Source organism: Balaenoptera borealis (genome assembly GCF_965194805.1).
Source record: "Balaenoptera borealis genome assembly, chromosome: 1".
Lineage (NCBI taxonomy): Eukaryota > Metazoa > Chordata > Mammalia > Artiodactyla > Balaenopteridae > Balaenoptera > Balaenoptera borealis.
The window spans coordinates 194053264-194190082 of record NC_138860.1 but is presented as its reverse complement, the minus strand read 5'-3'; the positions used below and the strand labels follow the sequence as shown (position 1 = coordinate 194190082).

The following is a 136819-nucleotide window of genomic DNA, read 5'->3' as shown; positions in this document are numbered from 1 at the left end:
ATTCAACTGGAAATTCAGACTGAAATGGAGTCTCTATCCCAAAAGTTTTCTAAAAGTAGTTAAGGAACAATTAATTGGAAACCATTTGGAATGAAGTGAATGTAGATGCAAACTTTACAACTTATAGCAAATTCACTCAAAGTTATTCAGAGGCAAATTTTATTTTAGTTTATAATTTATGTTTGGCTGCGTTGGGTCTTCGTTGCTGCATGTGGGCTTCCTCTAGTTGCGTCGAGCGGGGCTACTCTTCGTTGCGGTGCACGGGCTTCTCATTGCGGTGGCTTCTCTTGTGGGCGAGCACGGGCTCTAGGCGCGCAGGCTTCAGTAGTTGTGCCGTGCAGGCTTGGTTGCTCTGCGGCATGTGGGATCTTCCCGGACCAGGGCTCGAGCCCGTGTCCCCTGCATTGGCAGGCGGACTCTTAACCACTGCGTCACCAGGGAAGTCCCCACAGACAAACTTTAAATACAAAACTATTCAAGGGGCTTCCCTGGTGGCGCAGTGGTTGAGAATCTGCCTGCTAATGCAGGGGACACGGGTTCGAGCCCTGGTCTGGGAAGATCCCACATGCCGCGGAGCAACTAGGCCCGTGAGCCACAACTACTGAGCCTGCGCGTCTGGAGCCTGTGCTCCGCAACAAGAGAGGCCGCGATAGTGGGAGGCCCGCGCACCGCGATGAAGAGGGGCCCCCGCTTGCCACAACTAGAGAAAGCCTTCGCACAGAAACGAAGACCCAACACAGCCAAAAGTAAATTAATTAATTAATCAATTAAAAAGAAAAGCTGTCTCTCAAATTTAACTTCCAGAATATATTCAGGAAAAACGCATACGCCCTTTTTGGCCAACCAAAGAAGCGGGCAATGCAAATCAACACTACAGAGAGGTATCACTTCGAATCAGAAAAAAGGACCATCCTCACAAAGGGTAAAAACCAGATATGCAGGACAAGGAGAGGAGAAAAGGGAGCCTCGTTACGCTGAAGGGGGGAATGTAAATTGCCAACGGCCACTCTGGAGAAGTGTGCTGTGTTTCCTAAAACATCTAAAAAACAGAGCTACAAAGCATAGGGCGCTTCCACTCATGGGCCTATATGTTGGAAATTCCAAAAATCCACAGGACGCAGGCACCCCGTTTACTGCTGCTATGCTTACAACAGCCTCGACTTGGGTACAACTTCATAGTCCTTGGAAGGAAAAAATGGTGAAAGAAAATTTGATACTTAAGCACAACGGAATATTACTCAGCCCTGAAATCAATGAAATGAGGCCAGTTGCAGCGACTCAGGGGGACTTATGTATGGTCATTGAGAGTGAAATAAGTTAGACAGCAAGAGAAACTTATCATAAGATATCACTTATAAAGGGAATCTAAAAATCGCCAACCGTGAACTGAATTACAAACAGAACACCATCACACATTTACAAAACACACTTACGGCTGCTTAAGGGGAAAAGTGTGGTGCGTTGATGCATAAACCAGGAGGTTGAAATTGGCACAGATACCGTTCCATACGCCAATAATGTAATCGCCAAGACATACTCATTGTTCAAGGAACTGGACTCAGCACACTCTATTCACAGAAAAAACATATATCTGACTACTAGAAACTAGAAAAGAATTTACTGATGTCTCTCTGTAAGTGACTCAAGTGGATGTACAGCACCAAGAAACACAACATTGCAAATCAGCTCCACCCCATTATAAAAATTAATTATAAAAAGAGAAAGACAGTGAGAGAGAGAGGAATTCTTACAAAATTCAATCAGGGGCTGTGAGGCAACTGGACTGACCACATCTACACTCACAGCTGAATGGGACGTAAGGCTGGACACCCTAACCCTAAACCCTAACCCTAACCCAACCCTAACCCTACCTTAACCCTAACCCTAACCCAACACTAACCCTAACCCTAACCCTAACCCCTAACCCTAACCCAACCCTAAGCCTAACCCTAACCCCTAGCCCTAGCCCTAACCCTGACCCTAACCCTTAACCCCTAAGCCTAACCCTAACCCCTAGCCCTAGCCCTAACCCTGACCCTAACCCTTAACCCCTAACCCCTAACCCTAACCAAGTTCACAAGTAAACTTCTCGCCCACCTGGAGAGAGTGATTTCATTTTAAAGAGTAAAGACACAATCAGCTCAGTAATTGGCCACGGGGGCTGGAGGGGCCAAGGCTAACCTGAGCTGGAGGAACGTGGGTGCCTGCCTGGATGCTCAGAGGCCAAGGGCTGTTCTGAGACCTGCTTGGACACCCGTGCAGATGGAACAAAGGATCCGCCCAGTCCCAAGAGGGCCCCACCGGCCCTCACGAACGCAACACCAGACTTCCCTGGTGGCGCAGTGGTTAAGAATCCACCTGCCAATGCAGGGGACACGGGTTTGAGTCCTGGTCCGGGAAGATCCCACATGCTGTGGAGCAACTAAGCCCGTGCACCACAACTACTGAGCCTGCGCTCTAGAACCCGCGAGCCCCGACTGCTGAAGCCCACGCGCTTAGAGCCTGTGCTCTGCAACAAGAGAAGCCACCGCAATGAGAAGCCCCCACTCGCCGCAACTAGAGAAAGCCTCCGGGCAGCAATGCAGACCCAACACAGCCCAAAATTAATTAATTAATTAATTAAGAAAAAAAAAAGGCAGCACCTGGGGGCTGGCAGACTGATGCACCAAGTCTTACATCACGTCTACTTAGTATCCTGCATGTCAGGGCCATGCTGGACCTGGGGCTGCCCAGACAGAGTGGGGCCTGCATCACCCTTCCCAGGAGGGAGGGTGGAGGGAAACCCTGCATGACCTCTGAGGCCCTAAGAACCCTTGACTAAGGCTGAGCTCAATTTGAAACAGTGGGTGACCAGAGCAGACATTTCATTCATCTATCAATGAGAATCCAGCACTGGAGGAGCAGAAAACAATGGCCTCGCTCAACCTTGACGCTAATCCTGACATGGACCCTAACCCTAAACTCTGATCCTGACCCTAAGCCCTGACCTAACCTTAGCCTAACCCGTACCCTAAACCTGTACCTTACCCTAACCCATGCTCTACCCGTATCCTACCTGTACCCCAATTCTAACCCATACCCTAACACCCACTCTAACACAGAACCCAAACACCCTGAGACCAAAACCATAAACCTAAACCAGTAAGCAAAACCATAACCATAACCAAACTATAAAATATAGTCATTAACCATACCCATAAATAACTCATTAACCATAAAACTTAAACCATAACAGCAACCATAAACCATACACAGCCCCAACCCTCACACCAGCCCCAGCCCTAATGCTAACCCTCCAAACCACTTACACCAAGCCAAGTCTAATCAGATTATACAAATACATCTTGAAAAAGAAAACTGGGGAATACTCTGGTGGCCCAGTGGTTAGGACTCTGTGCTTTCACTGCCAAGGGCTCGGGTTCGATCCCTGACTGGGGAACTAAGATCCCACAAGCCATGGGATGTGGCCAAAGTAAATAAATAATTAAAATGAAATAAAACCACTATTTTAAAAAAGATTTTAAAAATAAAGGAAAAAAACAAGAAAACTACCCCAGTACAACTTATAAATAGGAATGTAAAAATCTATCACACAATAATAGCAACATGAAACCAACAAAACTTTAAATGGATAATGCCATAAGCCAAGTATCTCTACACCAGGAATTTCAGGTTGCTCAACATATGAAAAGTAAGCAATGTATTCAACCACAATAATGGTGTGAAGTAAAAACACATAATCATATCAATTAATGCAAAAAATCTACAATGAAAATCCAGTGTTATTTCATGAAAAACACTCAAGAAAGCAGGAATAAAAGGAAAGTTGTTCAATATGGAAAAGAGTAGTACAAAAAGCCACAGCAAACATCATGCTCAACGTTAAAGACTGAAAGATTTACTCCTGAAATCAGGAACAGGGCCAGGAAGCTGGCCTTCATCACCGTTACTCAATAGTGTACTGGAAGTTCTACCCAGAATCTTGAGGAAAGAAATAAAAGGCATCCATGGGTGCATGGAAAAATTAAAACCCGGTCTCTTCACAGAACATAGGTCACATCATCTTATATATAAAACTACCTATAATCAGCAAAGAAATTATTTGAGCTAATCAACTAATTAATAAGCAAAGTTACAGAACAAAATATCAAGTCATGAAAATCTATCTTATATGCATCCGCTGGCAAAAAATAATCTGAAAAAGAATTTATGAGAACCATTCCATTTTTAATAATGTCAACATCAATATTTAGGAGTATGTTTAATCAAGGTACAAGACTTGTTTTTATGTATGTAAAGTTGTATGTTTGAAATTACTGGAAAGTCAATTACTTTTCAAAACATCATGTATGTCAACAGCATGCCAGAAAAGCAGAGAAAACATCAAACTTCCATATAGAAGCCAAGCCTTACCCAGATCCAGTTCACCCAAAGTCCACATGTCATTTAGAGGCACTGTGGGAAGGTTATATTAGGAGCCGCTGTCCTCCGTGTTGTGGACGACCTGGATATGGTAGAAACAGTGGGATTTTTGAATTCCAATTTTCCACTTCATTCCACAAAAAAACTATGAGAACTAATAAATCAATTCAGTAAAGTTGCAAAATCAATACACAGAAATCAGTTGCCTTTCTAAACACTAATAATGAACCATCAGAAAGAGAAAGAAAGCAACCCTATTTACAACTGCATCCAAAAGAACAAAATACCTGGGAATAAAGTCAACCAAGGAGGTGAAAGACCTGCACACTGAAAACTTGAAGACATTGATGAAGACATTGCAAGACACACCAAGAAATGGAAAGATATCCTGTTCTCATGGAATGGAACAATTAATATTGTTAAAATATCCATGCTACCCAAAGCAGTGGACACAGTGAATGCAATCCCTCCCAAAATTCCATGGTATTTTCCCCCCAAATAGAGCAAATCCTCCTAATATCTGTGGGGAACCACAAAGGACCCCAAATAGCCAAAGAAACCCTGAAAAAAGAGAACGGGCATCTCCCTCCCTGCCGTCACACTCTGCTGAGAAGCTACAGTCACCAAAACAGTGTGGAACTGGCTCAAAACGGGCACAGGGACCAGAGGAACAGGACAGAGAGACCAGAATTCAACCCACACGGACGGGGTCGGTGAATTTATGACACAGGGACCAAGGACACACCAAGGAGCACGACACGCCCCACGATAAATGGTGCTGGGAAAACTGGACGCCCCATAACTCACGCTGGCTACCCTGCACACAAACCTGACCAAACACCCAGCTCTCCACGCCAAGCCCTCCCTCGCTCACACGAAGAGGGACCCCCTCAACGGTCAGTCGCCCACAGGAAGCTTCTCCCCACTTTTCCTCACCGTCTCTTCACCTTTTCCTCAGGCATCACCTGGGTCCTCAGGAAACCTAGTTCCCTAGTCAGCGTGGACGCAGCCCCATTTTGTCCTGAAGCCGAAACCCCAGCGAGTCCTAAGGAGACGGAGACCGAGCTCCTCTCAGCAGAGACGCTGAGCCGGGCGTCCTACCCGAAGGCCCCCGCCCCCGCCCCCGCGCCTGAGGCGGCTCAACTCCTCTCAGCTGCCCTCACAATCGAGTTCCATGGAACGAGCATGCGCTGTGGGTCAGAGAGGCGAACTCGGCGCCACCCTGTGGTCAGTGCAGGAAGTGCAGGCCGCGCCTCCCTCACAGGTCACTGGGGGCAGCGTGCCCTACTGACGGGACTGCTGAATCCATTCAACTGGAAATTCAGACTGAAATGGAGTCTCTATCCCAAAAGTTTTCTAAAAGTAGTTAAGGAACAATTAATTGGAAACCATTTGGAATGAAGTGAATGTAGATGCAAACTTTACAACTTATAGCAAATTCACTCAAAGTTATTCAGAGGCAAATTTTATTTTAGTTTATAATTTATGTTTGGCTGCGTTGGGTCTTCGTTGCTGCATGTGGGCTTCCTCTAGTTGCGTCGAGCGGGGCTACTCTTCGTTGCGGTGCACGGGCTTCTCATTGCGGTGGCTTCTCTTGTGGGCGAGCACGGGCTCTAGGCGCGCAGGCTTCAGTAGTTGTGCCGTGCAGGCTTGGTTGCTCTGCGGCATGTGGGATCTTCCCGGACCAGGGCTCGAGCCCGTGTCCCCTGCATTGGCAGGCGGACTCTTAACCACTGCGTCACCAGGGAAGTCCCCACAGACAAACTTTAAATACAAAACTATTCAAGGGGCTTCCCTGGTGGCGCAGTGGTTGAGAATCTGCCTGCTAATGCAGGGGACACGGGTTCGAGCCCTGGTCTGGGAAGATCCCACATGCCGCGGAGCAACTAGGCCCGTGAGCCACAACTACTGAGCCTGCGCGTCTGGAGCCTGTGCTCCGCAACAAGAGAGGCCGCGATAGTGGGAGGCCCGCGCACCGCGATGAAGAGGGGCCCCCGCTTGCCACAACTAGAGAAAGCCTTCGCACAGAAACGAAGACCCAACACAGCCAAAAGTAAATTAATTAATTAATCAATTAAAAAGAAAAGCTGTCTCTCAAATTTAACTTCCAGAATATATTCAGGAAAAACGCATACGCCCTTTTTGGCCAACCAAAGAAGCGGGCAATGCAAATCAACACTACAGAGAGGTATCACTTCGAATCAGAAAAAAGGACCATCCTCACAAAGGGTAAAAACCAGATATGCAGGACAAGGAGAGGAGAAAAGGGAGCCTCGTTACGCTGAAGGGGGGAATGTAAATTGCCAACGGCCACTCTGGAGAAGTGTGCTGTGTTTCCTAAAACATCTAAAAAACAGAGCTACAAAGCATAGGGCGCTTCCACTCATGGGCCTATATGTTGGAAATTCCAAAAATCCACAGGACGCAGGCACCCCGTTTACTGCTGCTATGCTTACAACAGCCTCGACTTGGGTACAACTTCATAGTCCTTGGAAGGAAAAAATGGTGAAAGAAAATTTGATACTTAAGCACAACGGAATATTACTCAGCCCTGAAATCAATGAAATGAGGCCAGTTGCAGCGACTCAGGGGGACTTATGTATGGTCATTGAGAGTGAAATAAGTTAGACAGCAAGAGAAACTTATCATAAGATATCACTTATAAAGGGAATCTAAAAATCGCCAACCGTGAACTGAATTACAAACAGAACACCATCACACATTTACAAAACACACTTACGGCTGCTTAAGGGGAAAAGTGTGGTGCGTTGATGCATAAACCAGGAGGTTGAAATTGGCACAGATACCGTTCCATACGCCAATGTAATCGCCAAGACATACTCATTGTTCAAGGAACTGGACTCAGCACACTCTATTCACAGAAAAAACATATATCTGACTACTAGAAACTAGAAAAGAATTTACTGATGTCTCTCTGTAAGTGACTCAAGTGGATGTACAGCACCAAGAAACACAACATTGCAAATCAGCTCCACCCCATTATAAAAATTAATTATAAAAAGAGAAAGACAGTGAGAGAGAGAGGAATTCTTACAAAATTCAATCAGGGGCTGTGAGGCAACTGGACTGACCACATCTACACTCACAGCTGAATGGGACGTAAGGCTGGACACCCTAACCCTAAACCCTAACCCTAACCCAACCCTAACCCTACCTTAACCCTAACCCTAACCCAACACTAACCCTAACCCTAACCCTAACCCCTAACCCTAACCCAACCCTAAGCCTAACCCTAACCCCTAGCCCTAGCCCTAACCCTGACCCTAACCCTTAACCCCTAAGCCTAACCCTAACCCCTAGCCCTAGCCCTAACCCTGACCCTAACCCTTAACCCCTAACCCCTAACCCTAACCAAGTTCACAAGTAAACTTCTCGCCCACCTGGAGAGAGTGATTTCATTTTAAAGAGTAAAGACACAATCAGCTCAGTAATTGGCCACGGGGGCTGGAGGGGCCAAGGCTAACCTGAGCTGGAGGAACGTGGGTGCCTGCCTGGATGCTCAGAGGCCAAGGGCTGTTCTGAGACCTGCTTGGACACCCGTGCAGATGGAACAAAGGATCCGCCCAGTCCCAAGAGGGCCCCACCGGCCCTCACGAACGCAACACCAGACTTCCCTGGTGGCGCAGTGGTTAAGAATCCACCTGCCAATGCAGGGGACACGGGTTTGAGTCCTGGTCCGGGAAGATCCCACATGCTGTGGAGCAACTAAGCCCGTGCACCACAACTACTGAGCCTGCGCTCTAGAACCCGCGAGCCCCGACTGCTGAAGCCCACGCGCTTAGAGCCTGTGCTCTGCAACAAGAGAAGCCACCGCAATGAGAAGCCCCCACTCGCCGCAACTAGAGAAAGCCTCCGGGCAGCAATGCAGACCCAACACAGCCCAAAATTAATTAATTAATTAATTAAGAAAAAAAAAAGGCAGCACCTGGGGGCTGGCAGACTGATGCACCAAGTCTTACATCACGTCTACTTAGTATCCTGCATGTCAGGGCCATGCTGGACCTGGGGCTGCCCAGACAGAGTGGGGCCTGCATCACCCTTCCCAGGAGGGAGGGTGGAGGGAAACCCTGCATGACCTCTGAGGCCCTAAGAACCCTTGACTAAGGCTGAGCTCAATTTGAAACAGTGGGTGACCAGAGCAGACATTTCATTCATCTATCAATGAGAATCCAGCACTGGAGGAGCAGAAAACAATGGCCTCGCTCAACCTTGACGCTAATCCTGACATGGACCCTAACCCTAAACTCTGATCCTGACCCTAAGCCCTGACCTAACCTTAGCCTAACCCGTACCCTAAACCTGTACCTTACCCTAACCCATGCTCTACCCGTATCCTACCTGTACCCCAATTCTAACCCATACCCTAACACCCACTCTAACACAGAACCCAAACACCCTGAGACCAAAACCATAAACCTAAACCAGTAAGCAAAACCATAACCATAACCAAACTATAAAATATAGTCATTAACCATACCCATAAATAACTCATTAACCATAAAACTTAAACCATAACAGCAACCATAAACCATACACAGCCCCAACCCTCACACCAGCCCCAGCCCTAATGCTAACCCTCCAAACCACTTACACCAAGCCAAGTCTAATCAGATTATACAAATACATCTTGAAAAAGAAAACTGGGGAATACTCTGGTGGCCCAGTGGTTAGGACTCTGTGCTTTCACTGCCAAGGGCTCGGGTTCGATCCCTGACTGGGGAACTAAGATCCCACAAGCCATGGGATGTGGCCAAAGTAAATAAATAATTAAAATGAAATAAAACCACTATTTTAAAAAAGATTTTAAAAATAAAGGAAAAAAACAAGAAAACTACCCCAGTACAACTTATAAATAGGAATGTAAAAATCTATCACACAATAATAGCAACATGAAACCAACAAAACTTTAAATGGATAATGCCATAAGCCAAGTATCTCTACACCAGGAATTTCAGGTTGCTCAACATATGAAAAGTAAGCAATGTATTCAACCACAATAATGGTGTGAAGTAAAAACACATAATCATATCAATTAATGCAAAAAATCTACAATGAAAATCCAGTGTTATTTCATGAAAAACACTCAAGAAAGCAGGAATAAAAGGAAAGTTGTTCAATATGGAAAAGAGTAGTACAAAAAGCCACAGCAAACATCATGCTCAACGTTAAAGACTGAAAGATTTACTCCTGAAATCAGGAACAGGGCCAGGAAGCTGGCCTTCATCACCGTTACTCAATAGTGTACTGGAAGTTCTACCCAGAATCTTGAGGAAAGAAATAAAAGGCATCCATGGGTGCATGGAAAAATTAAAACCCGGTCTCTTCACAGAACATAGGTCACATCATCTTATATATAAAACTACCTATAATCAGCAAAGAAATTATTTGAGCTAATCAACTAATTAATAAGCAAAGTTACAGAACAAAATATCAAGTCATGAAAATCTATCTTATATGCATCCGCTGGCAAAAAATAATCTGAAAAAGAATTTATGAGAACCATTCCATTTTTAATAATGTCAACATCAATATTTAGGAGTATGTTTAATCAAGGTACAAGACTTGTTTTTATGTATGTAAAGTTGTATGTTTGAAATTACTGGAAAGTCAATTACTTTTCAAAACATCATGTATGTCAACAGCATGCCAGAAAAGCAGAGAAAACATCAAACTTCCATATAGAAGCCAAGCCTTACCCAGATCCAGTTCACCCAAAGTCCACATGTCATTTAGAGGCACTGTGGGAAGGTTATATTAGGAGCCGCTGTCCTCCGTGTTGTGGACGACCTGGATATGGTAGAAACAGTGGGATTTTTGAATTCCAATTTTCCACTTCATTCCACAAAAAAACTATGAGAACTAATAAATCAATTCAGTAAAGTTGCAAAATCAATACACAGAAATCAGTTGCCTTTCTAAACACTAATAATGAACCATCAGAAAGAGAAAGAAAGCAACCCTATTTACAACTGCATCCAAAAGAACAAAATACCTGGGAATAAAGTCAACCAAGGAGGTGAAAGACCTGCACACTGAAAACTTGAAGACATTGATGAAGACATTGCAAGACACACCAAGAAATGGAAAGATATCCTGTTCTCATGGAATGGAACAATTAATATTGTTAAAATATCCATGCTACCCAAAGCAGTGGACACAGTGAATGCAATCCCTCCCAAAATTCCATGGTATTTTCCCCCCAAATAGAGCAAATCCTCCTAATATCTGTGGGGAACCACAAAGGACCCCAAATAGCCAAAGAAACCCTGAAAAAAGAGAACGGGCATCTCCCTCCCTGCCGTCACACTCTGCTGAGAAGCTACAGTCACCAAAACAGTGTGGAACTGGCTCAAAACGGGCACAGGGACCAGAGGAACAGGACAGAGAGACCAGAATTCAACCCACACGGACGGGGTCGGTGAATTTATGACACAGGGACCAAGGACACACCAAGGAGCACGACACGCCCCACGATAAATGGTGCTGGGAAAACTGGACGCCCCATAACTCACGCTGGCTACCCTGCACACAAACCTGACCAAACACCCAGCTCTCCACGCCAAGCCCTCCCTCGCTCACACGAAGAGGGACCCCCTCAACGGTCAGTCGCCCACAGGAAGCTTCTCCCCACTTTTCCTCACCGTCTCTTCACCTTTTCCTCAGGCATCACCTGGGTCCTCAGGAAACCTAGTTCCCTAGTCAGCGTGGACGCAGCCCCATTTTGTCCTGAAGCCGAAACCCCAGCGAGTCCTAAGGAGACGGAGACCGAGCTCCTCTCAGCAGAGACGCTGAGCCGGGCGTCCTACCCGAAGGCCCCCGCCCCCGCCCCCGCGCCTGAGGCGGCTCAACTCCTCTCAGCTGCCCTCACAATCGAGTTCCATGGAACGAGCATGCGCTGTGGGTCAGAGAGGCGAACTCGGCGCCACCCTGTGGTCAGTGCAGGAAGTGCAGGCCGCGCCTCCCTCACAGGTCACTGGGGGCAGCGTGCCCTACTGACGGGACTGCTGAATCCATTCAACTGGAAATTCAGACTGAAATGGAGTCTCTATCCCAAAAGTTTTCTAAAAGTAGTTAAGGAACAATTAATTGGAAACCATTTGGAATGAAGTGAATGTAGATGCAAACTTTACAACTTATAGCAAATTCACTCAAAGTTATTCAGAGGCAAATTTTATTTTAGTTTATAATTTATGTTTGGCTGCGTTGGGTCTTCGTTGCTGCATGTGGGCTTCCTCTAGTTGCGTCGAGCGGGGCTACTCTTCGTTGCGGTGCACGGGCTTCTCATTGCGGTGGCTTCTCTTGTGGGCGAGCACGGGCTCTAGGCGCGCAGGCTTCAGTAGTTGTGCCGTGCAGGCTTGGTTGCTCTGCGGCATGTGGGATCTTCCCGGACCAGGGCTCGAGCCCGTGTCCCCTGCATTGGCAGGCGGACTCTTAACCACTGCGTCACCAGGGAAGTCCCCACAGACAAACTTTAAATACAAAACTATTCAAGGGGCTTCCCTGGTGGCGCAGTGGTTGAGAATCTGCCTGCTAATGCAGGGGACACGGGTTCGAGCCCTGGTCTGGGAAGATCCCACATGCCGCGGAGCAACTAGGCCCGTGAGCCACAACTACTGAGCCTGCGCGTCTGGAGCCTGTGCTCCGCAACAAGAGAGGCCGCGATAGTGGGAGGCCCGCGCACCGCGATGAAGAGGGGCCCCCGCTTGCCACAACTAGAGAAAGCCTTCGCACAGAAACGAAGACCCAACACAGCCAAAAGTAAATTAATTAATTAATCAATTAAAAAGAAAAGCTGTCTCTCAAATTTAACTTCCAGAATATATTCAGGAAAAACGCATACGCCCTTTTTGGCCAACCAAAGAAGCGGGCAATGCAAATCAACACTACAGAGAGGTATCACTTCGAATCAGAAAAAAGGACCATCCTCACAAAGGGTAAAAACCAGATATGCAGGACAAGGAGAGGAGAAAAGGGAGCCTCGTTACGCTGAAGGGGGGAATGTAAATTGCCAACGGCCACTCTGGAGAAGTGTGCTGTGTTTCCTAAAACATCTAAAAAACAGAGCTACAAAGCATAGGGCGCTTCCACTCATGGGCCTATATGTTGGAAATTCCAAAAATCCACAGGACGCAGGCACCCCGTTTACTGCTGCTATGCTTACAACAGCCTCGACTTGGGTACAACTTCATAGTCCTTGGAAGGAAAAAATGGTGAAAGAAAATTTGATACTTAAGCACAACGGAATATTACTCAGCCCTGAAATCAATGAAATGAGGCCAGTTGCAGCGACTCAGGGGGACTTATGTATGGTCATTGAGAGTGAAATAAGTTAGACAGCAAGAGAAACTTATCATAAGATATCACTTATAAAGGGAATCTAAAAATCGCCAACCGTGAACTGAATTACAAACAGAACACCATCACACATTTACAAAACACACTTACGGCTGCTTAAGGGGAAAAGTGTGGTGCGTTGATGCATAAACCAGGAGGTTGAAATTGGCACAGATACCGTTCCATACGCCAATAATGTAATCGCCAAGACATACTCATTGTTCAAGGAACTGGACTCAGCACACTCTATTCACAGAAAAAACATATATCTGACTACTAGAAACTAGAAAAGAATTTACTGATGTCTCTCTGTAAGTGACTCAAGTGGATGTACAGCACCAAGAAACACAACATTGCAAATCAGCTCCACCCCATTATAAAAATTAATTATAAAAAGAGAAAGACAGTGAGAGAGAGAGGAATTCTTACAAAATTCAATCAGGGGCTGTGAGGCAACTGGACTGACCACATCTACACTCACAGCTGAATGGGACGTAAGGCTGGACACCCTAACCCTAAACCCTAACCCTAACCCAACCCTAACCCTACCTTAACCCTAACCCTAACCCAACACTAACCCTAACCCTAAACCTAAACCCTAACCCTAAACCCTAACCCTAACCCAACCCTAAGCCTAACCCTAACCCCTAGCCCTAGCCCTAACCCTGACCCTAACCCTTAACCCCTAACCCGTAACCCTAACCAAGTTCACAAGTAAACTTCTCGCCCACCCGGAGAGAGTGATTTCATTTTAAAGAGTAAAGACACAATCAGCTCAGTAATTGGCCACGGGGGCTGGAGGGGCCAAGGCTACCCTGAGCTGGAGGAACGTGGGTGCCTGCCTGGATGCTCAGAGGCCAAGGGCTGTCCTGAGACCTGCTTGGACACCCGTGCAGATGGAACAAAGGATCCGTCCAGTCCCAAGAGGGCCCCACCAGCCCTCACGAACGCAACACCAGACTTCCCTGGTGGCGCAGTGGTTAAGAATCCACCTGCCAATGCAGGGGACACGGGTTTGAGCCCTGGTCCGGGAAGATCCCACATGCTGTGGAGCAACTAAGCCCGTGCACCACAACTACTGAGCCTGCACTCTAGAACCCGCGAGCCCCGACTGCTGAAGCCCACGCGCTTAGAGCCTGTGCTCTGCAACAAGAGAAGCCACCGCAATGAGAAGCCCCCACTCGCCGCAACTAGAGAAAGCCTCCGGGCAGCAATGCAGACCCAACACAGCCCAAAATTAATTAATTAATTAATTAAGAAAAAAAAAAAGGCAGCACCTGGGGGCTGGCAGACTGAGGCACCAAGTCTTACATCACGTCTACTTAGTATCCTGCATGTCAGGGCCATGCTGGACCTGGGGCTGCCCAGACAGAGTGGGGCCTGCATCACCCTTCCCAGGAGGGAGGGTGGAGAGAAACCCTGCATGACCTCTGAGGCCCTAAGAACCCTTGACTAAGGCTGAGCTCAATTTGAAACAGTGGGTGACCAGAGCAGACATTTCATTCGTCTATCAATGAGAATCCAGCACTGGAGGAGCAGCAAACAATGGCCTCGCTCAACCTTGACGCTAATCCTGACATGGACCCTAACCCTAAACTCTGATCCTGACCCTAAGCCCTGACCTAACCTTAGCCTAACCCGTACCCTAAACCTGTACCTTACCCTAACCCATGCTCTACCCGCATCCTACCTGTACCCCAATTCTCACCCATACCCTAACACCCACTCTAACACAGAACCCTAACACCCTGAGACCAAAACCATAAACCTTAACCAATAAGCAAAACCATAACCATAACCAAACCATAAAATATATTCATTAACCATAGCCATAAATAACTCATTAACCATAAAACTTAAACCATAACAGCAACCATAAACCATACACAGCCCCAACCCTCACACCAGCCCCAGCCCTAATGCTAACCCTCCAAACCACTTACACCAAGCCAAGTCTAATCAGATTATACAAATACATCTCGAAAAAGAAAACTGGGGAATACTCTGGTGGCCCAGTGGTTAGGACTCTGTGCTTTCACTGCCAAGGGCTCGGGTTCGATCCCTGACTGGGGAACTAAGATCCCACAAGCCATGGGACGTGGCCAAAATAAATAAATAATTAAAATGAAATAAAACCACTATTTTAAAAAAGATTTTAAAAATAAAGGAAAAAAACAAGAAAACTACCCCAGTACAACTTATAAATAGGAATGTAAAAATCTATCACACAATAATAGCAACATGAAACCAACAGAACTTTAAATGGATAATGCCATAAGCAAGTATCTCTACACCAGGAATTTCAGGTTGCTCAACATATGAAAAGTAAGCAATGTATTCAACCACAATAATGGTGTGAAGTAAAAACACATAATCATATCAATTAATGCAAAAAATCTACAATGAAAATCCAGTGTTATTTCATGAAAAACACTCAAGAAAGCAGGAATAAAAGGAAATTTGCTCAATATGGAAAAGAGTAGTACAAAAAGCCACAGCAAACATCATGCTCAACGTTAAAGACTGAAAGATTTACTCCTGAAATCAGGAACAGGGTCAGGAAGCTGGCCTTCATCACCGTTACTCAATAGTGTACTGGAAGTTCTACCCAGAATCTTGAGGAAAGAAATAAAAGGCATCCATGGGTGAATGGAAAAATTAAAACCCGGTCTCTTCACAGAACATAGGTCACATCATCTTATATATAAAACTACCTATAATCAGCAAAGAAATTATTTGAGCTAATCAACTAATTAATAAGCAAAGTTATAGAACAAAATATCAATTCATGAACATCTATCTTATATGCATACGCTGGCAAAAAATAATCTGAAAAAGAATTTATGAGAACAATTCCATTTTTAATAATGTCAACATCAATATTTAGGAGGATATTTAATCAAGGTACAAGACTTGTTTTTATGTATGTAAAGTTGTATGTTTGAAATTACTGGAAAGTCAATTACTTTTCAAAACATCATGTATGTCAACAGCATGCCAGAAAAGCAGAGAAAACATCAAACTTCCATATAGAAGCCAAGCCTTACCCAGATCCAGTTCACCCAAAGTCCACATGTCATTTAGAGGCACTGTGGGAAGGTTATATTAGGAGCCGCTGTCCTCCGTGTTGTGGACGACCTGGATATGGTAGAAACAGTGGGATTTTTGAATTCCAATTTTCCACTTCATTCCACAAAAAAAACTATTAGAACTAATAAATAAATTCAGTAAAGTTGCAAAATCAATACACAGAAATCAGTTGCCTTTCTAAACACTAATAATGAACCATCAGAAAGAGAAAGAAAGCAACCCTATTTACAACTGCATCAAAAAGAACAAAATACCTGGGAATAAAGTCAACCAAGGAGGTGAAAGACCTGCACACTGAAAACTTGAAGACATTGATGAAGACATTGAAAAACACACCAATAAATGGAAAGATATCCTGTTCTCATGGAATGGAACAATTAATATTGTTAAAATATCCATGCTACCCAAAGCAGTGGACACAGTGAATGCAATCCCTCCCAAAATTCCATGGTATTTTCCCCCAAAATAGAGCAAATCCTCCTAATATCTGTGGGGAACCGCAAAGGACCCCAAATAGCCAAAGAAACCCTGAAAAAAGAGAACGGGCTGGAGGCATCTCCCTCCCTGACGTCACACTCTGCTGAGAAGCTACAGTCACCTAAACAGTGTGGAACTGGCTCAAAACGGGCACAGGGACCAGAGGAACAGGACAGAGAGACCAGAATTCAACCCACACGGACGGGGTCGGTGAATTTATGACACAGGGACCAAGGGCACACCAAGGAGCACGACACTCCCCACGATAAATGGTGCTGGGAAAACTGGACGCCCCATAACTCACGCTGGCTACCCTGCACACAAACCTGACCAAACACCCAGCTTTCCACGCCAAGCCCTCCCTCGCTCACACGAAGACGGACCCCCTCAACGGTCAGTCGCCCACAGGAAGCTTCTCCCCACTTTTCCTCACCGTCTCTTCACCTTTTCCTCAGGCATCACCTGGGTCCTCAGGAAACCTAGTTCCCTAGTCAGCGTGGACGCAGCCCCACTTTGTCCTGAAGCCGAAACCCCAGCGAGTCCTAAGGAGACGGAGACCGAGCTCCTCTCAGCAGAGACGCTGAGCCAGGCGTCCTACCCGAAGGCCCCCGCCCCCGCCCCCGCCCCCGCGCCTGAGGCGGCTCAACTCCTCTCAGCTGCCCTCACAATCGAGTTCCATGGAACGAGCATGCGCTGTGGGTCAGAGAGGCGAACTCGGCGCCACCCTGTGGTCAGTGCAGGAAGTGCAGGCCGCGCCTCCCTCACAGGTCACTGGGGGCAGCGTGCCCTACTGACAGGACTGCTGAATCCATTCAACTGGAAATTCAAACGAAAATGGAGTCTCTATCCCAAAAGTTTTCTAAAAGTAGTTAAGGAACAATTAATTGGAAACCATTTGGAATGAAGTGAATGTGGATGCAAACTTTACAACTTATACCAAATTCACTCAAAGTTATTCAGAGGCAAATTTTATTTGAGTTTATAATTTCTGTTTGGCTGCGTTGGGTCTTCGCTGCTGCATGTGGGCTTTCTCTAGTTGCGTCGAGCGGGGCTACTCTTCGTTGTGGTGCACGGGCTTCTCATTGCGGTGGCTTCTCTTGTGGGCGAGCACGGGCTCTAGGCGCGCAGGCTTCAGTAGTTGTGCCACGCAGGCTTGGTTGCTCTGCGGCATGTGGGAGCTTCCCGGACCAGGGCTCTAGCCCGTGTCCCCTGCATTGGCAGGCGGACTCTTAACCACTGCACCACCAGGGAAGTCCCCACAGACAAATTTTAAATACAGAACTATTCAAAATTATAGAAGAAAATTGACATGAGCTTGGGTTTGCCCATGTAAATCATGAGCTTTGGAGTTTTAACACAGAACACAAAAAGGCAATCTAAAAATGAAAACAAGCAATAAACATTAAAGATTTGTACTCTGTGAATGACCTTGCTCAGAAAATCAAAAGACAAGTCACAAACCAGGAGAAAAATATTTGCAAACACATATCTAATAAAGGTTTTGTCTCAAAACATACAAATAATTTTAACACAAACAACCCAATTAAAATAGGGAAAGATCTGAATGGACACCTGGCCAAAGAAGATACACAGACAGTACACAAAACTATGCCCAGGACTAGGGGGCAGAAAAACAATGGTCCAGCTCAACTCCCTGAGCCATTTGTGACTGTGGACTAGTCCTGTCCTTCATGGAGGTCTCAGAGACATGGAGAGAGAGGAAGGGGAAGAGGGCCAGTTATGCTTAAACCTAACTCCCTGACCATTCCGGCCACTTTCATTTGACATGGTCTAAGAAGTTCTAGTCATAGTCATTAGATTTTAAAAAAATAAAAATAAAAGGAATCTCATGGCAGAAGAAAAAGTAAAACTGTCACTGTTTGTAGATGACATGGTACTCTATACAGAAAATCTTGAAGATGACACCCAAAACCAAATACACCTCATCAGAAAACAGAGTTAAGTTGCAGCATACAAAATTAATCTACAGAAATCGGTTGCATTTCTATACACCCACAACAAAATGTCAGAATGAGAAATTAAGAAAACAACCCCATGGACAATGACATTAACAAAGATAAAATACCTAGGAATACATCTAACCGAGGAGGTGAAAGACCTGTACTCAGAAAACTGGAAGACATTGATGAAAGAAATTGAAGACGACACAAACAAATGGAAAGACATACCATGCTCATGGATTAGAAGAATTCGTATTGTTAAAAGGATTCCACACCCCAAGGCTATCTAGAGATTCGATGCCATTTCTAGCAAAATACCAATGGAATTTTTAGGAGAACTAGAACAAAGACATGAAGCCATAAAACTCCTAGAAGAAAACATAGGCAGTACACTCTTTGACATCAGTCTTAGCAATATTTTTTGGACCTGTCTCCTCAAGCAAGGGAAACAAAGGCAAAATAAAGCAATGGGACTCCATCCAACTGAAAATTTTTTCAATGGCAAAGGAAACCATCCACAAAACAAAAAGGCAGCCTACTGAATGTGAGAAATATTTACAAACAATATATCTGGTAAGTGGTTCATACACAAAATAGACCAAGAACTCACTCACACAAGTCAGCCTCCAAAAAAACAAAAACCCAAATAAAAAATTGGCAGAAGACCAAACATGTTCCCAAAGAATATATACAGTTGACCAAAAGACACATGAAAAGATGGTCAACATCACTCATCATCAGGGAAACGCACATCCAAACCACAGTGAGATTATCACCTCACACCTCAAAGAATGGCTATCATCTAAAAGACAACAAATAACAAGTATTGCTCAGGATGTGGAGAAAAGGGAACCCTCATGCACTTTTGTTGGGAATGTTCATTGGTACAACCACTATGGAAAACAGGATGGAGGTTCCTCAAGAAATTAAAAATAGACCTACCACATGATGCAGGAATTACACTTGGGGGTATCTTTCTGAAGGAAACCAAAACACAAATTCAGAAAGATATATGCACCCTTATGTTCATGGCAGCTTTATTGGCAATAGTCAAGATGTGGAAGCCACCAAAGTGTCCATCGATAGACAATTGGATAAAGAAGTTTTCATATATATGTATGAAAACTGGACACACACACACACACACACACACACACACACTGGAATATTACTCAGCCATAAAAAAGAATGAAATCATATGACAACATGAATGGACCTAGAGGGCATTATGCTAAGTGAGATATAGCAGACAGAGAAAGACAATTACCTTACGATATCACTTATATGTAGAATCTACAAAACAAAACAAATGAACAAACACAACAAAGCAGAAATGGACTCATAGATGCCAAGAACACGCTGGTGGTTGCCAGATGGGAGGGAGTGGAGGGATGAGTGCAATAGTTGAGAAAGATTGAGAAGTTCCAAATTCCACTTATAAAACAAATGTCCTGGGGTGTGATTTACAGCATAGGGAAGAGAGTCCATAATACTGTAATAACATTGTATGGTGACAAATTGTAACTAGACTTATCTTGGTGATCATTTTGTAAAGTATAAAAATATCAAGTCACTATGTTGTGTTCCAGAAAACTAATATATAATATTGCCTGTCAAGTATACACCAATTTTTAAAAAGAAGAAAAAAACTATCTTAAAAAGAGGAGGGGGAACTTCCCTGGTGGCGCAGCGGATAAGACTCTGCGCTCCCAATGCAGGGGGCCGGGGTTTGATCCCTGGTCAGGGAACTAGAACCCACATGCATGCCACAACTAAGAGTTTGCATGCCACAACTAAGAAGCCCACCTGCTGCAACTAAGTAGCCCACATATTGCAACTAAGGAGTCCACGTGCTGCAACTAAGGAGCCCGCCTGCTGCAACTAAGACCCGATGCAACCAAATATGTAAGTAAAATTTTTTTTTAAAAAAAGAGGGACTTCCCTGGTGGTCCAGTGGTTAAGACGCTGTGCTCCCAATGCAGGGGGTCTGGGTTCGATCCCTGGTCAGGGAACTAGAGCCCACATGCAGTAACTAAAATATCCTGCGTGCCGCAACTAACACCTGGTGTAGCCAAATAAATAAATAAATATATTTTTTAAAAAGTGTTGGAGAATTCCCTGGTGGTCCAGTGGTTAGGACTCTGTGCTTTCACTGCTGAGGGCGCAGGTTCAATCCCTGGTCAGGGAACTAAGATCCGGCAAGCTGTACGCGGCAGCCAAAAAAAATATTTTTTTAATTAAAAATGTGTAAAAAAGAGTGTAGTGAGATAAAGAGCAGGTGTCAGATGAAACTTTGAAAGGATGCTGAATGAAAGGCCAAGTGCCTACTGAAGTTTGACTCTCAAGTGGCCCAGACAAACTGAGGGCTTGAAGAGGAGGAGTCATGTGATGCTACTGGAATGTTCACTTGTTTCTTTGTTTAAATTGGGTTTATTATTTTTTTAAAGAAGTTTTGAGTTCACAGCAAAATTGGGCAGAGTACAGAGAGGTGCCACATGCCCCCTGCTCTGCTGTTACTGCTCTCTCCATCCCCCCCCTCCCCCCCACTCACACAGGTGCTCAGAGCTTCCCTCTCCCCCACTATCCGATCAACATTCTGTGTGTTGGTCACTATCGCTGAGTCTACATGGACACATCATGATCATCAGAGTCCAGAGTTTACACTAGGACTATGGTTCACTCCTGGAGTTGTACATTCTGTGGGTTTTGACAAATGTATCTCGCCATGAATGTATCACAATGAATAGTTTCACTGCCTTAAAAGTCCTCTGTGCTTGACCTATTTATCATACCCTACCCCTTCACCCCGCCACAAACCCCTAGCAACCCACCCTTTCTGTGGTGTGCCTTTTCCCAAATGTCATAGGTAGCTGGTACCCTAAGATATGGCACCTTTCCAGATTGGCTTCTTTCAGTGAGTGACATGCAGTTAAGGTGCCCCACCTGTCACCCCGTGGCTCCCTCTCTCTCTCATTTTTCTTTTCAGTGCCGAAGAACATTCTGCTGCATGGATGGAGCCCAGTCTATCTGTCCATTCACCTCCTGAAGGACATCTTGGTTGCTTCCAAGTTCTGGCAGTTATGAATAAAGCTGCCGTAAACGTCCACATGCAAGTTTCTGTGTAGATGGAAGCATTCGACTCATTTAGGTCCATCAGTACCAAGGAGTTTGAGGGCTGGATCGTATAGTAAGAATGTGTTTCATTTTGAAAGACGCAGCCCACGTTCACAGAGCTTCTGAAGATGGTCGCTGAGAGCATGTCAGCATAATGAGGAATCAAGCCAAGGAAGGAGGCAGAATTCAAAGATGCCGGCGAGGAAGATGTGGCCGGGACAGGACCTGACCTCCACCCTCTTAGAGCTGGAGGCTGGTCCTGAGAATTAGATGGACACGAAACAGACTCACAGGAGGGAACCATACACATTTATTTCCCACAAGTTTTACCTGACCCAGGACGCCCTCCTAAGGAAATGAAGAAAGACCCAGAGAAGTGGCAAAACCTAAATTCTTTTCTGTTGGGTTGAACAAAGAGAGGCGATTGTGGAAAAGGAACTACACTATGTGGGGAGGCTAAGGAGGTTGAGAGTTATGTTGAACAAGGTCTGTTTGTACAGAATTCTCCCATTCTCCACTCTCTGCCCCTGACGATCACAATGTCACTCTCCTTCCAGCAGAGGGAAGGCGTCTTCCTCTGGGGGTGGGGCGGGGGGACATGTTATCTGCTGCTTCCAGGAAGAAAGAGGAGACGGCTCAGCACCCCCTTCTGCACCTGCTGTATTGGGTGAGGGGTTGTTTTTGCTTTGTTTTTTGAAGTGTCCGTAGCTCAAGACAATATTCTGGTTTCCTTTACCTCTAAGTCCTTTACCCGGGGTTAGGCTTCTGACAGGAGGGACACATGTTTCTGACATGACGGGCTGGGCAGGCAAGGAGGGATAAGATGGGTGCGAGCCCGTGCCTGTTCTCTTCTCATGTGTTGGGAAGATGATTCTGCTCTTGCCAAATGGGATCTAACTTCTCCATGAACGATCTAGCAAGATATTAGCTGAAAAGAGGAAGAATAAAGGTCAGAAAAATATGGAGAAGATCGTTGATAGGTGCTGGGGTCTCCTGAGCAATGATTTTATCGGAGGCACATGCACATCTCTGGTCTCTGAACCACCATGTTTAAGGCCGATTTGGTGTCTAGGTCATTTTCAATGTACGGTGGTACCATCAGGCCACTTTGGGGTACTGTCTCCGGCTCACCTGAGTGGTGCCGTCGTGCCCACATAAGACGGGGCTCACCCAGGGTTGGCATGGTGCCAGAGAAAGGGAGACAGCGGTATGTCATTGAGCTTAAGGTATTTCTAAGAGAGTGACTCTCTGGAGAGGTTGAGGTAGTAGGAGGCCAGCTGGATATCTGTCTGCTTGTTTGTTGGGTATTGGGGCGGAGGGGGGTGTGCTGTTTATTTTCTGGATGAGGCGAAAGAACTCTTCAAATGGAGAAGTTTGTACAAGGGGTCTGGCAGGATGGGAGGGTGGGGCTCAGTCCATGTGCCAAGATATCTAGAGAATCTATAGTGGCTCAGACTCAGGCCTTTTCTCATAAACAGGCAGGGAGAGGAGTTGGCTTTGTCATCACAAAGCTAACTGGCACCACAGTAGTCACGACAGAAGGTTCCCAGAATGAATTGATTTGCAGGAGCCAACACACACAAACTGGAAAAGCATTCCTCGTAACCAAGGCCAGAGAATACCTGTGGTCCAAAAACCTCTTGAAAATCAATGTTCTAAAAAGAGAGCAAACCCATGCAATTCCAAGGAGAGGCCATGCAGATGGCCAGTGTATGTGAGAGATGCTCAGCCTCTCAGATGAGGACACATGCAAACATAAACACTATGGAGACAGCTTTGGTCACCATCACACTGGCAGGTTTCTAGTCTGGTGACCACCAGCCCAGGGGACAAAGTGAGGAAGAAGAGGCCCCAGCAGATCCCCTAGAGGGAAGAGTGACCAGACGCTCCTCTCTGGGAGAACAGTGTGCAGGACCCATCGAAGTCCCACAGGTGCGTCCCTTTACTAGCGGTGCTGATTCTTAGAGTTGATCCCACTCCAATTCCTGCGCCATTTTTCAAAGATGTCACTTCAAGGATACTCATCACAGCACTGGCTGAAACAGAAAGCGATTGGAAACAACACCAATGTTCATGGAGAGGGAGTGGGGTCCATCAGTCCTGGTCCACCTGGAGGAATGGATGCTGTGCAGCTGGGAAAGTGGTTGCAGGGTCTCTGCCTGATGACAGGGGAGACTTCAGGGTTTATACGTGGGATGCACGTAAACCAACCGTCTGCACCCAGGGTCCCACCTGTAAGACTGCGTATATGTGAAACCAACATAGGTGTAAATGAATCTGCCTGTGTGTGTGAGAGAGAGAGAGACAGAGATAGAGACAGAAGGAGAGAGACAGAGCCTGAGAGAGATGCACCAAGCCATCCATGACAGTCACCTCTGGGGGTGGGATTTGCAAAGCTCTTCTCTTCTCCCTTAGGTGATATTTCAATTTTTATAATGTGTATATTACTTTAATAATTCTACAAAGATTAAAATCATATGTCAAGTGTGATCCATTTGTATTCATCTATGGAGTAACTAAAGTACATTATTTCTTCTTTATTTTTAAAAGATTTATTACAAGGACAAGAAATATTTATGACAATAATGAATTCTAAAGGAATTAAGAATTAAGGAAATAACAAAGGCTTTTGGTGACTCAGTTCCAGGCCACCTAGGTGGCAGTACATGGCAGGGTTGGGGCAAGTTTCTCCAGGAGGTTGTGTATGTTCTGAATCAGCATCCAGTAGAAGTGAGGAAAAAGGTGGATAAGACTTGTACACTGATCTGATGACATTGAAAACACGCAAAAAGACTTGTACACTGAAAACAACAATAGCTTGTTAAAGAAATTAAGAAAAAATTCTAAATTTCTGGAAACTAATCCCATAGTCATGGGTCAGAAGGCTTAATTCTGTTAAGGTGGAACCACTCCATGAATAGATCTAAAGAGTCAAAAGAACCACTACCAAAATCCCAGGTTGTGTTTTGCAGAAATTGACAACCAATCTGAAATTCATGTGAAAAATGCAAGGGGCTCAAAATAGATCAAGGAATCTTGAAAAAGAAGAAAAAGTTGGAGGTATGGAGAGTCAGGCGGAACCCCACGATTGGTATAAAGACAATTGATCCTGAATATACTTGAGATTCAACAGATACAGAAAAAAAGCCTTCCTGGAGTTCCCCTTATCTGAATAAAAGCAGAAACTTTTGAGAAATGACCACAGCCATAAATTCCTTCTTCAGGGTGGCTTCTATTCCCAGGAGAGAGACCAAAATAAACCTACCATAAATCCCTTCTGTGAGGTGTTTTTTGACGCTGAAGAAGATGCAGAGAACACTCATCCACAGAAGACAAACATGACCCACACACTTTCTTATAACCCGTTGTTTTCCAAAGAACTCGTTAGTCTTTCCTGAAGAAACCTCTCTGTTCTTCCCATAGAAGCCAATTCTCCCCTCTCCCTTTCTGCTATTACGTTAGGTTTATAAGCTTTGAACTTTCACCGTTTAACATGTCAGTTACTTTTTCGGTTGGCTCTTGGCTGTAGAAATAACCCTTTCCTCTGTTCATCTACTCTTTCTTTCTTTCTTTGGCAGTGACTCTGGATCATGGGGGCTGCTCTGTTTTCACCCTCTTTAGTGACATCTTGTCCATGGTTAAGCTATGAAAAGGCTTACTGGGGACTTCCCTGGTGGTCCAGTGGGTAAGGCTCCGTGCTCCCAATACAGGGGACCTGGGTTTGATCCCTGGTTGGGGAACTAGATCCTGCATGCCGCAACTAAGAGTCCGCATGCCGAAACTAAGACCTGGAGCAGCCAAAATTAATTAATTAATTAATTTTTTAAACGGCTTATTGGTTTTGACTCACATTTGGAATAGGTGTACCTTTGGAGACCCCCTGCGAGGAAGAAACAGGTTCAATACTGCCAGGAGAATTTACCGGTTGTCCTGGCCAAATACCTGATAAAACAATATTTGCAAGGATTTTTTTTTTTTTTTTTTTTTAGGTTTTCACCCTAAAACAAAGATCCTATTGAAACCTCTCGGATGATCAAATTAAAAGAATGACAAAGGAGTATCATGGAGAGCCTAAGAACACTTCCTTAACAAAACAAAGAACAGAAATCAGATTTAGAGCAAAAATTAAAGAGAATTTCCTGGCGGTCCAGGGGTTAAGACTTGGTGCTTTCACTGCCGTGGGCCTGGATTCAATCCCTGGTTGGGGAACTAAGATCCTGCAAGCCACGTGGCGTGGCAAAACAAAACAAAACAAAACAAAACTTAAAATCCTTGTACACCATCAATCATCCCACCCATATATACACTGTGCTCATGCCATCCTCCAGATGGGCAGGTCAGCCTCTTGAAGTTATCATTGAGTAGGATATGCAATTCTTCAAAGAATTCAAAACAACCATCCGGGACTTCCCTGGTGGTGCAGTGGTTAAGAATCCGCCTGCCATCACAGGGAACATGGGTTCGAGCCCTGGTCCGGGAAGACCCCACAGGCCTTGGAGCAACTAGGCCCATGTGCCACAACTACTGAGCCTGTGCTCTAGAGCTCGCGAGCCACAACTGCTGAAGCCCACGCGCCTAGAGCCCGTGTTCTGCAACAAGAGAAGGCGCCACAATGAGAAGCCCGTGCACCGCAATGAAAAGTAGCCCCAGCTCGCGGCAACTAGAGAAAGCCCGCGCACAGCAACGAAGACCCAAAAATAAAATAAAGAAATTTTTTAAAAAAATTTTCAAGTATTATATCATTTTTTTAAAAAGGGGCGGCTAATACTCCTAATATATAAAGAGCTTTTAAAAATCGAAAAGAAAAAAACTTAAAGCCCTTTAAAAAAAAATAGGCAAAATACACGAACAGTCTGTTCACAGAAAAGACAGTGCAAACAGCCCTTGAACATATAAAAAGATGCTTGATTTCACTAATAATAAGAGAAATGCAAATTACATTAAATTACAGTGACTTATCATGAATTATTTCTCATCTATCGAAGTGACAAAAATCCAGAATTCTGACAAAATGCTCCGTTGGAGAAGCTGTGTAAGAATGGGCAGAAAGTGTGTTACCAGCTTCGGCGGCAGGGTCTGGGGAACGGGCGGCAGGTGCCACATCCGGTGGCAAAGGTGACGAGAAACAGCCCCTGGAGCGGCCCCGGAAGCCGGCCAAGGAGGTGGGTGAGGAAGACGAGGCGTTCCCGCAGACACGGGAGGACGAGCAGGAGGAACTCAAGGAGCGGAAAGGGAGGCCACGGGGAAGGGCCCTGCCCACAGCGGGGATTAAGAGATCTGGCACAACAATGAGCTGTTCCTTCTGCCTGAGGCAACGATGAGCCTTAGCCCCACTCCTGTGTAAACATCTGGGTTCCCTGCCGTAACATCTGCTGCCACCTACAGCTAGAATGAAGTGTTGTCTCAAAACCTATTGTACATTTAAGAAACATACAGTGGCTCATCTCTTCTTTAGTTCTTCTCAGCCATTTCTACCTCATCTGTGAGATCAGAGTAAACCCAGCCCAGAATCCTGCCAATGTGTGTTCTTCAGGTTCTGTTCTATCCTGAATTCTGTTCCACCTGGAATTAAACCAACTCATTTCAAATGGCAAAAAAAAAAAAAAGAGTATATTATCAATGAGAAGAATTTGATTCCATCTAACAAAGTTATGGGTACATTGCCCTTTGACCTGGCAATCCCACTTCCAGGAATCTATCCTGAAGATACACCTCCACAAGTCAAAATGTTATATGCCTGAGGTCTTCACTTAAAGCAATATTTGTAAAAGCAAAATATTAGAAACAACCCAAATGTCTGTCAGCCGGGAACTGGCTGAATAAACTGCAGTGCATCCGCATATGCAGAACTGTGCACATAAAAAGCAAGAGGAGGGACTTCCCTGGTGGCGCAGCGGATAAGACTCCGCAGTCCCCATGCAGGGGGCCTGGGTTCGATCCCTGAAGAGGGAACTAGATCCCACGTGTATGCCACAACTAAGAGTTTGCATGCCACAATTAAGGAACCCACGTGCCGCACTAAGGAGCCCTGGAGCCGCAACTGAAGAGCCCATGTGCTGCAACTAAGACCCGGCACAACCAAATAAATAAATAAATATTTTTTTTTAAAAAGGCAAGAGGAGGGTCCCTTGCCCTTGGAAGAGTGTGGAGGGCTCTTCCAAGACACAGGCAGGGTGCTGGGCAGCTCACACAGCGTCTATCGTCTGTGAAAACAGAAAGTGAATGAGAAGGTCCGTGTGGGCGTTTGCATAGTTTGCTTCCAAAAGAAGGGTTCACCAGAAACTCACAAAACGTGTTGTGTTTGGGGAGGAGGTAGGCAGGGAACCAAGATTTTCAGGTCTCGCTGTTGGTCTGAGTTGTGAACCACATAAGCAACCAGAAAACTGAACAAAACAGCAATAGCTGCTTAGAGACTTTGGAAAATAGGCAAGGCAGGGCTGTAATCCCCGAGAGAAGGGAAATAAAACTGTGAGTCCTAAAACCACCACAGCTCCCTTCCTGGTCCTTATCTCTGCTTGGGCCTCCCTTGCCCTGACCACCCAGACCTGCGGGGCATAAACAGGGCTCGGAGAAATAAGACTTTTCTACGTCAGAAAAGAGAAAATAGCCAAGATAATGCAACCTTTTCCTGACGACAGTCATATATAATTATGAGATTCCCTCTGATGAATAGAAGAGTCAACATAACCCTGCCAAGTGCAGCCACCGAGCAATAATCCCTCCTGAGGGGTCTGGCAACTTAAGGGGCGAGGGCATTCCCTGCATCTTTACCAAGAAATCTGAGTGTCTAGCAAATTTAACTTTAAAAAAAAAAAAAATGTCTCTCAAATTTAATTGAGAGGCCAGGATACAATACATCAAATCAAGATAACCAGAAATACACATGTGCCAAAGCAAAGCCAGCTTAAAGAGCACAGCAATTGAATCAAAACTACAGAAATCCGCCTGCCTGGGAAAACAATACGTAAGCAAAAGGGAAAAGCAACAGTTTTATCTCAGAGAAACCTCACAGTGAGGAGCTCACTCCTGTCACTAGTCGGCAGGCCCTGGACAACGAACCTCTTGTGGGAAAGTGTGACCCCGGGGCTCACTCACAGGTCAGATCTCTGAACTTAGCTCCCACCATAGAACACTTCGGTCCTGTTTTTCTAGTCAGGAGGCACTATGATCTTAAAGTTTGTGTTCCCCCGCCTCCACACCAAAATTCACATGTTGGAATCCTAATGCCCAATGTGATAATGTTAGAAGGTGGGGCCTTTGGGAGGTACTTAGGTCATACGGGTGGAGCCTTCACGAATGGAATCAGTGCTCTTATAGACGAGACCCTACAGAGCTCCCTCACCCCTTCCACCATGTGAGGACACTGGGAGAAGGCACCAGCTAGAACAGGGAAGGCCCTCATCCAACTCGGCTGTCACCCTGATCCTGAACGTCCAGCCTCCAGAACTGTTGTGTACAAGCACCCCTTCCATGGTGTTTGGTTACAGCAGCCTGAACAGACTGAGACAGGAGGAGCGCCGTAGGATGTGCTTCCTCCTTCGCTGCCTGTATGTTGGCTCTAAGCCATGTCTGCAGACTTGGAGCTGACACCAAGGCCTGTCCATTCTTGACCAGAGGAGGCAGAACCAGGAAGCCAGCTCTGAGCTCTAGTCTAAGCCCTGGGCAGTGACCAGAGGAGGCATGTTTGGGGCCTGGCACTGCAGGTTTCTCTCTTTGAGTAACTGGTCCTATGCGTCTGCCCCTCGGTGGAAACCCACGGGGGAAGGTAAGAAGTGGAGCGAGGCAGCTCTAACCCCAGGCTAACGCTGCTCTCAGCACTTGCTGCAGCCAGGCCTTGTCCTTAAAGCTGACAACGGCAACCCTATGAGGCAGGTGCTGTTCTTACACCCCGTCCACGGATGCGGAGACTGAGTCACAGAGGTGTTAACAGGCTTGCCCCAGGTCACACAGCCAGGAGCCTGTTAAAGGGTCTCCCCGCTTCAGCCCTTGCCTCCCCAGAGTAGCCGAGTGATCCAGTTAGAAAAACACCCAGTACTGTCACCCTTCTGGTCGAAACTTTCCGGTGCCTGCCCATCTCAGCCAGGAAAGATCCAAAAGCCCCCCAGCGCTCCACGCCCTGACCCGTGTCCCACCCCCGCCCTCACTCGCACCCCCCACGCTGCTGCCCTGCCTCATCCTCAGGGGTCTGCCCAGGTGTGCATGGGCTCCCGTCATATCTGGGCCTCTGGTCCAACGCCAGCTCCTCCGCAGGCCTTCTCCGAGAACCCTCTAAAATAACCCCCCCACCCCAAGTCCCCTCCTCCCCTCCTCCCCTCCCTGGTGCACTTTCCTCCTTGGCACCGTAGTACTGGGACTCATCCAGATTTTTTTTTTTTTTTTTTGTCTGCGTTGGGTCTTCGTTGCTGCGTGCGGGCTTTCTCTAGTTGCGGCGAGCGGGGTCTTCTCATTGTGGTGGCTTCTCTCTTGCTGCGGAGCACGGGCTCTAGGCGTGCGGGCTTCAGTAGCTGTGGCACGCGGGCTCTAGAGCGCAGGCTCAGTAGTTGTGGCTCACGGGCTTAGTTGCTCCGCGGCACGTGGATCTTCCCGGACCAGGGCTCCAACCCGTGTCCCCTCCATTGGCAGGTGGAGTCTTAACCACTGCGCCACCAGGGAAGTCCCTCATCCAGCTATTTGAGTGTTGCTGTCTGACTCCCCCACGAGTGCCCATCCCGCGAGGGCAGGGACGTTTTCGTGGCTGTTGCATCCCCAGCGCTCAGAGCACTACCAGGGACGCAGCAGTGGTCAAGTACTGTTGAATCAATGAATGACACGGTGCCGCGGGTATGCGGGCAGCGGTGTAGACCAGGGGGTGGGTAAATGCAGGCGGTGCCAAAAAGAACTTACGTCCCGAGGCGACTGACACGGTAAATGCTCCCACACCTGAAGGCGCAGAGATAGTGGGGCACGTGCGAGGGGCGCTCAGCCCACACTGGAAGGGAAGCGGGCGAAGAAGGCGGGAAGTCTGTGTCGTTGGCGGGTACCTCGCTAGCCAAACCGAAAGGGCCCCCAAAGCAGAGCGCCGCTGAGGTACCCGACTGCTCAGCAAAGGAGACTGAGCGGCGTGGACTACACTTCCCAGAAGGCTCAGCGCCAGGCGGAAAGGGTACGGACGACGCGGAAGGCGCGAGGTGTTCCGTGTCAAAGAGGGGCCTGGTTCGGATGGAGGGTTGCAGAGTGTCGCGAGAGAGAGGAGTCGGTGTTAAGTAAGGCTGAGAGTTTGCCCTGAGCAACGATCAATTTTTGACTTGAAGATGTTGGTGGAAGTTGGGGTGGGGGGGAATCCTAGGAAGCACAGGTACGGGCGGTGGGCAAGCAAGTCATCGCTGCGGGCAGCTGGACTCGGCCCTTCCGGGGGCCTCACGGAGACTGTGGGACACACCTCAGATTTGCACCCTGGCACGGTGGGGGGGTGGGGGGGGCGTTGTTCACTGACCCCCATCCATCTCTGTTAGAACGCTGCTTCCAGGGCATGAATTCTCTGGCACTTTGGCCTGGGCGTGCACGTTCCTGTGACCAGAGAAAGCCCTGGGCAGAGTGCAGGAGCTTGCAATAAAAAGCTGTAGGTGGGTGTGGAGGACAGATGTGTGGGCTCCGACAGCGTCTGCTCCAACGTCCGTGTGGAGGTGTGAGTCCCTGTGAGAGGGAGGGTGAGAGGGGTGCACGTGGAGAACGTGTTCAGCTGTGAAACCAGATGAGATCGTCACAGAGAGGGCAGTGTAAAGAGAGAAGAAGCCCAAGGACAGAGCACCGGGGCCTCCAGCTGTCAGAGGTCCAGTAAAGAAGGAAGAATCAGGAAAAGAGACTGAGAAGCCTTGATCAGGTAGGAGAACAGGAGATTGTGGCATCCTCGAAACCCAGTGAAAAGCAGTGATCGGAGGAGGAGTGATCAACTTGACGACAGATGGCATTTACCGGTGTAGAGGTCATTGATGACCTTAAACAACAGTTCTGGGGGGTCGGGATGGGGAAACTTGACTGGAAAGGATTCATGGGTTTTAATAGCTGCTCTCATTCAAAACCTGTATTAGTCAGCTTCCTCTAGGTTATGCTGAGTGATAAACAAGGTCAAAAACTCAGCAACTTACAAATATCACTTCTCACTGCACCTGTCAGTGTCCAGTCAGGAGACAGAAACCACACTAGTAACTTAATATAAGGAGTTGTTGGCTAAGAGAGCTGGGTAATAATAAAAGGTAAAAGCCCCTGCTGTGTCTGGCCCTGGGTGCTTTGGCGGCCCAGATCTGTAGTCCTTTCCCTCTGCCCGCCCTGTGAGAAAGAGTGAGGCCCTCTGAGGAGGTGGCATAAACAGGGTCACCAACATAGGGCCACCCTCCCTCACACTATGTGTTCTGTGAGGCCCACCAATCACAGTTTTCTGTGTTCCACACTTGCGTTAACAAACAAACAATATGGTTTGTTTTTTTTCTCTTCTAAATATAAAATACAATTCTAAAAACACCTTCTCAAATGACACTAGGAGTGCTGAGACTGGCCAGCCCTCAAGACCACGTCTGGAAGTCAGTAAGGGGTGTGGGCCAGTGCCAACCCAGGGTCCTGAGCTGCATCCCCCATGGCTGTCACTGCCTGCGTGGCGTCCAGGACAAACAAGTCCCTGCATCTCCTGGGCACAGCAGGGAGAGGCCAGGACTGTCTTCTCTGAGGGAAAAGCCCCGAGACTACCGAGTCCAATGGTACCCAGGCCCACAAAGAGCATTCCATCTGCCCTCCCTGGCCTGGAGTCTCTGGAAGGGGTCCCAGGGAAAAGAGCCACCTAGAAAACCCCTCCCTTCTCTCTAGGTGTGTGGGGTGGGGAGAGCCCTGTGTGAAAGGGGAGTCTGCACAGGCAGCCGGGTCTGGGTGGGGTGAGGTGAAGGGAGAGGGCATCTCCTGTGTGTGGTGGGCAGGGTCCATGTGGGCTGAGTGTTCTGGGAGGGTGAAGGGGATCCATACACCCGTGGAGGGTGCCATGTGTGTGTGCAGCCATGTGTGCGAGGTCTCTGGGGGTCAGCATGTGTGACCAAATGAGGTGGCAGCCAGGTAGGCAACTCTGTTTACTAAGAACTCTCGGTGCAAGGGTGTCCTCGTGTAGCCGGGGAAGAGGTCAGTCTTTGCGTGCGACCCTGGGTTGGGGGAGTGCCCTGTGCGACGTGCTTAACCGGGGAAGGAGCCTTGGGGACAGCTGTGACAGCAGGTTAGTTAGCAGACCCAGGAAAAGGACTTCCTGCCTGGGGCACCGTGGGGAGCAGGTGGCAGATCCCCTGGGGGGCCCCCCGGGGCAGACAGCTCTGGTCTCTCCTGGCCCGGGGTCCCAAGCTGCTGCTGGGCAGAGCCCACGGGCTCCTGGGCTCCCTGCCTATCTCGCCCTGAGAGCCTCAGGCCTCGTCCTAACTGAAGGACGCTGCTCCGTCCAGGGGGCCCTGCTCCCCAGCCTGCACTACCCTGGAGGCTGTGCTCCCCTGTACCCCTGGGGGGCAACTGGGGTCAGGCCCCCAGAGGGGGAAGGGTGGGTTAGTGGGGGGCAGTTAGTAACAATTCCCTCTCACCTGAGTTCTGGGAAATCAGTCAAGGTTCAAGGCTCCTCCGTTGAAAGGCAAAGCTGGTTTGCAGGAAGTGGGGCGCACAGGCCCAGCGTGTGGGCTGCACCGTGTCACTCACCGTATTTGTTTGCCAGGGCTGCCATCACAGATACCACAGACTGGGTGGCTTAAACAACAGAAATTTATTTTCTCACAATTTTGGAGGCTGAAAGTCCGAAATCAAAGTGTCAGCAGGGTTGGTTCCTCCTGAGGCCTCTTTCCCTGGCGTGGAGACGGCCGTCTTCTCCCTGTGTCCTCACATGGTTGACCCTCTGTGTGTGTCTGTGTCCTAATCTCTTCTTCTAATAAGGACACCAGTGCTTATTTATTTTTTCACAGTTCTGGAACCTAGGAGCCCATTTCTGTTGTTCGGGCCACCCAGTCTGTTATGGCAGCCCAAGCCAAGTAACACGGTGGGAAACAGGGAGCCCAGGAAAGCTGCACTAACCTCCATCACCGCTGTCAGGCCCAGGCCACCCTCTCAAGGCGGGTCCAGCAGTGAAGGTGTCTAGAAGGCGGGGTGCCTGGTCAGGGGGATGGGTGACCCCTACAGAGAGGCCTGTGGGAACACAGGTTTGGAGCAGCTTCATTTGGGACCGGCCAAGCCTGGTTGCCTCTGGGCCTCCAGATGTGGGGCTGGAGACCTCAGGAAGGGCAGTGGGGGGAGGGGTCAGTCTGGGGCCACGGTGGGCGGTCAGCACGGCATCCCGAAGAGCACCCCTCCATGTGCTCGTTCCAGGAAGGTCCTGCTGCACCTGCCAACAGGTCCACAGAAGCGTGTCAGGGCCTGGTTTCTTCCCAGTGTTTGCCAGGACCCCTGGGCCATGGGCACACTGGACACTTGTTCAAAAGCAGGGGGGCCATAACTTAGAGCTAAAGGAGGAGGTGAGGGACAGGTCACGTGTGGGGTATGGATGCTTTGGCCACTGCCCCCCACCCCAGCTTCTCCTCCTGAATTACCACAATCTCTGGAAAAGCAGATTGAGCTCCTGCCAACCCCCACCCCTAGAAAATGAGCAGGGACGGTCCACCCTCTCAACAAAAGCCAGCCTGACGCCCACCCCCACCTGCACCCTCTAACACCCTGAGTCCCAAGCCCCCTCCTCCTGCCCCCAGTCCCCAGCATCCCCCAGTCTGAGCCCCTCTTGTTTCCTGGCAGTGAGACTTTGAGACACGGGGGAAGGGAGAGAGTTAATAACCGCAGGGGAGGAGCAAGAAATGTGGCAAGAGAGCATAATACTCCCCCTTCGAGCTCTGGGCAAGAGGACAGTGGGCTCATGAGCCAATAAGCAGGGTGCTAATTGCTCATAAATAAGCAAGAGATCAGCAGCAGCTCCTGCAGCCAGCCGGACAAGCTGAGAACCAGGAGCAGATCAGGAAGAGCCCGGATGAGGACAGCGCTCTCATCTGGGGGGTGGGGAGTGCCCAGGCTGGGACACCTGGGGCAGGTGCACTGCAGACACCTCAAGAGCAGCCAGGCCTAATGCTGACTGTCCTGCCGGGGATCTGGGGAACTGCTAACTTCAGGCATTCCTGCCTTCACCATGCCACGCAAGAGCTGAGGACTCAGCGGTGAGTGTGGTCCTGGGTCCCGAGGTGTCCTTGGGGGCAAGATTGGAGCTCAGACACTTCTGGGGGCCTTCCAGGTCCCCCCTACATACGGCAGGGGATGTAGTTTTCTCCAGAAGAGGAAAGGTGAGTTTGGCCACAGAGGAGCTGGGGAGAACAGAGAGGGGACATGGGGACAATGGGAGGGTGGCCTGGTGTCTAGATAGCAGGTAACAGTCTGGTTAGAGGGTGAACACCAAGGGTGCTGCTTCACGGAAACTTTGGAGGCTCTGGGCACGGACACGGTGCTTCAGGCCTGGGGGGTTACACGCCCTTCGTGCCTCCACCCCAACCAGGACGGCTGTGCCTGCCACACCGCCGAGGTGCTGATGAGAATGTGAGCTGGAGGGGAGGCGTGGGGAACTTACAGGAACATCTGGAAACTTTCAGTGGCAGGGCTCATGCTGGAGGAGCCCTTCATTCAAGAAGTCCCTGCCTGCTAACCCTCCTTCACGAGGCCAGTCTGTTTCTCTGCCTTCAAGCATTTCAGTTCAACAGACTTCTCCCATGGCTGCTGTGTCCAGGATGAGGAAGTCCAGTGCCTTTCCTGCAGCACGCTTCATGCACCCCTTTCTTGGAAGGGAGGCTTCCACTCCTTGACCTCCCCCATCTCCCACCACTGTGGCCAGGCCCTGGAGGGATTATCAGCAGCCTCGGTGCTGCCAGCCCAGGTCCCTCTTCAGCCTCCTCCTCCCTGACTTCTGGGCAGCTTTCCTGACCCCACATCCTCATGGGATGCTCTTGCCAACGCCCCTCTGGCTGCCCTCCTGTGCCCCAGGTGCTGCCTGTTTCCTTCCCAGGCCCTCGCCTCTGCCGTGCCGCAGGTGCCAGCTACCTTCAGGGCTTCATCCCCTCACTCCACACGCACTCCTGGAGAACGTGCCCATGGCTTCAATAACTTGTGGCTTCAATTTGTTGGTACCCACCCCCACAATACGTATCTGTACCCCAGGCTTGTTGTCTAAACTCCAGACGCACAATTTGACTGCCCACTCCATCCCCCCCTGGGATGTCCTGAAGAGAAGCAGGATGGAGAAGTCAGTGCTGCCCGGGACTGATTTCAGTCTGTCTCCTCTCACCGTAATAAACTGAGTCTGTGAGTGCTTCCAGGGAATCATTGAACCTGAGGCTGTTCTTGGGAGCCCCAAGTGGCACCCTCACATCAGGTTGCTCACGTGGTCACTTCCCTGGCCGGAGCGCACCCTCCCTTGCCTGCTCCCCAGAGACTGTCTCTTTCCCTTTCACTCGCTGTGCTCCAGACACACCAGTCTCCTCTCTGTCCCCAGAAGACACCAAGCTCGTCCCGACGCAGGGCCTCCGTACTCACTACACCCGCTGCCGTCAGCCCCACGGCCACCGCCTTCTGGTGGCCAGGCTTCCTCGGCAAGGCTTTCCCTGCCCCCACCCCAGGCCCTCCATCACGTCTCAGCTTATTTTCTTCCCAGTACCTATTACCATCTGAATTATGTAGCTAATGTTTTTGCTTTCACATTGGCTTCTTACCTGTTTCTCACTCTGGAACAGAAGCTCCTTGAGGTCAGGAATGTGCCTGTCTCACTTGCTTCTCTATCCCTGGCCGTGGTAAAGACTCAGGAAGTGCTTGAGGAATGAATGAGTGAGTAATGGAGTGATCTCCCTGCTCATAGCCTCACCTCTCCATAACCATCTAAGCAACTGGCAGCTTCATGCTTCTAAATGAAAATCCACTCAAAGATTCTTCAAAGTACCCACCAATGATGGGATCACATCCATACTTCTTAGCCCATGTAGACTAGCCATCTACTGCTGTGTAACCAATTACCCCAAAACTTAAGACAAGCATCCATTATCTCACAGCTTCTGTGAGCCAGAAATCTAGGCGTGGCTTCAGCGGCTCAGGTCTGCTGGTTTCTGCCAAGCTGTTGACCAGGGTGCTGGTCCATCTGAAGACCTGAGCCCGCTTCCAGGCCCTCTCGTGTGGGTGTGGGCAGGCTCAGCACCCGGTCGCGGGGCCTTTCCACGGGCCGCCTCGCAGCCTGCTAAGGGACTGGGAGAGTGGGGCCGAGATGGGGCCATAGGCTTTTTTTTTTTTTTTTTTTTTTTTTTAAAGGAACTCCTTTATTTATTTATTTATTTATGGCTGTGTTGGGTCTTCGTTTCTGTGCGAGGGCTTTCTCCAGTTGCGGCAAGCGGGGGCCACTCTTCATCGCGGTGCGCGGGCCTGTCACTATCGCGGCCTCTCTTGTTGCGGAGCACAGGCTCCAGACGCGCAGGCTCAGCAGCTGTGGCTCACGGGCCTAGTTGCTCCACGGCATGTGGGATCTTCCCAGACCGGGGCCCGAACCCGTGTCTCCTGCATTGGCAGGCAGATTCTCAACCACTGCGCCACCAGGGAAGCCCCATAGGCTTTTTTTTAAATGATGACAATTGACATAGAACATTGTGTTAGTTTCAGGTGTACAACATAAAGATTTGGTATTTGTATATATTGTTAAATGATCACCACGGTGAGTCTAGTTAACGTCTGTCACCACACAGAGCCACAGAAATATTTTTCTTATAATAATTCTAAGATCTACTCTTTTAGAAACTCTCAGATATGCAACACAGTATTATTAACTATAGTCACCATGCTGTGCATCGCATCCCCATGACTTATTTATTTTATAACTGGAAGTTTGTACCTTTTGGCTCCTTCACCCATTTTGCCCATCCCCCCACCCCCTGCCTCTGGAAACTACCAATCTGTTCTCTGTATCTATGAGCTCATTTTTTGTTTGTGTGTTTTTTAAGATTCCAAATATAAGTGAGATTATGGTATTTGTCTTACTCTTCTTGACCTATTTCCCTTAGCATAATGTCCTCAAGGTCCATCCATGTTGTGGCAAGATGTCATTTATTTTTATGGCTGAATAATATTCGTGTGTATGTATGTGTGTGTGTGTGTGTGTGTGTGCGCATGCACATGCATGCGTATATGATATCTTCTTTATCCATTCATCTATAGATGGACACTTGGGTCATTCACATGTCTTGGCGTTGTATAGAATGCTGCAGTGAACGTGAGGGTACATATATCTTATCAAGTTAGTGTTTTCATTTTCCTCAGGTAAATACCCAGCAGTGAAATTTCTGGATAATATGATAGTTCTATTTTTAATTTTTTGAAGAAACTCCATACTGTTTTCCATAGTAGTTACACCAATTTACATTCCCATCAACAGTGCCCGAGGGTTCCCTTTTCTCCACAGCCTAGATAACACTTGTTATTTCTTGTCTTTTTGATGATGTCATTCTAACAGTTATGAGATGATATCTCATTGTGGTTTTGATTTTCATTTCCCTGATGATTAGTGCTGTTGAGTACCTTTTCATGTTCCTGTTGGCCATATGTATGTCTTCTTTGGAAAAATGTCTTTATTCTGTGCCCATTTTTTAATCATATTGTTTGATTTTTTTTTGCTATTGAGTTGTGTGAGTTCTTTATATATTTTGGATATTAACCCCTTATCAGATGTATGATTCGAAAATATTTTCTGGGCTTCCCTGGTGGCACAGTGGTTAAGAATCCACCTGCCAGTACAGGGGACACGGGTTCGAGCCCTGGTCCAGGAAGATCCCACATGCGGCGGAGCAACTAAGCCCGTGCACCACAACTGCTGAGCCTGCACTTTAGAGCCCACGAGCCACAACTACTGAGCGCACGTGCCACAACTACTGAAGCCCACGTGCCTAGAGCCCATGCTCCGCAACAAGAGAAGCCACCACAATGAGAAGCCCACGCACCGCAACAAAGAGTAGCCCCTGCTCGCTGCAACTAGAGAAAGCCCGCGCTCAGCAACGAAGACCCAATGCAGCCAAAAATAAATAAATAAAATAAATTTATTTAAAAAAAAAAAAAGAAAAAATATTTTCTCCATTCCATGAGCTGCCTTTTCATTTTGTTGATGGTTTCCTTTGCTGTGCAGAAGCTTTTTAGTTTGATGTAATCCCACTTGGTTTTTTTTTACATTTGTTGCCTTTGCTTTTGGTGTCAAATCCAAAAAAGTATTGCCAAGATTGATGTCAAGGAGCTTACCACTCTATGTTTTCTTCTAGGAGCCTACATCTGGTCTTACATTCAAGTCTTTAATCCATATTGAGTCAATATTTGTGTATGGTATAAGATAGTGGTCCAGTTTCACTCTTTTGCATGTGGCTATCCATGTTTCCCAACACCCTTATTGAAGAGATTGTCCTTTCCCCATCGTATACTCTTGGCTCCTTTGTCATAAATGAATTGACCATACAGTCATGGGTTTACTTCTGTGCTCTCTATTCTGTTTCATTGATCTATGTATCTGTTTTTATGCCAATACTATACTGTTTTGATTACTATAGCTCTGTAATATAGTTTGAAATCAGGGTGTGTGATACCTCCAGCTTCGTTCTTTCTCAAGATTGCTTTGGCAATTCAGTGTCTTTTGCATTTCTGTACAAATTTTAGGTTTTCTTTTTTTTTTTTTCTATTTCTTTGAAAAATGTCATTCGAATTTTGATAGGGATTGAATTGAATCTGTAGATTGCATTGTAGATATATGCTGGACACTAAGGAGTTGAGAGTGAAGGAACACGCCACGTCTATGACTTCTGCTAACACAAGTTCATCTCCCTCCTCTAGATTGTCCTCCACCCCCACCCCCACATAAAGCTCCTCAATTCATCCTCAAGGTCCAGATCACAGCCCTCCTCAGAGACCCCGGGGCATGGCATTAGAAAGGGGTTCAGAGGCCCATGCTCTTTGGACACTCACTCAGCCTCCAACTAGGCCCTGCATTAATTTTACATTAATGTATGTAAATGCATACTATTGAGAAGGGTCATATTTTTAGCTGGAAAAAATTTCTTAAAAAGTCAAAGACAGGGCTGAATACTGGGCTTGGGCAGGGGGACCCAGAGCCAGAGGCCCAAGGAGAAGGATATGCCAGGCCTTTTCCTCTGCTAGTGAGGAAAGAACTGACACCAGAGGGGCACGGACAGACAGCGTCACAGGTGACCAGGCCCGGAAAGAGCTCGGATCTGAGCTGGACCCCGAATTTGGCCTAGTGAGGGGTGTCTCAGCGAGACACCTGTGGCTCTGGGCTAGACCGCTGCAGCCAGAGTTCCCCCGTCAGTGGGAATCACTGGGCCGCACAAAGGGGCTTGTGGGTGAGCACTGTGCCAGCCAGACAGGACGCTGTGAGCCGTGCCCCTGATTGGAAGCAAGGCCTTCAACCCTGCTGAGCCTCAGTGAAGCGCTGGGAAGAGCAGCAGGAGGGTGGGAGGGCACTAGGTCACGCCTCTCTGAACCCAGATTTCTCCTCCTTAGAGCCAGGGCCTGGGGAAGATGAGGGTGGAGGACCCTTCTCACACTCAAATCCATGAGGTCTGAAGAGGCCCTGCCTCCCAGGATTTTGGTGAGGCTCCAGGGCCACCTGATACCCCCTCCCATCACCCTCCTTGTGTCGAGGAGATGTGCCCACATCAAGACCCCTCTTTCTGCTCACCCTTTTAAGAAAACCCCAAGAAACAGGGGTGCTGGGGCTTGGGGTGCTAGGCCCATGTCCCTGCCTGCACCTGGGCCTTCCCTCCTCCAGAACCTAGATGACTGAGGTGCTGCTGCCTCCCACCCTCCCCGCACCCCTGTCCTGTCCCTCGATGCCCTGGGCTCCCGCATGCTGCTGCTGCGGGCGGGGGTCTCTGTCCATTACCTGCGCCCAGACGGCGCCGCCCACTTGATTTCCCGGACGGGAGAGGCGGGTCCTCCGCGCGGGCTCGCAGCGCCGCCACCAGGAGGCGCTGCCCCCTTGAAATGCCGCGGAACTGTCCCTGGATTTGGGGCAGCCCTGCGGTAAGGAGTTCCAAAACACAGGCGCGCGGAATTAAGGGTGAGCAAACGGGCAGCTTTGACGGAAGCGACAAACATCATAGCAATGGCCAGGTTCCCAAAGTTCTGGTCTAGTTCTGGACCCCAAAGTTACATTAAAGAGTCTCATGTCCTGGGAAGTACCTGCCTATTGAAATTTGGTTCTGACATCTGCCCAAGTCCCCACTTCTGGGTGACCACATGTGGGACTCCAGCCCCACAGCGTGCAGGTTTGTGGCCTTTTGAGCTCATCTGGGGACGAGCCTATTTCCCAAGACACAGCCTTGTAGGGACAGCAAAGAATAAATAGGGGAGAAGAGGGCTTTGAAATCAGCAAATTCCTTCCCTAGTAAGAAGCTGCATCCAGCCTCTCTGAGGCTATTCTGTGATATAGATAACAGTGTCTCCGGCAGGGGTCGTTGGGACCATCAGAGGCAATGATGCAGCTCCTACCCCACCCCCAGACAGCTGAACCCTCTCAGTCCTCCACCCCACTGGTACACTGCTGCCCTCTGAAACCACTGTACAACTGAGAAAACAAATACATAAACAAACCAGGTACCGCTCCACATCCACTAGAATGGCTATAATCTTTTTTAAAGGGAAAAAAAAAAAAGCAGGTGTTGGGTAGGATGCGCAGAAGTTGGAACCCTCGTGCGCTGCTGGTGGGGGAGTGAAGTGGGGCAGCCACCGAGGAACCGTCTAGTCATTGCTCAGAAAGTTACACGCAGCATTGCCATTCCACTCCGTGGCAATATGCCCAAGAGAACTGAAAATACACGTTTGAGCAAAATCTGGCCCACAAATGCTCATAGCGTCATCCAAAAAGTGGAAACAACCCAAATGCCCATCAGCTGATGAATGGATAAAAAAATTGTGGCATAGGGGACTTCTCTGGTGGCGCAGTGGATGGGACTCCGTGCTCCCAATGCGGGGGGCCCGGGTTCAATCCCTGGCCAGGGAATTAGAGCCCACACGCATGAGAGCCGCAGCTGAGAGTTCGCATGCCACAACTAAGGAGCCCGTGAGCCACAACTAGGGAGCCCACATGCTGCAACTAAAGAGCCTGCCTGCCACAACTAAGACCCCGCACAACCAAATAAATAAATAAATATTTTAAATTGTGGCATATCTACACAATGGAATATTATTCTGCCATAAAAGAAATGAAGTGCTGATGCAGGCTACAACATGGATGAATCTTGAAAACATGCTGCATGAAAGAAACCAGTCACAAAAGGTCACTTATTGTACGAGTCCATTTTATGAAATGTCCAGAAGAGGCAAATCCATGGAGATGAAAGCAGATGAGTGGTTGCCAGGGGTACAGGAGAGGATAACAGGGAATGACTTTGTAATGGGTGTGGGCTTTCCTCTTGGTGTGATGAAGATGTTTTGAAACTAAACAACAATGTTGGTTGCACAATACTGTGAATGCACTAAATGCCACCAAATTGTTCCCTTTAACATAATTAATTTTACATTATGTGAATTTCATCTCAATAAAATAAATAAGTAAACCAAGCCAGCATTATGTGCCTGGAGTAATGGGAGCCCTGGGACGCCAGCCCACAGTCTGCCGCTCTGGGGCTAATGGCTCCCCCACCCCCATCTGCAGGCCCCCCCTTCACGTCCCTGATGGCACCTTCCTCTCCACATCGCCTGCCCTCACCCAGGCCCTCCACCTTCCTCCAGCTTCATGTCTCTCGTCTCCTGTTTCATCCACCCCGCCATGGGACCCATGACTACCCCAATTCCAAAACCCACACCCCAATTCCAGTGACCTAGCAGCAACCCTTGGCCTGCTCTCCCTCCTCTTTCACCAGCCTTGACCTGACCTGTCAGGCACCCCTGCCCTCAGCCTGAGGCTGGGGTTCCTCCTCCTGTCTAAGGCTGACTTTGCTCCTTTGGGAAACTCCTCCTGGCTCTTCAGCCACGGCCTCTAAAGCAGACCCTTGGCCTCTAACACACTCAGTCTCTCCCAAATTGAAGGAGGAGGAATCAACTTTCCATGCCTCTAACTTTCCCCTCCACTCTGCTCCTCTCTCTGGCACTCCCGGTCAGACCTCTAGGAGGTGTAGCTCACAGGCATATGTCTGCTCACTCTGTGTCCCGGGCCACAGCCCAGCCTCATCCCAGCCTTGCCAGCCCAGGAGGCAGCTCCAAGGAGCGCTTCCAGCACTTTCTTCCCGGCTTCTCCATGGCCTTTCTCAGGATTGACGGCTCCCCTCCTCTCTAACCCCACTGCTGCTTCCTCTCACTCCTCCTTAAACGTGACGGCATGTTCTCCGAGCTACCCTGGACCCCTCCTCTTCTTGATCCACCTTGGGGTCGGGTGGGGGGGGGCACTGATAGCTATCTTGTATTCATCAGGGTGGGCAGACATCTGGGGACACATAACCCAGAACTGGAGGCTCACCTCACAGTCACTGAGGTCCTTTCTCACTCGACACAGTTGCCTGGGGTCCCCTGGGTGGCTCTCTCCCTGACTTGAGGGGGCCAGGTTCTTCCACCTGGGATAGCCCCTTCCACGCTCCAGGAGAGAAGGCGAGACCCTCAGGAAGGCACTGGAAACTCAGCCTCCACTCACCCTCTCACCCCAGCCACTCCTCACCTAAAATGCACAGAGGCCAGGAAGATGGTAGGGCCGAGCTGTCTTCCTGCGGAGCCCTACCCTACAGGATGGGGGCGGGGGGGATCTGGGGGATCAGCGGCATCTCTGTCACAACCTGCGGGCAGTACGTCTCCCATTAGCTACAGACAGACAGCTCAGTGCCTCCTGGGTTTGCAGCCATGTCCCCTTTAAACACACTCACTCTACAGTGTTCTGTGCCCAGACACCCAGCCCCAAGTCTTGGGGAGCACAGGTTACAGCGCCACCGTGTGAAGAAGCTGGGCCCACAGAAACAACTCGGGGAGCCCCACTCCGTGACATCTGATTTTCCCCGTAGTAGGTGAAATCTAAGGTAAGTCCCAAGACTTTTCTGTCATTCTCCAGTAACTGAAGTCTTCTGTTCCTTAAGGTCATTTTTAAAAGTCTCATTTCAGTGATTAGAATGCCCAGTCCTGTGTGAGTGGTCAAGCCGGCCTCCTGCAGTGGGCAGAAGGGACTTGGTTCTGAGTGCATTTCTTCAGCCCTTGCAGGGTCAAGGAGGAGAGGGCAGGGTCGGGGGTCTCACCTGATTAAAGCTGCTGAAATCCACATTCTTTGAGCTCAGCCAGTGTTTGGAGCTGACACTTCCTCCCCCTCCCCCTCCCCCCCAGGGATCATTGCCTGCCAACCCTCATCCTGAGCCCCAGGAATCCCCCAGTTACCTACCCGTGGGCCACATCACCTCCGGCACAGGCCACCTGGGGAACCAAGAAGCCCCCAGTTTAGCGCTCTTTCCCAGACGTTAAGAAATCTCGAACTCCCTCTGTCCTGACCAGCAATGGGAGTGCAGACCCCAGTGTGGAGATCACCCAGAATCCCTGCACCCCCCCCCTGCCCCGCCCGGCCCACCAAGCTCAGTCTTGCCTTAGGGCTTCCCAGGGATCCTCTTTCTACCTGAAGGGGCTTCCCTCTGACCAAGACAGACATCCAGTCAAGAACTACCACAGAAGCACTGAGCTTGTTAAAACCACTCTCTCTCAATCCTCCACATAAGACTGTCTAGTGTTTTTCTTATTTATTAATTAGTCTATGTGTTCATTATCTGCCCCACCCCTTGCGGAATACAAGCTCCTGGCACCTAGCAGAGCTCTGCACACAGTAGGAGCTCAATAAAAACTTTTCATCAGTATATGGGGCTGTTAAAGCTGCCTGGCAGCAGGCGTAGAACAAAAACAAAGGTACAGATGGGAGTGCGGGGCCCAACACTGAGGGTGAGAGTGTGGTCTGGACCCTGGGTTGCAGGGAGGGGTGGGCGGAGTCCTGGCAGCGCCTGACAAAGCAGTTTCCTGGCTGGTGAGGGTGGAAGCTGGAGCGTGAGGGTTCAGAGCAGGGGAGACTGTCAGTCCTCTGCGGACAACTCTTTAGAAGTTTTGCTGAAACAGGAAAGAGACAGGTGTGGCTGAAAGGAAAGGTTTGTGCGTTGTGATGTGGTGTGAGGCTGTGGGGTTGGGGAGAAGCAGCTGCAAAGGAAGAAGAGTCTGAATATACGGAGGCGGGTGGCGCAGGTGGGGCTAGAGGGGGCCTTGGCCCTGAAGCAGGAAGCAGGACCCTGCTCATGCGGTTCTTGGTGACTGTGGCCAAGTGCTTGCCTCTCTGGGCCTCCACTTCCTCATCTGCACCCTGAGGACACACAGCGATTGTTGGCTTCACGACTCGCATGAACAGCACAGTGCCTAGCACACTAATAATACGGAAAATGTCATTGTCATTGGTATGTCTTTGTCATCCCTGTGATGTTGGGAGGAAGGGCAGGAGGGCAGTGGTTGCAGAGAACCTGGTGGCCGTGGGGCCGAGGCAGGGAGGGCTGGTTTCCTCAGTGACCCGGGAGGATCCAGCCGCGGATCCCAGACCTGCAGCTCCCGGGACGGCCCACAGGGACCTCTGCCCCGGCGGCACAGCGGAGCCGGGGACACCCAGGCTCTGCGGGCCGGCCTCAGGCCCGGGTCCAGCGGAGTCGCCTGGCACCTGCGCGCCAGGCCGGAGGGCCAGGGAGGGAAGGGTTAAGCCGCGCGGCCGGGTGGCTGGGGTGGGGGGTGGGGGTGCGGGTGGGGGGCGGGGAGGCGGGGGAGCCGCGGGCGCGTGGCCCTGATTGGCTGGGGCTCAGGCCCGGGGGCAGCTACGGGCGGACGGCCGCCCAGACTTCCCGGACGCGCCTGGCGCCTCCGCCGCGCCGCCGCCGGCGGCCTCTGGGGACGCGCCGCCGGCTGCCTGGGGACAGGGCCGCTCCCGCGCCGGCCCCCAGCCCCCGCCCCCGGCCTGGGGGCGGCGGGGACTGTCTCTCTAGGGGCTTGTCAACCGCAGTGACAGCGTCGCCGCCGGCGCCTCCCACGCGTGCCGCTAGGGCCGGTGCCCACCACCTCCCCCCGCTGCAGGGCTGAATGTGTCCTGAGGTCCAGCCGCGGAGCAACCTGCGGGTCCTGTGGAGCGGAGGGGGGAGCCCCTCTTTAGCCGATCGCTTTGGCTGACCATACCTGGTGGGCGGGGCGCTGGTTCTGTTAGCTCTCACCCCCTCCCAGACCCCAGAACCTCACAGCCCATAGCAGACTGGGGTGAACTTGCTGCCCGGGCACCCGCTGGCTGCTAGCACCCTCCTGCCCCGCCATCAGCCACCCGACTTGATGCGGAAAGCTCAGCTTCTCTGCACACCGGTGCGGAATGGAATCTCGGAGACAGAGTTTTGGGTAACGTGGAAAAGGAGAGCTTTATTACTTTGTCAGGCAAAGGGGGACACAGTAGGCTCCTGCCTCAGAAAACTGTGTGTCCCCACCCAGGAGGATCTGATGAGGAGTTTTATGACAATACTTCCCAAGGGAGGGGTTGCTGACAAGGGTAGGGTGTGTGCAGGGTCTCAGGTGGTAGGTCTCCGAATCTTGATGAGCCTGTCTGGCCCCTTTAATTTCGCCTCAGGTGGTTTCCTGGCTGCTCCGCCCTTGATTAGCAACTGTTCCACTCTGCCCTTTGGAACCCAGGGAAGGTCATGGAGGCTGGAGTCTTGCCTACAAGAAATGGGAGACCAAAAATAAGAGGCATCCATGCCCAGGAGCCTCCCAGGGCCCCACTCGGTTTCACGCTGTGGCCGGGGACCTCGGTGGTGGATGGGCAGGTCAGCACCCCCGCGCACACCCACCAGCAGCTGTTCAGACTAGGATCCTAACGGGAGCACCTGGAAGAGGCTCCAGAAAACCCAAAACTGGCCTCCAAGTGTTGAGATAGTCTCGGTTGTCATTTTGAAAAGTATAGATCTGCTTGCTCATGCCAGTGAGATATCAATTCATAGCGAATTTCATCACAAATAAAAGATGGAGTCGAGGCTCCTGGGAAAGACTATGACAGTTTTCAGACAAAAGTTTCTCCACATTTTTCGGTCTGGACACTGGAGCAGCACCCCTGCCCTGCCCCCCACGTAGGACCCCCTAGACCTCGACCCTGAAGAGTATTGAGGGACACATCTGCCTGCCCGCCTGGGCTCCCACGGGAGACCGGGCCCCACCTGTGTCCTCTGCCTCCTCCACCCCCTCCCCACGCTGGCCTCGCCTACCAAGCTCTCTGTGGCTGCTCCCCATTCATCCCCTCCTGGCTGCCTTCCCTTTATAAAAGGGCAGGAACCTTCTTCCAGCCTCCCTCTCCAAAGGGAGGGAGGCAGTGAGGCAATCATCTGCCCCGCTCCTTCATCTATCACCCTGAACTGTGTTTCACGATAGAATTACTCATCCTTGGCCAGTGATAAAGGAAATCAGCCCAGAGGCAACCACACCGGCTGGGGGTGGGGACGCCCCATTCAGGGTTTCTGGGCCTGGGTGTGGGAAACCCTGGTAAGTTGTGTCTCTGTGTTAACACACAGCCCGGAAAGAGCCAAGTTAGTGGATTTGTGTGACCTGATCTTTACTCTCGCTGGTAAGAAGACACACGCGTGTGATTCTGTGTGTGTGCTCTGAGCCAGCTTGTCAGCCCCGCAGAGTGATGATGGGGGTGGTTGGGGGCCGAGCCTTGGAGGGCGACCAGTGGGGATTCGGAATCCCAGCATGGTAGCCAGGTGGGTGCTGAACAAGGCCCCAGAGCAGAGAGGCGGTATCCCCAGGGGAGGCCGCTGGAGGAATCGGAAAAGTGGGGTGAGCCACAGAGTGGGGTGCTAAGGCAGACAGGAAGAGGGGCTGGGTGTCTCGGAGCCCAGCCTGCTGCCAAGGGAGGGAAGCAGGCAGCTCGTTGGCATACAGGCAGGATGACCGGGCACGGCACCCCCTGCAGATTCGTGTGTCACATGAGCTCCTGGTCTTCCAAACAGCAGCCTCCAGACCCTTAGGTATCCAGAGCTCAGGCAACCCTCAGCATCTTGCCCGACGGCAACATGATGTCCGATGGCTCCTCTGGATCCTACTGGATCCCCTGCTGTCTTCTGCTTTTAGCCCAGGAATCCCTGAGAAGTCCTTAGCTGATAATTAAGGGGTTAATTAATAATCAAAGTGATGAGCTCAGGGGCTAGTCTGGGCCCAGAGCAGCTGAGGGCTTGTCTGCCTAAAGCACAGAGGACGTGGCCACGAGGCTCTTCTGCCACCTGCCAGCTGTCACCTGTAACAGGAGGTAGAAGGAGCATCTACCTCATAGATGCTCTAAAGGCACCTGAGATGATGCTTGTGAAGCTTGTGAGATGCTGCGTCATTATGACACATATTTCCAAGGCCTCCTGAGTGCCGGCTGCCCCCAGAACAGAGAGGAGACCCTCTGGGGCCCACAGTTCAGGTGGGAATACTGGATTCCTATGCAAGTCAGAGCCTGAGTTCTGGAAATGCAGGAACACATGCTCACAAGCTCAAGGGACAATGTCCTCATCTAACTGGAGAGATCCAGAAGGTTTCATGGAGGAAGTGGCGTTTGAAATCGGCATCAGAAGATGAGTAGGAGCAGACGGACGGGGCTGGTGTCAAAGTGCTGTTCTGGGACGCGGGGGACCCCGCAGCTCCTGGGCTGCGTCCCGCGGGGGCTCTGAGAGGTGGGTCTGCCCAGTCCAGGAGGCGGGTCGGAGCTCTCTTCTCCGACTCCCACACCAGGAAGGAGGGGCCGTGTGAGCCGCCCACCTTGTCCCGGGTGTGCGGCACTGTGCCTGGCGCAGAGGCAGGCTCAGTGCTAGTTGAGCAAATCAGGGAGAAACGATAACTGTGTGCCCGCCCTTCTGGCGGTGGGGCCGTGGAGTTAATGCGTCGGGAAATGACAGGCTGACCGCTCCGAGCAGCGCCAGAGAGGCCAGCGGGGAAACAGCAGGGGCCTAGGGGGGCTGCCCGGCCAGGGAGGCCTGAGCCTTAACAGGGAGCAAGTGTGGGACAAGTGGCGGGGGCGGGGGGCGGAGGCGGGGGCTCGCACCTGAGAGCCAGCCCAGGGCTGGAAGAAACGGCTGGGCGGGGTCTGCGGCGTCTGTGCTGCTGGGGCACTGAGCTTCCCAGAGCCACTGACTCTAGGACGGTGCCTCCCAAACTAACGCGGCTTCAGGCTCCCCGAGGCAGCATCTTCCCCACATCGGCCTCTGACGTGGGGCTCCCAGAGGCTCTAGCTTGCTGCTGGCTGTGTTGAAGGTGGGTGGCATTTTGAACTAGGCCCTTTTCCCAGGCTCTCTCTGGGAAAGTTTTACCTGCCACTCAACGAATGCCTGGCTCCTTGGAGCCTAGGGGTCTCACCTGCCCCACAAACAGAAGAAACATAGCGCAGTTCAAGACCAAGACTCATATGGATGGCACCCTCACTTCCCCTCCACTTTGCCCAGGACCCCCACCCTGCTCAGGAACAGCCCGTCCACCTGCAGAGCTAGGAGCCAAGGCCCAGGTCTGCCTGCAGGTCAGACGTCTGCCTCCGCTGGGTACCATGCCCAGGCTGCGCCTTTGGCCAGAGAGCCACCAGCCCTAGAGAATCCTCCCCGAGCGCCCCATGGCAGCAGCTCCCTGTCCTTGGAGCCCCTGAGCAGTGACAGGCTGAGATCTGACCCACCTCTGTTTCAGACAGTGTCCACTCCAAGCCAAAGCCCGACGCTGCCAGCCCTCCTGTGTCCCGTGTGTGACACGTCTGTGGTCATGACCAAGGCTGCTGCTCATACAGTCTACAGAGTGTACTTTCGGGTAATAAGACGAACCAGGGCTTTTCCAAGATTAGATTTCCTCTCCCAGTGACTGTCCCTGGGGCGCTGATGACGAAGCGTTCCCCACTGATGGATGGAACCCTGGTCCCGGGCCCACTGACTTCTCCCCAGAGTGGACGCAGCCTCCCTCCCAGCTCTCGCTGCTCCACGCGTGGGGAGCACTTTCGCAGCTAACGTGCCGTGGCCCCTCCCTGCTTCCATGTCCTCCTGGTCCCCATAGTAAAGCCACCAGCCGCCCCGGGCAGCAGGGTGGGCCTAAGGGCCTGGAGGTGGAAGTGGCCAACAGAGGACAGGCTGGGGGTGCTGCAGAGAGCATGTCTTCCAGGCATGGAAGCCCCCTTGACCACAGAGCCCCCTCTGATGCCCCTTCCCTGGGATGGAGTTCAGGATGTCCCGCCTTTACCAGACTGTGGTGAATTGGCAAGTGATGGGACTGAGGGTCTGCTGTGAGGCAGACCGTGGGGCCCAGAAAACACCTGCCGAGGGACTTCCCTGGTGGCGCCATGGCTAAGACTCTGTGCTCCCAATGCAGGGGGCCCAGGTTCGATCCCTGGTCAGGGAACTAGATCCCGCATGCCACAAGGAAGATCCCGCACACAGAAACAAGGATCCCATGTGCCACAACTAAGACCCGGCGCAGCCAAATAAATAAATATTCTTTAAAAGAAAAAACGAAAATACCTGCTGAGAGCCTCCTCTGTGCCAGGCCCTGTACCAGGTATGCGGCAACTTGTGAGCTCGTGGGACAGGCACTCTGACAAGACAGCAACCAGGCCCACTCTCCTGCCAGAACAGCTCAAACACCAGACAAAATACAGGGAACAATGGCCCTCGAGGGGACATCAGATGTCAAGGGACATCAGATGTCAAGGGACGGGGAACCATGACGCTGAACCATCGGGGTGAGCCCTCGGGGTGAGCCAGCGCGCTGCCTCCAGGGTCTCCAGCTGTGGCGCAGGCAGGGGACCCAGGCGGGCTCAGGGATGCACCGGGGGGGAGACACGGAGCTGGGAGGCCCAGAAAGCTGAAGCGGCAAGTGTTCGCAGCACGGAGAGGAGAGAGCCCCCGAGTCTGCAGAGAACGGATCAGCCCGTGCATGTAAGGATCGTGCCAGAGGCCAGGAAAGGTTAAAGGGAGGTTAAAGGTTAAAGGGAGTCGGGTCCAGAGCTCACATGGGCTGTGAAAAGTGCAGGCTCGTTCCAACAGCCGGGCCAAAAGACCTGAAAACGGGACAGAGTATCAAGTGGGTCTTGCCACAGTAAAATGGGACAGAATTGGCCCAAGACTAAAGGCTACTCAGGTTCTCCCAGCAAAGCTTAAAAGCAAGACCTGAAGGGACCAAACTGCTACCAAGTAACTTCCTGGTGTCCAGAGCAAAGTGCAGGGATGTTTATGAAAATATTCAGCTCCCAACAAAACTCACCGTCCGGATCACCCAACCAAAAATCATGAGGCACGCGTGGAGGCAGAAGGATACCGCCCAGCAACAACTGGGATGAAAGCATGGGTGCTCGAGAGCATGGAAGCTTTTCCTACAACCGTATCCAGCTGTTCGAGAGGCCGGAGGACAGACTGAATGTGTCTGGAGCAAAAATGAATGCTGCTGTGGGGTGGGGCTCAGAGCCAGACCCTGCGGAGGCCGGCCGGCACACGTACCCCGCCCCACACAGGCCTGAGATGCCTGGCACAGACTAGGTGCTCAAAGCATATACTTTCGTCTTGTTTAATTCTTACTCCCTTTTTACAGATTCAGGCTCAGAGAGGGTGATGTTTGTCCCAGGGCCACGCAGCCAGTAAGCGGTGGATGCAGCGGCCTGGGCACGTGGCCTCGGGCACTCTGCGCTGCACACCACTGACCCCCAGGTCTTGCCAAACTGGCGGGTTCAAGGTAGGCTTAGGGTAAGCAAGCCGGGACAGGGAAGCCCATCAGCGTTCAGGTCCAACATTAAGTGGCAGGAGGGAGGTGTCGGTGGCTGCGTCTGCTCCTGCCACATCCTCCGTCCAGGACGGCTGGAGCCCAGAGCCCCCACCCCAGCTTCCCGACCTGGCCTCGGCCTCAGCCTCCTCAGCTTAGGGGTGGGAGCCCGGTCTGAGGATGCTCATTTCTGTAATTCTGTAATTACCATAATTGCCTTAATCACCACTCAGGCTGGAGCACTCTGGGGTCTGTGGCCTCTGCGTTCAGCCCCCACCTCTGTGCACTTCAGCAGCTCCACCTGGGGGCACAGATGCACAGCCCAGGGGACAGCCCCGGGCCACCCCCACCCGGCCCCACCCTGCCGCGGCTCCGGGATCTAGACTGTTTTCTCGCAGCCCGCCTGCCTGACCAGGAGCCCAGTGCTGGACACAGGAGGACAGGATGAGCCAGGGAGTGGGTGCCACGCCTGCAGGTACGCACACCTGGCACAGGTGCCTGCTCGGAGCCCCACCCAGGGAGGCACAGACGCACCGGGAAGAGGCGACACAAACCCAGACGCCGATCCTTCCTTCGCCCTGGGTGGGGCATCGTGGGGAGGGGTGTGGGGGCCTCTGCTGTGCTGGTGATGGTGACCTCTGCACTGACTGGCGAGTACCAGGGGCCAGGCGTGTGAGGCTGCTTCAGCAGCCTCCGGTGATGGGGCTTCGCCGGCAGGCGCTGTGCTGAGGTCCGGGGCACAAGAGCTAAACCCCACGGCTCCGCCTGCTCCAGAGGCGGCCTTGGCACCAGCTGCAGACTCTAAGCCAAGGCCGAGGCTCCAGGGGTCCCGCCATTAAGGGTTAGGGGAGGGAGGATGAGGGGCCCCCCAGCGTCTCCACAACAAGCAGCAGCTGAGAGCCAGGCCCAGGCAGGCGGGGGGACTGCCGCCGGCTCCTGCCAGGCCCCTGGCAGCATGAGCGATGGCGGGCTGAGCGATAAGAAACTAATAATTTATGTTTCCAGCTCCCGCGGCCCCGGCGCCGAGGGAAGGCTGGGCCACAGCCTCCTCCGCACTGAGCGGCCGCAACCCTTTATTGCACAAATTATTAACGACCAGAGAATGAATGACTCTGTAATCAGATCAGTGCTGCCAGCACTTTTCATTTCGTTTATTTGTATAAATTCTGAAGTCAGGGTCTAGCCTGAGCTCAAAAGCCAGCCTCACGCTGGCCAGTGCCCAGGCCCCCACCTGGACAGAGGACACCCCTCCCTCTCCCTCACCCTCACCCAGGACTCCGAGGGGGTATTGAAGACAGAGGGGGTTGGGGAGGGGGGCAGGGAGGGGGCCTGAGCTGCAGCGCGCCCACCAAAACCTTGTCAGAGGATGGGTCCTGGGCCAGGGTCGGAACTCTGTCCTTCAGCCCACCTCAGGGCCCTCTCCTACCGGTTCTCGGAGCCTGGGGCGTCCCCTGTCCCTGAGGGAAACCCTCCGCTCCCTCCCTGTGCTTCTGCTTCGCCCCAGGCCCTCACTCATCACCGTGATGCTGCCTCTGGCCCCCGCCCTGTGCCCCATCCATCTGCTTCTCCCCCACCTCCGGTCCTCCTCCCCCTTGTCGTCGCCCGCCTCCTGGGCTGGTCTCTCCACTGCCCTTCCTTTTCCTGTCCGCTGCTCCCTTGGGTGCAGGGGCTGGGAGGCTTTCTGGGGCGGTGCTGAGGAGTGAGCGGCCTATGGTCTCTCCTCTCACGAGCCCACTTTTAATCTCATTGACCTCTCGTTATGCTACAGCACATAAATTCAGATTTGGAGAGCTTATGCTCCATCATAAATTGGGCTGGCAGACTTCCGATCAACAAGATAAAGCTGTCTCCTGTGAGGTGGGTGTTTTATTAGTCTTGGCCTCAGTGCTGCAGGCGGTGGAGGTGGGGTGGGGGAGGGAGGTCTCTGGAATCCTGCGCTGTTCAGAGGGGCCTGATGTTTCCTCCTGTGGTCATGGGCAGACCCCAGGCACACGGGCGTCCCCTCGACCCCTATCCCCACGGCAGCAGCCACTGCTGGACCCCCCGGCCAGGCACTGGAAGGTCGAGAGAGAGACCCCATGCGCACCTAGGCCTGTGTCGGTGTACGCCCCTCCCCCTGTGGTGGAGCTCTGTGAGCCTGGCCAGAGCCAGAGTGCGGTTCAGGGGTGGGGGAGGCAGCTGGACCTGCCTGGGCATCCTGAGGGCCAAAGGGCTGGAGGAGGGGCCCAGCTCCAGAGATCTGGTGGCCTGGCACAGCGCTGTCTGCAGATGCAGGTGCATCCCGCCGGCGTCCCCAGAGATGGGCAGCTGCAGGTCTTGGCATCTGTGGGCCACCCTGTGCCTGGGCTCCTGCTGCCCACCTGGAATTGGGGGTGACGTCTGCTGACCTTGCCTGCCCCTCCCTGAAGGCCAGGTGCTTCTTCAAAAACTCAGTCTCGGGACTTCCCTGGTTGTCCAGTGGTTAAGAATCCGCCTTCCAGGGCTTCCCTGGTGGCGCAGTGGTTGAGAATCTGCCTGCCAATGCAGGGGACACGGGTTCGAGCCCTGGTCTGGGAAGATCCCACATGCCACGGAGCAACTGGGCCCGTGAGCCACAATTACTGAGCCTGCGTGTCTGGAGCCTGTGCTCCGCAAAAGAGAGGCCGCGATGGTGAGAGGCCCGCGCACCGCAATGAACAGTGGCCCCCGCTTGCCGCAACTAGAGAAAGCCCTCACACAGAAACGAAGACTCAACACAGTCATAAATAAATAAATAAGAATCCGCCTTCCAATGCAGGGGACGCGGGTTCAACACCTGGTTGGGGAACGAAGATCCCACATGCCGTGGGGCAACTAAGCCCGCGCACTCTAGCGCCCGCACGCCACAACTAGAGAGAAGCCCGCATGCCACAACAAAAGATCCCACATGCCACAACGAAGAGCCTGCCTGCCGCAACTAAGACCCAATGCAGACAAATAAATAAATACATATTAAAAAAAAAAAAGTTTAAAAAAAAACACAAAACTCAGTCTCTGCCAACACTCCCTTCCCCTGCTCCTAGCACTTCTGGACCAGCCTGCCAGCACCACCTCTCAGTGAAGCCACCCAAATCAGCACCCCCAAGGGGGCACCACCTGACCCTTCTAAGCCACCAGCACCCTGTTCCTCACCCACTCTGGGTTCAGTCTGGTTGGAGCACCTCTGAGTACCCGGGCCTGCCCACGGCTTTGGCAGCACAGCAGGAAGCCTGTGGGACTAGGGTATGTGCTGCTGTTCTGGGCACAGCGGGGCCCTAACAGGGGAGGAGGGTGATCCTGGGAGGCTTCTTGGAGGAGGGGATGCTGCCGTGGGTCTTGAAGGTGAGTAGGTGGTAGCAGGGCCGATGTCACCACCAGGCACAGAGGGTATAGCACCTGGACCCCTGGTACTTTTAAGGATCACAAAAACATTTTTATTTTAATTTCCTTTAAAGTCAGAAGGAAAAAAGAATATATTAATAGTGAATGAATCTAGCATGGATTATATTAGTCTTTAATGGAGGAGGTGGCCCACAAAGGCCAAAGGTGGTACACAAGTCGGAATGGGACCCTGGGTGGCTACAGAGTAGTAATATTGGGAAGTGGGGCTCCTGGGCAGAGGAAACCACTCAGCTGTGCTCTGACATTGAGGGAGGGCAGGGAGACCAAAAGCTGGGCCCTGGAGCAGACACAGGGCCTGGAGTGCAGGCAGCCTGGGCTGTTCCCCGAGCAGCCCGGAGAGCAGTGTGGCCAGACGTGCCCATCAGGCGCCAGACAAGCTGGGGCAGAGTCTGGGGTGTCATGGAAATAATGATGGGTGAGAGGGGCCAGGTAGGTCACCAGGAGGGAGAGGGATCTAGGCGGGAGCACAGATGAGGTTGGCCACTCGGCTAACGGGGAGGAGTCTAGGGTAGTCTCTGGGTGACTGAAAGCCAGATGGTGATGACAACACAGTGGTGGGAAAGGGGCTCCAGGGACTGTGAAGTGGACACATATGGTGAGCTGTAGACTCTTTAGTATCTGGATTGAAGCTAGATTTGGGGTCATCATCTATAAAGGAAACCACAGAAGTACACAAGAAAGAGAAGAGTGCCTAGGGCGGAACCCACCCAACCATCATCCACTCAGTCACCCACCCATCCACCCATCCCTCCATCAGCCATCCACCCATCCACTCATCTACCCATCCATCCATCCCTCCATCAGCCATCCCTCCATCAGCCATCCACCCATCCACTCATCTACCCATCCATCCATCCATCATCCATCCATCCATCCATCATCCACTCATTCAGCCATCATCCACTCATCCATCCATCATCCACTCATCCAGCCATCATCCACTCATCCAGCCAGCCAGCCAGCCATCCACCCACTCACTCATCCATCCAGCCAACCCATGTTTAAGGAGTGAGTAAGGCAGAAGGATCTGGAAGGAAGGAATGAGGAGTGAGGGAATGGGAGGCTGATCTGAGAGGAGGCTCTCAGGGCATGTGCCCACGAGTGGAGCTCATCTAATATACATTCACCAACTAAAAGCACTAAGAAAAATCCCAATATGCCAAGGCCGGCGTACGGCAGAAACAGGAAGCAGAACATCAGCATCAAGCAGAAGCTGACAAGTTTGCTGAGGGCCATGTTCCTGGCTGGAAGATGGGATGACCCAGCCCAAGTCCTAGGTTTACCCTTTACCAATTTTTTGGTTTTTTGTTTTTTTTTTTTTAAATATTTATTTCTTTATTTTGGCTGCGCCAGGTCCTAGGTGCGGCTCACGGGATCTTCGTTGCGGCATGTTTAGTTGTGGCATGCGGACTTCTTAGTTGCGGCATGCAAACGCTCAGTTGCGGCATGCTTGTGGGATCTAGTTCCCTGACCAGAGATGGAACCCGGGCCCCCTGCACTGGGAGCGCAGGGTCTTCCCCACCAGACCCCCGGGGAAGCCCCCCTTTACCGGTTTTGAATCACCTGTCACATGTCTGAGGACGCAGGGGCTCAGGAACCCACACATGCCCACTGGACCTCAGACACAAAATTACTCAACTGCTGACATGGGGCAAACTCGCAGATTTTGACGGTGCCACCGAGCCCAGGAGAATGATCTGTCTGTTCTGGCAGGAGAGTCTGTTGGCATCTGCATGTACACAGAGCATCAAAGGTTGGGCTCCTCTGGCCTGGCAGGGCAGGAGGACCCCACACTTGGAGATGCCTGCACTCCTCTATAGAGAGGTGCAAATACCTCAAACCCGCCCCAGCCCTGCCAACTGCCTCTTCTCCTCCCACTTCTCAGTGGCCTCTGAGCAGTCTTCCCAGTTCCCCAGTCTGCAGGCGGGAAGCCCCCAGTGCCAACCTGGGACTTTGTTAAATGCCCTGGGAAAAGCGTCAGGTTGTGGCCTTGGACAGAGGCATGGAGCTGCTGCCCTCCCATGTCTGTGGTACGTCTGGTCTGGCCTCTGCACACGGGCTCCACTCAGGGTCTCAGCCAGTCCCAGGCTGTGCCCTCCAGCCAACCCACTTCTGGGCACCGTGCATAACTCCAGGGGCATGCGCATCCCAGGGCTGCCCGCGTGACACCCCAGACATCAGCACAGAGGACCGGATGGCCTTGTGGAGAGCTCAGCAGGTCACACCTGAACAGCGCCCACAAAGACATCAAAGCACCACACAAGGTTGTCACTGACTCAACCTGCCCTGGAGGGATCGGAGCGTTGGCGATGGGAGTCCAAGACTTGGCCTTGGCTGGGGTCAGGCTAAGTCTGTGACCTCAGAAAGCCAGCCTGGGCCAGAGCTGTGAGGATAAACAGTAAAACTCACTATCCACCTCAGCTCTCCACTTCTGAAAATCCCTGACGGACAAATCAGTGCTGACAAAGTGATCGCTGGCCCTCCAGGTGACCCTGTGGGTGGGACTGTGTACGAGAGACTCAGACCACCCACCCCTCCTCCTGGTGCAGGCAGGTGCAGAGCACAGGTGGATGAGTTCCTAAAATATACAGCCAACTGTATGGTGAAGCCCTGTAAATTCTGTTGGGGTGCAAGTTTCATTCAAGAAAAATGAACGGGAATCAGGCAACTGCAGTTTACGTGATGTTCCTCAACATCCCTGGCCCCACTTAATGACTGTGAGGTGGGCACCCTGGAGAGCAGCCGGAGGCAGCAGGTAGGTGTGTGCGGGGGGCGCAGGGGGGATGTTCCGCATTGCACACCCATGTGCATGGTCCCATTGTGTTGTGTGCCCACGTGCACTTTGCCATTCTGTGTCACATGCTACGTGTACCCAGGCCACACTGGGGCAAGGGCAAGTGCCCACGTGATGAGCTCTACGTGCGTGCTGGGACCTGCACCTGGGCCGCTGCATCCCCGCCATCTGTGTCAGGCTCTCCAGGGCTGGTTCTTAACGAGGAGCTCATTACCCAGGACAGAGTGGAGGCCATTTCCAGGTAACTCTGGCTGTTTTTCTTTATTTTGAGGTTCCACTCTGCTTCCCCTGTGCCTGAGTTCTGCCCTCTAAGGCCCCAGAGACCTTGTCAGATGCTCGTGACCCCTCCATGTAGCACAGAGAAGGCACTTTGTGGGAGGAACATGGGGTCAGGAGGCCTCACGTAGTCACAGCCTGTACCAGGGGTGCAGTGTCTCGGAGCCCCCTCCAAGGTCTGCATCTGCTTCTTCACGCGGGAGCGGATGCAGGCCCTTGCCCACTGCTGCTGGTGGGATCCATCATGGGGCCTCTGTGCCACCCCCAGGCCACCGGCAGGGACCTCAGAACAGACCACCACGCCTGTCCTTGGACTCTGATCTCCCCCCTCAGTGTGGGCAACACCTGACAACAATCAAGGGTGCCCACCCTGACCCCTGCCGGGAGGGTCTCCCAGGCTCCTGAGTTTTCTCTCTTGCTCTGGTGAAGAGGATGCCTGTGGCCAACTTCTTAAGAAGCTTCTGGGACAGGAGGGTATTCAGAGTCCTGCCTGGGCAGAAGCTCAGTGGGCAGGTGCTGGGAGAAGAGGTGAGCAGGGGTGGAGCTACCCCAGGCAGGGAGGCCAGGCTGGGCTGGGAGGGGGCTGCACGGGTACGGTCCCTGAGGGCAGTCCTCAAACCCTGACACGAGTTTGTCGGAGGACAAACCAAAGCCCTGCTCGCGGGGAGCTCACATTCGGCAGGAAGTCCAACATATAAACGGTCACTGCTGGGCCAGCCTGGACTCCCTGCACAGCCTGGGAGCCCCTCAGAGCTGGGCCTGGGGGCAGTGACTTCCGCCCCCAACCAGCGCCTCAGCTCCAGCTTCCCTTGGTCTCGAGGGTCCCTGCCTGGATGTCCTCTCTTCTTCAACTTGCGCCCAGCGGCCTGGCAGAGGGCCCGCCTGAGCCCCCTCTTGCACAACCCCCTCCTACTGCCCCCAGGGTCCCTGACTGGTGCCCTGTGGCTGAGGACAGCACAGTGGTGTCTCTGGGGGCCCTGGAGGACTCTATTCCTTCCCTTTGCTTGGCCCCACTTTTGGGGGGAGCCCTCCAGCTTCTGCACCCTGAGACCATTTATGGAGGAAGCATGTAGGGTATGCCAGGCCCCCTCACCGTACGGCCCAGGGACCCTGCAGCCACGTTTCACCCTGACCGCTCTGCTCCAAGCCAAAGGGGACCCCACAGATTTTGAGGCCCTCTCTCATTTTCAGATGGGGAAACCAAGGTCACGATAAGGGCAGAGGGGGCTATGTCGCACAGCGGCCAGCCAGGAGGACCCAAGTCTCAGGCCACTGCAGGGTCTGCTCTCTCCGCCGCCTGCTTCAGCCTCCCCAGCACAGCTCAGGCCCAGGCAGGGCCACAGCGCCAAGCAGGCTGCCCTGAGGCAGAGCCTGCTCTCTGCCCCCAGTGATGCCAGTAAGGGGGTATTTTCACTCCTACGGAGGGACCAGGCATGCAGAGCCAGTGGCAGCCAAGAGTCCCACCCATGTGAGCAGACAGCTTCCTCTGTGCTGACGTCAGTGGACCCAGTGCACCCCGTGGCGTGTCAAGCACGTGTGTCACTGCTCGTGTCTGGGGTCACTGCATCTGTCTGAGAAGGTGTGTATATGTCAGCATGTGTAACATAGCCGGTGAATATCATGGCATATGTAACCGACAGTGTGTGCCCTGTGGGTGCCCCAAGTCTGGACACCAGGCCCTACCTCTTTGCTTCTTTAAATGACATAAGTTAAGGTCAGTGGACAGACCAGCCTCAGAAACACCTCATTTCCTGAAGGAGAGGTGGCATGGCCTGCAGCCAGCTCACAGTTGGCCAAAAGCAAAGCATGTCCCAGCAGGGCAGCCCCTCCTGTGTCTGACCTGGAGCCAAGAACAGACACATTCCTGGAGGCTCTGACCACTCTTGCAGGGGTGTCTGACGGAGCCCCAGCCAAAGTACCACGAACCTCTGACCTCCCAGGCTAACCCTTCCTGGTGGAACGGTGCTACACACCAGACCCTTGCACCAGACAAGCTGTCTTGGACATGACAACTCTATCCATCTGGCATTCATGCTGCAGGCCCGTGTGTCTATGTGTGTTTTGTGCACAGGTCTTGGAGGTGTCTTCGATCTTGGCTGCCGTGTAAGTTAGCACACACACTGTGTGTGCATGTTTGTGGCTAGGATGTCAGCATCTGTGCCTGCACCTGTCCTGTGCGAGCAGCTTTGGGAGCTGCTGTGCATGCATGTGGGTGTGAGCACACGTGTGGGCTGCTGTCTGTGTGCTTTGAGAAGGCATGCATGTGTTGGGTGCCGTGGGTGCTGTGTGGGCATGTGTGTGTGCGCTGTGCCCACACCCGTGGGGCCCCTGTGATCTGTCCCTGCATGCCTTCCTGTGTCTGGGCAGGTCTCGGCCTGCGCTCCCAGCCCTTCAGGCACCCGGGCTGAGCACAGGAAAACGGAGGCTGAGGGGGGGCAGGCCCGGCCCTGCACCTGTGGTCTCAGGGACACACTGCTTTCCTCTGCATCTCTCTCTTCTTCCAACCTCACCTCTGTGTTTCTCTTCCTGGGGTTTTACCACATCTGGTGCTCAATAAATGATTGATTGGTGAACGAATGGATGAGAAGGGGGCTCCAAGGGGGCGGTCTGGCGAGGAGGTAGGCGGGCACTCCCAGATGGGAGGGAGCACCAGCTCTGGACAGGCCGGGCAGCGCCAGAAGGGCGGTCAAGGCTGGCCGAGCCTGGGTTGGGGGAAGCAGGGTCTGTGGGCCGCCCCCGCGCTCCCCGAGGACGTCTCGGGTCACCGTCTGCACCGCCGGCCGCGCCGCCCCGCGGGTTATTTATGACCCCCTCTCCCTCCCTGGCGGCGGCTGCGGCGGCGGCGGCGGCGGCGGCGGCTGCGGCGGCGGCGGAGGGCCCCGCGCGGGGGAACCGCGAGCAGCGATGGCGCCGCGGAGGCCGGCGGGCGGCCAGGGGCGGAGCTCCGCCGGCCGGAAGAGGGGCTGCAGCCACCGACCCGACCTGTGTTCTCCGCGGGGCCGCCAGGCCTGAGGGCCAAGCAGCGGTGATCCTACCGCCAAAATTCTGTCCCTCTGACCTCTGGTTCCAGTCTGAGAAGTACAGAGGAACGTGCGGGCTCAGGTGCCAGACCTGGACACCAATGGACAGGCGGGAGGAAGTGAGCAGATCCTCCTGCGAAGAGTATGATGTCCAAGGGTGAGGATGCCTGGTCCCGTCAGCGTGGGAATGTCGCTCTGAGCCCCGTGGGCAGAGGGCGCTATTTCCCAAGGACAGGGGAAACATGTGGGGGTGGCAGTGAACTGCCCTGATCAGCCAGACCCCCGACAGCCCCTGGAAGGAGGTCTCCTTGGAGTCAGCGAGTGGCCCTAGAAGGAGAGAGCGTCCTGCAGAGGGCTTTGGACCCAGTCACGGTCTTTTCAGGAGGGAACCCTGGTCCTCCAAAGAGGGCTGGAGCCAGACGGTGGCGTGGAGGTTAGGCTGGGTGAGCTAGGTCCGCCACCACACCTTGCCAGCTGGACCCCTCCCCTGAAAGCCAGAGTTGGGGTCCCCCCATAACCATTGTGGGCCAGTGTGTGATGAAAGAGGCCAGGGGTGAGTGAGGGGTGGTCCTGCAGAAGGGACGGGAGGCCCCCCTTCTCAGGCTCAGGACAGAGGAGAGGCCTGGCCTGACAGCTGCCTGGTACCTTCTCACATCTAGAGACGTGCTTTGCCAGCCTCCCCTCCCCAAACCGCAGTGGGAAGGTCAGGGGTTAGGAGGCCTAAGGCGCAACAGACAGGTGCAGGCAAACATTAGAAGGGCTGGGTGGAGGCTGTCTTTTGGCAGCAGGGTCAGGGCTGTGGCCAAACAGTGGGCACACAGGCCCACGTGGCCTCCAGCTGAGCCCTGGTGGCCTCTCCACGCTGAGCCATGACCACGGATTAACATGAAGGCTCCTCCGCGGGCCTTGGCTCTCAGGCGAGGACAGCTTCCTGCATCCATTTGACATGGAGGCGTCACACCTGAGAGCAAGACGTAGGCCACAGAGGCTGGGTGTGGGGGGAGCTCCCTAGCTATCACTCCTGGGGCCAGGTATGTGCAGGTGTCCGGGTTACAGAGAGGGCAGTGGGGCTGAGAGTGGTGAAGTAAGGAGGGGTCACTCACATTCACACCCATATTCCCACCTGCCCCTTAAACTCCCACAGACAGACATACAAGGAGTAAAGGGGCAGAGGTTCCCAGACACATTCCTGGTCTGAGCCCAGACCTCACTCCCCAGGTTGGTCTTGGGGCTGGCTGGTACCTTAGCTGAGGATGCGGTGGGCAGCGTGCGTTAGCACACGAAAGCAGAGTGGTCCTCGGCAGTCAGCCACATGCCCAGGTGGTGCTGGCGTCTGGTAGGAGAGGGGTGAGGTGGATTGTTCCCTCACTCCCAGCCCCTCCCTTGCAGAAGGTGCGAGCACTCCTATGATCCAGCTCAGCAGCCCCCCGCCCAAGCCTGGTCAGGAAGATGCCCACGTGGGTGCCCTGCCAGGTGCATCTCAGAGGGGCAGGGGCAGGGGTCTGGGAGCTGGGTTGGGATCAGAGGCTACTCTCTAGCTTGTCCAAAATGGCACACCAGAGAAATACAAGGCCTCGCCAGCTACTATCAAAACCACCGAGGTTCTCAGTTTCTCTTCCTAGTTATCCCACTGCAAGGCCACCATGCTGACCTGCAGGGAGGTGTGGGTTGATCCCAGGGGACAGCTGCCCTCATACCTGGCCTAGACCAAAGCTGACCTGCTCCCCCCAAGGCACGGAGGTGGATGTGGATGCGTAGCTCCCTCGTCCCCAGATTTGCACATGGCAAGGAACAGCAATATGCTCAGGTGCCTAACCCCCCATTCAGCTGCCCCTCCCCCTCCCCACATCCCCCACCCCTCACCCAGATTGGATCTAGCCCACTTTCTTGCCCCATCCTATGGCTCAGATACTGTTTGTCGTGGAGGCAGACAGCCTGGATTTGAAACGTCAGTACAGTTACTTGGCCTCTTTGTATCTCACCTTCCTCATCCGTAAAATGGGGATAATAAAGGAAAACTCGTGATGGGATGATCAGGTGAACTAAGTTGGGTGAAGTGTATGGTGAGGGGGCAATGGTTGATGGAACTGTTATCGTTGTTATTCACAGACCACGAACCCTCCCCAACACCTTTGCCGAGGCCACACAGCGCACACCCTGTAGAGCAGAGGAGACCACGCATGCCCTCCCCACTGATGCCCACCACCTACCCAGAGATGCCGGCTCACACACACCCGCCAGGCAAGCGGCGATTCCGATCCCGGATCCGCTCCTTCGCAAGGAGCCAGCCCCTGCCCCACGTGCAGTCCAGGACTCCGGCTGGGGCGCCCAAACAGTGACTCCCTCAGCATCGGCGCGGTCCATGCGCGCGGCGTCTCGCTGGCATCCGTCCCCCACACCACCACCACCCCCCCCACACACACACACCAGTCTCCTTTCCTCCTGTTCTCTCCCACTCGGGAATAGGGCAGAGGGTGCAGCCGGGGCCCGTCGGGTGCCCCGCGTGAGCCCAGTCGGCCGTCACGCACCCCCTGCTGGAGCCCATGCCGCCCGCCCGCCGCGCCGGGGCCGTTTAAATGGGCCAAGTTGTGGCGGCGGCGGCGGCGCGAGTCTCCGAAGTCCCCGCCGGGCGGGCGCGCGCTGGAGTACGCGGGTGCGCGGCTGGGACGGCGGGGCGGGGGCCTGGGACCCTCCGGCGGGGCGGGGCAGGGCACGCGGCCGGAGGCTCCACAACTCCTCACTGCCCGGCTCGGCCCGGCGGGCGCAGCAGCAAGCCGGGCGCGGGGCCGCCCCGGGGGGCGCGGGCGCAGGTGGCCCAGCGCCCTGTGGAGCCCCAGGGTCCTGGAGCTGCGGCGCTGGGCAGGTCGATCGGGGATCGATACAGCTCCGGCAGCACCATGTCTCAGGCAGCAGAGGCCCCGCCAGCCGGCCGGGCAGCGGTCCGAGGTAGCCCGGCTGGGGCGCAGTAGCGGCGAGGACGGGTGCGCGGCCAGGAGCCTCCCAGGCCCCAGCCCTCGAGACCCAACTCCAGCCCGGGCCGGAACTAGTTGGGCCGGCTGCGGAGAGCCAGGCTGCAGGACCACCCACCCACCATGCCGGCGGTCAAGAAGGAGCTACCCGGCCGCGAAGACCTCGCCCTGGCTCTGGCCACCTTCCACCCGACCCTGGCCGCGCTGCCACTGCCGCCGCTGCCCGGCTACCTGGCGCCACTGCCCGCCGCGGCCGCCCTGCCCCCGGCCGCCTCGCTACCAGCCGCGACCGCGGGCTACGAGGCGCTCTTGGCCCCGCCGCTCCGCGCCCCGCGCGCCTACCTGAGCCTGCACGAGGCCGCCCCGCACCTCCACCTGCCCAGAGACCCTCTGGCCCTCGAGCGCTTCTCGGCCACTGCGGCCGCGGCCCCGGATTTCCAGCCGCTGCTGGACAACGGCGAGCCGTGCATCGAGGTGGAGTGCGGCGCCAACCGCGCGCTGCTCTACGTGCGCAAACTCTGCCAGGGCAGCAAGGGTCCGTCCATCCGCCACCGCGGCGAGTGGCTCACACCCAACGAGTTCCAGTTCGTCAGCGGCCGCGAGACGGCCAAGGACTGGAAGCGCAGCATCCGCCACAAAGGTGCGGCCGCCGTGGGGGCGCGGGCCTCTCCGGTCCCTCCCCTCTGCTCCCCGAGGACCCGTGGGTCCGGACCCCCCTCGTCCTGCCACCTGGGAGACTCCATCTCTGCCTAGAGAGGGCGCTGCGACTCCGGGGCCACCGCAGAGACGCCCCCTCCCCCCAAGCACGGTCGCCTTGTGGACCCGGGCAGAGCGCCCTCGGCCTCCGCGGTCCCCCCAGCGCTGGCCGCACGAGCCGGCGGCTCCTTCCGTCCGGAAGGTCTTTGCGGGATTCCTGGGCCTGAGGCTCCGGGGAAGTTTACGGGAACTCCGGAGAGCGGGCGGGAGGCCGACTGGGCGGGATACTCCCCTGCGGGGTCGAGGAGCCACCGGTTCTGGCGGGAGTGGAGGGGCACACGTGCGGCCGGGTGCGGACGCGCGCTGGTAAAGCGAACGGCAAGGTGCAGGGGTGGCGCAGGCAGGTGGGGGGCGCGGGGGCGCGCGTCGGGGCGGGAGCGCGCGCGGAGCCGAGCAGCGGCGGGGCTGGGAGCAGCCGCTGGGGCTCCAGCAGGAGTCTGGCTCCGAGGGCGCGACGTGCGGGCGCCAGAGCGGGCATGCGGTGGGGGAGGGGGGGTGAGCGCCAGGCCGGGGGTGGGGGGTGGTTAGAAAGTTAGGGACCCAGTCACGCTCGTCGACTTTGGGGCTCGCGGCTCCACGAGGTCAAGCGCAGTCCCGGGTCCTGACCGCGCCGCTCACCTGCGCCGGGCCCCACCCTCCTCCGCCCAGCTCCGGGTTCCGGCGGACCGGCTTGGAGAGGGTGGAGCGCGGGAGGAGTGGCGCAGGGTTGGGGGAGAAAGCCGCCCTTCGTCAGGGGAGGGCGCTCGCCGGATCTTGAGTTTCTGAGCTCTGCAGATCCCCGCGGCGTCCGCGAGGGTGGGGTGAGCGGCGAGGCCTGGCGGTGGGTTCGGAAGTTGGTCGGAGGCGGGTGTTCATAGTCGTGGTGGGAGAGAACCTGGCCTTGACCCTGACAGCGCCCCGGAAGCGTGCCCGCGTGCCCGGCCCCACCTGTGCCCGCCCCGCTGCCTCACTGGTCCTGCCTCGGCTCTCCTCGCAGGGAAAAGTCTGAAGACGCTTATGTCCAAGGGGATCCTGCAGGTGCATCCTCCGATCTGCGACTGTCCCGGCTGTCGAATATCCTCCCCGGTGGTGAGATGCGGGAGAAAAGCTGGGGCTTCGGGGTCTTGTTTCTCCGCTGCGGAGCTTGTGCCTGTATTTTCTAGGATCAGCCCTAACCTCAACCCTGCCGATGGGCAGGAGGGAGCCCCCAGGGACTAACAGAGGAGATGGCTTTGGGTGGGAATCCCGGGGCACAGGAGCCCTCGCTCCCTTGATGCAGGGCAGGGTCCTGCCTATCCTGGAACCTCTCCTTGGGAGTCTGGGAGCTGCTTCTCCTGAGGTCCTGGGGACAGCCCACGGTGTGAAGGATTCTTCCCTGGACAGTGTCACCTGACTGGGGCTTGGGGACTTTGCCTTGTCACAGGTCGGGAGGGGGTCACCATGTCAGCTGGCCCAGCCTGGGAGAGGGACCGGTCCTAAGGGAATGCTTGTTCTGGGATGTGACAGTGTGACAGTGTTGTCTGGCCTGGATGTACATTCTGGGGTGGCCACAGGCTTGGATGTGAGTGACGTGCATCTCTGGGTGCCCAGGGTTGGAGCCCTACAGGGCAAGGTTCTAGATGTCCAGGAGTGTCTGAGGATACAACCCGGCTGGGGGCACAGGAGGTGCAGTGTGGGCCTTGGGTGTCAAGAGAACTGCAGCTGGGAGCTGGTGTGGGGCCTCTAACCCAGTGTAGACGTCTCTTGACCCCTCATTAGTCTAGGGGAGCAAGAGAGATGGGGCCTGTGCCTGCCCCTGCAGCACTGCCTTCCCCATCGCATGCCTGCCAGGCAGCAGTGGTTGGAGGGTGGACCTGAAAAGGAAATTTCGCCTTGAGGGGGAAAGTTTGAGCTCCTGGGGGAGAGCCCATTAGGGCCATGGCTCCTGGCACCATTCAGTAGCCCCCTCTGCCAGGAAGGCCTGAGAGGACCCTGCAGGCCGCCTTCAGCTTGTTTACTTTGGACTGGCGGTAGGGTGGGGGAGGGGATGTCCTGGATTCCTCGTGGGCCCTGGGGGTGGGCAAGCTGGGAAGCCACACACAGTCCTGTAAAGACACACAAGTTGTGCAGGGGAAGAGGACACAGCTGAACCTCCCCACGTGCCCACCCCACACACTGTCTGGCATGAGCTCGCCATACTCACAGGCATGCCCGCCCACAGAGCCCCCCAGACAGAGCATGTACACAGGCAGCCCCCCTTCGCCCGCTGCCACCATACCTGCCTGGGGCAGGAGGCTGAGCTCTCGCTCCCCTTCTCAAGCAGCTGGTGCCCAAGAGGACACTCTCCAGGCTGGTCTGGGTTTTCTGTTCGGGTGGGAGGAGCCCTGCCTCTCCCATCATCCCCTGTTGAAGGTCTCCCACAGTAGGGGGGTGGGCAGGTGGCCTGAGCACAGCATCAGTCCCCTCTAGGACATTGCTTGGCAGGGCTGCCTACCTGTCAGGGGCTCCCAGGTCCCTGCCCTGCATGAGGGATGGCTCAGACCTGGGCCTGCCTCTTCTGAGCCTGGTGCCTCCCAGGCCCATCCCTGCACCCCTTCCGTAGGAAGGAAGGAGCTTCATGGACCCACTTGTCTTTCCAGGCCCCACCTTTTCCACAGAGAGACTGTTTTCCCCTACTCCCCATGGCCAGGTCCACAGGTATGTGCACACTTCATGGTCACAGAATATGGGTGTGCACACGGTGCAGGGGTCACGCAGCCGGCCTCCACACACCCCCCCCTTGCTGGCTGAGGAGCCAGGGCTTGGCTGGGGCAGGGGCTTAGCACCCAGTTCTTAAATTTGTGCGCTGAGCAGGGGCGAGCAGCTGAGGTCTCGGGTGTGCGTGGGAGGCACGTGTGTCCCCTGTCCTTGGCCGGGGTCAGCAGGGCTGCCCATCCTGGTCCCTCTTTCTCAGCACCCCCCCCCCACTGGAGACATCCCAGGCCACCCTAGCTGGTCTGGCCTCACCCCAGGTGGCAGTCTTACTGCTCTGTTTCCCTCTCATCTTCCTTGTCCCACAGATGAGAAGCAGAGAGAAATACATTTACTTTTTTTGTAAGAGAATAGTTTAATTAGAGCGGAAAGGCAGGAGAGGAGGTCCTTTTGCTTGGGCTACAGCAGGCTAGAGGAGGGCACAGCTGAGGGGACTTGCAGCTGAGCACGCGCCTGACAGGCCAGGGCTGTTGGGAACCCTCCCCCAGAGCCTGGCCTGAAGAGGCAGGGGGCCCAGATGGGCAGTCACCCCCCTCCCGCCATCCCGCCTGGCCCGAGCTCTGCTGTCGCTGGTGTAGCACCGAGCCAAGGCCAGGGTCTTACAAGCACAGGGTGAACCACCTCGTCTTGCAGGCCTACCCCGGCTCCTGCCGCCTCCACGCCACCCATCCCCAGCGCCGCCCACCACGCCACCCGTCCCCAGCACCGCCCACCACGCCACCCGTCCCCAGCGCCGCCCACCATGCCACCCGTCCCCAGGGCTGCCCATTCCATCTTGCTGAGTGTGTGTTGCAGAGCCGACCACGGGGGGCCTCCTGGGTGGTTGTGTGAGGGCAGGTGTGGCAGAGACTGTGGCTCCCAGACCCTGTCGGGGGCACTGCCCAAATCTGGGCCTGGGGTGGGCCGTGTGTCTGGAGGTGGGTGGTCTGGGTCTGAAGAGAACCTCTCCTCTGGAGGATAGCTGCCCTTCAGATCCAGGGCGACGCTGTGCGGGGAGGGGCGAGAGCCCCCTGGACACCTTCTTCCCCAGGCCCCTGCATGTGGCGGGGACACGTTGTCCTGGCAACAGGAGGGAGGGGCCCTAGCGTCCCGCGGGTACTCGCGGCCCCTCGGGGCTCCCTGGAGCTGGGAAAGCCGCGTTGGTCTCCAGCAGGCAAGTGCCTGTGGAGGGGCCTGGGCTGAGTGTGGAGTCCCGACAAGGCACTGCCCACACCCCAGCCCCCCAGGGTGGAGTGGAAGGCAGTCTCTGGAGGGGTTCCTGGTGGAGGCCTTGCCTCGCTGCTCTTGTCTTGGCCTCTGGCCGCTTGTGACGGTCCTGGAGGCTGGAGGCCCCTCTTCTGTAGGCACCCAGGAAGCTGGGCGACCCGGTTTGGCCTAACCTTCCTGTCCCCCCTCCCTGTCCAGAACCGGGGGCGGCTGGCGGACAAGAGGACAGTTGCCTTGCCCCCTGCCCGTGTCCTGAAGAAGGAGCTGACCCCAAGCTTCTCAGCCAGTGGTGACAGTGACAGGAGTGGCCCGGCCTGTGGGCAGCGGCTGGGCTTGAAGCAAGAGGACGACCCGCATGTCCGTATCATGAAAAGAAGGTGCTTCAAGGGCCAGGGTGGGAGGGCACGCGGGCAGAATGGGGACATCAGAACTGGGGTCTCCAGGCAGCTGAAGGCCACATCAGGCTTCGGGTGGGGGGCCTTTGCCCTGGGGATAGGGCCCCGGTTTAGATTGTTGTGTCTCCGTGGACGCTGATAGCTGTCACGGCTGAAACAGAACCTGGACCCCCGGGGACATGCCGCAGGATGGCTTGCCCCCGCCCGGGGGCCGAGTGTCGGGCCAGGTCTCGGTGGCATCGCTGGGGAGCCGGCACCGGTGGTCACCAGTAGTCACAGCCAGAGCAGGCCAGGGAGGGCCGTGGGCGAGGAGGCACGGAGCCACTGGGTGTGAGGAAGGGAGAAGTCTCTAGGAGGAGGGTCTGGTGGCACCACAGCCAGCGGGGAAGGGGGAGCTGGGCAGACCTCACGCTCGCTCTCACTGGAGTGGCCGCTCCCTTGGCTCCTTACTGACCCTCCCAGGCTTGGGGCCACCCTTCCTGACCTCCCACCTTCTCCCCTCCTGACAGAGGCCCCCCCCCCTCTGTCCACTCACCTGTTTTTCCATCCATCCATCCATCTGTCCATCCATCATCTGTCTGTCCAGCACGTCTTGTGCATTCCCAGAATTTTAGGCCCTTTCTCTTCCTGCTTGGTCTTTTAACATGTTCCAATTTCTCCTACCCTAACCCTAACCGTCCGGGCCACCTGAGACACACACCCCCGCCAGCCCCCACTCCCACCCGTGCTAAGGTGAAGCACCACGTGGGCCTCCCACTGCCCTCTGTCAGCCCGAGGGCCTTTTCAGGGGTACTGCTGTGATGCGAGTGCGGGCACAGGGCAGAGCCATTTCCTTTCTCGACCTCTCCTGCCTCTGCTGCGTGATGGTCACTTTCAGGAGGCAGGTTGGCAGCAGCTGGGACCCAGGGGCCACCACTGGAGCCGGCAGTGGCCACGGGGCTCATTCCCTGCCCGGAGCAGCTCTAGCAACTAGGAATTTGGGTTCAGTCACACGAGTGACACGTGCAGAGGAAGCCGCAGCCCCACCCCCAGCACAGCATGGGGGCTGCTCTGGTTCCACTGCAACAAGCAGCAGAGACTCGGGCTCTCAGCTCTGCGCTTCCGATTCCTCTGTCTGGTGAGGCCAGGAGCTGGCTCCTGCCCCGCAGGCTTGTCCTGGCGGCAGCCGCCGGCCTGTTGAGGGTGCTCTGAGCCAGCCCAGTTCCCTTGAGGCTGGCGCTCCAGGGCAGACACAGGGAGTGCCACACACACGTCCTGCTGTCCCCATGCCGAGCCCTGGAGGCCACACTGACCCTCTGCTTCTCTCTTTGCAGAGTCCACACCCACTGGGATGTGAACATCTCCTTCCGAGAGACGTCCTGCAGGTAGGACCGGGCCCGGGCCAGGCTGCCCCCACATGCTGGGCATGGGCAGGACAGAGCCTTGTTGCTCCACGTCCCCTGGGTCTGCTTCTAAGTCTCTCCAGCCTCCCTCCCCTCCTCCTCTCCTTAGTCCGTCGTCTGTCTGTTGACTTGTGCCTAGGCTGTGACAGCAGCACGGCCGTGGGTGCTGGACTGCCCAACCCTGAAGCCAAAGTGCGCTCCCCCCCGCACATTGAAACCCATCTGCCCAGAGCTAAGGCCGTGACCAGCCCCTCCCACCCTCCCAGAGACCCACTGGGATGTGAGAATGGTGATGTGTGAGTGGGGTCTTGAAGGATGCATAGGAGTTCACTAGGGAAAGGGGATGTCTGCAAAGACATGGAGGAATGAGGGAAGGGAATGTGGGAAGGGAGGAGGGGAAGCTGGTAGGCCTGGCTCAACTGGATGCTAAAGGGCCTTAGATGCTGGGACTGTTGGCACTGTCCTTCAGGCAGTGGGGAGCCACTGAAAGTTCTTGAGCAGGGGAGTAACCACTGTATGTTTTGACAAGGTCCTGCTGGAGGCCCTGCCCAGCAGGTTGGGGGTTTGCTCCAGTCCATGGTGATCCAGGTATGGTGGAAGCAGAGAGGCTGAGGGGGCTGCCAATCCAAGATGTAGTAAGGAGATAAAAATGAGGGGACCTGGGCTTCCCTGGTGGCGCAGTGGTTGAGAGTCTGCCTGCCAATGCAGGGGACACGGGTTCGAGCCCTGGTCTGGGAGGATCCCATATGCCGCGGAGCAGCTGGGCCCGTGAGCCACAATTACTGAGCCTGTGCGTCTGGAGCCTGTGCTCCGCAGCAGGAGAGGCCGCGATGATGAGGGGCCCGCGCACCGCGATGAGGAGTGGCCCCCGCTTGCCGCAGCTGGAGAGAGCCCTCGCATGGAAACGAAGACCCAACACACCCATAAATAATAAATAAATAAATTAAAAAAAAAAAAAAAAAAAAAAAAGAAGTGGGGATGGATGGTGCCCGGTTTGGAGTTCAGAGCTGTCTTCCGGGAGCCAGACTCCTTCTGTCTTTAAAAAAAGAAAAAAAAAAAAAAAAGGGGGGACCTGATGAGGAGGTTGGGGGGTGTTGGGGAGACCCAAGTTCCCCGTTTCAGAAGGGAAGGGGTGGGCAGTCTGTGGGCAGAGCCCAGGCTGTGGTGCCTGTGGTGTCTGGTCAGTGGGGTCAAGTCTTGGCCCAGCGCTTCCAGGGAAGGCACAGGAAGGGCCCAACCGAGCAGGCAGTGGGCGTCCAGCACTGAGTGGCCCCACTTGCTGCCTGGCTTGGTGCCAGATGTGTTATTATTATTTATTTATTTATTTTTTGCGTTGGGTCTTCGTTGCTGCGCGTGGGCTTTCTCTAGTTGCGGCGAGCGGGGGCTACTCTTTGTTGTGGTGCACGGATTTCTCATTGCGGTGGCTTCTCTTGTTGCGGAGCACGGGCTCTAGGCGCGCGGGCTTCAGTAGTTGTGGCTCGCGGGCTCTAGAGCGCAGGCTCAGTAGTTGTGGTGCACGGGCTTAGTTGCTCCGCGGCATGTGGGACCTTCCCGGACCAGGGCTCGAACCCATGTCTCCCGCGTTGGCAGGCGGATTCTTAACCACTGCGCCAACAGGGAAGTCCCAGATGTGTTATTATTTACATTTCTGAGAATGTCTGGATCCTGGAGCCAAATTACAATGAAAACGTCTTTAAACTTATCTCCACCTCATTTTGAAGTTGCCCACTCAACTGATCATTTTTATGAACCGTCACGAACATTGATGACATTTTATGAGCCTTTTACTTGGGAAGCTACATGATAAACTTGTCAGCGGAGCCTGTAGGGAAATCCCAGGCTGCTCCTCCCCTGCCTGTGGCCCCCCATTCACCCCACCTGGCCGTGGGATGTGGGAGAGGGCCCAGGCGTGCAGACGCAGGGAGCCCCTAGCGAGCGGCCAGGCCCCAGGGTGAGGGCGCGCCTTTGGCCTGGCACAGGCACTCAGAGCAGCTGGGCTGATTTCCTGGACTTCACCAGAGGGGAGACTGAGGGGCTCAGCCAAGAGGACTTACAGCCCATCTGCACCCCCAGTCCCCCACTGCACACCCCGGCGTCTGGCCAGGGAGGGCCGGGCAAGCACAGGGCCCAGCAGCCTCACACTGCCCCCACCCCGGCTCTGTCTTTGTCTCTTCCTGGCTCCTTTTGGCCCTGTCCATGTGTCTTTCTGTCTCTCGTCTGCTGTCTGTACTTCAGGCTCTGTCCATCTGTTTGTCTGCTGTTGCCATCCTTTCTGTCGGTCCAGTAGCGCCTGTCTGTGTCTGTCTGTCCATCTCCGTCTGTCTGGTCATCTGACTTCATCCATCGATCTCCGTCTGTCTGTCTGTCCATCAGTTCCATCCGTCGGTCCATTCATCCCCGTCCCTCTGTCTGCACGACTGCAGTGAACCACCTGCCTGCTTGGAGCTCCCCCCCGGGCCCCGTGCACCCTGGGCAGCAGGCCCTCCTGAGGCCCCTGAGCTGGCCGAGGACTGGACAGTGTAGCAGGCGCTGGAGGAGCCCGAGGGGCCCCTCGTGGGGAGATGGGGTCTGAGGGGTCACACGTATTCAGTCTGGCGTGTACAGAATTTCTTCACAGCTCTTTATATAAAGCCTGGTGTGAATGACACCAGGCTTTATGTAAAGTGAATGACGGAGTGACCACACAGGTTTTCTGGGGCCGGGCCAGCCAGGCTGTCTTGGGGCCTGTGGGGCAAACCGTCAAGGCAGGGAGCAGGGGTTTGCTGGGTGGACCATGCCCTGGTTCTCAGTAGGCATCACCTCCATGGGGCTGCAGCGCCCCCCGAGTGCCTGAATGACCACCGCATGAAAGAACTGTTGGCCACGGTGGTGGTGAGGGGGGCAGACCCAGTCCCTGCGTGGGGCACTCGGCTGAGGATTCACGGGGAGCAAACTGATGGGGCCTGACCCTACTCCTCAGTCTCTGGGGAGTCGGTCCACCTCCTGCAGGAGTCCTAGGGACACCAGAAGGGGGTCCCCTCAAGGGAGAACTCCGTGGCAGCAGCAGCCCTGCCACTAGGCACCCACCGCCCCCTCCCTGGTGCTGAGGACAGCACTTCTCTCTTCCACCACCACCCCACCCCCCCGCCCCCGCATCGATGAGGATGATAGAGGGGGTGAGAATTGCTGCCAATTAATCCCATAAAGTACTTATTCCCACCCCACCTGCCCTCTTGTTTGCATGGGGGGGACCTTCTCGCCTCCAGGGAAAGGGGGTTGGGGGTGGGAGAGAGTCTGCATCAGGGTCTCCCAGAGGCTCTAGAGCCCAGCCCTGGAGGCTTTGGAGCTGAAACTGATCTGCTTAGGGGCCAGCTCTGGATTAGCCTGCTCCAGCCACCCAGGCTGGGGGGAGGGGGTGCTGGGGGCTATTTAATGAGGTTTAGGGTTGGTTCCCAGGTCATTCAGTGGAGGCCCCCCTTGCAGTGGCCCAGACAGGAGGCTGCTCCATTACAGGTGGGCTGGGGAGCGAGGGTGCTGGGGAGGGAGTGCTGGCATGTCACAGGGTGCACTGGGGTCCCTCCCTGCTCCTTTTCTGTCGTATCCCAACTTCCTGCCACTCCTGGCTGCATCTGCAAGGTGGTGAGTGGCCCTTCCCTGTGCTAAGGGAGATGCTCTCAGAGCCCCAAGAGCAAATGGGTTGGGGGACCATTCCCTCCCTCTTTTCTCTGGGGTTCTGTGATACAGGCATTGAGCTGATTTGACAGGAAGAGAAATGAGGGAACAAAGTTAAATTTGTGTTCATCCCAAGGTTCTTGGCGGGGAGCCCTGGAGCGAACAGAGTGTCCTGAGCACGGGCACACTGGCGACCACGGTGCGCGTCTGTGTCTGTGTGTGTCTGCAGGCCTGTGTGAGTGTGCGTGCGCCCATGTGTGTCCCTGGACATGCGCACACCTCATTGGCTGCAGACTTTGGTCTCAACCTCGGTTTCCTTATTTGAAGAAATCGAGAGTCCGTGGGTGTTGCAAGTTTAGCACGTGCACAGGAGTAAGTGCTGGGCCTCTCTGGCAGCCTGCACCCCAGGAGCAGGCCCCCCAAGGCAGGAGGCAGGGACACCGTGGCCGGTCTCTCTGGAGAGAGCACTGCAGGACGGGGCCAGCCCTGCACTCCAGACAGACCCTCCCTGGGAGCAGCAGCGGGGTCTGAGGGCGAGGCCTCCACGTCCAGCAGACACTTGGCAGGTCCCGGTGGGCCCAGGTGGGGCCTGCGTAGGTCAGGGCACGAGCCCACAGCCACCAGGGAATGGAGGTGCTCACGGCGCGCACACGCAAGCGCAGTCAGGGGCCCCACGGGGTCTCACCTTCCCCGTCTGCTCCGCTGCAGCCAGGACGGCGACCTTCCCACCCTCATCTCCAGCGTGCATCGCAGCCGCCACCTCGTTATGCCCGAGCACCAGAGCCGCTGTGAATTCCAGAGAGGCGGCGTGGAGGTTGGCCTGGGAGCCGCAGGTGAGGAGCCAGGGCAGGGCGGGGGGTGAGGACGGGGCTGCCAGGGCCATGGCAGCTCCGCGTGAGGACGGCCGCCCCACAGCCCTCCCTGCGACTCTGCTCATCGGCTCTGGATGCCGCCGCCACCCCCAGCAGCCTTGGCGGGCAGCCAGGGAGGCCAGCGGAGGAGGCGGGAGGCGGCGAGGCCGGCTGTCCCCCGGGGCTCTGTGTGATGGTAATTGTGTTAATCCCGGCCAGCCGGGCAGCGGGCAGACAGAAGGCGGAGGCGGTGGCTCCGCCGTGGCTGCTGCTGGGGTGGGCGTGGGGTGGCCGAGGCCCCAGGGGCAGATGGAGGCAGGACAGTCAGGGAGGGCAGGCCTCACAGAGGCTCCGAGGTGCACGCACTGAGTGCCCACCGACCCCACAGAGCAAGGGGCCCCGGGAGGGAAGGGGAGCACGCCCTGAGAGGAGGGGGGCTGGGGCCTGGACCTCTGCAGGGGTGGGGCAGGGCGGCGCTGGCCCAGGAGCTCCGTCCCTGAGGGGGGGCGGCTCCTGGTGACAGCGGGAGCTCAGAGGGAGGGACAACTTGGGGACCCACGAGGCACCGCTGCAGAGAGTGGGACACGGCTGAGCTGTGGCTGAAGGTGAGGGGGGTGAGAGGAGGTGGCAGGGGTCCCTTGCTGCCCTATGGACCAGGGCAAACCCGGGAAGTTCCCAGCAGTGGCTGCAGCTCTCAGGAAGGCTGGGCAGGGGATGGTCCACCGTCCTGGGACACCTGAGTACCCCCATCAGGGCCTCCAGGTGTGCCTGTGCCTAGGTAGGCCTCTGGGGGGTGCTGCTTCTGGAGCCGAGCTGGGGGCGCCGAGCAGGCGGCTGATGAAATCTAATTGCTCCATCGATCGGGCAAGCCTCCGGAGCCCCACGGTGACTGAGATACTCTGAGCCGCCAGGCCCCCTGCTGCCTGCGCACGTGGAGGCCTCCTCATGGTGCGCGGCCTGAGTGCGCGTGTGCGCCCTGCGCCCGGCCAGAGGCCTGGGTATCCACTCACACCCTTGTGACCCGCGTGTATCAGGGTGCCCTCACTCTCTTCATGCTCAGGTGCAGGGCCCGCATATGAGCACTTCAGGGGTCCCACGTGGTCTGCATGAAGCACCACGTGTGTCCTGTGTCCAGGTTTCGTCCGAGTCCCGCCCTCTTCTTGGGACTCCGCTTCTCACCGGCTTCCACACCTTCCTGCCGGCCCCTGGGTGGAGGCCTTCGCCCATCCTCACCTCCTCCTCCCCAGGAGCACATGTCAGTCCTGTTTCCACCTGGGCAGGAGGGGGCGGGAGGAGAGGGCTTGGGGCGGCCCTGCAGACATCTGGTGACTGTGTGTGTGTCTGCTTCTGGCTGCCCCGGGTGCGTCTGTGAGTAGATGTGGCCTCACGAGGGCCCGGTGAGCCCCAGACCCCCACGGCAGGAGCCCCCTGCGGCCACGGGCCTGGTTCTCACCGTGGGTCCCCCCCACAGGGAGGTGCTCCCCAGCACTTCTCCCAGGCAGAGAGGAGCCCCGCCCCCAGTGTGGAAAATGGGAAACAGATCGCAGGGAGCTGAGAGCCCTGGGTCGTTCTCGGGGTCCAGGAGGCGTGCGTACAGGGTGGGGTGTGGGCAGCAGGTGTGGACCCAGCCCAGACCCACCTTCCCGCCTGGCACACCTGGACGCTGCAGCCCTGCTGGCCCTGCTGGCCGGAGACCCTTTGGCGTCCTGAGGGGCCTTGTGCTGGTTGAGCACCCCCCACCCATCCTGCTAGGTCACTGAGGTAGGACCCTTCGTCTGGGCGGTGGGGACCTCGTCCACGGTGGGGACCTCGTCCTCGTCCCTCTCTGGGCAAGGCCTGGGGCTAGGCCACTGGGCCCCGGCCAGTGGCAGGAGGTAGCCGAGATCAATAAGTTATTAGCACCATTCTGTCAGCTGTAAAGTGGAGATTGATCGGCACTCCGCTGCCGCCGCACTTCCCCACCTGATAAAAATGACAGATTAAGGGAATAAGGAAAAGGAATTAGGCTCTGGAGCTGACGGCCCGGGCTTCTCGGGAGCTCCCCTTGCCAAGGTGTCATGGCGGGCCTGGGTCGTAGATGGGGTGGCCCCTCACCCACCCACCCACCCAGAGCCCCGTGAGGATGGAGAGGGGGCCAGGAGCACGGGGTCTGGACGGGAGGCCAGCACTGTGGTGGGTTAGGGTAGGTAACTGTGGTGGGTCCAGGAGCCCGAGACCATCGCTGAGCTTTTCCGCAGAGACCTCCAAGGACTTCGGCTCGGAGGGAGCCTGGCGTCTGGGTGCAGGGGCTGGGAGGGAGGGGAGCTGGTGCCCGGGGATGGATGAGCATGGTTTGGATGTGGGACCTGAGAGAGGACTTCAGGATGGGGCGGGGGCGGGGCCTGGGCCACGTGAGGGGCTGTACGCAGTGGGTGAGGCTGCTTGGGGTGCCCTTGGGGGCTTAGCCCAGCTGGGCAGGTGGGCATGTGTGTGACAGGCCAGGCCAGGGTGGTGGCTCGGGCTTTCTGGGGGCAGTGAGGGGTGTGGCCTGGGGGCAGGGGCCCAGGAAGAACGGATGTGGCAGGTGTGCCGGGGCCTGTGGCCTCTAGGAAGAGGTTGGGGTACCCTGGCATGGGACCCTGCACTGCCGGTCCTCACCCCTATCCTAGAAGGAGAGGTTGGTTTCCAGTCAAATCAGGGTGCTGAGGAGGGCTCCTTATTCTGCAGAGGAGACTAGTCTGGCTGGTGCGGGCAGCATGGCACCTGTGGGGTCCCGAGTTGCTACCTGAGGCCGTAGCTATGAGATCTCCCATCGTATCTACGCACACACAGTCCAGAGCCCAGGGTCTGGACCGTCCCAGGCCCTCGCCCCGTCCCAGCCCCGCATGAGGGACCCCGGGCTGAGCACAGCTTTAACCTGGCCAGGACCCACAGGCACCCCTGAGGAATGAGGGGTGTGGTTCCGGGCTGAGCTGGAGCTGGGCCGGGACTGAGGCCGGTATTGGGGTGGGCCTGAGCTGTTCCCGCCCTGGCCCCTACGAGCCCTGAGAGGCAGGGTGGGGTTCACTCTGCCCTCTCCCAGGTGACCTGTTGGGCAAGAGGCTGGGTCGCTCCCCCCACATCAGCAGTGACTGCCCTTCGGAGAAGAAGGCCCGAAGCAAGTCCCCGCAAGGTGTGAGCCCGACCCCTGGGGGGTGGGGGCACAGGCACTGGAGAGGAAGGGGGACAGCCTGGACCCTCTGCAGGGCAGGGTCAGCACAGCAGCAGGTTCTAAGAGGGGAGCCCCTGCCTCTCCCCCGCGGCTGTATCTGAAGGGGAAGACCCCTCTCCTGTGCTTGCCCAACACAGAGGGTCTGTTGCTTCCGGAACTAGGGCCCGGCATGGCCCCCGAGGATCATTACCGCCGGCTGGTGTCCGCCCTGAGTGAGGCCGGCACCTTTGAGGACCCTCAGCGTCTCTACCACCTGGGCCTCCCCGGCCACGGTATGTCGCCCCTCCCCACGCATGAGAGGCCACCACGTGCGCTGGGCTCGCCCTGTCCTGAGAGGTCTCTGCTCACCCTGAAAAGAGGCCCTGGGGTCTTTGGCTGCTGACACCAAGGCTGGGATTGGATGCAGGTCTTTTGGCCCCTCAAACCTCGAAAGCCCTTGTAGGTGGGCAATGAGGCCCACCTCCTCCTCCCTCTGCCCAACGCAGCCGCTTGTTTGGGTAGATCTGGGGGAGTCCCCCACCAACAGGTCTCCCACGGACTCTCCCAGCCGGGCCTCGAATGGCCGCTGTCATCTCACAGATGAGCAAGCTGAGTCTCAGGGGAGCCCACGCGAGAGTGGGAGGTGGGGGTTTCCCCAGGCCCAGCACACGCAGGTCCCCGTGGCCCCTGGTCTGGACGGCACCGTACCCCTCCTCGGGGAGGCCAAGAGCAGGGCAGCAGGCAGCCCCTGAACGTCCACTGTGGACGTCCGTCCAGAAGCAGGATGGGCGACGGTTCAGGTTTGGTCGCCCGGCCTTCACAGTCTTCTCTGGTGGTCAGGAGGAGCTCCGGCCAGAGGCGCCATGCCCATCCCACCCAGCTCCCAGACAGGACGCTTGGAAGCCCCCCTACCACCGCGAGGGCACAGTCCGGCACCCTGTCCAGCTGCACCCGGGCTTTGCAGACCCCAGTCCGGGGGCTGGGGCCGGGCGCTTGCCCTTTCTGGCTGGAACTGGGTGAGAGGGTGCTGGGAAAACGGGCCGGATTTCCTCTCCTTACACAGGCACTGTCCCCCAGGGCAGTCAGGCACCGAGAGCCTGAATAATTCACCAAATGTTAATAATTTAAAAATCTTCCTTTTTAATTGCTTTCCCTGCCCTGCCTGGGGCCGGCTCCGCTGGCCTGCGCGGGGAGGGGCGATGGCCGCGGGGACCGGCGCGGAGTCGGGCTGTCAATCAGGCCCCCGCCCGCCGCCCCCGCCCCTGCCCGGAGCCGACGGTAAATAACCCAGGCCGCGGGCGGGCGGGGGCGCGGGGCCCTGCCGGGATCGATGCGGGCGGCCGCGCCGGCTGGGCTCTGCGGCCTGGCACCCGGCCCCGGGCAGGACCCACCTCCGCTTTTCGGGTAATTAATTTATAAACAGGCGGTGGCGGCGGAGCCTGCACAGTGGGGGAGCTGCGGGGGGGGGGGGGGACTCTGAGGTCCGGCCCTGAGCAGGACAGAGGGCCAGGGGTGGGGAGCAGAGTGCGTAGACCGCACAGTGGGCCCGGGTGTTACCTAGGAGGGGGTTGGAGCCCCGCCCCAACTCCTGGACAGGTCCCACTGCCCTCACTCTGGGGCCTTTGCACGACCCCTCCCGTCACGGGCCCTGCAGCCTTGCTCTCGGCAATCTCAACTCTGGTTCCTGCACCACCAGACTCCCCTGCGTGGGACCTTTCCCTCTCTCCATCCCAACCACTTTTTTGTTCCTGACATCCCCATATCCCTTACAAATGCTCACCTGACCCCCCTCCCAAGACCGGTGGGTGCCACCAGCGGGCCTTGCGCTGGGATGTTTGGTGTCAGCCCTGCCCTATGGCCTCTGCTCGTCTTTCTGTCTCGGTGACGAACCAGCAGGGTCGGGAGAGAATGTGCGCCGGTCTGCCTGTCCTTGGCCAGTGTACCACAGGGTGTGGGAGACGTGAGGGCCTGGTGGGGGCTGGCCTCTGGGTCACTGCTAGTGCCTGCCCCTCCTCAGATCTCCTGAGGGTCCGGCAGGAGGTGGCAGCGGCAGCTGTGAGGAGCCCCACCGGCCTGGAAGTCCACCTGCCCTCATCCACAGCTGGTCAGCGTCGGAAGCAGGGCCTGGCTCAGCACCGAGACGGCACCGCCCCAGCTGGTGCCCCGTCCTTCTCAGAGAGGTATCGGGGTGCCTGCATTTCAGAGAGACCCCTGCATTCCCTGTGCTTGTTTCGGGGCTACAGAGCTGCGGTTGGCAGACCTGCATCACCTGCTTTCTGCACGCGAGGTCCACAGCCCGCACCTCCCCTTGGCCGCTGTACAGCAGCAGGGTCCTGAGTGAACCGGGCACTGTGCTCGGGCCTCGGTTGGTGGCAGCCGGGCAGAGGCCCAGAACGTTTCTGGGGTAGAATGTGTGGGGGTGACCATCCCTCTGGGTGGGGTGTGTTTTCACGGAGCAGCTGTGGGGCCCGCTGAATCCAGGTGCCCGAGACAGCTGAGGGCTTTGCTCCCCCAGCAGGTAGGTGAGGGGGCTTGAGGCAGATGAGGGGGAGCAGTGCGAGGTCTGGGAACCCCGAAGTCGGAGGAGAGCTGGGGGCGGGGAGAGCCCCCCAGCAGCACCGATTCAGACACCGGAGCCGCTGGCAGCACAGACGAGGCCTCCGGGGGTTGTAGGGGCCGGGAGACCCCAGGAGGGGGCGGGGGCGGAAGGACTTCGGAGGCTCCCCGCCCCTCGCGCCGGGAGTTGTTCGCTGCAGCCGCCGCCTCCCGGACCGCGGCTAATTGCGCCGCGTCCGCGTAGGGTTGGCTAGGGGCGGGGGCCCCCGCGCGGTAATTACCGCCACAGTCGCCGCCGCCCGCCGGGCCAGCGCCTCCGCGCCGCCGCCGAGATTAATTGGCGCCGCCAGCGGGGGCGGAGGCGACCTGAGCCACGGCGGGCGCACATCGACCGCCCGCAGGGCCGGCAATTAGCAGAGGCGGCCGGAGCGGGGGGCCGCGGGGGCGGGGGACGGCAGTTCCGGGAAGAAGGGGGCGCGCGGGGAGGGGGCCCCCGAGCCTGCGGCGCGCGCGGTTCACCACTCTGCCGTCGACAGGGAGTTGTCGCAGCCGCCCCCCTTGCTGTCGCCGCAGAATGCCCCCCACATCGCCCTGGGCCCCCACCTCAGGCCCCCCTTCTTGGGGGTGCCCTCGGCCCTGTGCCAGACCCCAGGTGAGGAGTAGGCTGGTGAGCGATTCTGTCCCCCGGAGGTGGTGGTGGGGGGGGCTGTTGGTGCGGGGCCATCAGGGTTTATCTGTCACAGACCGCGTGTCCATCAGTGCTCCCGGCGAACCCGCCCCTTCCCCTATTGAAGCCAAGGACAGACCAGGGCGGGCTTGGGTGGTCCTGGACCACTCGGCCACCTGGCCTCGTGGTCTGTCCCCTTCCCACCAGGCTATGGCTTCCTGCCCCCTGCCCAGGCGGAGATGCTCGCCCGGCAGCAGGAGCTCCTGCGGAAGCAGAACCTGGCCCGGTAGGTGCTTCAGCCAGGGGTGGGGCGGCGGGGCGGGAAGTGTCACTGCCGAGCTGGCTGATACTCTGCGGTCTGTCTCCACGGCCAGGCTGGAGATGTCAGCAGAGCTGCTGCGCCAGAAGGAGCTGGAGAGCGCCCACCGGCCGCAGCTGCTGGCACCCGAGGCCGCCCTGCGCCCACCCGACGGTGCCGAGGAGCTGCAGCGGCGCGGGGCCATGCTGGTGCTGAGACACAGCTCCGCGCCGCTGCTGGCCCTGCCTCCCCAGGGACCCCCGGGCCCCGGCCCTCCCACCCCGCCCCGGGAGCCTGCCCGCCGAGCTCCTCGGAAGGGGGGCCCCAGCCCTGCCTCAGCCCGGCCCAGTGAGCCCAAGGAGATCACAGGGGTTGGGCTCTGGGCACAAGACAGCTCTGAAGATGAGCCCCCCAAGGACTCAGACGGAGAGGACCCCGAGATGGTGGCTGCTGGGGACCAGGGCCCCATCCCAGGCCAAGCCCCAACTGGAGGAGCCAGCTCTGAGGGGAAGGGGCTTGCCTCAGGGTCCATGCTGCCCCCTCCACTGCCCCTGGGCCTGCCCTACACTGTCAGCCCCTACTTCCACACAGGTGGGCACCCCCACCATGCCTCTAGCGTCCTCCAGTCCCCATCCCCCACCCAGGGTCTCAGGGAGGGCGTCCACAGGGACAAAAACCCCCTTCAGTCATCAGTCCAACATTTCTGAAAAATTAGGGCGAGCAAAGGTCAGCAGACAGGGGTGGGAGCATAGGAAAGAGCTGGCCAAAGTCCTAATAACACTACCCCCAACCCAGGCGCCATGGGGGGCCTCTTCATGGATGGCGAGGAGGCCACAGCGCCCGAGGATGTCAGCAAGTGGACAGTGGATGACGTCTGCAGCTTTGTGGGCGGCCTGTCCGGCTGTGGAGAATATGCACCGGTGAGGGGCCCCACCCAGGATGGTTCTGAGCACCCCCCACTACCCAGCGCTGCTTCCCACCCCAGATTTCCCCTTCTCAAAGACTGCGGGGGTGGGGGCACTGGTGCACACCCCCCCCACCCCCCGCATTGTCAGTGCTTCCGCCTCCAAGGTGGGACATGCGCCCAGCACAGAGGAGACTTTGCTTCCATTTGACGCTTTTTCCTGCAAGCTGCACCGGCAGCTCCTCTGGGCTCTGCTTTCTCTGGAAAGCTCTGAGGCCACCCCAGGACGCACAGCCCCGGCACTCACGCCCTGACACTGTGCCCCCCCCCCTCCAGGTCTTCAGAGAACAGGGGATTGACGGGGAGACCCTGCCCCTGCTGACAGAGGAACATCTCCTGACCACCATGGGGCTGAAGCTGGGGCCTGCTCTCAAGATCCGGGCCCAGGTGAGCGCCTACTGGGGGCAGCGGTCTCCAGACAGCAGGGGGACAGCACTGAGGCTCTGCGTGGGGCTGCAGGGTAGCAGGCCCGCAGGCCCCATCCAGGCCCGTCTCTCCACAGGTGGCCAAGCGCCTGGGCCGAGTCTTCTACATGGCCAGCTTCCCCGTGGCTCTGCCGCTGCAGCCACCGACACTGCAGGCTCCCGAGAGGGAGCTCAGCTCAGGGGAGCAGCCCCTGTCCCCAGCACCGGCCCCCTCCCCGTACGGGGGCGCGCAACCCCCTGCCGGCCGAGCCTCACCCAAGCAGGAGAACGGAACCATGGCTCTGCTCCCAGGGCCCGCGGACCCCTCGCAGCCTCTGTGCTAAGCTGGTGTCAGACACCCCCATCCTTCACTGCCGGCTGCTCCCCAGCAAAGGCCCCCGACCCCACAGCTTATCCTCCTTTCGGTTTTGGATGCAAAAACACAATTTTTAAAAGGAAAACACATGATTTAAGAGGAAAAGAATGAGTTTCCAAAGACTCTCTGGGGGTGCCTGCAGAGCCCGGTGCAGACAGCGCGGGGACCGAACCCAGGCCCGGGGTGGGGGTGCTGCACCCTGGGCGGCTGCAGACAAACCAGAGACGGAGGAGGCGCAGGCGCACCCCAGGCCCTGCAGCGTCGGCCGTGCCCACGGCAGAGCCCTGCTCGAGGTCAGCCTCCTTCGTGGGGTAGGTGCATTTCACCCGCCACCATAAGCTGCGGCAGGAGGCCAGCCCCACGGTGGTTTATGTCCCCACGGCCGCCGCTCCAAGACTTGGAACAGCACTTGGTCCTTTCCGGTCTCTTATGTTGTAAAAATAAAGCCCTATCCACCATCTACGCCCCGCGTGGGCACGGACCCCAGGGCCTCGGCTCAGCCGCAGCCGGGAAGCAGCACACCTGACTGCCTGGTGAGGTGGGAACACCACACAGCAGCCCCCACGAGGCTCCAGGCGGGCAGCCCTCAGTCGTCCTCGGAGAGCTCTAGATCCTGCAGCTCGTCCTCCGGCCCCTGGGCCAGACGACACGGCTCCTGGGGGTCCGGCCCCGCCTCTGTGTCTGGGCTTCCATCTGCAGGGAGAGCGCACATAACATAAATTCTGCTTTATCAGGAAAAAGCCAGCCTGGGAGGTTACTCATCACTAATTAATCACAGCACTAATTAATTTATCACTGCTGCTGTTGCTTGAGGCCAGAGCCAGCGGGGATGGCGCAGCTGGCCCAGCATCCCCGGGGGGCGGGGGCGGGGGCCCAGCTTAGAGCCGATGGCCCTGCCCACCCACCGGATCCCCCATGATAGTCTTGGGCTCCAGACAGATGGGCTCAAAAACCACGGCACCCCGCATTCCCAGGAACCACTTACCCTCTGAGTCGCTGACTTCCTCCTCCTCCTCCCGCCTCTGCCAAGCTCTTGGGGACCCAGGCGTCCCTGGGGACCAAGCACAAGAGCCCATGGGGGTGGACCCACCAGCAAATGCACAGAGGGGCAGCTAAGGCAGGACAGGGGCTGGGGCACAGCCCTGGACCCCACTTTCCCTTAGGTCTCCTCTGTTCAAGTGGGAGAGGACCCAGAACTGCCCTGAAAGCTGGTGGTGGCGGGAGGGGGTGACACAAGGCCTGGGGGCCCCCACCTCAAAGCCAGCCCTGTGGCAGGAGGGGCAGAGGAGTGATGACAAGTGCCCTTCCTCTGGTTCCATGAGGTGGGAGGCCTGCCAGGCCCACCTGCTCCCTCCTCCCCCAGGCCCCACCTCTCTCTGGGGAGTCCGGGGGGTCCTCGTCCTCGTCCTCGTCCTCAGCGCTGTCCAGATCAAAGAGGTCCTTGAATTCTGCCCTGTCCTCATCCTTCCTGTCTGCCACCTTGCGGCGCTTCACCTCTGGGAAGTTCAAATCTTCCAGCTGGAAGGACAGGGACCCCGAGCTGCAGGTGAGGGTGGGCGCTCAGGGCTGCCCACCCACCGGCCACAGCCCAAAGCACGGCCCAAGCCCAAGCCAGACTCACATTCCCAGTGATGGCTTTACCCAGACCCAGTCCTGCTCCCTCCTGCCCCGCAAGCCCCTCCTCCAGCCTCCAGCCCACCCCCTCACGCCAGGACCCTGCTTGGCCACTTTCGGGACACTTGGCATACTGGGTAGGGTTCCTGGACAGCCGCCCTACCAGGCCAGTGCGGAGGCCGCTAAGGGACATCACAGCTGCAGGCTCCAACCGTCCTACTTCCCTAATTTTCAGCCGTCACTCCCAGAACAGATGGCCTGCCCATACTGACACCAGGACAGGGATGCAGACAGTCATGCCACTTGGCACGAAGCTGTCCCCTCAGGTCACAACGTCACGCACCCACGGATCGGGCCCAGACCCAAACACAGAGCTAGGTCTTCCTGTTCCTCCCTGCTGGCCCTCCTGGTGTCCACAGGCTGGCCTAGGTGACGAGGTCAGCCCAGCTCTCGCTCCCCCAAAAGCCCCAGCCCGTCAGGCCTGAGGGGCAGCAGCCTCTCTGCCCCAGCACAACCCTGGGGCCTCTCCACCTGCAGGTCGTGGGAGAAGCCCCCAGACTCTACCCAGTTCTGCCCACCATCCGCCCCATCAGAGCAGCACCAGCACACGCTGCAGCTAGGGTGGCCAGGGACAGCACCCACCACCCCCTGCTGACGTCCTCCCAGCTGTGCCCACATCCCCGACGCCCCCCACCCACCCACCCACCACCATACCCGCTCTTTGCCACTGATCTCCAGCTGGATCTCACGGTCCCTCAGCTTCCGCCACTGGCTGTAGTACTTCGTGAGCGGGGTCCCCTCCTCCCGGGTCCGCTTCTCCCAGGCATCCTGTGCAGGGAGATCCAGGGTCATGTCCCACCCCGGGCAAACCCCCAAACCTCAGCCGCACACTGACGAGTGGCCCCCGGGCCCGGGCCCTGGCCCCCAGCTGACCACCGCGCGCTGGTCGGACACGCCGAAGGAGACCCTCTGGCGGAGGCTGCGGACGTGCTCTGCGTTCTCCTGCACCTTCTCCAGCAGCTGGCGCACCTGACGGCAGTAGTTGGCCACCTTGCACTCCCGGAGGAAGGATTTCAGCTGCAGAGGAAGCAGGGCTCAGCCTAGCCCCAGGCACAAGGCTGCTCTGCACCCCGCGAGCGGTGACCGCAGGCAGGCCGGGGGGGGGGGGGGGGTCATGGGTTCCTGTGTCTCTGAGCCCCGGGGGACGCACCTGAGTCAGGGGAGAGCCCCAGTGCAAGTGTGTGTGGGGGGTGGGGTGGGGGGGCTGTGTGACTCTATGGCCCAGCCCTTAGGGACCTGTGGGGGTCGAAGGGCTGATGGGAGGATGCCCACCAACCCCGTGGGCCAGGCAGAGGGGTGGGCAGTGGCAGGGGCAGGATGGAGCCACCCTCCAGGCCACGTCCCGCCTGCTGCCTGTCTGTAAATAAAGTCGTGCTGGCACATGGCACACTCGTTCGTTCCTGCGTTTCTGTGAATTTTTTTGCACTTCTGTGGGAAAGTTGAGCGGATTGAGAAACCCCGTGATTGCAAAGCCTAAAATATCTACCATCTGACTTTTTACCAAAAACATTTGTTGACCCTCTTCTAGACCCTGATCCCCAGGACTCAGAGAGAGGACAACGCACACACACCTGTCTGAGCAGCCCCGCCCCACTCACCACCAGGCCAGATGGGCACCGGCCTCCCTGAACTGAGAAACGCCTAGGCTGAAAGTAAACGGATCTCCAAGGGGCTTCTGAGAGGGAAGACCGCCCCATCCCACCCCAAATATCGCCTGAAGAAAAGCTGAGGTTGGCGGCCAGGGCTTCCTGTGACCCCCAAACGTCTCCTACCTCCTCACCTGGCCCAGGAGCACCTGGGAAAGCATGCACTGAGACCAGCCCGACCCAGAGCCGGGGGCCGGTCCAGCCTGCTGAGCCCCAACACCCCCGGGAGCCCTCACGGCTGGTCCGGTCCCTGGGCTGTAGCAGGCTAGAGGGGGACTGACAGGTCCCGGGGTCCTCCTGACGCACCCGGGCCAGCGCCCTCCTCAGGCTCCACACCCAGGCAGGTACCCAGGCAGGTACCCCAACACCACGGCCCTGGGGACCCAGCTGCCAGGTGGCGCCAGCACAGAGACCCCAAGCTGACCAGGCTCTGCCACTGGCCCTGTGCGGCTGTGACAGGGCTGCCTTGCTCTGGCCCCACGCGAGGGGCGCCAGCCCGTCAGAAGGCGGTCTGGTCTGCTGAGGGGTTGGGCCCACGGAGGGACTCGGGCGGGGGGCAGCGGGCACACACCTGCAAGACAGCGGGCAGCGCCAGCTCGGGGAACGCAATGCTGTGGGCCTGACTGTGCAGGTACTCCAGGCTGAGGTCGTACAGCTGCTCCACCAGGCCGTCCTGAGGCAGCGAGGGAGGAGACAGCGTCAGGGCAGAGGGGAGCTCAGACCTCGGAGCCACGCTCGGGCTCGGGCTCACTGGGCTCCCCCAGCCCCGGGAGGCCCACAAGGTTCAAGCCTGGAGGGCAGCGGGCCTTCCCCCATCCACACTCGTCTACCTCCAGTCACCCCGCAGGCTGACCTCGGTGCCCTGCGACATCCTGCCGTGACCCCGCCCAGGGCGTTTCCGGACCCCTTTGGAGGCTGGGCTCACCCGGTACGCCTTCTCCTGCAGGTTGACCTTGGACAGCTTCAGGATCACAGCAAAGTTGATGGGCCTGGAGCTCATGCGCCCCGGCCTCCTGTTGAAGTCGACCTGCTGGAAAATCTGCCCCAAGGACCCGTCAGCCCAGCCTGCCCACCCCAGTACCCTGGGTCTCTGGAGACCCATCTTGAGACCAAGGGCAAGTGGCCGGACACAGTGCCAGCCCCGCGGCCTCACAGACACCACCCCTCCCCCCACAGTCTGCTCACCTTCCAGATCTCTGGTCCCCAAGGGAGTCCCTCTGCCCTAGAGCAGGGCCCTGGCCAATGGGGCGGGACCAGGCCACACCCTTACACACTGCTGCTGTCCCCCTCCTGAAACTGGGCCAGGAAGCCATGAGAACCAGTGTCTGGAGACAAAGAAGGGTCCCTCCTGCACAGGGTCACCATCACTGCAATTTCCTCACCCACGATCACATCCCCACAGCCTGGTCCTGGCCCTAGTAGATCTCTAGCCTTTGGACTGAAGCCTCTCCCTACCTAAGCTACGTGCACACGTATACACACAGGTACACATGCACAGAGGCAGCAAAGGGAACACAGCTTTGGAATCAGACGGGGCTTCCAGCCCAGCTCCGCCACTCACTCTAATCTTGGGCAAACACCCAGATCGACCCAAGTCTGTGCCCTAAAACCAGTGCCCTCGGGCCAGCCCAGCAGAGCAGCTGTACTCACCTGCGGTGCCACTCTTGCCCATCGGGCAGGCACCGTGCAGAGTAACGCCCTCACAACACCTGTGTGCTATGGGCGAAGAGCCAGCACTCAGGAGAGCTGCACCGAGTTGAGGAGTGGTCGGGCCACACGCGGCAGGAGGCGTCTTCCCTCCCGCACCCTCCGCCCCACCTCGAGCACCTGCTCACCTCAAGGATGAAGGGCAGCACGGGGATGAAGGTGCCCGTGCTCTCCGAGAGCAGCGTCAGGGCGCGCAGGCAGTGCACGCGCAGCGGGTAGAAGCGGGCAGTGGGGACCAGCCTGGGGATGTGGGAAGGCGGGAGTGAGCAGAGACCCCAGACTCAGAGACCCCCAAACCAGCCTCACCCGCCTGGCCCAGCTGCCTCTGAACTCTCCCCACCCACTGGGCTCCAACCTTAGGAGGGGCTCCTCCCCGGCAGGGTCAGGGGCCACACCAGCCTCAGACAGATAAAAGCAGGACCAAAGGCCCCAACCGAAGTCGCAGTTCTAAGGACCTGCCTCCTTGCTCAGTTACGGGGTGGGGGTGGGGGGACCACACCCCACCCGGCTAACGACTCAATTTCATTTTAACACGTGAGACAGCAAAGCCGTGAGTTACTCGTTAAAACTTTTCTTTCTTCTCCCTTCAGGAGGACAAGGATGCCCTCTGCTGGTCACGTGTGGCTCCGCCAGTCTCTACCCCCAGAGACCAACATGATATTCATAGGCAAACCACAGCACGTCACTCCAAGCCTGCTCTGTCCAAGATGTCCAGGCAGGTAACCCCAAATCCCTTCAAACCGCACAGTCCCCTCTACCCCGCGTCCCCAGAATGCACGTGTGTGCAGCATCCTGGACTAAGGTACCAGGTCACAGGCAACCGAGAGGCCCAGCTGACAATGATTCTGGGATGCCGGGGACAAGGCCACGGACAGCCTCAGCCCAGACCTTCCTCAGGTGCTGCCAAGTCACAGACACCACACCTGGAGGCCCCAGCTGCCAGGGGCACTGGCCAGACCCTCTGTGAACAACCCTGACCCTACCCTGACCTCCAGGACAGCCTCCTGTAACCTTCTCCCTGTGTAACCCTGGCCCTGACCCCCAGGACACCTATGTAACCCTGGCCCCACCTCCTTCGGCCCTCGGAGCAAACCCCCGGCCCCGACTCACTTGATGCAACCGATGACAACCTGGGACAGGGGGTAGATCAAGGGCTGCAGAGCTTCGCTGGGGCAGATGGTGCTGAGGGCGCGGCACCACAGGTAGAGGCAGTGCACGAACTGCCAGTTGTACACTGACTGGTACGTCTCCTGGGCAGAGTGAAGTCCACCCAGGTCAGCCCTGGGGTCCCCTTCACCTACTCCACAGCCCCTACCAGCAAGGACCCTGGCGCCACCAAGGGGCTGAGCTCTCTCTCGCAGGAGGCCCGGGGGCTCCCCCACCCCCACCCCGCGCAGTGGGTCAGGCTCCGCCCCCTGCCCCGCCCCCGCCCCCGCCCACCTTCTTGCGCGTGGTCATGGCATTGCGCAGGTGGATGGCGAGCTGGCGGATGTAGAGGAACGCGTGCTGGTAGGCGACGCCAGCGTCCAGGGCCAGCAGCTCTGTCAGAGTCCGCTGCATGAAGCTGACGAGGGGCAGGGTGCTGGGGGAGGTGAACCTGCAGTTCCTCACGTACGTGATGTACATTTGCTGCCGAAAACACCTTAGTCAGAGCCGCCTCTGAGCTCCCAGGGCCCCATGCCCCCACCACCCAGCAACAAGCCCCCTCCAGACACCCGGGCCTTTCCCTCAGAGCTGGCCTCAGCAGGAAGCACAGCCCAGCCACGTCTGCCGCAGACCCCCCTCCGCTGCACGGCCCTGCATCTCGAGGCCCCACTGCTGCTCAGCCCACCAGCCCCGGGCAAAGTCTGCAGTGCCGAGGGGAAGGGTCTTACGGGGAGGCCTAGACACCCAGGAAGGAGGGAGCTGCAGCATGAATAACCGTGGGAACGGGCAAGGGACATGGACGGACCAGAAGGGAAGGAGGCAGAGAAGCCCCTGCTGCCCGCCAGGCTGATGCAGGGGGCTTCCAGAGGGTCCTGTGCAGGGCAGGCCACCCCAGGCTTACAACCAGGCGGCAGGGTCCCCGCCCACTGAGAGGAGAGCTGTGCGGGCCAGTCCATGCGGAGCCCCAGGGGGACCAAGGGCTCCTGTCCCCATGCTGTCCCGTCCCCCACTTCTCTTGGAGGAAGCCATGACAAGGACCTGGGTCTGCCCAGGGTCACAGCGCCCGCAAGAAGCACCGACCACAAAGGCAGCCTGCCCAGCCCTCAGGTCGAGACTTTCAACCCAGACCCTGACGGAAGAGCCGGGGGGCACCGCTACCTTGAGGACGGGGCTCAGGAAGACGTCCTTCTTGTGCCGGCAGACCTTGGCAAGGACCAGGAAGGCCAGCACGCGGGGCGTCTCCTCACCCGTGCCCCACAGGACCACCATCCTCTGTGGAGGCGAGCTGTCACCGCCTGCCCCGGCCACAGACGGCCCTCCCCACAGCGCCCCGGGGAGCTCCCCGAGTCAGAGCTCGGTCGGGGAGCAGGAAAACCAGAGCACTTCGCCCCTCCTGAAGGCCGCACGGTGAACGCTGACCTCTGTTGTCCAGCGCACGTATGCACGCGGGTGCCAGAAGGCCGCCCCCTACCGCCCAGGGGAGCCCGTCCTCGCGCGACTGGGCTGTGCTGCCTCGAGTGTGCCCCCAAGACAGAACCCCACGTGCTGGCACAGATGCCCCCTGCACTCCAGCCGGCAGCAGGGCTGCCCCGAGGCCAGCGCACCTTGAGCAGCATGCGGCACTGCTTGGGGAAGGTCAGGAAGTAGGGCACGCAGCTGCTGACATGCTGGAGGATGGCCGCCACCACTGTCGCCTCTGCCACACAGGCCACCAGCTGGGGAAGCAGGAGACGTCAGCGAGGCCCAGGACACGAGGAAGGACTGGACCGGTGGAGGCAGCCAGGCCCCCATGTGACCCGGCAGGTCCCGCCCCCCAGAACCGCACCTGTATGACGGAGCTCAGGTAAGCCTTGATGTCCAGCCGGAGCTTCCCCCACAGCGGGCTGCTGGATGGCTGCAGCACCCTGCAGGGAAACCGCACCCTCCAGCTCAGACATGAGGCCACCAGGAGGCCACCAGGAGGCAGGGGTGTGGCCCAAGCCGCGTCCCATCCAGGACACACACAGTGTCCAGGACGCAAGGGCACATGGGCCCTGTGGTGAGACCCCCCCCCATCTTTCCCACGAGTTCAGGGACCTTTCCAGCTGGACGGACACGAGACACACACCAGGACTCTCTCAAGGGTGGCCCACAGCTACACCTAAGGAGGGGTACCACCAAGCCCCAAGCCCCCCCACAGGCCACCCCACCCGGCCAGAGGGCTGACCATCCTTCCTGTCTGAGCCCAGGGCCAGCCACTTCCCCCAGAGCCCCCAGACAGACCCCTGGCCTCCAGCTCCCCACACCTCTCAGGCACCCACACCGTGCAGTCCCAGGTCTGACCCAGGCATCGCCAACCAGCACCACAAGCTGTCTTCCTTTGGGCCACATACAGTTTTTGTCGTTGTCGTTACCCTTGCGGCTTACGGGATCTCAGTTCCCCGACCAGGGATTGAACCTGCGCCACGGCAGTGAAAGCACCGAATCCTAACCACTGGACCACCAGGGAACTCCCTGGGCCACACACGCTTTACAGAGACCAAGTCACTTACACCTTAATCTCAGCAGCAGTGGCTGATGCTTCGGAAGTTTCTCAGAGACATCACCTCTCAACGCTTGCAGAACTCAGCACGTTAAGTGTCTGTTAACTCCACTAACGTGTGCAAAAGAACCAAGGACGGGGCCCCTGATAACCTCCCCATCGGCAGAGGCCGGCTGCTGGGCACCTGGAGCCACGACCCAGGCGGCGCTGCCGCTTCCTCCCGAGCCCGCTGTCCTCCACGGCGACCGCTCTCCCCGCTGCAGCAGCCCTCACGGGAGCCCGCACCCAGCCAACGCCAGCACCACTTGCACTGCCTCTTTGCTGCCCACTCACTCACTGCCTGTGGCCCTCCACTCTCGCCGGCCAGCCAGCTGCCCTGTCCCCTCCGGCAGCCACCTCCACGTGGCCGCATCAGTCCAGCCCCGACCACCACCACCAGGCCCAGGTGCTCCCATCCCCGAGTCCTGGTCGCCTCCACCTCCCCTCCAGCTGGTCCCAGCGAGACCTCTCCCCGGAGCTTCTCCCTCCCTCTGAGCAGCGTCAGGGCGAGTGTGACCCTCCAAGCCTTTCCTGCCTCCAGGGCACATGGCTGCAGGCTCCCGGGAGCCCCAGTGGAACCCACAAGCTGCCAAATGTCGGCTGCTCCTCTCTCCCCTCTGAAAACCTTCCACGGCCTTCTCTGCTCAACTGACCTCTAACACGGAAGTCAAGGTCCTCAAACCAGCATGGATGGGGCCCCAGCCTAGACACACACACTCGCACCAGCCAAAGAGCAAGGAGAGCAGACGAGACTTGACTGGTCCAAAGAGAAAAGAGAGAATCCTGACCAGAGAAGACGGGGGAGCAAAGCCAAGCACACACTCTGTGGCCCTTGAGGAATTCTGGGCAGGAAGGAGGAAGGACAGGGCTACCCCCACAGGGCCCTGAGTGTCCAGCCTCTCCCAAGAGCCCTACAAAGAGCCTGGCTCTGTCCTCCACATCCCTCTGTGCCAGCTGGGTCTAGAGGGAGCCCCTAGGACGCAGAGCCCCTGCCTTCCCCAGTGCAGAGCCCTGACCACGCCTCCCCATGCCATTCTCTTCTCTCTTACCTGCTACTGTCCTTTGGGGCCTTTCTAAACAGCAGCTCCCGGAGACAGCCAAAGAGATCTCTGATGCAGAAAGTGACCAGAGCATTGAACACTGCAATGAGGGGACCAGAGACGCCACTCTCAGGACAGAAAATGGAACATAGAGACTGTATCCCTGGTCCCCTCACCCCAGCTCACCAGCACTGTCCGTGACCTGGAATTTGCTGGTCTCAGTGCCTTCCTGTTCTCCTTGGGTGGTGGCCACGGCTGCTCGAAACGCCTGCACAACTTCGTGGAACAGCTTTGGAGTAAGGTGCTGCTAAAAGGGCAGAAGGACTCAGAATGTTGGAGGAGCAGTCAGCTGTGCTCGGCAGAGCGAGAGGCAGCCGGCTGGGGCTCCAGGAACCTGCTCTGTGAGAGAAAGGCATGCTCGGCCACATCCTCAGACCAAGAGCAGAGGTGGGAGCAGTGTTGCTGAGCCACGTGCAGGGAACAAAAAGAGTCCAGAATCCTCCTGGAAGGGCCATGGGGGAGGGGCTGAGGAGCCTGGATCTAAACGATGGCCAGCTCCAAGTGGTATCTGGAGTTCTCCCTTTCCGTCCCGTCCTTTCTTTTCCCTGCAGAAACCACTGCAAGGCCCTCAGAAGGGCCCTGGCTCCACCAGCGAGCAAAGGCACAGAGACTATGTCCTGCCCACAGTGGACTTCAGAGAGCCCTGGAGAAAAACAGAGAGGAAAGGAGAAGGCAGAGGCCCTAGTCTCTGAATGAAGGAGAGAATGCAGTCCTGAGCCCTCCTAGCATGCAGGGAAAACTGTGAGATTCTCTCGTGCTGAACCGGCTCAGAGAAGGGCTCCTCCCACCTGCACTGCCCCAGATAAATGAAAGAAAGCAAGGGGGCGAGAGCTGGGGCGGGGCCAGCGGCCCAGCCCACGCCACTTCTCACCTTTGCTGCCTGCTTCCATCTCTCAACCATGGCGAGGGTCACAGAGGCAGAATCCCTCCTCTTCCCCGCAGGTCCTCTGGGGGCCCTGTCCTCCTCATCTTCCTCCTCCTCACTTGCTTCCTGCACCAGACACAGAGGGCCCCACTGGACCAGATGCAGAGGCCACAAATATGCCCCTGCCCCCCCCCCCCACTGTGCACAGGCTCTCACTTCCAGCACGTCCGGCAGGGGGTGGAGCCGATCCTCTTCGTCCTCAGAGCTGTCGGAATCACTGAAGTTCAGCAGGCTCTGGTCATTCTGCTGCAGGAACTTGTAGAACTCAGGGTCTTTGTCCTTCAGTCGAGAGAGCTGGTCCTTGTGCTCAGACGCACGGCCCTTACACCGGCTGAGAAGGTGGGGGTCAAGTCTGACCGGCAGGCACAGCCAAGGCCAAGGGGGGAGGGGGGATCAGGCTTCCTGTCCTCCTCAGAGAACCTATGAGGCTTAGTCTGCTCCCTCCACAGCAGCTGCCAATGACCAAGGCAGGGGGATTTCCAGAGAGTAAGTTTTCAGCAGATCTCTCTCTCCCCCAAAATCCAGACTCATACATCCAACAGCCCCTGCACACGTGTTTGAAACCCAACGCGTACAGTGCTGAACTTTCAGCTTCCCCCGAACTTACTCTGCCCACACACTGCTCTACCTCAGCTGTCGCTAACTCCCCTTTTCCAGGTATTCACGTAAAAGGTAAACCCTCTCTGTCTCTCACACCCAGCATGCACTCTGTCACGAGATCTCATCATCAATACTTCCAAAAGTCTCATGACTCCTCTCAAACCAGCATCATCTCTCAATTCGCTTGTCCACTCCGGCCGCTTACAACCTGCTCTCGGCACAGCAACCGGAGGGACCCATCCTGTTACATGTCACACGACGTTACTTCACTACTCAAAACCCTAGGATAATTTCCAACTGTACTGAGACGCCATATAAACGGTCTACAAGATCCAGCCCCATCACCATCTCTCCAGCTTCACTTCCTACTATTCTCCTCGCATTCCTGCCACGGCCATGCTCAACTCTGCGTAAGGCTCACTCTCAACTCAGGACCTTTGCTGTTCCTGCTGCCTGAAACACCCAGACATTCTTCCCCTACTGCTGCAATTTACTCCCTCAGGTTTCCTAAAACGGCCTTATCCACTCCACCTAACGCTGCCGCAGAAGCTCCCACCTCTGCTCCCGATTCCTCCAGCTCCTTCTGCTTTTCCTTCCTGTCTGCAGCACTTATTTCTTCCACCACCCTACACGCTGTGGTTTATCCAAGGCCGAGTAAGCTCTCCTAGGCCAAAAATGAGTACTATTCTCCAGCGTTTCCCAACACCGGGATGACTTGGCACAGAGCAGTCATTCCGTAAATACCGCATGGAAGAATAAACAAGCCGAAAGGTCTGGGGGAGAGATTAGAAGTCCCTAGGCCTCAGTCCTGAGGCCCCAGGAGTGGTCAGCACCCTTCTGGTGGGGCGGGCCAGGACGGTTAAGTGGGTTCTGCTTACACACGGCCCGTAGAAGACGCTCCACTCACCTGGCCAAGGGACTCCCACCTGGCCCATCCGGGCTCCGGGCCGCTCCGCGCGCCGCCCGCGTCTCCGCCTCTGGGGCTCCTTCGGGCTCCGAGTCGGACTCGGAATCAAAGCCCGAGGCCAAGAACTCGTCCACCGTCAGCTCCGCCAGGCGCCTGCGGGCCATGCCGTTGGAGTCACGACTCCCCACCAGCCCGCTGGGCCCCAGCCCGGCCGCCCCAGGAACACAGAGAGGCGCAAGGGGAGCCTCTCTGGATGCAAGCGCCCGCCGGGAGGCCTAATCGTAGCCTCAACTCACCGCTTGCGGGTCCACGCCGCCTCCATGACTGCAGGCCCGTAGCGTGCACCCCACTTCCGGCCCCAGCAGGCCTTGCGCCAGGCGCACTTCCTGCAGGCAACCCCGCCCCTGGCCCCGCCCCACCGCGCCCCGCCAGGTGGCTTTAAGGTTCTCCAACCTTGGCTGCGGCGGCATCCAGGCGGGAGGGCGCGTTCAGATCTCTTTTTGGGCGGGCGGCGCTCGGCTTCCCAGGGTGGCACGCGGGACGAAAGCACCTGGCGCAGCCCTGGTTCAGTCACGGCTCCCGCTGGCTTCCGCTGAGGGACAGACTGCGGAGCTCCAGCACCCGGCATAGGGCGGAATCCCACCATTCCGCTTACAAATCTGTGACGTTTACCAAAAAAGGCACTAATAACGACACCGACCTGGGGGAGGGCTGGGCCGGGTCACCCTCGCCCAGCCCAGCCCACAACACCCCCCCCCCGCCCCCCACCCCGGGTTCCGTGAACACGTGCCTGTGAGGATGTCAATGCATTGACCACGGAAAAAATGCATGGGGGGAAACATGCGTCAGAGAGGACTTCTATACAAAGAGCTATTAGAAATCAATAATAAAAAGCCAACAATCTTTAGTAGAAAAAACAAACGAAAATAGAAATGGTGATGCTATAGATGGGCTGTTTGCGAATTGATAAATGACACTCTGGTGAGGATCAGAACGATGAGAGCCGTTTCCACTTCACTGGACAGCCCCATAGCACCTGCGCTGGGGGAGCGGGAGGGGGCAGACAGTGGACAGATCCGAACACTGTTACTGAAACCAGGTTGGCCAAATCTCCCTGAAAGAGGATGGCTGATATTTCAGTCCAGCGAGTCCTCTGCTGGGAATTCAGCTACGAACACATCTGCCTAAGTCCCCAGGCCGGCCCGGGCGGGGACAGCCACTTTTGCTCTGCCCTATCTGTGGAACAGCCTGCAGGTGCAAAGGCCCAGAGGCTGGAAGGTTGCCTTGGGGAAGGAAAGAGGTGGGGAAGCCAACCTTTGCCCTCCCCTCCCCCCCGACTCGTCCTAGTGGCGGAGGTCCGCGGGCCTGGACAGCCAGATCCCAAGACAGGGGACCCCACAGCGCCCAGGGCGTGCATCCCACCCCCTCTCCCGCTCTGCAGCCAGCGTCCAGATCAAGGCCAGACGGCAAAGTGGCCTGCGTGGGGTTGGAGAGAGGAGGGCAGACGCGGCCCGCGGCTGGCTCAGGTCCCAGGGGCATAACGTGGGGCCATTCGGCCCCCCAGGAGATGCGGAGCCCCGGAAGGGGCGAGGGGTGCTTCCTGAACGAGTTGAGGCGGGCGGAAGGTCCGGGAGGTTTCTTGGGGATAGGCGGCGGGCGGGGCCCGGGGAGCTTCCTGGAGGAGGAGACGGAGGGGGCGCCGAAAGATTGGGAGGATTCGTGCGCTACGCGGCGCCCCCGAAACCTCGGGGGAGCGCGGGAGGCGGAGCGGGCGGCGCCGAGAAACAGCGGCTGCGGGCAAGCGGCGGGAGCGAGGAACGCGGAGCCTGCCGCCACCGCCGAGCAGTCCTCCAGCCGTCCGGCGTCCGCTTGTCTGTGCGTCCTCCGCGGATCGGCGGCGGGCCGGCGGCCGAACCCATGCAGCCGCGCAGCGAGCGCCCGGCCGGCAGGACGCAAAGTCCAGAGCACGGCAGCCCGGGGCCCGCGCCCGAGGCGCCGCCGCCGCCGCCGCCGCCGCCGCAGCCGGCAGCGTGAGTGGGCCGGGGGCCTGGGGACCGTGACTGGCCAGGGCCGAGGAGGAGGGGGGGGGGGGAGGGAGGGAGGGAGGGGCGCGCCGACCCTGGCAGGCTGCCGGGAGGGGACGGCCTCGCGCCCCGCAGGCTCGGCCCGACCGCGGAGGGTCCAGGCCCCCTGCGTTACCCGCGCACACGTTCGGCGCGGGGCAGGGCGTCCCGAGGAGGCTGCTCCCGGAGGCTCTGTCCCCTCCCGCCGCCCTTGAATTCCGGCTGCGCCGTTCAAAGACGCGGGCGGCCTGTCTGAATGATGGGGGGGGGGGTTGGCGGTCAAGAGAGGTCACGCCTGCTGGTCGGTGTAGGGGTCTGCTTCAGAGCCACCGGTCAGTACGGACCAGTTTCACCTCGTGCACTTCCCGTATGCCCAGCCCGTGCCGAGGACACCGGACTCTGATGGGGGCACGGGAAGGGTTGCCAGCGATGGACAGAGAGCCTAGTCCCGAGGAGGGTCTAGAGAGCCGGGTTCTGAACGGAGGCCCCCGGGCGGAGGGAAGTGTGGTGCTTGAGCAGGGGTCGTGGCAGAGGAAGATGTACAGGTTCAATGACGGACCGGGGTCTGGCGTGGGATCCGACCTCACGCTGGCAGCAGGTTGGGGCAGAGTCTAGCTGGACGCCCTGGATGCGAGCGAGCAGAGTGGGGTGGCGCCTGGAGAGCAGGGGAGGTCCTGAGGGGAGTGGGTCCGTGATGGAAACCTGGTTCGGGCTGCTGGGGGAGGGTGGCCTCCTGGGTGCCCAGGCCCTACCCAGGGTCTCAGGGGTGGGTGAGCAGCTCCCTGCAGAGCACACCGTGACCGGGCACTGCCCACCTACAGCCCCGAGGCAGAGCGTGCCCGGCCCCGGCAGGCCCGGCCCACGGGCCCCATGGAGGGCGCAGTGCAGCTGCTGAGCCGCGAGGGCCACACGGTATCCCACAACTCCAAGCGGCACTACCACGACGCCTTCGTGGCCATGAGCCGCATGCGGCAGCGCGGCCTCCTGTGTGACATCGTCCTGCACGTGGCTGCCAAGGAGATCCGGGCACACAAGGTGGTGCTGGCCTCCTGCAGCCCCTACTTCCACGCCATGTTCACAAGCAAGTACTGCCCCATCGGGTCCGGGCACTTGGGGGACTCTGCAGCTCTCCCAGGGTGGGGACCAGCCTGACCTGCTGTCCCCACAGATGAGATGAGTGAGAGCCGTCAGACGCATGTGACGCTGCACGACATCGACCCTCAGGCCTTGGACCAGCTGGTGCAGTTTGCGTACACGGCCGAGATTGTGGTGGGGGAAGGCAACGTACAGGTGAGGCTGCCTCGCCCCTCATGTCCCGTACCGCTACCCTGCTTGTGCCTCCGCTCTCCCCACGCCCCCAGCATCCCCTGTACCGCTGCCACCCCTTCAGTCCTCACGTCCGTTTCTCTGTCCCTGCTCCCTTGGTCCTCTCTCCCACCTTGCCCCATAGACTCTGCTCCCGGCCGCCAGCCTCCTGCAGCTGAATGGGGTCCGTGACGCCTGCTGCAAGTTCCTGTTGAGTCAGCTCGACCCCTCCAACTGTCTGGGCATCCGGGGCTTCGCCGACACACACTCGTGCAGCGACCTGCTCAAGGCGGCACACAGGTACGTGCTGCAGCACTTCGTGGACGTGGCCAAGACTGAAGAGTTCATGCTGTTGCCGCTGAAGCAGGTAACGTGGCAGCTGGAGCACAGCCTGGACCTTGACTCGGACCCCAACCCTGACCCAATCGCCAGACCCCAGCACCAGCCTTGGCCCCCCTGGCCCCCATCATCTGGGCCCATAAGACCTGGTCCTTTGCTCCTCAGTCTTTATCTCCAGTCTCTGACCCACGTTCCAACCCCACCACCCATCCCCTGGGAACCCCCCACCCCCATTTCCTAACCCCACACAAGCCATCACCATTGATATCTGACACTCTCCTGTTTTGATCACATACCTGCCTACAGTCTCCCGTCCCTGGTTCCATATCCCCAGGACTGCTCTGGAGCTAGGCCCCCGGGAACTGGATCTGTAACTCCTGACCCTGCTTGGCTCCTCCTCGTAGGAACACCCCCTTGGACTCTCCCTCCCAGGCACCTTCAGGGCTCCATGGGCCCCCCAGCCCCTCCCCAGATCTCAGGTCTGAGGGTCCCCACCTCCAGGTGCTGGAACTGGTCTCTAGCGACAGCCTGAACGTGCCTTCAGAGGAGGACGTCTACCGTGCCGTCCTGAGTTGGGTCAAGCACGACGTGGACGCCCGGAGGCAGCACGTTCCTCGGGTGAGGCCAGGCCCTGGGGGGCCTGCGGTGCTTGGGAGGGGACGCAGTGGCTGAGGATGAGGCGTGCCTGGGCTCTTCCGTGCCCAGAGGTCCCCAGGGGTGATGCAGGCACGTGTCTTGAGGAGGGTCCAGGACACATGAGCAGGCCTGACCGTAGCAGGCCTGCTACCACACCCCAGCTGATGAAGTGTGTACGCCTGCCCCTGCTGAGCCGGGACTTCCTGCTGGGCCACGTGGACGCCGAGAGCCTGGTGCGGCACCACCCGGACTGCAAGGACCTGCTCATTGAGGCCCTCAAGTTCCACCTGCTGCCCGAGCAGAGGGGCGTCCTGGGCACCAGCCGCACCCGGCCCCGGCGCTGTGAGGGCGCCGGCCCTGTGCTCTTCGCTGTGGGTACGCCCAGCTGTCCCGTCCCATCCGGTCCCCCATCCCTGCCCCGTGTCCCTAGCCACAAGCCCAGCACAAGCCCCCCCACCCCACCCCCGCCCCATGCCGTTTCCATCCTGCGCTCACCCCACACCTGCTCCTCCATCCCCCGTGGTGTTACCCACTCACCGGTCACCGGCCCCACTTGCCCTTGGAGCCTCCCGGCCCTCAGCCTCGAGCTGCGCTAGAGCCTCCTAGCCCACTGCGTCCCTGGGCCCTTGTCCTGCCCCGTCACCTCCCCCTCCCTAGGTGGTGGGAGCCTGTTCGCCATCCACGGGGACTGCGAAGCGTACGACACGCGCGCTGACCGCTGGCACGTGGTGGCCTCAATGTCCACGCGCCGGGCCCGGGTGGGCGTGGCGGCAGTCGGGAACCGGCTGTACGCCGTGGGCGGGTAAGAGTGGGGGCTGGTCTCGGGTCAGGGGCTTGGCACGTGCCCACTGGGCCAGCCCTGACCAGCAGCGAACCCCTCCCCTAGTTACGATGGGACTTCAGACCTGGCCACCGTAGAGTCCTACGACCCTGTGACCAACACCTGGCAGCCTGAGGTGTCCATGGGCACGAGGCGCAGCTGCCTGGGTGTGGCTGCCCTGCACGGGCTCCTGTACGCGGCCGGTGGCTACGACGGGGCCTCCTGCCTCAACAGGTAGTGGCTGGGGTCAGGGCCGCGCGGCCTTTCAGGGTTGGCTCGGCAGGCGTGGCTGCGTCAGGACTGCAGAGGCCCTGCCTGAGCGGAGCCAAGGGGGACCGTGCCTGAGTCAGGTCACCAGGGTCCCCTATGCCTCTTCGTCTGGGCTAGGCCAGTGGCCCCTTCTTTCCTCTCCGGCGTCCTTCCCACCAGGCCAGGGGCTGGGCCCAGGTGGACACTTGCCCAGCGTTATCCAGGTAGCCCGTGGCCTGTGTCCACCCAGTAGGCCCTGCTTCCTGCTCCAGTGGGACTCTGGGGTCAGCCTCCGTGACTGTCTAGCACAGAATTTTAGTCATTCCTCGGGGGAGGGCAGGTCCTGAGGCCGGGACTGCTTTGCTGCCACCGCTCGAGGTCAGCGGCCGTCCTGGTGTCTACAGCGCCGAGCGCTACGACCCCCTGACGGGAACGTGGACGTCGATCGCCGCCATGAGCACCCGGAGGCGATACGTGCGCGTGGCCATGCTCGGTGGGTGACTGCTGCGCGTAGCGCCCGCCCCAGGCACGCCCGCACGCAGCAGGTGCACCACGGGTGTGTTGGCTCCCTGCAGATGGGAACCTGTACGCCGTGGGCGGTTACGACAGCGCGTCACACCTGGCCACCGTGGAGAAGTATGAGCCCCAGGTGCGAAGCACCCCAGTCACACGCTCCCCTTCCCAGAGCTACTTCGCGTCATCACTCTCTGGCCACCCCCGTCCCCCAGAGGGTCATCCCTTTACGTCCACCCTGTCCCACAGACACCCCACCCTGGAGTAGAGTCCTGCACGTGGAGGCGGAGGGAGGCTGGTAGTGGGTCTGCCCCCAGCCCGTCCCTCCACTGCAGGTGAACTCCTGGACGCCCGTGGCCTCCATGCTGAGCCGGCGCAGCTCCGCGGGCGTGGCGGTGCTGGAGGGGGCCCTCTACGTGGCTGGCGGCAACGACGGCACCAGCTGCCTCAACTCTGTGGAGAGATACAGCCCCAAGGCGGGTGCCTGGGAGAGTGTGGCGCCCATGAACATCCGAAGGTGCGCCGGCCCCCACACCTGTCACCACCACGGCGGTCTGCACCCCCGACCCCGACAGATGTGTCCCAGGCTCTCACCCCTGCGCGGCGTGTCCCCCCACCTCCCTCCCAGGTCTCCCCCTCCGGGGCCCCGCCCCCACTGCTCCAAGGCCCCGCCCCCATCATGCCAAGGCCCCGCCTCACCGGCTCATTTCCCCCACCCATCCGTCCCGCCCCCAGGATGCCTCCCAAGGCCCCGCCCCCGAGGCTCCTCAGATGGCTACCGCCCCAGACCCGGCCCTGCCCCCTCCTCACCCCCAGCCTCACCCCTTACTCCTCCCCGTCGCCCTGCCGGCAGGAGCACGCACGACCTGGTGTCCATGGATGGCTGGCTGTACGCCGTAGGGGGCAACGACGGCAGTTCCAGCCTCAACTCCATTGAGAAGTACAACCCGAGGACCAACAAGTGGGTGGCCGCGTCCTGCATGTTCACACGGCGCAGCAGCGTGGGCGTGGCAGTGCTCGAGCTGCTCAACTTCCCGCCGCCCTCTTCGCCCACGCTGTCCGTGTCGTCCACCAGCCTCTGACCCGTGGCGCGGCTGCACAGAGGCCCGCCCGCGGCCTCCCACGTGCCTTAAGCCCCCTGGGCCCAGCGCCTCCCTCCCCTGCGCATGGGGCGGGGCTCGGCCCCCACCAGGAACGTCCGGGGCCGTCTGTCCAGTCTCCGCGCGTCTAGGCCGTGGGTTTCTGTGTTCCTTCCTCAGTGTTTGTGTGTGTGCCGTTTATTTATTCACTCGTTTATTTATTGATTGGTGGCGAGCAGGCTGCAGCTGCCAGTTTCTCCGTTTACTCTTAAAGTGTCGTATCTCTGGGACCAAGCCTCCCTCTTGGGTGTCCTCCCACCGTGCTGGGGGCACTGGGGAGCGACAGGGTGGGCACTGGCGTTGCCCGTGGGTAAGGGGCCAACTTGGACTCTGTAGACCTGGAGGGACCAAGGGGTGATGCAGAGCAGTTATTGGGGGGGGGGCTTTCTGAGCAGGTGCAGACCCCCAGCCTGAGCTTTGCACACCTCCTTGCCTCGCCCAGCCAGGCACACTCCTGGCAGGGGGGCACGAATTGGGCTTCCTTCCCGTGGCTGTGGTGTCATTTCTGGATCCTGCACTGAGCTGGGCACACGTGCACCGCAGACCGCATACAGCAATATGAGCCACTTGAACAATAAACATGTTTCCTGGGCTCTGCGGGCCTGTGGCTGAGTGTCCATCTCTGTCTTCCAGGGTCCTGTCTGGGGTGACCGGGAGGGCCTGGGGTGGCTATGCGGCTGGGCCGAGATGCTGTGTTGGCACCTGGGGGCTGTGAGGCAGCACCATCGCATCCGGGGGCAGGGCTGTGGTGGCCAGTGGCTTACTCTAGGCTCTGCATGGCGTTCCCCCTCGCCATGGCTGTCCCGGGCGCACCTGGGAGGGTCATGGCCTCCCTCCTGGATTCTGGTTAAGCCTTGGGGACCCTGACCTTGATCTGGGGTGAGGATTGGACTGAGGCAAGAGAGGAGGCTGCGGGAGGGTCCTGGCTTCCCCTTACCCAGTTGCAAATTCCTGCTTCAACAGCTGAGAGTAAGCACACATGCCCTTACAGTCACTGGTGACTCAGCAACAGGCATTTAGGTGGAAACAGGATGTGTGCTCACATGGTGGGGAGGTCTGGAAGGGGATCTCTGGGCTCACGGAGCTCCAGCTCTAGGCACCCCCAGTCTGACACAATCACAGACTGGCCTTTGGGCCCCCTCCTCTACAGACTGGGGTCTCTTCACTGGGCGGTGAGAGGAGGGGAGCCTTTCCTCCCCATCCCCCACCCACCCACCCCCCAGGCTGGCTGGCGTGTGTGGAGGACCCTGGACAGGGAACTGAAAGGCTCAGCTCAGCCTCAGGTAGGGGCCAGGTCCCTCCCAGAAAGGCTCCGCCTCCCCAGCCCTTGGGTACAGGACAGGCTGCCCCAGAGCCCCGCCCCAGGAGGTGGGGCAGGAGGCTCGGGACAGAGGGACCCAGACCTGTCGACCTGCTCTGCTCGGGCCAGCTGCCGCCGCCGCCCATGGGGAACAGCCACTGTGTCCCTCAGGCCCCTAGGAGGCTCCGAGCCTCCTTTTCCAGAAAGCCCTCGTTGAAGGGAAATAGGTGAGGCGGGGCAGGGTACAGCTGCGGCCACTCGGTCACAGGATCTCCCTCCATCTGCCTCGGGGGCCAGGCTGTGAGCACCCCTTCCCTTGTTCCCAGAGAGGACGGCGCCCGGAAGCTGGTTGGCCTGTTTGGCACCGAGGCCAGTCCGGATGGGGACACCACTGCCGACAAGATCTTCCGCTACATCCCTGGGACGGTGAGCAGCCGGGCTCAAGGGGGTGTGGCAGTGGTGGTCTGCGTGTGACTGCGTGTGACTGAGTGTGTGTGTCCTGCCTGTGCCGGGCCCGGGGTCTTCCCCGTCGGACCGGGGGAGTCAAGTCCACAGCACAGGGAGGAAGTAGGTGCAGCCCTACCCTGGGAAGCTCATCGGCCGAAAGTCTGAGCAGAGTGAAACTGAGACCCGGCCCTGAGTCAGTGGGGCGGTGGGGCGGGGCCTCCACGCCTCGCCACGTGCCAGCCCTGCCTGGGGGCCCTGGTGTCCGCCCCCCGCCCCGGGCCCTGGCCCAGGACAGCGTGTCTGGGCACGTTGGAGCTGGACAAGCACGCGTGTCTTGGCTGCTGCCGTGTGGGCACGGGCGTCAGGCTGGTGACGGGGCCGTGAACCGCCACGCCAAGCTGTCACTCCGAGAGCTAGGGGCTTCGGGTGCGCAGTGAGCCGGCCTCTCCCCTTCCCTCGGCCCCGGTTTCTCCAAGGGGTGTCCCTTCAGTGTCCACCGCTGCCTCGTCCCCCAGCAGCCCCTGCGCCCCGCCCCCCAGGCCCCGCCGCGGGGACGTGGCTCCCAAGCCCACGGCAGGCCACCCCGAGCTGAGCACGACCCCAACCCCCTGCCCAGCTGGCCGAGGGGGAGAGACGCCCTCCCTTTAACCCAGCATGGCAAGGGGCGGGGCAAGGCTCTGCTGTGTGCAGGGGCCCTGGGGTGTGAGGGAAGTGACCCCCCAGGTTCTTGCCCCAGACACAACTGCCCTGCACCCCTCGGTCCTCACAGCAGCTGGTGTGGGCTCCCGAGCCAGCTTTCCAAGTGTTCCAATCAGGCTGTCCCCTCTCCTGCTCCCTGGGGTGTCCTGGGCTCCCTGTGGCCAAGTGCCGGCTTCAGAAACCGGGCTGCCTCAGAGAAGTGGGCAGAGCACTTTTGACAAGTCCCAGCCGGCGTCCCTCTGTGTGGCCGCATCTCAGACCTCAACTCCTTCTGTCCAGGCCCAGGGCACATCGTGTGGTCCTGGTGGTCCTCTTGGGCCAGGACATGGCGGCCGGCGAGGGGACCCGGCTTGCTGAACCTCGGGGGGTGGGGCCGGGGGAGGAGCCAGCACTCCTGGAGCCCTGCCTGGGCGCGGGTTCTACACCCAGACGAGAGCCTGCCCAGCCACGGCCCCAAGGCTGAGCCCAGGCCACAGGGCCAGCTGTGTGGCCCTTCCTGCTCCGTGGCCTATTTTTCATGGGTCCCATCCGGCATCATTCCCCACACTGGGTGTGGGCGCAGGAGGCCCCACCCAAAGGCAGGGACGCCAGCAAGCTGTGAGTCTGTCTGTTCACATTCCTGGGCTTGCCCAAGGGGTGGCTCAGCTTGGCCAGGGCACAGCAGCCCCTGCCAGCTCCCCAGCGCGCCCTGATCCCAGAGCTCAGCCCCTCCAGCCCCAGTTCAGCGCCCATCCCGGTCTGACTCCATTCTGACAGTCAAGCCCCTGTTTATAGAGGATTCTCTGTGTGCCAGGGTCAGCTGTTGGTGGGCACTGACCCTTCCTCCCTTCAGCAGACAGGCATTGAGCCCCCAGCACACGCCAGGCCTGTCCTAGGCCCTGGCCCAGCAATGGGCCCTGTTCTCGTATCGTTCTCACCCCATGACCGAGCCAGGTGATAAGACAAAGAAGTAAAAGACAGAGTAAGCCAGATGTGGCCAGCGCTGAGGAGAAACGTACAGGAGGACCAATGGGCGGGGGTCTCAGTGAAGCTAGAATGTTGGAAGGGCACCCAGACAGGGGCTTACAGAGAAGGGGGTCTGAGCCAGGCTCTGGATGGGGTGAGAAGGGGCTGGGCTGAGTGGTCCAGGCAGAGGGGGCAGCCTAGCAAAGGTCCTGAGACGGGCACGTGCCTGATGTGAGGGGAGAGGACCCCTTGGCCGTTGTCAGGACCTTGGCCTCCGCTGAGAGGGAGATGGGGGGCGTGCGGCAGTGTGCTGGTGGCTTGAAGTGGGCTGTGACGAGAGTACTTACACCAGGGAAATTGGCAAATACTACAAATCAGTCCCTCCCCCCTTTCTTGGTAGAACCAAGTTTTAAAATGTTAGTAGCCAACCCTGAGGTGCGGGAGGGATTCGAGCGTTGTCTCACCTGGACACCTGAAAACCCTTCTGACCAACAAGTCTTGGGAGGTTGAATAACCAAAATAAGGGAACGCAGTTAGGAAATAGCGAAGCTAAGGGTTGTATCTCCGTTGAATTGAAACCTCGCTGATTCCAAGACTAGACCACAGAGTTGTGACCAGCATGGAGGCTGTGTGTGTGTGTGTGTGTGTGTGTGTGTGTGTGTGTGTGTGTGTGTGTGTGCGCTGCATTGTTTTCACGTGAAGAGGCTGTGAGTGTGTACAGGGTTCTGTACACACGTGTGATGCTGTGTGGGCGTTCTTAACCCGTGTATTGTGAGACTGGGGGGCGGGGCTGCTGGCCGCTGGTCAGGCCCCCTCCCCTGAGCTCTGCCCCCACCCCAGAACATCCCGACCCTGGAGAGCCAGCAAGAAAACCTGGAGCAGCCTTTCCTGAGTGTGTTCAAGGCAGGGCAGCGGAGGGCGCCCGTGAGGAGCCTGGGCAAGGTTGTGCACTACACCAAGGTCCAGCTGCGTTTCCAGCACAGCCAGGTGGGGGCCGGGCCGGGAGGGGCATGCTTGAGGGCCACCCTGGGGCCTGCCCCTAGCCCTCAGACCTTGGCCCCACTCTCCCCCAGGACATCAGCGACTGCTATCTGGAGCTCTTCCCCTCCCACCTCTACTTCCAGGCCCATGGTTCCGAAGGACTCATTTTCCAGGTGAGGGGAAGTGGGCAGAGGGAGGAGCTGGGGGAGAGAGAGAGAGCAGCCCCTTGGGAGGCACGTGGCCCAGTCCTGCTCGGGGTCCCCCAGCCCTTCCCTCCCGCTGTGCTCTGGCAGGGGCTATTACCACTGATGGAGCTGAGCGTCTGCCCGCTCGAGGGATCCAGAGAGCATGCCTTCCAGATCACAGGTGCGCAGGGGCACGGGGGTGCTGCCAGTGCGGACCTGGCCCTCAGGAGGGCGAGAGCACTAAGGCTGCTCAGTGAGCCTGGCCGTTGACCGGGCCCCAGGACCTTGGCGGGGCTCTGAGCATGTTGAGGGCTCCTGGCTTTTCCTCTGATGGGCACACGTGCATATGCCGGGCTGAGGTGGAGGGCAGTGGGTTGGGGGCCTCCAGAGCTGTGCGTGTGGTCATCAGTGGCTCCCCCCAACCCTTGAGGAGCCTTTCCTGTGGCCGCTGGCCTAGCCTACTCTGCCCCTCCCCCGCAGGCCCGCTGCCCGCCCCCCTTCTCGTGCTCTGCCCCAGCCAGGCCGAGCTGGACCGCTGGCTCTACCACCTGGAGAAGCAGATAGCCCTCGTGGGAGGGGTGCCGCGCTGCCACCCAGCACCCCCTCAGGTCAGTGCTGGGAACCCCACGCCCCCTCCCACCCCCACTCTCCTCCTCCTGCCCCTGACCCCCTTCTACCAGGGCCCGCCTGAGAACGAGCTCCCCTGGACTCTGCAGCACAGGCTGACCCCGCTGCGGACGGCGTCAGGGCTCCAGGTGGTGGGCACCGCCGTCTGTGCCTCAAGGGTCAAGCTGCAGCATCTGCCCTCACAGGTGGGTGGAGGGGCGCAGAGGTGGGAGGAGGCGGGGGAGGGGTGCAGGCAGCAGGTGGGGGCCCTGGGTGTGTGCTGGTGGAGACCCTACTCCGCCCTGTGACCCCCCGCACAGGAGCAGTGGGACCGGCTCCTGGTCCTGTACCCGACCTCCCTGGCCATTTTCTCCGAGGAAGCAGATGGGCTTTGCTTTAAGGTGGGTTCCTCCCCACTGTGGATCCGCCCCAGGGACGCGCCCTCTGTGTGGGGGTGGGAGGGGGCAGCAGCTCAGGAGGAACCTGTATTTCGGGGCCTGTTGGGGCAGAGAGCACTGGCCCCACCCACCCAGCCCACTGCCCTGGTCAGTCTGGTCTTAGCCTGACGTGGGCAAGGAAGGTGGGTGCCCTGCCTCAGCGTCCCGTGTCATCCTAGAGGGTCCTCAGGCACCAGCAGACCCATCACCTGGGGTGGGTGGCATGGGGGCCCCTAGTGCCCCTGAAAGGGGCCTATACCTCTGAGCAGGCATCTTCCTGGTGCCTGAGGCTTCTGCGTGTGCGTGTGCACGTGTGGGCATGGGCGTGGGTGTGAAGGTCCTTTGGGGCCAGAGCGAGTGTCATGTGCGTCAGGGTACGTTCTACTCTGGGGGTGATCATGGCTTTCAGTCACTGAGAAACACACGGGGGGCTTCCTCGTGATTCCTTCCCACCCCACCCTCCATCTTAGCGGGTGGCCCAGGGGACCAGTCCCCGACCGGTCCTGTGTCGGCCATTGGCTGGCGAAGGCCCCACCTGGAGACCGGGGGTGAAGGCATTCCCCAAGGACAGACGGGGAGTGCCTGGCCTCCCACGGGGTGTCGGCCTTGGACCTGCCTTGCCCTCTGCCTGGCGTCCAAGTGCCCATCAGCTCGGGAGGACAAGACGGGGCAGTGGGCACAAGGGCTGCTCCCCCTGACTGAGGCCTCGTGCCCCCTGGATGCCCCGCAGGGGGAGCTCCCGCTCAGCGCCATCCACGTCAACCTGGAGGAGAGGGACAAACAGATCCGCTCTTTCCTGATCGAAGGTGGGCAGAGGCCGGGCCTGGGAGAGAGGGTGTGAGCCCAGTGGGCACCCAGCTCTGCACCGGGGCTTTGCAGGGGGCACCCTGCCTGCCAGGCCCCCTCACGGCATCTGTGTGCCAGGCCGTCTCATCAACACCATCCGTGTGGTGTGTGCCAGCTACGAGGACTATGGCCACTGGCTGCTCTGCCTGCAGACGGTCTGCCGCGGGGACAGGGCCTCCCCACCGCCTGGCCCCGAGAGCTTCCCGAGGCTGCAGGCGCCCCCACAGGTGAGGAGTCAGCAGGGGAGGTGCCGCCGGGCAGCGCCGGGCGCCGGATGAATCGGGAGGGTGGGCCTGGGCTCGGGGAGGTGGGGGGAGGGGCCCTGCCATCCGGCTCACCCTTACCCACCGCCGGCCGCCCAGGTTGTGGGCAGTGGCCGAGGCTCACTCTCCTCTGACGGACGGACCAGCTGGGACTCGGGGTGCCCAGCAGCTGCCTCCAGCCGCTCCACGCCTGAGTCCGCCGCAGGCTGCTCTGCCCGGCCCGCGCCGGTGAGTACCTGGGGGGGATGGGCAGAGGACGGGGGCGGGGGACAATGAGGCGAGTTTGTGTTGGGGACCCCACTGCAAGTAGGACCCTAGTTCCTCAGGGGAGGGGACTCAGACCGGAGGGGCTCTGTGTAGCCTCAGAGGGGTATGTGGGAGAGGGCCCTGGAGAACCTTCTGGAAGGTCCTTGGTCCCCACAGGAGCAAGCCAGCCCTGGCTGCACCAGCGTCGGTGGGCACAAGGCAAAGCTGAGACGGGCCGGCAGCAACCGATCACCCAGGAGCAAGGCCCAGGGCGAGGGGCCCGGCCCAGCCATCCCACTGCACCTGGACCTGACCAAGGTGGGCCCAGCACGCTGACCCCAGCTCCAGGCATGGCTCTCCCTCCCGCCCTCCATCTCCCCGGCCTCCTCGGTCCTGGAGCCACCCAGAGGCCTCTTGCACGGAGAAGGGAGGGCTTGGCCGCTTCCAGCTCTGGCGATTCTGTCTGTTCTGTCTCTTGCCTGTAGCTGAGGCTGGAGTATGGCCCTGAGGCCCCAGACCATTCTCTGGAGACACCACACTCCCCGCTCTACGCTGACCCCTACACACCACCTGCCACTTCCCACCGCAGGGTCACAGACATCCAGGACCTGGACAAGGTCAGTCCCTTGCTGGGTGACAGAAAGAGCTGGACGTGGCCACAGCCTGAGGTTGAGAGGGTGCCTGAAGCCTGAGATCTGCTCAGGCTGCCGCGGGAGGCTGAGGGGGTTTCTGGGGCAGGGGCCCCTCAGCTGCATGGAGGTCCCAGCCCAGGGCCTCGGTCACCAACGCTCTCCTGACAGTTCCTCAGTGCGATGCAGAGCTCGCTTGGACCTGAGCCCTCGAACCCATTCCCCTTGGTCCCCGTGTCCGTGCCTGTCTCTGACCCCAGCTCTGGACTCTCCGGCCCCCACTTGCTCTCCGAGAAGGGAGTCCTGCAGGCCCGAGCCTCTCAGCGGCATCGCGGCTCCATCAAGGGCCGGGGGTCCCGGCCCCCAGGCTCCCCTCAGCTTGTGAGTAGCAGCCCCCACCCCGGGCAAGGGGTTCTGCAGGAGAGAGGAGACCGCGTGGGGCCTCCTGGGACCCTGAGGGAGCAGGAGAGATGGAAACGGGGGAAGGGAGGATGGGCGGAGACCAAGGATGGGAGCAGTGGCAGGAAGGGGGTGGGGGCAAGAGGAAAGGTGGGGGTGGGTTCTGGCAGGTTCCTGAGCTGGTCGCCAAGCCCGTCCTAGGGCCCATCCCTCAGACTTGTCATTGGGGTCCCCAGGTCTCTCCTGCGAGGGAAGTTGCGCCCGAACCCCCGCCACCTCCCCCAGGTGAGTGAGGGCCCTGCCTCTTCCTGGGGAAGCTCTGGGTGTTGCTTCCTGAAGGCACACAACCTCTGCCCTCCCTACCAGACGGCCGCCCCCCAAGGAGCTACGACAGTGTCTGGGACAAAGCTCTGTCACCTGCCCACCAGCGGTGGCCTCGAGCACCTGAGGCTGAAGGCGGGCTCGTCCAGTGGATCTGATGGCCACCAGGAGGCTGCTTCTCGGGACCACCTGCCGGCATCGACCCTGCAGGAGGGGCTGAAGCAGGGCCTGGGGCTTTTTAGTGGGGCCACAGGCACCCAGTATCGAGTCAGGGTCTGACCCCAGCAGGTGGAGGGGGCCTCCAGAACCCTGAGTTACCCTGGGCTCTTGAGGGGTCAGGAGGGCCTCATCCTCAGGACACCTTGGCCAAGGTGACTGGACGCCCAGAGGGGCCAAACCTCGGCCTGCCTCTCAGGGAAGGAATGAGGGAGGGGACTCGGGGAAGGGGCTTCACCTGGGAGAGGGAGGATGGCACAGGTGTAAAGGTCAGAGGGCTGAGAAAGTCAGGTTAGCGAGAGTCAGAGTATGTGAGGCCAGAGGGCACAAGGGTCTGAGACATCACAAGCAGAGGCAGGAAGGTGGCCTGGGCGCATGTGAGTGGGATGGTCGGGAGAAACCGGCAAGAGACTAAACAAGAAAGAAAGAGATTTTATTGGTGCTGTGTGTCCACGCATTCTGTCCTGAACAGCCAGGAGTCTCCTGCGTCCCGGGGACCCTGTATGTGCTGCCTCGGAGCTGGACGCCCACCCAGCACCTAGGCTGGCAGCCCCCTTGCTCCACTACTGCCCGCACCCTGCCCACCTTCCTTTCCCATCTCCGGCTCCTGTCAGCTCTGGGCGAACCCAGGTGTCCCGTCCCTCCACCTGATACCCTTGACTTCTGCCTCTGCCCCTCCTCCAGGGCTCCCCAGAGGAGGGGCTCCAGGCTCTGCCCTACAGACCCCCAGCCTGCAGGGCCCCTCTGGGTACCTGCTCACCATCTCAGGCAGGAGCCAAGGAGGTCTTGACCACAGACCCCTGGGGTTCAGGGGTTAGAGAGGCCTTAGAGGCCTCCAACGGCCCAGCCCACTTAGAAACAGGGCAGAGGGTCCCTGGGACGCCGCCCCCCAGCCTCAAGGCCCTCTGCCCAGATCTCCAGCTGGGGCCTCGCTGCTGCTCTGAAGCCCCATCATACCCCTCCCTCCAACACGATAACCACATAGGATTAGGACTCCAATTAACTCTGGTTTCAGATAAACCACAAATAATTCCTTAGCATAAGTAGGTCTCATACTGCGTGTCTGAGATTCCAGTTTCACTGGACACCTTGTGTGTTTTGTTGCTAATCTGGCCACCTTACTAACCAGCTCCCTGCTTGGCCTACCCTCCCAGCCTGCCAGAATCTCCCCACTCCCAAGTGTGGAGCACAGCCTCGGCCTTGGCCACGGGCTGGACCCTCGGGTGGAGTCCAAGGGAGCCAGGACCAAGGACGCAGGCTCCTTCCTAGACGCCGCAGAACACAAGGGTCAAAGGGCAAGGCCTGAGGGCAGCACCTCATCCTGAGCACCTGTGGACATTTCCTCATGCTGCGTCTTCCTGGGCGGAGCCTGGGTCCTAGGAGCTGGGGCTGCGGCGCCCCCGCCCCACCTGCCGGCGGAAGTACCGGATAGCGGAGATGGTGCCGATGTTGGCCAGCAGAACTGCAAGAGAAGCACAAGACCTCCTGAGTGCCGGCTCCATTCCGGCCTGGTCACCACCCTCCATCCACACGGCGGGGTTCTCAAAGGATGGGGGGAGGCCAGCGGGGCGAGAGTGGGTCAGCGACGCAGGAGATCAGTCAGGGAAGAAACCTGCGCCTCCCCATGTGCCCCTCATCCCTGCTGGCCCAGCAGCTGGGACACCACCACTGCCCCTCCATTTGACTTCTAGACACCAGCCCCCCACCCCCCGGGCCCACAAACCTGTTTTCCAGGCGTCTGGGGCATGCAGGTCTGATGTTCTCACAGCCCAGGTAGCGAAGGCTACAAACACCAGGCACATGTCATTCTGGCTGAAGGTAAACGAGGTGAGGGGACCCCAGGGTTCCCCTAGGAAAGAGAAGCGTGTCCTGAGCTCCTGCTGGTGTCTCACTCAGATGCACCTGCCCTGGGACATGTCTCTCCTGGCCATGTCTGTCCTGAGACATGTCTGTCCTGAGTCACATCCTCCCCGTGATACCTTTGTCCCAAGACACAGGGTAGCATGTGGCATAGTTGAGTCAGGCTGACTTGGGCGAGTACGTGTGGGGCACCGTTTCCTGGTTTGTAAAATATCTTCCAGAGGGAATTTGAGCCTGCTCTGGCAGGCAGTGTGGCCTGAGCTGGAGCTGCCCCAACGCCTGCCTGCTACAGGCTGGGGGCAGGCACTGCTGTTATCTGGACCTGAACACAGGGTGACGGTCAGTGTGGAGCCAAAGCCCTGCTCGACTTGGGCTGCCCCACCTGGACCGGGTCCTGGGATGGCCAGGAGCTGGTCCTTCCTGCCCAGATCATCCCTGCGGGCCCCCACCAGCTCACAACCCAGGGTCCTGGCTTGCCCCTCCCCAGTGGCCCTCTTGGCCCAACTCCCTGGACAGTGTGTACCCAGGTCCTGGACAGGCCATGGGGTCCCCGCAACACACACCTGCTTGCCTGATGGCCGGGGTAAGCTGCTCCGCTGAGGCTGGGCTAGGCCCTGGTGGGGTGCCGGTCCCCACTTCCCCGGGGACTGACCTGGGGGGCTCCGTGGCCTGCATCTGGAGAAGGGCAGCCGGCCCCAGCGTGCCCCCTGACGTGTCCTCCCAGAGGAAGTGTTCATAGGCCTCGGGGATGGAGATGGGTATGGGATCTCCTGGTGGAGGGGCCGGCAGAGGCTCAGCCTGGAGGGGTGGGGCCTGGGCGTGGCCTTCCCGGTGCCTCGACCTCTGGGCTTGGCCATCCTGGAAGAAGAACTCGCACACATCCGGCCACTGGACTTCGGCCAGAGCCTGGCTAGCCTCTGCTTCCTCCTCGACATCTTCCTCCTCCTCCTCAATGGTGTCACAAAAGAAGAACTCATAGGCTTCTGGGAGGGTCACCGCAAAGCAGCAGCTGGGCCCAGGCCCCGCTGAGGCAGAGGGGGCAGGGGGAGGCAGGTGCTTCAGGATCCGAGGCTGGGGGGTCCGGGGTCCAACGGCCACAGCGTCCCAGGCTCCAGATGCCCTGCGGCCCCCAGCTGCTGTCCTGGGGGCTGTGGCTGGGAAGGCTGGGCCCGAGGCCTCTCCTGACCCTGGCTCCTCGGGGCTGGGCACAGCCATGGAGAATCGCACTTTCTTCTTCTTGGGGGCTTGGATAGGGCCTGGCGGGGGCTCCCCAGTGTGGTGTCCAGGGGCACCTGCTGAGGGCTCCGCTCTGGGCTTCTGTCGGCCCCCCTCTGGAGACCGAATAGGGCTCGAACCCAGCTTGGCCACTGGGGCAAGCTCCAGCTCCACCCTGTCAGGCCCAGCCTCGGGGACGGGAGCAGGTGTAGACACACCCACATCAGGCCCAGCCTCAGGAACCAGGTGAGGCAGAGCTGTACGTGGAATAGCCTTTGAGACAGGCGTAGATGAATCCACCTCCAGCTGGACCACTGGGCCTGGCGTAAGCAGGTCCACATCCAGCCTAGGCTTGGAGGCAGGTGTAGACAGAGGCTCCTCGGGCTGCGGCTCGGAGGTGGGTGTGGACAAAGCCATGTCTGACTTAGCCGTCGTGACGTCTAGAGACGCCTCCAGGTCAAGCGTGGACATAGTGCGTGGCTCAGTTCTGAGGGTCATTCCGCTTAGGTCTGTGCCCTGCTCAGTGGTAGGGACGGATGTAGACAGATCCACACCTGGCCCTTGCCTGGCCACCTGCTCAGGGGCTTCTGGAGACTCTGGCCCCAGCTCGATCTGCCCAGCTCCTGCTGTCTGCCCTGTTGTCCCCACCCGGAGACCCTTCCCCCTGGACCCGGCCAGGCCAAGGCCGTCCTCGGCCCCGGCCTCAGGGAGCAGTAGGGAGCCCAGCTGGGTGGGCGCAGGGCCTGGGTCACCCAAGCGCCCACCCGCCTCGGTGCCTGCAGCCCGCCTCTTCTTTCGGCTGGGGCTGCGCAGCAGGGCTCCAGGGCTGCCAGGGGGCCTCTGGGGGGCAGCACTGCGGCCAGGGGAATCGGGGCTCCGAGCGGGCTCACCAGTGGGAGTAGGGGCAAGACCCCGGGGGGCTGGCCCCTGCAGAAGCCTCTGCCTCTCGCCTCTGGAAGACACTGGCCCCAAGAGGGATGAGCCCTGGACCAGAGGGGCAGCACCAGGGCTGAGGGACGGCCGAGCTTCTGACCGCACGGACATGCTGGGCATCTGCTGACCGGCCTCTGGGGCCAGCACGGGCTCACGCCAAGACCTGTTGACCAGCTGCCGGGTGGCTGCCTCGTCCTCCTCCTCAGAGCCGGGCCAGTCACTCCCCATGGGGGCCAGCTGCCCCTCAGGAAGGGGCGGGGGCCCTGGGGGGCTGCTGCCACTGCTGTCCCTTTGGTCAGTGTCACTGGACAAGAGCTCATCCCCAGAGGCCAGGCCAGCCTGCAGGAGGCCACACTCTTCGGCAGCAGCTGCAAACTCAGCCCAGTCCTGCTCACTCAGCTGGATGCTGTACTCGAAGTTCTCCATTCTGGGTCAGCAGAGGCACGTGACCCACAGACCGGGCTCTTCACGGGCCCAGGCCCGGGGCCCTGGCCGGCGCACACTACCCCCACCCCACCTGCCCCCTGCGCATCCCATGCCTCCCTGGCTCAGGGGCCAGCACTCCATCTCCGTCCTGAAAGAAAGCAGAACAAACAGAGAATCCAGAGGGAAGCTGTGCTGATCTCAAACCTGATGGCTTCCTGGAGCTAGAACGTCCGAAACCCACTTTCCGTGCACCCAAACTGACCGCAGATGATAACGTTATAGTGACATATCGCTGCAGTCCTGCGTTCAAGCTGGTGACGTTCACTGAGAATAGGGTTCCTCATGCTTGAGTTTTCCTCCCCAGGAGGAGTTTTCCTCCACAACGTTACGCATCTTCTGTTCAGCTGGGTCAGCCTCCAGCTTTCCTGCAGAGTTGTTGGTACCAAGGCCAACTCTATATAGCAAAGCCCATTTCAAGGACCACCCACCAGGGCTCAGTTTACCTGGGCGATAGCGCTGGACTATCCAACATGCCTCAGGTGGCAGCTGGCCGTGGGGGGAGGAGCTGCAGTGTCCAGCAGGTGACCAGTCTTTGGTGATGACCTTCCACTGGCCTTGGCTGGGACAGACTGCTGGGCTTCCTCTGAGCTTACCAAGGTCAAGCTAGTGCTGGCCAGAGCCTACTCAGGGGTCATCAGGGAGAGCCTGGCTCTGCCCCTGCCTGGGCAGGAGGTCCCAGAACAGAAATGAGCCTCCTGATTCCCACCAGCCCCCCTGGGGCCATCCTCAGTGTCTGTGCCCCTGACCAGATCTGCCCAGCCGGCAAAGGTCCCCTCCCCGCGTCTCAGTGAACTAAGGCAACCCTACCTGGCTGACAGCCCCTAACCTCTCAGCCCCCTACAGGGGGCTGCCCTTTGGCCCTTGGTCAGCTGCCACTGGACCCAGGGCGGTGGGAGGTCACTCTGGTCAGGCACGTCCTGCGATGGAGGTGCCGTGAGACCAGGGCACTGTGGCTTCCTGACCCCGCTGCACCTCGTCCCCCTCTCTGGTCCTAGGGGAGGTCCCTGTGGGGGCTGTCTGCCTTGGGCCCCCTTAGGATGGGAATGAGGGGTTGACGGCACTGTACCTGGGACCCCACAGCCAGCCGGGGCAGCGGAGCTGGGCATCCAAGCTGCCCGTCCCAGAGCGGCATGGTGCAGGGCTCGCCACGCAGGCCCCACCCCCATTGCCCAAAATACCACAGCCCCGCAGTCACATGTCTCCTGCCAGGCGGCAGGGTACAGGCCACAAATAGATGGCATTTGAGGGGCTGCCAGCTACGTGAGGGACGACGCCTTCCTGGTCAGGTCAGATGCCAGTCAGAGAATGCTGACCAGCAGTCAGGCCCACAGGACCTCCCTTTCCCAAGCTGAAGGCTACTCTGCTGCCCGCCCTGTCCGAAGGCCGCCCTTTCCTCTTAAAGTGGCCCCGCCCACTGTGCGAACTCAGCCCTCCCCGCTCCTCCTGCCACCTCGCCTGCTGGCAGCCCCCCAGACCAGCCCAGGTGCTTCTGGGTCCCAGAGCTTCACCCTGACACCTGTGGGGAACAGAGGGAGCCACCGAGTGATGAGCCAGGAAGTGACCGGTCCTGGAATGTTCCTAGAGGTCATTTGGACGTGGCCACTGCCAACCTGGGTCAGGGTTTGCACCTCCCTGCTCTGGCCCCTCCCCTGGCAGCATCGTGAAGCTGCCGGTGGGGCTTGGGAGACAAGTGGGGTCCTTGAGGGCTCTCAGTGCAGGCACCCACATGGGAGTGGGCCTCTGAAGAGGGCTGGGAGGGGTCAGGGGAGAGCTGGTCACTCCTGCCAGCACCTCTCCCGACCTAGGCTCCTGCAAGCCGGGCCCAAGGCGGGGGTGGCAACGCAGTCTGTCTCTCCAGGAGCAGGGGTCTGGTGCTGCCACCCGCAGGTCACCAGGAGGAGCCGGGCAGGAGACATGGCCTCTGAGAACAGCCCCTTACAGGCACCACCGTGCCCAGTCCCCTGAGCACTTTTCCAAAATGTGTCCGTCCTGAGAGGGACGCCAGGAGGACCCTCTTTCACAGTTGAGCTTGGTAAGGCACAGAGAGGGTGAGTGAGTTGTCCATAGCCACACAGCTAGTAAGTGGCAGAGTTGGGCCCCAAAGCCCTGCACGGAGCCATCCTGCCCTCGAGGCTGGTGTTGCCTATCCGCAGCCTGGCCACTGTGACACACACGCCTCCCGCTGGGGACAGAGGAGGGAGTGGGGGGGCTGGACAGCAAACAGCGAAACTAACAGGTAAACAGGATCATTTCCGACAGCAACACATCTTAAGAAGGACCTAGAGTGAAGAGGAGGGTGGCCTCTGAGGAGGGTCCAGGGGATTGAGACCGGGTAGGTGGGGACCACGACAGCCGAGGCTTCGAGTGGAGGAGGCCGAGCCACCCCGGAAGAGTAAGGTCGGGTGGCGTTCTTGGCCACCCTGGGTGGGCAAGCCTGGTCTGGGGTCTCTCCTCGCTGCCTCTGTGTGTTGGGAAAACCCAGGTTTCCCTCCTGTGTCTCTCCTGTGAGTCTCCTTTACTGGTCGCCAAAAGTGTGCGTGGTGGGGGGGGGGGGGCTGACCCACGCCAGGCAATTCGGTGACATCAGCTGCGTGTCCGACAGGTTAACTCAATTCTGATAATATCTGGAGATGCTCAGGGGCTCAGTCCCACAGGCTGCCCCCAGCTTCAGACGCCAATGGCAAGGAGCAGGTCCCCAGGTCACCCACCACTTCTGTCCGACTTGGCTACAAATGTGAGATTCCCACGACCCACTGCCCCTCGGATTCAATTAATTTGCTAGAGGAGCTCAGAGAACTCAGGGAGACGTTCACTAACGCTCACCAGCTCATTATAAGAGGGTAGGGTGAAGGATGCAGGTGAGGGTCCAGGTTGGGAGATGGGCAGGGCTTCGTGGGAAGGGGCGTGGACGCGGCTCCACCCATCTCCAGCGCTCGGGATTTTGTGGAGGCTTCTTCACACAGCCATGATGGATTATTAACCCCATTTTCAGCCCCTCTCCTTTCTCAAGAGGATGGGGGCGGGGCTGAAAATTCCACGCTTCTCATCAGGCTTGGTCTTTCTGGTGACCAGCCCCCACAGGAGCCTCATTAGAACAAAAGATGCTCCTGGGCTCTCAGCAGGAAATCCCCAGGTTTTCAGGCACTCTGTGCTGGAACGGGGCGGAGACCAGTACCCCTGTCTTCTAATCACCCCACAGTCCTCTTCCCTGCTCATCAGGCTCTGAACTTGGTGGCTAAGGCTGTGTTGGTCAGCTTCGCCGCTGAGGGTGGTCCGTGTGTGGCTCGTGCATCGCCTTCCTGTGGATGGAGACTCGGGTCATTTCCAGTTTGCAGCTCTTCCGAGTCATGCTATGAACATTCTGGAACATTCCTTTTGGCGGGCTTGGAGGGTCGTGGGGTCCGAGGTGTTTGTCCAGCTCTAGAGGACACTGCCCAACAGTCTTGCGGGGTGGCTGTGCCCTCGCTCCAGTGTGTCTGCGCCCACACTGCCTACGGCCTGTCACCGCCTGGTGCAGCACTTCCCTTAAGAATGAAGTTACTGGCCGTTGTCATTTTCTTTTTTAATATTTATTTATTTATTTGGCTGCACCGGGTCTTTAGTTGCGGCAGTCAGGATCTTCGTTGCAGCGTGTGGGATCTAGTTCCCTGACCAGGGATCGAACCCCTGGACCCCTGCATTGGGAGCACAGAGTCTTAACCGCTGGACCACCAAGGAAGTCCCCACTGGCATCTTCCTTTGTGAAGATGTCTCTTCAGTGCTTCTGCCTCTTTTCTATGCCTTTTTCTTATTGATCTGTAGGAGTTTGTTACCCATTCTGGGTAAGGATTCTGTTTTGAATATTTGTACTATGAATATCTCCCCCCCATCTCAACTTTTCAACCTCTTAACAGTGCCTTTTGATGAACAGAAGTTTTAAATTTTAACATAGTCCAAATTATCAACAATTTTCTTTATGCTTATCACTGTTTCTGTCTTTTTTTATTAATTAATTATTTATTTATTCTCGGCTGCGTTGGGTCTTTGTTGCTGCGCGCGGGCTTTTCTCTAGTTGTGGCGAGCGGGGGCTACTCTTCGTTGCGGTGCGCGGGCTTCCCCTTGCGGTGGCTTCTCTTGTTGCGGAGCACGGGCTCTAGGTGCACAGGCTCAGTAGTTGTGGCTCACGGGCTCTAGAGCGCGGGCTCAGTAGTTGTGGCTCGTGGGCCCAGTTGCTCCGCGGCGTGTGGGATCTTCCGGGACCAGGGCTCGAACCCGTGTGCCCTGCATCGGCAGGTGGATTCTTAACCACTGTGCCGCCAGGGAAGCCCTGTTTCTGTCTTTTTACAGAGCTCTTTGCCTGCCCCCCAAAAGTCACGAAGGTTTCGCCACACCCTTCCACGTTTTTAGAGCTCCACCGTTTTACCTTTCTCACCCACCGCGACTACAAACCACATGGTACTGATTTTCGTGGATGGTGGGTGATGGGGGTCCTGTCACACCTTTTGTTTCCACGTGGACACCAGTTGGCCCAGCGCCACATCACGACTCCGTGGCGCACACGTGTGTGTCTGTCTGTCTACAGGGCCACAGCAGCAGAGCCCCCCATGGACTCCCCAGACAGAGGAAGCTGGGAGGGTTTGGGGCAGGGGCTTTTCTACAGTTGCCATGGCTGCCCTGGAAGAAGCCAGTACAGGACCCGAGGGGAGGCTGTGGGGAGGGCGCGGTGGAGCTGGTTCCTTCTGAAGACCAGCTGTGGCTGGAGTTACCCGAGGCGTCCCCGTCCCCTCCGTCTCCTCGCCCCCCAATCATGGGCCTCCTCGTGGGAAGGGCTCTGGAGCACACGGGCATCTGCGCGCTTCTGACCCAGCTCCGCGCTGGGGGCCTTAAGTCTCTGTGGAGGCCCGCGAGCGGGTGTAGACGGACGGGCTGGAGGAGCCGCCGGGGAGTGGTGTCGCCGGGCACGCGGCCTGCGGTACCGCCGGACGCCACCAGAGGGCGAGCGGGCTCCACCGGAAGTCGGCAGAGCAGAGCCGTCGGCGCCCGGCTCTGAGAGGGCGGTGCGTTTGGGGGCGCCAGGGCCCCTTCCCGAAGCCACTTAGCCCCCTTTGAGCCCTTGACCTTGAGACATAAGCCCTCAAAAATAAGAGCCGACTTTCAACGAGCAGCTATTACACGCCTGGAAGTCTTAAATGCTAAATGCTTTACACAGATTATGGGTTTTTGACTTCATCTTTTAATAGTTTATTGATGTATAATTTAATATGATAAACTCCACATAAACTTTACACTTTAAAGTGTAAAGTTAGCTCACTTTTGACATGTGTATTCACCCAGGAAGCCATCACCACACTCCTGAGAGTGAAACGCCCGCCACCCCAAGGGTTCCTGTGCCCTTTCTGACGCCCCCCTCTGCCCAGGCAGCCACGTGGGCCTTCTTTCCCTTCTGTCACCGCAGTTGGGTGGCACCGTCCAGAACTTCATGTAAATGGGATCATACAGTAGGCACTCGTTGGTGCAGTACAAAAGAGTGCAGTATGCCTGGCTTCTGTCACTGAGCATAATTATTTTGAGAGTCATCTATGCCACTGTGTATGCCAATAGTTCTTTTTATAATTAATAAGTAGTGTCCCATTGTTGGACATGCCAAGATTTGTTTATCCCTTCACCTGTTGATGGACATTTGGGGCTATGCTACAAACATTTGTGTTTAAGTCTTTGTGTGAACATGTGCTTGCATTTCTCTTGGGTAAACTGTTTTCCAGCGTGGTTACCATTTTTTCATCCCGACCAGGAGTTCCTGAGAGTTCCCGTTGCTCCATATCCGCACCAGCACTAGGTCTGGTCAGACTTTTTAACTTTACCATTCTAGTAGATGGTTAGTACTGTCTCATTGTGGGGTTTTCTTGTTTTTTGTTTTTGTTTGTTTGCTTGCTTTTTTTTAAACGATTATTAAAGAGGGTATTTTATTTTATTTTTAAATTTTATTTATTTATTTGGTTGTGCCAGGTCTTAGTTGTGGTAGGCGGGCTCCTTAGTTGCGGCTCACCAGCTCCCTAGTTGTGGCACGTGGGCTCATTAGTTGTGGCATGCAAACTCTTAGTTGCAGCATGCATATGGGATCTAGTTCCCTGACCAGGGATCGAACCCGGGTCCCCTGCATTGGGAGTGTGGAGTTTTAACCTCTGTGCCACCAGGGAAGTCCCTCATTGTGGTTTTAATTTGCATTTCCTTAATGACTAAAGCTGAGCATCTTTTCCTGTGTTTAAATGCATCCAAGAAATTCCCTGGTGGTCTAGTGGTTAGGACTTGGCGCTTTCACTGCCGAGGGCCTGGGTTTGATCCCTGGTTGGGGAACTGAGATCCCACAAGCTGCGTGGCAAAAACATTTTTAAAATAAATAAATAAATAAATGCATCCATATATCTTCTTCCATGAAATGACTGATCAAATCTTCTGCCCATTTTCTTCATTGGGTTATTTGTTTTCTTATTGTTGAGTCTTAAGAGTTCTTTATATATTCTTTACATAAGTTCTTCATCAGTTACGTGATATGAAATTATTTCCTTCTAGTCTGTGGCTCATCTTTTCATTTTCTGAACAATATCTTTTGAAGAGCAGAAGTTCTTAATTTTGATGAATTCCAATTTATCCATTTTTTATCCATTTTTCTCTCATGGATTGTTCTTTTGGTTGTATCTAAGAAATCTTCACCTAACCAAAGATCACAAAGATTTTCTAAATTTTCTCCAAGAAGTTTTTTTTAGTTTTAGGTTTTGCATTTAGGTCTATGATCCATTTTGAGTTAATTTGTGTATATGGTGTAAAGATATGGCTCCAGATTATTTTATTTGTGTATGGATATCCAATAGTACCTATACCATTTGTTGAAAAGACTCTCCCCTTTCTCCACTGAATTGTCTTAGCACCTCTGCTGAAAGTCAGCTGACCATATAGGTATGGGTGGCTCTGTTTCTAGGATTCTAGGTTGATAGTTTTTACTTTCAGTAAAGATGTAGTTCCACTGTCTCCTCACATGCATTGTTTCCAACAAGAAATCAGCCATCATTTACCCTTGTTCCTCCGTATATATCATGTCTTTTTTTCCATAGAGGCTCTTAAAACCTTCTCTTTACTGCTGTTTTTACAGGGAAGGGATTAACAGTTTTATTGATATATAATTTACACCCCATGCAATTCACCCGTTTAAATTAAATAGTTTTTAGTATAGTCAGAGTTGTGCAACCATCAATATAAACAAATTTAGAACATTTTCATCACCCCACAAGGATACCCCATACCCCCATATGTAGTCATTCCCCATTTCCCTGGACCTCCACCCCAGCTGTGGGCAACCACTAATCTACTTTATACCAATTTGCCTATCGTGGACATTTCATGTAAATGGACTCACACAGTATGTGGCCGTTTGTGTCTGGCTTCTTTCACCCGGCATAATCTTTTCAAGGTTCATCCATGTCGTAGCATGTATCAGTACTTCATTCCTTTCTGTTGCCAAAGAATGTTCCATTGTATGGATATAGCACATTTTATGTGTGTGTAGGTATGTAAGATATGTAAATAATAAGATATGTAAGATATGTAAATAAATTGTATGTATGTATGTATTATTATTTATTTATTTATCTTTTTGGCCATGCCGAGCAGCATGTGGGATTTTAGTTCTCCAACCAGGGTTTGAACCCACATCCCCTGCAGTGAAATCATGGTGTCTTATCCACTGAACTGCCACGGAAGTTCCCCAGCACATTTTTAAATGTATCCATTCATCAGTTGATGGACATTTGGGTTATTTCCACTTCTTGGCTATTATGAATAATGCTGCTGTGAACATTTATGCACACATTTTTGTGTAGACATGTTTTCATTTCTCTTGAGTATGTACCCAGGAGTGGAATTGCTGGGTCATATGGTAATTCTACATTTAACCTTTTGAGGAACTTCCAAACAGTTTTCTAAAGTGGCTGCACCATTTTGCATTCCTATGAACAATGTATAAGTGTTCCAATTTCTCCACAAGCTCACCAATACTTGTTACCATCTGTCTTTTTAATTATAGCTACCCTAGTGGGTATGAAGTGGTATCTCATTGTGGTTTGATTTAAATTTCCCTGGTGGTTGATGATGTCAGGCATCTTTTTGTGTGTTTATTGGCCATTTATATATCTTTGGAGAAATGTCTATTAAGATTTTTCTCCAATTTTTTAGTTGGGTTGTCTTATTATTGAGTTGAGAGAGTTATTTATATATTTTAAATACAAACCTCTTGTCAGTATGTTTTGCAAATATTTTCTCCCATTCTATGTGTCTTTCACTTTTTCTTTTTTTTTTTTAAACAATCCAGTTTTTTTTTTTAATTTATTTAAATTTATTTATTTTTGGCTGCATTGGGTCTTCGTTGCTGTGTGCGGGCTTTCTCTAGTTATGGCAAGCGGGGGTTGCTCAGCAGTTGTGGCTCACGGGCTTAGCTGCTCCACAGCATGTGGGATCTTCCCGGACCAGTGCTCAAACCTTCGTCCCCTGCATTGGCAGGTGGATTCTTAACCACTGCACCACCAGGGAAGTCCCTCACTTTTTCGATAATCTCCTTTGAAGCCAAAAGTTTTTAATTTTTATGAAGTCCAATTTATCTTTTTTTTTTTTTTTTTTTTTTTATCTTTAGTCACTTTTGCTTTTGGAAACATATCCAAGAAGGCTTTGTCTTCTGGACCTGACTTCAGGTCCTTCCTGACCCAAGGTCATGAAGAATTACTCCTGTATTTTCTTCTAAGTGTTTTATAGTTTTAGCTCTTACATTTATGTATATCATCTATTTTTAGTTAATTTTTCTGTATGGTGTGAGGAAGGGGTTCAACTATATTCTTTTGCATATGGATATTCAGATGTCCCAGCACAATTTGTTGAAGAAACTGTTCTTTCTTCTACTGGATTGTCTTCGCATCCTTGTTGAAAACCAAGTGACTAAAAGTGAAGGCTTATTTCTGAACTCTGAATTCTATTCCATCAATCAATGTGTTCAACCTCATGCTGGTACCACACTGTCTTGATTATTGTAGCTTTGTAGTAACTTTTGGAATCAGGAAGTTTGAGTCCTCCAACTTTGTTCTTTTTCAAGATTGTTTTGGATATTCTGGGTCCCTTGGATTTCCATATGAATTTTAGGAGCAGCTTGTCAATTTCTGCAAACATGTTAACTGGAACTTTGAAGAGATTGTGTTGAATCTATAGATCAATTTGGGAAGTACTGTCACCTTAACAATGTTAAATCTTCCAATCCATGAATGTGGAATATCTTTCCATTTATTTAGGTCTTCTTTAATTTCTTTCAACAATATTGTACAGTTTTCAAAGTATAAGTTTTGCACTTCTTTTATTAAATTTATTCATAAATGTTTTAGTCTTTTTGATGTTATTATAAATTGAATCGATTTCTTATTTCATTTTCAGATTGTTTGTTGAAAACGTATAGAAATATAACTGATTTTAAAATATTGATCTTGTACCCTGCAACCTTGCTTAATTCATTCATTAGTTCTAACAGTTTTCCTTAGTGCATTCCATGGAATTTTCTACATATAAGATCATGTCATTTGAACATAGATAGTTTTACTTCTTTTTTCCAATATGGATGTATTTTATTTCATTTTCTTGCCTAGTTGGCCTGGCTAGAACTTCCCACACCTTTTGTTTTTTGTTTGTTTTGGTTTTGGTTTTGTTTTGGCAGTTCTATAATTTTACTGGACAATCAGCAGATAGTTCTCATCCACATTAACTGCCTGTAGATTTTTGAAAGTGGTGACAGGTACACAGGTAACCAATGTATAGAGCTTGTTTGGTGAATCTTCATCTTCATTATGCCCACATCTCTAACTAGAAGTTGTGAGAGCAGAAATCATTGTTTTATTGCTGTGTTTTAGCAATTTGATTATGATGTTCCTTGATGCAATTTTCTTCAGACTTCTTGTGCTTGGGACTTCCCTGGTGGTGCAGTGGTTAAGACTCTGCGCTCCCAATGCAGGGTGCCTGGGTTCGATCCCTGGGAACTAGATCCCACATGCATGCCACAACTAAGAGTTCGCATGCCACAACTAAGGAGCCAGCGAGCTGCAACTAAGGAGCTCACAAGCCGCAACTAAGGAGCCCACCTGCTGCAGCTAAGAGCCGGGGCAACCAAATAAATAAATAAAAATAAATAAATAAATAAACAAACTTCTTGTGCTTGAGTTCCCTTGAGCTTCTTGGATCTGTGGGTTTATCGTTTATGTCAAGATTGTAAAACTTCCAGTCATTATTTCTTCAAATGTTTCTCACCTTCCCCCCTCCTCTGAGATGCTAATTACATGTATGTCAGGCCCTTGACGTTGACCACAGCTCACTAATGCTCTTTTCTTCCCCCAGCCCCCACTTTTTAAATCTCTGTTTTATTTTCAATAGTTTTTATTTTTATGTTTGCAGTTTACTAATAGTTTTCTCTTCAATGTCTAATCTCTAGTCTGCATTACTCCCACCCAATGTATTTCTTACATCAGACATCATAATTTTCCAAAAGCTCAATTGAGGTTTTTGTACCTTCAATGTCTCCAAGACATTCAGTCTTTCCTCTAGCTTCTCAGTCATGTGAAGTGCAGCTATAACAACTGTTTTAATGTCCTTGTCTATCATCTGTGACATTTCTAGGGTGCTTTCAATTGATTGAACTTTCTCATTATGGGTCAGATTTTCCTGCTTCTCTGCATGCCTGGTAAATTTTTACTGGATGCCAGACATTGTGAATTTTAATGTGTTGGGTGCTGGATATTTTTATACTACTATAAACATTCTTGAGCTCTGTTCTGGGTGCGGCTGTTATTTGGAAGCAGTTTGATCCTTTCAGGTCTTGTTTGTAAACTTTGTTGGGCAGGCCTAGAACAGTGTCTAACCTATGGACAAGACCCTGCTGGGCACTCTGCCACCTGCCCTGTAGTTATGGGGTTTCCATTCTGGCTAGTGGAGACTGGAACTGTGTCTGGCCCTGTGTGAACTCAGGGGTTGCCATCTAATTCTTTGGGTGGTCCTTTCCCTGGCCTGGAGGAGTTTCCGCACAAGGACGTTCTAATGAGGTTTGAGGGGGAACCCCTGCAGCTCTCTGGAGTTCTGTCTCTGGCACCACCTCTCTTCCTTCTGACACCCTGTCCTATGAACTCCAGCTACATTGGTCCCCCAGGACTGTCAGCTCCTCCTCCTTAACTCAGGGAGTCTGCCTGGCTTCCTGCCCTGCACCGTGGCCTGGAAACTGTCTCCAAGCAGTCAGCTGGGGCAGTGTAGGGCTCACTTCATTTCTTTTCCACTTCTCAGGGACCGCTTTTTTTTTTTTTTTAAAGAGCTGGGCTTTTTTTTTTAATTTATTTTTGGCTGTGTTTGGTCTTTGTTTCTGCGCGCGGGCTTTCTCCAGTTGCGGCGAGCGGGGGCTACTCTTCGTTGAGGTGCGCAGGCTTCTCATTGCAGTGGCTTCTCTTGTTGCGGAGCATGGGCTCTAGGCACGCAGGCTTCAGTAGTTGTGGCACGCGGGTTCAGCAGTTGTGGCACGCGGGTTCTAGAGCGCAGGCTCAGTAGTTGTGGCGCACGGGCTTAGTTGCTCCGCAGCATGTGGGATCTTCCCAGACCAGGGCTCGAACCCGTGTCCCCTGCATTGGCAGGCAGATTCTTAACCACTGCGCCACCAGGGAAGCCCAGGGAGCACTCTTTTTCATGGTCTGCAGTTTCATATATTTTAACCAGTTTTTTAATTGTTTTAGGCAGAAGGGTAAATCTGGTCCCTGCTACTCAGTCTTGGCTGGAAGCAGTCATAATGCAGATTATTTATTTTATTTAATCCTCTCAACCACCTAGCTCCACAGGCAGGTACTATTACTAATCCCGTCTTACATCTGAGATTTTGTGACACACAGTGACAACATGCAAGGTCACAGTGACAACAGAGGTAGGGTTCAGTCCCGGGCTGTGTCAGGCGCATCCCTGAACCACTGGTGGGGAGCTCGAGGCTGTCCTGCACAGGCACCCCGCGTGGAATGTGGGGGCAGGGCGTGGACCTGCAGGTACTCCAAACACAGAGCAGAATGAGGAGGCCTGAGTCTCTGTGGGGAGGGCCCTGGCCGGCTCTGAGAGGCCTCTGTGTCCGACTCGATTTATTGACTGTGTGTCCTGACCATGAGGTGGTGGGTCTCTGGCTCTGTGCGTTTGTTCTCCTCAGTTACCTGCCGAGGTGGAGACTAGTTCTAGTGGGCTGGTTACTGAGAGCCCAGAGGCAGGTGTGTTCCAGGAACAAGTGGTAACTGTCTCCCTTTCCCCTTCCCTCCTCCTGACTTCCCTCAAGGCCACATCACTGCTCCAGTGACGCAGCTGAGAAACCTGCAGCAGCGTCACAGCTGCACCGGTCACAGCTGCGGGCCCTGTCAGCACAGCCACCGAGCTCTAGGCACCCTTTGGGGCTGGGACACTTGATGAAATAAAATTTATATTTTGGGAATTCCCTGGCAGTCCAGTGGTGAGACTCAGCACTCTCACTGCTGGGGCCCGGGTTCGATCCCTGGTCGGGGAACTAAGATCCTGCAAGCCCTGCAGCACGGCCCAAAAAAAAACAACTTATATTTTAAGGCAGGACAAGAGAAAATTAAACATAAGATTCTCTCCGTGTGTTTGTTGGCGCCTCCTCCCTCCCTGACCCGCCACGTGCATCTGCATCACACGCGAGCCGGAGCTCCGCCAAGGTGGGGCGCCTGCTCCACCGGAAAGATCCATTTTTTTCTTCTGATGCCAGCAATGTAACTTCTTAAAGAATAGAGTCCCTGGGCTTCCCTGGTGGCTCAGTGGTTAAGAACCTGCCTGCCAATGCACGGGACACGGGTTCGAGCCCTGGTCTGGGAAGATCCCACATGCCGTGGAGCAACTGAGCCCGTGCGCCACAACTACTGAGCCCATGTGCCACAACTACTGAAGCCCGCGTGCCTAGAGTCTGTGCTCCACAACAAGAGAAGCCACCGCAATGAGAAGCCCGCACACCGCAACGAAGAATAGTAGCCCCTGCTCGCCGCAACTAGAGAAAGCCCGCGCACAGCAACGAAGACCCAATGCAGCCAAAAATAAATCTTAAAAAAAATCATCTAGGGCTTCCCTGGTGGTGCAGTGCTTAAGAATCCGCCTGACAATGCAGGGGACACGGGTTCGAGCCCTGGTCCGGGAAGATCCCACATGCCGCGGAGCAACTAAGCCCGTGAGCCACAACTACTGAGCCTGCGCTCTAGAGCCTGTGAGCCACAACTACTGAGCCTGTGTGCCATGGCTACTGAAGTCCGCACGCCTAGAGCCCATGCTCTGCAACAAAAGAAGCCACCACAATGAAGCCTGTGCACCGCAATGAAGAGTAGCCCCCACTCGCCGCAACTAGAGAAAGCCCGCGCACAGCAATGAAGACCCAACACAGCCAAAAATAAAAATAAAATCAATTAATTAAAATTAAAAAAAAAAAATCATCTAAAAAAAAAAGGAATAGAGTTCTTTCCCAATTCTGGAGGGGGTCATGGTGACTTGCTGCTCCTTTGTGGGTGTTTACCTGGACTATGTATCCTTAGTGACCTTTATGTAAAATATCAGTAGGTCATTTTGATGTGAGAGCCTTTGTCTCAAAAACATATATGGGGCTTCCCTGGTGGCGCAGTGGTTGAGCATCTGCCTGCCAATGCAGGGGACACGGGTTCGAGCCCTGGTCTGGGAAGATCCCACATGCCGCGGAGCAACTAGGCCCGTGAGCCACAACTACTGAGCCTGCGCGTTTGGAGCCTGTGCTCTGCAACAAGAGAGGCCGCGATAGTGAGAGGCCCACGCACCGTGATGAAGAGTGGCCCCCGCTTGCCGCCACTAGAGAAAGCCCTCACGCGGAAACGAAGACCCAACACAGCCAAACATAAAAATAAATTAATTAATTAATAAAAAAAAAAAAACACACAACGTATATGAGGGGAGTTCCTTGGTGACCTAGTGGTTAGGATTCCAAGCTTTCACTGCCATGGCCCGGGTTCAATCCCTGATCAGGGAATTGAGACCCCACAAGCTGTGCAGCATGGCCAAAAAAAAAAAAGCAGTGTATGACTATGCGTTCTACTTGTAACAGGCGCAACAGTTCTCGGGGTTTTCTGAGAATCTGCTTCCCAGGTTAGAGTCCTCAGTTTGGCTCCAATAAAATTCCCTTTTTTCCTTCTTACCTTGATAGTTAATTGAATTTTCGTTGACACGTTACAGGCATCATTCCATTTACTCTACACACACTCCCGAGCTCCACGCTGGGGTGGCCCAGACCTTCCCCAGGATTCTGGGCTCAGGCTGGGACTCTTCCCCACCCAGGAAGAAGCTGCCTTTACCACACAAGTCAAATCTGTGCGGCAGGGAGGGGCCCCGTGAACAAGGAGCATCAGCCCAGGCACCCGAAACCTTAGTTTCTGTCCCCACGAGGGGGCAGGCGTTTGTCCCAGCGAGTTCTGGAAAGTCAGCCGCTACCTCCAGCCTCCAGTCTGCTCGGTAACATCAAGCCCAGGTGTCCTGGTCAGCCCGGCTGCTGCAACAGGACAAATCAATAACAGGAATGTATTCATCAGTCTTCCCTGGTGGCGCAGTGGTTGAGAATACGCCTGCCAGTGCAGAGGACACAGGTTCGAGCCCTGGTCCGGGAAGCTCCCACATGCCGCGGAGCAACGAAGCCCGTGCGCCACAACTACTGAGCCTGCGCTCTAGAGCCTGTGAGCCACAACTACTGAGTAAGTGCACCACAACTACTGAGCCTGAGCTCTAGAATCCGCAAGCCACAACTACTGAGCCTGCGGTCTAGAGCCCGTGAGCCACAACTACTGAAGCCCACATGCCTAGAGCCCGTGCTCTGCAACGAGAGAAGCCACGACAATGAGAAGCCCACGCACCGCAACGAAGAGTAGCCCCCGCTCGCGGCAACTAGAGAAAGCCCACACACGCAGCAACGAAGACCCAACGCAGCCCAAAATAAAAACAAATAAATAAATAAATTTATGTTTTAAAAAAGAAAGAAATGTATTCATCATGGACCCAGAGGCTGGTACCAGCACGGGCGGGTTCCCATGAGGACCTCTTCCAGGCGCAAAGCCTGCCTTCCGGCTGTGTCTTCACATGGCCGATAGGGTAGGCGAAAGCTCTCCCGTCTTGTCCCTCTGTAAGGGCACTAATCCCGTTCCATGACCCCATCCCCTCCCAGAGGCCCCTCTTAAGGCCACCACCTTGGGGGGTAGGTTTCAACATATGAATTAGCAGGGAAGGCGGGGGGCGGTGAGGGTTGTGGACACATTTAGTCCATTGGACCTGGTCTCTGCTCTGGAAAAGTCCGACCAAAGATTGCAGACTCCAAGTGGGCAGACCGGTCAGCTCAGTCCTGGGATGTTACCCTCACCTCTTAATTCAACAAAGCAAACTCCTAGGGACACGGAGAGAAGAAAGTCCCATGTACACACAGCCAGATGATGCCCTGTCCCACCTGGCATTTCGTCCAGAGCCAGCCTCCTGATCCAAGTAGAGGAAGAAGCTTGGCCAGGTCCTGCCTAACACTTTTCTGACCTTAGGTTGGCAGGGAAAGCCCAAGCCCAGGGCCCCACAGGCCTGGGGCCTTGAGAGGCCATGAAAAGGGAGGGCCAGGAGCTGGGGGTGCTCCGGCTGGAGCCCGGCCAGCCCCCGGCCCCTGGATGTGCGTTTATGGCCCAGGCCGTGGTCAGCTCATATGTTGGGGGGTGGGCGTAGGGGCCAGGAGAGGACAGAGTTGCCTCCCCACACCCAGAGCTGCTGAGCCCTACCCCACTGTGCTAGACAAGGCAAGGGGTGCTGGGGGGACCATGGGTGAGGGGAAGGGTGCAGCTGGGGAAGCCCTCCTCCCCACCAGCCTCTGGCCCACTCGTGGGTAAAGGATGGGAAGGCAGGAAGTGGGCCCCCACCCACCTCCCCACACAGACATGGGGATTCCTTCTCTGAAGTGGGAGCCCAAAGCCACCAGCTGGGTGTCAGGGTCAGGCAGTCCACCAGGAAGAGACACCTTTGAAGCAGCAGCAGCCAGTTGCTTCTTGGTCATCATAGATACCAGGCTGCAAAAAGGGCTGACATGCCCATTGAGGGCAGGTCAGCGTGGCCCTGGGGCAGGTTGGGTTCTGTGGGTCTCAGCACAGAGAATCTCCCACACCTCTCCTTGTTTGAAGTCTGGGGCCCATGAATCCCCAACGCCATGCCCTGTCAGTTATCAGAACAGAAATGGCCCCCTGCCCTGCCCAGAAGCCACAGGGATGGGCCTTGGCTTCCCTGCACCCCAGCTGGAGCTCACAGGGACGCGACCTCCAGGCAGACATCAGGCCAACCCACTCCGCTCCTCACCACAGCTTCAACGGCTGTTTCTGGGTCCCACCCCGCCTGACCTCTTCCACAGCCCCATCAAGTGGGCACATGGTGGTGGCCCTGGGTGGCGGTGGGCACATTAGTTGTTTATTGTTATTTTTATATTTATTTTAATTTTACATAAAACATTATTATTTATAGCTGCATGACAAATTAACCTACAATTCAGCAGTTTAAAACAACAGACATTTATTATCTCGCACAGTTTCTGAGGGATAGGAGTTGAGGAGCCGCTCAGCTGGGTGGTTCTGGCTCTCGGACTCTCAAGGTTGCCCTTGAGATGTCAGCAGTGGCTGGGGTCTCATCTGAAGGCTCGACAGGGCTGGAGGATCTGCTTCTAAACACCACACTCTGTTGGCCTCTCCACAGCAAAGAACAGCTGGCCTCCCTCAGAGTGGAGAATGTGAGAGACAAAGAGGTAGGCCAGGGTGCCCCTGCAACCTCATCTTCTGCAGGACCTCACTGGTCACGCAGGTCAACCTCGGGACGTTTACAAGGCTGAATACCAGGTGGGGGCTCTTGGGGGCCTCCTGGGAGGCCATCAGCCCCAGGGCCTCTTTCCTTGCCCACGGGTGCACCCTAGGATGGGTACGGTCCCCATGGCTCCATGGAGCAGAGAGTAGCCAGGCCCAGCTGCAGAACCCTCTGGGCGCAGCTTCTTCCTCGGGAAAAGGGAGCAGGTCCTGGAGCCAGGGCATGCCAGTGCGTGCCAGGGGAGGGGAAGAGGCTGCTGGGGCCTAGAGATACTCGGGCAACCACAGGAGTTCTGGTGGGGGAGCTAAGCCCTCACCTCTCACAAGCCAGGGCTCCAAGCAGCCCCAGGCCCTGCCCCACCCCAAATTCCCAAGTGACTGGTTTCATGGGCCTGGCCAGGCCGACTGCTGTCACCATGAGGACTAATTCTTTCTCCAGATTTCAAACACCTATGACTTGCTGTCATTGTCTGGTCCCCAAGCCCTGACCCCACAGGCAAGACAGAGGGGCCCAGCATCACAGGGCTCCACAGGGCTGAGACACCCACAGAGGCAGGCAGATCACCTGACCTTGCACATGAACTCAGCAAACATTTATTGACCCTTGGTCCCTGCCAGGAACTGGGCTGGAAGGAGGCCACAGATGAATGAGGCCCCACCCGCCAGTGGAGGAGAAATGATCAGTTGGCCGCACCCTCTCCGCAGGAGGAGGAAGTTCTGATCCCTCCCACACACACACCCCCTCCCCCCACCCGCAAGACACAGCCACCGGAGAAGATGCTTCCTCTATTATTGTCCCGGGAAGGTCTGCAAGACAAAAGCCAAGCCAAAGGGGTGGAGGGACACAGAGGAATTACCCAGAGCCCCTCTGAGGCATGGGAGGGGGCAGGAAATGGGCGGAAGAGAGGGGAGGGTGGGAGGAGGAAGAGCCCCTGCTTTGAGGGGGAGACCCCAGCCCAGCTCTCCGGGGCTGGGGCAGGTGTCCAGGCTGAGCGGGGAGAGGGGTGTGGGCTCCTCCCACAGACAAGGATACTGCTGAGGGGCAGCCTGGGGAGGGAAGCCAGCCTCGGCCCGGCTGTGCTTCCTCACACGCCCCTAATCTAATCAAGGGCGACACCCTCTGCCAACCTCCGGGCTCCTCTTTCATCCAAGCTAATTAACGAGGTCTGTATGGCCTGAGCCCGACCTGAGCGTCTTCCTGTTCCAAGCAGGTGCTGGGGACAGGAGCGAGTGACACAGACACGGCCCTGGCCTCCAGAGCCCTCGGGGTCTGGGGTGGCTGCCTCAGGTGAGAAAGTGGGGAGAGAACGGGGCGGGGGGGTGAGTACAAAGGGATAGAGACGGGAGGAGCTTGCCTGTCTGAGGGTCAGTGTGGTTCCCTCAGAGCCTGAGGTCCCTGGAGGGCTAACAGGGCGCTCGGCGCAAAGATCCCTTTGGCAATAGCGTCTTGAGAACAGATGACCAGGAACAGGAAGTAAGGAAGTAAGGGAGGGGGCAAGGCCCAGGGACGGAGGCGGGGGGGCGGTCTGGTCTGGCGCTGTCACCACCCTCTCCCTGGAGAAGGGAGAGTGTGATGACCCAAGTTCCAGGTGACCTTCCCGGGCAGCCCTTCTCTCTCTGGCCACCAGGTGGGGCGCTCCCCCTACCCACGGACCCACCCACCCAGCTTCATATCCCAAAGCCGCCGGCCCTCCCCTCCTGCACTGAGGCCCTCCCTGAGCAGTTCCCCTCCCCCAACCAAGCTGAACTTTGGTTTCTGAAATGGACCCTCTACAATTCTCCTGCTGGGAGGGCCTCCCAGGCTGGTCAGCAGCAACTCCCCCACAGTCCTGCTGGTGACCCAGCTCTCCCAGCCTCCCCAGGGCCTGTGTGCAGAGGGTGCGGCACCTGCCCTGCATGGCTGCAACTGTCCAGGACCACTGGCCTGGGCCCTGGACACTCAGGGAGATGGACCAGGCAGCTAGAGGTCGGGGAGGAACTGGCTTGGTGGGACGTGGCAGGCCCTGCCGGTGTGCACGGCTGAGTCCAGGAGGGCAGGTGAACCTTGCACACGACACGGACACGGGAGCTGATGGGCCACTGGGGGAGGGGCAGGCCAGCCCCGGCAGTGATTCACTCTCCTCCTCCGTGATGGTCCCTGGCCAGGCAGGCGGCCGGCAACCATCAGATGAACTTGGCTGTGGTTGGGACACAGATCTTGCCTCAGCCTCAGGAGGGCTCAGGATGAGACACCGCAGTCCCAGCTGCGTGCCTTGGACCACCCCCTCACCGCACCTGGAGCACAGCCCCAGCAGCAGCCGGGGGAGGCCTGGGACCACAAGACAGCGACTCCCGGAGTGGGGAGGGGGGGCGACGCCCAACGCCACCTAGGATCGCTGTATTGTAGGGTGAACACACAGCCGGTGCTCACGACGGATGCATAGGCCGGACCAACGCCAGTTCCTTCGTACTGTAGGGGGACCTCCCCTCTCAGGGCAGGATGGGGCACACAGCAGGGCTGCACTCTGGCAGGAGAAGAGCCCCAGCACTAAGTGCCCTTTGTCGGGCTGGCCCCCGTTCCCTGCCCCTGGGACTCAGATGCCCTCTCCTGCTGGCACCCCTCTCCTGGGCAGACACTGGCCTGGGGCAGGCTCGACGCACGGGCGGGCACAGGCAGCTTGGTGCTGAGCCACAAGAAGGCAGGAGGTGGAACCGAAGCTTCAGGGACAGTCAGCCCTCACCACAGCTCAGCACCAAGACAACAGTGTGAAAATACATGTGTCCACCTTCCAGGGTCCTCGAGAGTGAGAGTGGGGGAAGAACATGCCCAGTGACGCTGCACGACTGCTTCCCAGCACTGGGAGACGTTCTGGAAAACGTGATGACTGCCACCGTCCTGCCTGAGCCTCCCGAGGGACCTCTCACACACACCCTCCTCCCCACTTCAAGGCGGGTCGCGGCTCCAGCGCAGTGAGATACAGGCAAACGCAAGGCCGGCCGAACCTGCGCGCCGGGCACCTGCGGGCCCAGGTGGGAGCAGAACCCCCGCGGCCCGCCCTGCCCGCTCGCGCGAAGACGTCAGCCGACCCCGCTGCTGGGCCTCTGCCGGACTGGACCCTTCACGAAGACGGCAAAACAAAACTCCCGACGCGGTCTCTGGAAATAAATATTTTCTGGCACAGTCTCGGCGGGTTCTGAGGCCGCGACCTCACCGCAGCCACGGCCTCCAGGGTGCGCCCCGGCCCTGAGCCGCGGCCCCGGGGGCGGCGAGGGGCGCCCCCGTCCGGCCCGGCAGGAAGGGCGGCGCCAAGACCGCCCCGGAGCGCGGCAAGGGGCAGGGGCCGTCGAAGGCCGGCGGTGGCGGGCGGCCCGCGTAGACCGCGGGCGCCAGAACTTCGGCGGCGGGGGCCGGTGGAAGCGGGCGGCGCGAGGGCCCCAGCCGGGCCAGGCAGGTCGCCAGATGGCCGAGCAGGCGGGACCGCACGTCGGCCGGGACGCCCTCGCAGCCGGCCAGGAAGCGATTCACCTCGGCCAGACACTCGTGGAAGCCGGCGCGGTACTTGCCCAGGACTGCCGGGTCGGCGCGGAGGGCGGCTGCGGGGGTGGCAGGGGACAGGCGGTCGGGGCCCGCGGTGGCGGCGGCTCCGGCCCCAGGCCCCTCGCCGCCGCCTCCCGCGCTCACCTGTCACCTGCACGCGCCGCAGGCTCTGCAGGTGCTTCACGGTCAGCTCCAGGATGTCCGCCTTCTCCAGCTTCGAGCGGCGGGAGCTCTGGGGGCGGGGCCGGTGTGGGCGGCTGGCAGCCCGGGAGCGCCCGGATTCCAGGCTCCCCGATCTCGCCCTCCCACCCCCGACTCACCTCTTTCCTGAGGGCGTCCAGGAGGAGGCTCCGGAGCTGGGCGAGGCTCTCGTTGATGCGCGCGCGGCGCCGCTTCTCCATGACGGGCTTGGAGGACTGCGGGGCCGGCAGCGGCTGAGTCCCGCGGGCGTCAGCTCCCCTCTCCCCCCCGCTCCTGCCAACCGCGTCCGGCCGGGTCCCCACCTTCCGGTGCTCGGCCGCGCTCCGGGGCTGGTCCGGGGTCCGGCGGGCACCGGCCGGCGCTCCCGCCCGCGGCGAGGCCCTCAGCTTCCCCGGGGTGTCGACAGGCATGGTGCGCCCCCCGCGCCGCCCGGGGCCGAGGGCGGGCCGGACGCACGGCTTCCGGAGCCCTTCTCCCGCGGGTTCCAGGCTCCGGGACCGAGCGCGCGTAGTCCGCCGCCTGGCTATTTAAGGAAGCGCCGCCGCGGGGCGTGTGAATCCGGCTCCGCGTTCTTTCCCACACTCGCGCCAGCCAATGAGCCGCCGGCGCCGGGCAGCCCGCCCCCGGCCGCAGCCCCCGCCGGCTGTCAGTCACGCGTCCGCTCCCGGCCCACCGACCCCGCGGGTGACAAAGGCGAACTGGGGCACCCCGCCCGCGCCCGCCTCTGGCCACGCCGGGCCGAGGCGGGAAAGTCGCCGCGCCCGCTCCCCCGTTCCGAGCGGTGCGCCGGGAGGGGACCTCTCCGGGAGGGCGGAGGCGCG

General features: G+C 57.1%; 6 protein-coding genes and 1 long non-coding RNA gene across 25 annotated transcripts; 4 read left to right on the top strand and 3 right to left on the bottom strand.

Moving 5' to 3' along the window:
* Window positions 1-31213: 31213 nt before the first annotated feature.
* Window positions 31214-42371, top strand: LOC309632290. Of its 3 annotated transcripts, none has more exons than XR_014246834.1 (3): window positions 31214-31278; window positions 31936-36699; window positions 37027-42371. It is a non-coding gene; the product is annotated as an uncharacterized lncRNA (long non-coding RNA). The 3 variants fall into 3 exon arrangements; XR_014246835.1 differs by lacking the exon at window positions 31214-31278 and having other exon boundaries at window positions 32247-34729; window positions 34939-36699; XR_014246836.1 differs by lacking the exon at window positions 31214-31278 and having other exon boundaries at window positions 32247-36699; window positions 37027-37730; window positions 38180-42371.
* Window positions 42372-63372: 21001 nt separating this feature from the next.
* Window positions 63373-83498, top strand: SAMD11 (sterile alpha motif domain containing 11). Of its 8 annotated transcripts, none has more exons than XM_082379519.1 (14): window positions 63373-64292; window positions 65385-65476; window positions 68522-68700; window positions 70032-70082; window positions 74460-74584; window positions 77664-77753; window positions 77954-78064; window positions 79789-79951; window positions 80864-80979; window positions 81202-81280; window positions 81369-81883; window positions 82088-82212; window positions 82533-82643; window positions 82759-83498. In XM_082379519.1, the coding sequence occupies exons 1-14, from the start codon at window positions 63776-63778 to the stop codon at window positions 83002-83004; spliced, it is 2520 nt and encodes an 839-aa protein (XP_082235645.1). In that variant the 5' UTR covers window positions 63373-63775; the 3' UTR covers window positions 83005-83498. The 8 variants fall into 8 exon arrangements, with proteins under 8 accessions (XP_082235645.1, XP_082235644.1, XP_082235647.1 ...); XM_082379518.1 differs by having other exon boundaries at window positions 77930-78064; XM_082379523.1 differs by lacking the exon at window positions 63373-64292 and adding an exon at window positions 64334-64550 and having other exon boundaries at window positions 77930-78064.
* On the bottom strand, window positions 83107-95962 carry NOC2L (NOC2 like nucleolar associated transcriptional repressor). 2 transcript variants are annotated; one of them, XM_082379499.1, is made up of 19 exons: window positions 95598-95962; window positions 95302-95454; window positions 93951-94125; window positions 93741-93860; window positions 92996-93116; window positions 92819-92909; window positions 91035-91113; window positions 90814-90924; window positions 90368-90481; window positions 89504-89692; window positions 89174-89313; window positions 88192-88303; window positions 87282-87395; window positions 86928-87029; window positions 85584-85727; window positions 85365-85478; window positions 84407-84554; window positions 84022-84087; window positions 83107-83729 (listed from the first exon to the last, which is right to left on the bottom strand). In XM_082379499.1, exons 1-19 carry the CDS (start codon window positions 95945-95947, stop codon window positions 83623-83625), a joined length of 2550 nt encoding a protein of 849 aa, XP_082235625.1. In that variant the 5' UTR covers window positions 95948-95962; the 3' UTR covers window positions 83107-83622. The 2 variants fall into 2 exon arrangements, with proteins under 2 accessions (XP_082235625.1, XP_082235626.1); XM_082379500.1 differs by having other exon boundaries at window positions 92996-93113; window positions 95598-95960.
* Window positions 95963-96774: 812 nt separating this feature from the next.
* Window positions 96775-102958, top strand: KLHL17 (kelch like family member 17). 2 transcript variants are annotated; one of them, XM_082379596.1, is made up of 12 exons: window positions 96775-97331; window positions 98186-98445; window positions 98533-98654; window positions 98815-99036; window positions 99510-99626; window positions 99806-100019; window positions 100302-100446; window positions 100531-100698; window positions 101118-101206; window positions 101289-101362; window positions 101562-101743; window positions 102080-102958. In XM_082379596.1, the coding sequence occupies exons 1-12, from the start codon at window positions 97219-97221 to the stop codon at window positions 102306-102308; spliced, it is 1935 nt and encodes a 644-aa protein (XP_082235722.1). In that variant the 5' UTR covers window positions 96775-97218; the 3' UTR covers window positions 102309-102958. The 2 variants fall into 2 exon arrangements, with proteins under 2 accessions (XP_082235722.1, XP_082235723.1); XM_082379597.1 differs by lacking the exon at window positions 102080-102958 and having other exon boundaries at window positions 97082-97331; window positions 98815-98969; window positions 99413-99626; window positions 101476-101698.
* Window positions 102959-103663: 705 nt separating this feature from the next.
* PLEKHN1 (pleckstrin homology domain containing N1) lies at window positions 103664-111326 on the top strand. 4 transcript variants are annotated; one of them, XM_082379604.1, is made up of 16 exons: window positions 103664-103892; window positions 103992-104091; window positions 106597-106743; window positions 106830-106910; window positions 107031-107103; window positions 107403-107530; window positions 107639-107734; window positions 107849-107929; window positions 108696-108771; window positions 108890-109038; window positions 109174-109302; window positions 109498-109638; window positions 109806-109937; window positions 110121-110330; window positions 110564-110633; window positions 110715-111326. In XM_082379604.1, exons 1-16 carry the CDS (start codon window positions 103810-103812, stop codon window positions 110825-110827), a joined length of 1809 nt encoding a protein of 602 aa, XP_082235730.1. In that variant the 5' UTR covers window positions 103664-103809; the 3' UTR covers window positions 110828-111326. The 4 variants fall into 4 exon arrangements, with proteins under 4 accessions (XP_082235730.1, XP_082235729.1, XP_082235728.1 ...); XM_082379603.1 differs by having other exon boundaries at window positions 107403-107734; XM_082379601.1 differs by having other exon boundaries at window positions 103696-103892; window positions 107403-107734; window positions 110585-110633.
* On the bottom strand, window positions 111298-119403 carry PERM1 (PPARGC1 and ESRR induced regulator, muscle 1). Of its 2 annotated transcripts, XM_082379594.1 has the most exons (4): window positions 116446-116796; window positions 113309-115467; window positions 112609-112734; window positions 111298-112347 (listed from the first exon to the last, which is right to left on the bottom strand). In XM_082379594.1, exons 2-4 carry the CDS (start codon window positions 115317-115319, stop codon window positions 112262-112264), a joined length of 2223 nt encoding a protein of 740 aa, XP_082235720.1. In that variant the 5' UTR covers window positions 115320-115467; window positions 116446-116796; the 3' UTR covers window positions 111298-112261. The 2 variants fall into 2 exon arrangements, with proteins under 2 accessions (XP_082235720.1, XP_082235719.1); XM_082379593.1 differs by lacking the exons at window positions 111298-112347; window positions 112609-112734 and adding an exon at window positions 112741-113067 and having other exon boundaries at window positions 116446-119403.
* Window positions 119404-131979: 12576 nt separating this feature from the next.
* HES4 (hes family bHLH transcription factor 4) lies at window positions 131980-136516 on the bottom strand. 4 transcript variants are annotated; one of them, XM_082379615.1, is made up of 4 exons: window positions 136301-136516; window positions 136118-136213; window positions 135942-136029; window positions 131980-135853 (listed from the first exon to the last, which is right to left on the bottom strand). In XM_082379615.1, exons 1-4 carry the CDS (start codon window positions 136406-136408, stop codon window positions 135468-135470), a joined length of 678 nt encoding a protein of 225 aa, XP_082235741.1. In that variant the 5' UTR covers window positions 136409-136516; the 3' UTR covers window positions 131980-135467. The 4 variants fall into 4 exon arrangements, with proteins under 4 accessions (XP_082235741.1, XP_082235740.1, XP_082235739.1 ...); XM_082379614.1 differs by having other exon boundaries at window positions 136118-136516; XM_082379613.1 differs by having other exon boundaries at window positions 135942-136213.
* Window positions 136517-136819: the final 303 nt, after the last annotated feature.

Excerpts from the sequence above, each read along its gene's own strand:
- SAMD11 (XM_082379518.1), top strand. The coding sequence starts at position 63,776 with ATGCCGGCGGTCAAGAAGGAGCTACCCGGCCGCGAAGACCTCGCCCTG. Across the intron at positions 78,065-79,788 it reads CCTGGGCCTCCCCGGCCACG|ATCTCCTGAGGGTCCGGCAG; the intron begins GTATGTCGCCCC and ends GCCCCTCCTCAG. Across the intron at positions 79,952-80,863 it reads GCCCCGTCCTTCTCAGAGAG|GGAGTTGTCGCAGCCGCCCC; the intron begins GTATCGGGGTGC and ends TGCCGTCGACAG.
- NOC2L (XM_082379499.1), bottom strand. The coding sequence starts at position 95,947 with ATGGTGGGATTCCGCCCTATGCCGGGTGCTGGAGCTCCGCAGTCTGTC. Across the intron at positions 94,126-95,301 it reads GGTGGGAGTCCCTTGGCCAG|CCGGTGTAAGGGCCGTGCGT; the intron begins GTGAGTGGAGCG and ends CCACCTTCTCAG. Across the intron at positions 89,314-89,503 it reads CCATGACCACGCGCAAGAAG|GAGACGTACCAGTCAGTGTA; the intron begins GTGGGCGGGGGC and ends CACTCTGCCCAG.
- KLHL17 (XM_082379596.1), top strand. The coding sequence starts at position 97,219 with ATGCAGCCGCGCAGCGAGCGCCCGGCCGGCAGGACGCAAAGTCCAGAG. Across the intron at positions 101,207-101,288 it reads CGTGCGCGTGGCCATGCTCG|ATGGGAACCTGTACGCCGTG; the intron begins GTGGGTGACTGC and ends GGCTCCCTGCAG. Across the intron at positions 101,744-102,079 it reads GCGCCCATGAACATCCGAAG|GAGCACGCACGACCTGGTGT; the intron begins GTGCGCCGGCCC and ends CCCTGCCGGCAG.
- PLEKHN1 (XM_082379603.1), top strand. The coding sequence starts at position 103,810 with ATGGGGAACAGCCACTGTGTCCCTCAGGCCCCTAGGAGGCTCCGAGCC. Across the intron at positions 107,104-107,402 it reads GCATGCCTTCCAGATCACAG|GCCCGCTGCCCGCCCCCCTT; the intron begins GTGCGCAGGGGC and ends CCTCCCCCGCAG. Across the intron at positions 107,930-108,695 it reads CAGATGGGCTTTGCTTTAAG|GGGGAGCTCCCGCTCAGCGC; the intron begins GTGGGTTCCTCC and ends GATGCCCCGCAG.
- PERM1 (XM_082379593.1), bottom strand. The coding sequence starts at position 115,319 with ATGGAGAACTTCGAGTACAGCATCCAGCTGAGTGAGCAGGACTGGGCT. Across the intron at positions 113,068-113,308 it reads CCCGGCCATCAGGCAAGCAG|GTCCAGATAACAGCAGTGCC; the intron begins GTGTGTGTTGCG and ends CCCTGTGTTCAG.
- HES4 (XM_082379612.1), bottom strand. The coding sequence starts at position 136,408 with ATGCCTGTCGACACCCCGGGGAAGCTGAGGGCCTCGCCGCGGGCGGGA. Across the intron at positions 135,854-135,941 it reads GCGGCGCGTGCAGGTGACAG|CCGCCCTCCGCGCCGACCCG; the intron begins GTGAGCGCGGGA and ends CCACCCCCGCAG.